The following is a 144,179-nucleotide window of genomic DNA, read 5'->3' as shown; positions in this document are numbered from 1 at the left end:
CCTTTGCTCACCTAAAGACCCAGCCAGAAAGGTCGGGTTTGCTGCTGCTCTGAGAGTGTTCAGCAAATGTGACCACTGACATGTACTTACCCTCCACAGCACATTATATATATTCAGGAAAAAAAAATGTTTTATGCAAAAAGTAAGTCAGACCCAGGATTTAAAGTAGCTGCTTAAAAATGAGTGGGTCAGCCATGCATTTGAACCCACATTAAGGAACTGCATGGACAAATATGAATTTTTACTGACAACTGTCACTGAATTAATTTGAATGGCTATAAACCAGAGGCTGAAAAATGTGTTAAGGAATTTTCTTATAGATTTATATAGGATGGGCTTCCCCTCAAAGCTGACTCCTGGTCACCTTAGAGAGTAAAAGGAATTTGTCTGTGAAAGAGAAGTACCATGTTCTAGTCCTGTGTGTTGAGTAGATACTAATGAATCCTAATTGTGCTATCCCAAGTAGTCCTCTAAGGAATGAGCCCCAAGGTGGGAATGTGTCAATACAGCTGTGCTGTTACATCTGTGGAAAGAAGGACTGGATTTCTGAGTGCCTTGTCAGAAATAGATGTTCAGTGTCAAGGTTTTCTGCCTGGTGGGACAAGTTTTATGTAATCAAGTAAATACATAAAATGGGGCATTTCAGAGGTTGCAGCCTTTCCCCCTTGCTATCCATTCTTCTTCCATAGTAAGAAATAATCCCAGGACTCCATGGTAAAGAAAGCACAGACAACTCTCCCTTCTACATTAGCTGACATTACCTGAAACCTCATGACCTGCCAGTCACCTACCAGCAATAAAGGCATTTTGCAAAGTGAGTTTGAGAATATTATATACTCTGGGCTAAATGTCAGAAGAGTGTTGTGCATCGTGAGAATTACTGTGGCATAGAGGGTGGGGATTTAATTATTCATAAGTAGCTTTTAAAAAGATCTAGCCACTTCTGCCTGCAGTAGATCAGGGAAGAAGTCCACAGCCTCAAGATGAGAAGGCAAGAACTTCCAAAGGAGAGATCCCAGGGCAGCCCTGAGTTTCTATATGTGCTCAAGGAGAAATGTGAAATCCTGTGTGATGCAGATGGAGACTATCCATTTGCCTTGGTGTGTAGGGAGAGATGAGGACTGAGATGAAAAATGTGTGTGATAACAAAACCTCTACTTTCCCCTGACTCACTCCAGCTCCCCATGCTGAGCTTTCCTTGCACAGTTAATGTGTTTTGTTATTGGTTTTCTTCACCCACACTCTCCCTTCTATGTCTCTTTCTCTCTTTCTTCGCCTTTTTTACCAAACAGAGCATTTCCCATTATTTTTCCCTGAGTTCTCACAGAGGTTTTTGTAACCTGTTGCCCTGACTGACCTGAGCTGGAAAGTGAGCTTTGCAATACTTCACAACACTGACAGGGAGAAGTGGGTGAACCCAGCTCACACCAAATTGCACTTTCAACCCAAGAGCAAACTTATCACAGATTAATTTTTTTCTTTCTCCAACCTCTGCCTTTTTATTAACTCTGGTCAAAATCCCATCCATGCACAAGCCAGTCCAACTGCAATGTAACACTGAGGTGCACCTGCTGATATCCAAGACAATGGCAAACTGCAGTTTTGCTGTAAAGGGAACACTCATCTTTTGTGGTTCAAGGCTTTGTTTGACGCCAGTGAAGCCAGCTTCAGAAAAAAAAGTCAGCCTTATGGATCTGAAATTTACCCTTGCACTGCGATAATCATCAGCACTGACAATTTTCTCAATGGTTTGTTGTGGGAATAAATAAATCCAGACATAATAGTACAAGACAGTTATTGGTTAAAGAGCATCTGCTCTAAATACATAACCCTTATTACCTCTAATAGGACATACACATGCACACATGATTATGGGGAGGATACATCATGCCAGGACCAACAGGTTTCATCTGCTGTTGTCAGGGTTGAAGCTTTTCAAATTTAGTTGTAATAGGACAGAGTTCTCCACAGAGAAGAAAGCAGCCCAGCTGTCTGTGTCCCAGCATTTTCTTGTAAGAGGATATGTAACAGGGATTTTTGGGCTGTGCTCAGTGGGATCTGGGATATTTTTTTGGCCAAAAAGATCAATAAATTACATATTATCAGTCATTCTATAAGTGGAGCAAAGAGCAGCTATGCTTATCTTTACAAAAAAAGCATCTGTATCATACAGAGACCTACTCTCCCATGTCTTATCACTACTGTCTTAGGAGAGGAAAAATCCAAGTCTCTTCACACAAAACAGGAAGGAAAGAAATTTCTCATAAGCTAGTCTTTAAGCAACACTATGGCTCCATTCACTACCAGTGGGATTAATGGAAAAAACAAATCCTTAGGTTTCAGGCAGATTAGGATTTGGTGTGTACTAAAGTCACCTAATATGCAAAAGAGAGATTTTTTTACCGTTTTGAGAAATCCACTTTGAAAAGTCTGCCATATTTCAACTTGCTGGGTGTAATTGGCTGCACCTCCAGCCTGAGGTATTTGCTGCCACCTCAGCTCTGCAGAATAGTCACTCACAGCACTTGACAGACATAATGATGGGCATGACAGGTTTCATTTTATAAATATTATATTGAGAAGGAGGAAAATCTCACCTGGATTTTGAAACCCCTTCACTGACAAATGCTTTACAGGCAGAAAAGTTGTGTGTCTTTCCTTGTTGAGGTTCAAAGCTTTCAATTTTTAATTTTTTTTTCCTTTCTGATTTGATCTTTAGGATTTGGGGATTGTTCTAGAAAAAAACCTTTTTTTTTTCTAGAGGAGGATTCTACTGTCACGTTCCAGACAGCAATGAAACACCTTGAGTTGCTTGTGAAAAGGCAAGTTAAATAGTGCTCTGCCTCTGACTACCTCTGCTTTGAAATACTGACCTAAATTGAAGAATGCAAAAAAAGGAGAGAAATAGCCATCGGTGAATATCAGAAACTTGAGCAGTTGTTTGTACCATGATAAAGCTGTCAAAATAATGACTTTGATAATATCTAGCCTTTTATTCTCATATCATACTTTTTCACATTTAGGAGACAGAGAGAGACTGTAATTCTGTGGCTTTACTTACCTAAAGATCTTGAACTTTGTTTTAAGCTGTAGTGAAGGGAAACTAAATTCAGTTAAAAGTCTGCCATCAGAGAATGAGGATTACAGCACATTTAATCAATTCTGATATAACCAGACTAGATTGTAGGCCCCTTTCCTAATCCCACAAGGCTTTAGTTAAAACTTTTTCTGAGTCAGCATAAGGCATTGATGCTTTAACAAACAAGAAATGTTATCTCTTAACCTCCCAATAGCTGCATATGTCTGAAAGACTTTAATGATGGAGCAGCTCTGATGCTGAGTGCCCAAATTTTCTTGGGCAGTTGCCAGCACACTATTGTTTGAGCAAAAGAAAGACAGAGGCAGACAAACACACACAAAACAATGAGTTGGGCTTTTTGCAAACAATGATTTAACTGTGCACAAGTGGAAACATAAATGGTCTGCTAGCATAACAGACAACCTGACAGGTTTATATTGGATAGGAGCTGAGATTAGCTCTGAGGAAATACAGATAGATGCAAACAAATTCCAGCCAACTGTGCACTGCTCTATATTGATACAGACACATTTGCAAATTCATAAGCTTTATGAAGCCAGACACAGAATTATTATTGCTTCCTTGCAACAGAAAATAATAAATGCTAGTACACACAGGTACATAAAGCATAAACAAATGTGCTCTTTGGAGGGTTATATTCTGACTTCCTTATTATAATCCTTCATTTAAACAATAATTAACTGAGGAAAAACCTTTGTGTTGCACCAGTTTCTAGCTGTCTCCAGTTCTTATCCAGGTGAAGTCATCTTGAAAAATTATGAGCATTGTTTGCAACAGCATTAAGAGAGTGACTTCACTGCCACTCTCAGAAGGGGTTTAGCCTCTCAGCCTTAATGGTATTGCAGCTCCCACATAACCTCCAAGCTGCCAGTCCCTCTGAGCTGCATGGGCTCCAGGCTCCCTCTGTGATGCTCCATTCCATCAGCCCAAGCACTGCCTGCCTCTCTCACATGCAGCATTTCAACACCTCAGTAATATTTGCAAGGTCCTTTGAGGACTGACCACGAGTGATTGCCTTGAAAACACAGAAAGCCTTTTTCATTGTTCCAAAAAGAAAGCAGTTTCATAACACCCCTCCACCCAGCTTTCACACTAAAAATCCTGTTTCCAATTTTGTCTTTTTCCCATTGAGAAACTATTTAATAATCCAAATGAGAACGTTTTAATTTATAAGAGACTTCATTCTCTCCCCTAGGATGAAGATTTTCACTTTTAAGTATTTAGCAGATCAAAAGTGTTTCACTTCCACATGTGATGTGCTGTCCCATAAGGAACAATTTCATTTTTAAAATGTGATATAGCCCAGTCCCTGCCATGTTATTTTTCTCCACAGTGTGAAATCTGTGGGGTTTTACTCCCACTGAGGAAAGATTTACCTCTGAACTGGACAAATGGCAGTTCCGGACATACCAGTAACCCTTTCAGATTTAAACAAGCCACACTGACTAGTAAGGTGTTTTTAATGGTTCAGGGATTGGACTCAACCAGCATTTTACACTCATCTGTTCCTTCCAGAGAAGCAGCAAACCTTGATTTCCTCAGATATGCCCAAAATAACTCAATACCAGGCTGTTTTGGAGGTGAAAATAAGTTTCGAGTTCGGGTTCTTTTCGTTGCCTTTTCTCATTGTCCTATAAAAGAAAAGGATTATGTATTTAAACACAACCTTGAATACCTCTCAGAAGTTATTACCCATTTTTACCCTTGATTGCTCCCTAATAATCACAGAATGGTTTGTGTTGATAGGGACCTTAAAGATCACCTAGTATCAGCCCCCCTGGTTTCATTTGCCAGATGGTTTCCTCTTCTGTCTTCATATAGTTACAGGAAGGTGACAAGAACAACCCTTCTTCACCTGTGTGAATGTCTGAAACCATCTCTGGATGTCTACAGGTAATTAAGATTTGAGCTTGCTGCTTATGTAAAAGGCTTTCTCTGTTTTCATTTGTTTTCCCTAAAGAAGTCTTATAGCTTATGGCTGGATATGGAAAAAGACAGAGTATTAAAAAGGTTGAATATATCCAATACAATGAATGTAAGAATAAATGGTTCAATTTATTTTTCACAAATTAGCTTGGCTTCTAACAAATGACAATCAAAGAATTAGAACCAAAAAAAAAAAAAAAAGCCAATATGAGACAGAAACTGAAATAAATCTTTTAAAATCAGTAAAATCATATCGGCTTTTACCTACACAGTGCATTCAGGGGAAAAATGCAGAAAATTATAATATTCTCTCTCTATGTGGGTTTCACAATGCAATGTAAAAAGCCACATAGAATCATAGAATGTTTTGGGTTGAAAGGGACTTTAAAAATCCTCCTGTTCCAACTCCCCTGCCATGGGCAAGGACACCTAGACAGTTTGTTCAAAGGCCCATCCAGCCTAACCTTGAACTTTTCCAGGGTTGGGGCATCCACAGAGTCTCTGAGTAACTTGTGCCAGGGTCTCACCGTCCTCACAATGAAGAATTTCTTCCTGGAATCTAACCTAAACCTACCCTGAATAAATTCATTCCTCTTGTCCTGTCAAAAGTCCCACTCCAGTTGTCTTGTAATTCCTTTTAGGTACTGAAAAGTGCTTTCAGTTCTCTCTGGAGATTTCTCCTCTCCAGGCTCAACAACCCCAACTCTTGCAGCCTCACAGAAGAGGTGCTCCAGCCCTCTGAGCATCTTTATGGCCTCATCTGGACTTTCTCCAACAGGTCCCCATCTTTCATGTGCTGGGGAAACAGAGCTGGGTGCAACAGAAGGCAAAAGACAATGGAGAAGGAAAGGTGAGGATGATTCAGTGGCCCTTTCCAGAGCCTTTCACATAGTGTGGTAAGGATTTCCCCACTCCAATTTATTGTTTCAGTTCCTTGTGCAAAATCCACATTGCTTATGAGAAACCCCTCTGAGCAAAAACTAGAATTTGAGCTTTGACCAGGGAAAGTCTCATCTGCACCACACCACTCCAGACACACCTATTTCCAGAGGAAGAGAATGAGCTCCTTGGGGGTGAGAAGTCCATGATGGATCAAAGTCTCTCAGCCCCCAACAGAGCTCATGCAACAGAGCAGGGCAATGGTAGGGGAGGACATGACCAGGAATCCAGCAAGACACCCAACCCACTCCTGTTATTCAGCTGAGCTGCAATAAATCAGCAGCGACAAAAACTTCCCCAGTCTCTGCTGATCTGTTGGCTGCCTTGCTACACCTGAAGCTTTGTGTTTAATGAGTTTTCAGGTAACACTCTTGGAGAGTGAGCAAAGGCACATGAACTCCTTCAAAGGAGCACGCTAGAGGCAGTCTTTAATTACTACCCTGTTATTGCAGCTCACCCTCCATTTCAGGAATGGTTACTCCAAGCTCTGCTTTTCCCCCTTACACACATCCTAAATTAAAGTAAATCCAGAGAATCCAATCAGGTTAGTGTGTGCAATTTTGAGAAGAGTTCAGTCTGGTTTTATTGCTCTTCTTTTATTTTTTTTCCTTCTTAATTTTTAATTAGAGTGTAAAAAATGAAACCTGTTTTTTATTAAATCCTTATTTATGAAAATTGCTTCAAACTATGCACGGAAAAGCACTGCGTGATTGTTCATTTTACCATGGTTATAAATATTGTATTAAATTATATATGACACAGAGAATAGTCAGTAATTTTAAAAAGTAATTTATAAAAAAGGTAGGGTAGGCAATTGAGATGATAGAGAAGCATATGTATGGATAATGCCTGCATGTGCATACATAAACAAAAAAACCCCTACAAACCCAAGAAGTAGCACAGAAAATAAAAAATGGAACACTTCAAGAATAAAGCCTAAAACTAGATGCTCAGGCTTTCTTTTCCTATAGCATATGTATCATATAACATATCTAAAAAAAATCCACCCTGAAAGCACAACAGAGCCGAAGAATCAATAGATAAAACACATTGCACATATTGCTAATCAGAAATTTGAGAAGTAACATTCTTGTGCAGCTTATCTTTAGGTTCAGAGAGACAGTTACCCATGTGGAAAATGTGACATCCTAAGCACAATAAAGCAGGTGGAGGTGTGTGAATCAATGCAATGGTTGTTGCATGCACAAGGCTGGAAGATATTTAACAATCAGTTGTCTTCCAGGGCTGTCAGATCTTGGAGGATTTTTGCAGTTAGATTTTCATTTATGATTCTCCTAGTGCATAGTTCACCTTGCACTGAAAATTATACAATGATTGGGGGAAGGAGAAAAGCAAACCCCAAGATATATGCATTAAAAAGCAGCCACACCTGTAACACCTCTGTTGGTATCATTTTGATTTTTCCTGATAAATATATATGTAAGAGGCCTCTCTTTATGTTCAGTGCTACTGACCAAAACTGAGAGTCATTCGAGCAACTTGCAGTAATAAATACTTTGTGGGTTGTTTTCTTTGTGACCCATTACATTATAGTAATTTATAATTTTGCTGCCTCACATATCAGAAAAAAATCCTCAAAACTTTCTTTCCAGTATTTAGATGTCAGCTGTATACTGTGCTGTCAAAACTTACTTATCCCAACAGGACAAAAAGTTAAGAAATAAGTGACAAAGGACATAGGAAACCAGAGAATTAAAGTGAATCCCTCCTTTGAAGAAAACTGGAGGATGCTGCTGTTTCTGGATGCCACCTAGAAACACAGTTTCTAGTTGATATTAACCAACATAGCTAAAAAGACAAAGAAAGACAGAAAAATATGTGCAAAGCAGGCATTCAGGCAGCTCGACTTTTTTACCCAGGTTAGTGACAGACTTTATGCACGACCTTAGTAACATGAAAACATCACAAAGAACACATCAGTATTGAGCAGCCTCTCGAGGAAACCTTACCTACCGATTTTCTCTGTTCAGGAAGAGCTGCCTTCCCAAGCTTTCTGACATAAAATTTAGATATATAAGAAAAATCAAAACACCTCAGGTTTGTGGCTGATCACCTGGAGCCCTGGATATTAATGCCAATCATAGCAATCTTCTTTATATTTCTGTTCCCTCTTCTAAAATACAATGAGTGTTTCCTATCTCCCTGAGAGATGGAGATGCCTGTGAGGTGCTTAGGTATTACAGAATGGAGATCATACAAAAATAAAGGGGCTAGATCAGCTCACTTGAACCCTCAGGGCGGCTTTCAGGATCAGCACTTTCCAGTGATTTTCACTCCAAGGGACCTCAAGTCCTTCACAGGTCCCTCATTACACCCCAGTAATGCTGGAAAAGGAATAATTTTTCCCTGGGCATATTTAGAGATGTCAGTACATTTAATCTGTCTTTCCTACATTATCTCTACATCCTAGGCTGTCTCAGCACACAATATAGCTGTACTTGAATGTCTGTAAATCCATAAATCCTAGTAAATTCCTCAATTACAAATCCACATTAAAGCTACTCGCAAATCTCGTACTTGATTCTCCTTTCATTTTGCAGTGGTTTCTCCACCCATTAGACTCATTCCTTCTTCACTACTGTGAGATAAAAGAAGGTTTTCTTTTTCAGATCAGATCCTCTAGATGAAGAAATTTTTTTCTCCCTGAAAATTCATATTACCTGGAGTCATGTCAAGCAGCAGTGAGACACCAGTTCAGCACAAGAGACGAGTTATAGCATTGATGACCAAGGCAATCATTGTGATTTTATTTGCCACAAGGCAACTGAGAAGAGAAAATTCCAGTGTCTTGTTTGTCATGGTGATGGCACTGCTGCACAAACCTCTGCTCATGCCCTGGGTGACTGACACTGTCTTTGTCCCCAGGGCTGCAGTGGCTGCTCCATGAGACCATCCTGAATGAGCTGACTCTGCTCTCCTCAGCATCCTTTCTTGAGAAGGAGAACTAAGAAAAAATCGCCTCTTTGGAGATTGCTGTGCCCTGATCAGGAGGCAAAGTCCCAGAGATGAGCAGAACGTCCTTGGACAGTTCCTGTCTTTTCATGGAGGGTGCTGTTATCTCATGGATTCACTGACAACCAGCCAGGGTGAAATCAGCTCCAGCATGGTGAGCATTAGGTAGAAAGACAGTTTTATCCCCAAATGTCAATCGCTGACGTGCAAGTTTCATAACAAGAGCAATTCCAATAAACTGGGGGGAAAAAGAAAATGTCAATTCTATCCAGATTAGATCTATGCAACTCTAGATGCTTCTTAACTACCTGAAGGTGCACTGATAAAAAGCAGTGTATATGCCACAAAAAACATGAAGCAAGTTGGCCAACTTTAAAATCTCAAGATATTTCACAGCAAGTGAAGCATGAAGTATCTTGTTCACCTGCATATACATACATATATATGAAGCTTGGACAAAATCTGATTTTTTTTCTTTGCAGCTCTTACAAAACATCAGCTATTGCAGAGTGTCACTGGTGAAAATACGAGCATATGTATGAAATTGATTTAATGCCAGCTAAAGGAACATTAATCTAGCTGCAAATTTTCACTGCAGGGACATGGTGCAGTAAATTTCTTCTAGTCTAACACTGGAGTTGATATTTCATGATATATGACACTTTTGTTTGGAAAAGAAAAGAAAACTTTTCTTCAAAACCTTAATTGACTCTCATATATTTCTGACTACAAATTGTACTGGATAATAAAGGCAATAAGTATAGCAAGTAAACCCATATTTTTCAAACAGTCTGAAAGATATACGATTAAGGTACCCAGCTCACTGTATTCTCTTCATTCCCTTTATAATAACTGGGAGTTAACATTCTTAATTCACATTGATTTCCTTCATGGATTTTTTTGGTTACTAAAATGCAAACAGAACAAAAAGAAAAAGCCTGTGCTTCCAAGAAATCCTTCAAAGTGGAGTCAATAATTGGACTGCCTCATGGGATGATCTCATAGTGATTCCAGGTAAGGAAAGTCATGGGACTGCACTATCACTCCCTAGCAAGAGCTCACTCTGGCATGGTTTTATTGCTTTGGGTTTTTTTACTATGTTTTGTACAGTTTACTATAAAATTGTACAGTTAAGGGAGCAACCACAGTGACTTCAGATGCTACAGAGATTATGTAGGGATAAACATTTTATAAAATAGTTTAAAAAAAAGGGCATTGGTTCCATCCCCATTTCACTACATCAAGGTCAGAGCTTTGGGTCAGTGGATGGGGACACAGTGCTGCTCTTTCAGAGTCAGCAATCCACCAGGCAAGCCTCACTGCTGGAAGGTGGCAGCTCATAGTAGAGGTGGCTAAAAACATCTTTGAAACCCTCTGTTAGATCTACTTCACTGCCTGGTATGCAAATGATTTGGCTGCTCACTTGTACAGGGTAAGATATCAAGGCTAAATGCCTTTTTATGCCTGATTCAGACCAAGCATCACTGATCTGAATTTGAACATTATCTTAAGTCATTAGGCAATCTGAATGGCAGCATCTCTCTGTTTCCTTTGGCAGAGTTATTTTTCTTTCTGCAGGAAAGAATTGTTCTCGTTTTCCTTTTCCTTTTCTTTTTCTTTTTTTTTTCCTTTCCTTTTCCTTTTTTTCTCATTTTCCTTTTCAGCAAAGATAGGAAACAAGAAGCACCTGCAGCACCAGCCACTCGTGCTGGAAGTACTTAACATCTTCAGAAACTGTAGTGACCTTTTGGTCTGAGCTTGCTTTAGATTCCAGTGACAGTGCAGCTAACACCCCTCACACACCACCTTCCTGATTTCTACCAGTGTTTCATCTGTTCCAACACGAATTCTCCTTTTGCCTTTCTCTGCAGATGTGTACACAACCCCCCTGCTCCAGATGGCCAAACAAACAGGTGAGCTATGCTTACACACAGCAGGGATTGCAACTGGGCGTGCTTTTCCCTCTGTTTTTTTATCAAGTTCTGGTAGCACATCGCTGTCAGAACTTGACTGGTTATAGTGATGCCTAAAACAGGCAACCTGAAACAGAGGACTAGACAAAATTAGGGGTATAAAAAAGCAGACACATTTATTCAAGGCCTTCAAGGTACATTCAGGCAAGCAAAGTCCCCTCATGGGATTACACCCAAAATGGATGCTGGGTCACAAGCTCTTAATTTTTTATAAATTCTGTCCTGCTAGCATATTGGCCCCTAATTCTGCAATCACACTCTTAGAAGATGATGTTAACCACCCCAGGCCTGCTCCCCGCAACTCACTGCTGTTTACATATTTTCAGGGCCTAGGGCAATTAATGTGTCCCTGGATTTCTATTTAGAAGGAATTGTTTTGGCTAAAGGTGCTGATAACAGAGGATTTTAGCATTTTATAGGAAGCACAGAACTACACCAAGTTGCAGATACATGAAGAGTGAAAAAACTAGAAATTATTAAGGCATCACTAGGGGTGAACACTTGGTCTGACTCGAAAGGTAACTTGAAGATTCCAAAGGCAGGAGACTTTTGGGAGGCATTTCCAGTCCTATGACTGTTTCCCAAGTTGGACATGTCCTCTACAGTCCTGAGATGCTGCTTATCCAACTGCATGTCTTTTTGCCCTGTCTCTCCAGATGGAACAGCTGGTATGGGATTTCAGAGCATTTCCAGTGGCAGCCTTAAAGAGCATCTGATGTCCCTGCACAGGAAGGGGATGTGGCCATGCCAACCATTCCAAAAAGTAGGTGCTGTAGTGCTCTGTAATAGACATTTTATTGCAAACTGTAAAAGTGATCCCATCTGCATCTGTTAATAAAGGCAAACCCATCTGCAGTCTGTGTTCAGCCATTCCAGAGTCACTTGTCCCACGGATTACTGAGGTCCTGCATATGCCACCTCACGAACAAGTGATGGATGTCACAAATAGCTGGACCCTGAGGGTTTTTTAGCACTCTACAGGGAGCAGTCCATTCTGAAATCTAAACTACCCCAATTGCCATGCAGGGATCAGAAGTATATTTCAGCAAGAACTGAAAGGGAAAAGCTCAGAGGCAGCATAAATAGAGTCAGGTTGTCCTTAGCTTAATGGAGGAAGGACAATAAAATGTAAACAGAAAGTTTCCAGCTTCCATCTAAGAGTTATTCCATCAGCCACATATGCAGATTAAATCAAAATGTTTGGATAAGAATAAATGATGGTAGGAGGAAGAGAAGATGGTTAAAAGGGATGCAGGTTTCTTACCTAATATGTATTTTATACAAAAAATAGCTGAACTTGCTTTGAAGGTGACCTTCTGACAGAGGATAAACCTGACAAATTTCACTCTAAGGCTGGAGATTCAGAAGATAACAAATGGTTGCAATCAATAGTGGAACAAAGAGGCAACTTCACCCTTTGGCAATAAGAAAGGCCATGACTTCACTGGGTGAGTGAAGCCTTGCTCTACTTGCTTACAAAGTATGATCCTAAAATTTTTAAGTGCTGCTTGCTCAGAGATTCCTGCAAACCCTCTGTAGTCACATAATGTGACATCAAGAATTTTTTCTTCTACATCTTAGTATATACAGGTTATTTCTGCCGTTATTTATTAGAAGCAGATGGAAGAAATGGAACTGGAGTCTCTCTGAAGACTGAAAAACTGATTTCCAGGTCAGAGTTCATATTTTAAATTAAAAAACAAAACAACCAACAAACAAAAACAAAACCCAAAACAAATTAAAAAAATAAAAAACAAACAACAACTAAACTAAAACAAAAACAACAACAAAAACAACCACAAAAACAACCACAAAAAACCCACCAAAAAAACAACAAAAAAACCCCAACCAACCAAAAAACCTACTCTGATGATTTTGGAAAGGAAAGTTTTCAATTCATTTATTTATTCATCAGCATTTGCTATTTAGAGTCCCCTGAAAATCTCCTATTCTTTCAAAGGAATTAATAACATTTCATTTTTGCTTACACTTGGCAAATTTTTGTTCCCTTTTGTTGTCCACAGAACATTTATTTGTTAATGGTTTCCATGAACTGATCAGCAGCTTTAACCATTAACTCTTTCCAAGCCCTTTTTTTTTTATTTTTTAACTTCATACAAAACCATAAAACACATTGGCAGCCAGAGTTTTTATTAGAGCTCTGGAATAACAATTCCTCATGGTGGACAGAACCACAGGACAATCAAGGTTGGAAATTAACTCTGAAGGCCACCTGGTTCAGTGCCTTTTTTCAAAGAAAAGCCAGATAAAATCAGGTTGCTCAACCCCTCATTCATCTGATTTTTTAACTGACCAAGGTGAGATTTCACAGATTCTCTGGGTATCCTCAGCCTCTGCTCACCAGGCAAGTGCTGCATCCCCATCCATCTCTTGGGGCTTTGCTGATCTCCTGCACTTTGCAAAGCCTTTCTTGCCAAGGGGAGTCCAGTGCTGGACACAGCATGGGAGATGTGGGCTCAGAAGTAAAATCAGCCCTTCTGCAGCCTGATGATTTCCAACTTGCATCTTACACAGCAGCAGGTGAGGTACACAGAGCCTTCCAGGCTCAGCTTTCACCCTGACTGCTCAGGAGCTGTGCCTGCATTTGCTGTGACAAGTGACCCTCAGATTTCTGGCAGCAGCAGTTGTCAGCTTTCCAGTATTGCAGTTTTTTAGGTCTTAGGACTATCAGGCTGTCAATGCCATGGGCTGCTGACCTAACAGGATTGTCAGCAGATGTCCCCACTGAATCCTTCCTCATCCCTGTGACTTTCTAACACATTTTTCTTTGGCTTCAGGATGCTTAACTGAGCTGCAGAAGAGTTCCCCAAATAACAAGGGTAACAATGACAGCAACATTAGCAGCAGAAAGGAAAAAGACTCATGCAATCAGTCAGGAAGGAAATTAGGACACTGAGGTTGGGAACTAGAGGTAGGGGGGAATGCTGCAACTGACAGGAAAGTAGATTGAGTTTGAAAAGATTTTTTAGGTCTGTATACAAGAGGACTCAAGAATATCCCACCTGAGGCTATCTGTGAGCTCACCTTCTGAGATGGCTTCATTGTCAGCTCAAGAGACAATGCTTTTTGAAAACCAAGACAGCACATACACAGGAAATCCATACTTACACAGCCAGGTGGAACTGGGTTTGGAGAAGAAGAAACACATTTCTTAGACTATCCAAAAGAGTAGCTTCAACTTAGATGTAAGCCAGCACAATGTAGGTGTTAAAAAAAATGAGTAAAACTGACCTAGAACTGCACTATACTGATTGGTTAACTATAAACCAAATTTCAGTTTCTCCAGGAGACACATCTGTAATCTCTGTGTGCCACAGGTGGAAGGAGATTTATGAAAATATGATTTGGGGATTATTTTAAGCTTTTTCTTTCCAAGTTGTAGTAGCTTGGGCCCTGCCTGGACAAGGAAAGGAAAATGGTTCTTTAGAGGCTTTTTTTTCACACTGAGATTTGATCTATCTCTAAAAGCATGCTGCTGCATGCTATGGATAAAGTCAGCAAGCAACACGATCATCTGGAAGCAGAAGACCAGAGCTGTTTTTCTTACACTGCTAGTGACTTGGGATTAGACCTTGAATAAATTATTTTATCCCTCTGAGCATGTTTTGCAGAGGGGCTGTGGATTCCCTATCCCTGGAGGTTTCCAAGGCCAGGCTGCCTGGGGCTCTGAACAACCTGCTCGAGTGGAAGGTGTGTCTGCTCATGGCATGGGGTTGGCACTGGGTGATCTGTAAGGTCCTTTCCAACTCCAACCATTCTATGACTCTACAGTTCTGTGGTTCTTTCTTCTCTGGTTTTCTGTTTTGCTGTGCGAGCAACAGAGTTGTGGTAGCTCTGAGGATTTAAAGCAGGTGTGGTATTCATCTGAAATCCAGATTACTAACATAGCTGGGCCAGAGCATCTATGTTTGCTCTAAGCCTCACATCTCCCTGTTCTTATATGCTGCAGTGTTCCTCATGATGGAGGAGTTTCAGACTGTACACAAGCATTGAACTTTTCTGTTTTACCCAATATATTCTCATCTTCTAACAGAGCCTTCTCCTGGGGGTGAAAGTAAAAATTCTCCACTAGCTGAAAATGGTTCCTAGTTTTTCACTGCTGATTTATGCACAAGGTGCCTGGTCAGTGCTCAGTTGGCTTCTTGACATTTTAGTAGATGAAATTAAAATCATCTGCTCCCTGTCTATGCTTTTAATTCCCAATCCATCTCTTTGGTTACATCCTGATTAATGAAACAAATAGGACCAAAACACCACAGAAATGGGGCCCCAGCATTTTTGAAAGATAAACTTCTCTTTCCCTGCATACTCATTTTCACAGAACATGGTCAGGCTGGTCCAGGGAACAGTGTGAACCAAGAAGAAATTTGGATGCAGGTGTGTGTTTTGGAGAAGGGAATTTGGCCACACATACATATTCAGCAGTGTGCAAGCTCTCCCCATGGCCAGTGTGTTAGTAGAGATGTAGCTTTCCTTATTTCACCTGGCTTGAATTTTGAACTACATCTTTAAAGTATTCTAGGAATGCTACTGCTTAATTTTGACAACCATAAAAGATTTCCCATGAAATCTCTCCAAAAATGACCTGCAATTCCTAACAGCACAACAGATGAATGACCAGAGCACTTTCTACAGATGTTTTGCTCTCAGATCCTCTAGGTATGTCTCAAAAAATCCCTTGGTCTTTCTATGAGATCTGTCTGGTCATGAAATGGAGGTTGTCACAGAAAGAATCTTAAAGAGAGCATGATGCAAAAGCAAAATACAATTATTGCTGTACAGCTTTTTGATTTTACTTTAAATTCTTGGGGCTTTTATAAGAAAAGGTGGTGGGAGGCAGGATCAGCACACAGCATAGCACAGAAAACATTTTTTTTACCTCTCCATTAAGTTATGCTGATATACTTATAGAAGCAAGAAAGAAGATTCTGGCCTAGAGAATCAAACATCAACAACAAAACTAGGGAGAAAATTTGCATTTTGTTTTTCACTTTCCCGACTTTTTTCTTAATAAAACTTCAGACTATAAAAGCACAATAAATACAGATAGCACATAAAAATGCTTCTCTGTATCAGGAAATTATGTTCTTAAAACAATTTTGGATTCCCACCTGTCTTTACAATGATGCACTGAGTAGCTTGTTTGTGCTGAATCTATTGTACAAACTATTAAAAAGCCAATAAATCCAAATTACATATTAAAATATGAATTGAGTTTAGGAACTAAGACCAGATTAAGAAGAAAAAAATTCTCTTTTTTGCTGAAACTATCTTAAAGCCTTTACTGACATTTATTTTCTTTTCTCCACTGATTTTATTGACAGCCAATTTTGATAGGTTCTCTTTTTTGCCAGGTTTCAATATTTCATGACAGTTGGCAATCCAGTGTTGATATAGTGATAGGATTTGATATGACCTCCAATACTTAAAAGCCAACTTTATTTTGGAAGCAATAGCTGCCAACACTTTAAATAGACATGAAGCCCTGATATATTACACCTTTCGTGTTTGGGAGCAAAATATGATGTGAGGTGAGCCACCAAAATCTTTGTCTTGTTTTCCCTTGAATAAAAGTCCCTTAGGGTGCAACTTTCTTTTTCTCTCTTTCCTTTGTATTTATTTATGCATTTCCCCAGTGCTACCATAGGAATACAGGCAGCAGATGTTGCAGCACATCTGGAAAGGACATCATTGAGGTCACACAGGACATTTTGGGGTGTTGCAGAGTAGCAGGGGCTCTGGCCAGACAAGGGAGAAGCCATGTGTGAATTGCAGTGTCTTCCAGCTCCTGCTTCTGATGGTCTGCTATCCTCATGGAACACAGAGAAAGTCTGTGACTGAACAGAGAACCAAAAATAAGATCTTCAATCCTTCATGTTCCAAAAGCAAGAGGAAACAGCCTCAAAATGTTTTTATTGGATATTAGGAAATTTTCTTCACTGAAGGGGTTGTCAAGCCTTGGAAGAGGCTGCCTGGGACAGTGGTGGAGTCACCATCCCTGGAGATATCTAAAGATGTATGGATATGTCACTGAGGGACATGGATTAGTGGTGGGCTCAGCAGTGCTGTGCTGATGGTTGGACTCTGTGATCTTAGGGATATCTTCCAACCAAATGTTTCTATGATTTCATGGCATGGCATTGCAAGCACTGACCCAATTCTAAGCCTTCCCCTTTACAGCCTCTCTAGCAGAGAGGAATCCTGTCAGGAAGGGAGACTTCTGAAGAAGTAACAAAGCCATCCCTGAATATCTCTGGACTATGCTATGTCAGAGGAGAGTTCCCCAGGTACTGAAGAAATTTTTTAAGAATGTTCCAGCTACAAAGATCTGCTTTGTCAGCTTCCAGAGTAACTTTGGCTTTGGAAAGACACAAATATGTATATTCCCAGGGACAGAAGTTAGGACCATTTTACAGGGTCTGACTTATACTCTGACACTTCAGTTCTGTACTGTTCATGGCAATGATGTCAGCAGATAAACTACTTCTGTAAATTTGATTTAAAATCTATATATGTAGACCAATGAAAACCAGCATCTTGATATCTAATTGTTCCCTTATGCTCACTTTTGGGACCTACAGACCAAATTCTTCCACTTTCTTCCACTAGCCCAATCAGCACCAGGGTGTCTGTTTAAGAGATGCTAACAAGTAGCTTATGCTACCTTTGCAGAGGCCTTGGCATAGTCCTCTCATATTTTTTAAGGTGCTTTAGCACATCAGCTCAGCCAAAACAAGATTTGCAACTTGGAAAACAAGGATAGTTGGAGAAAACATTTAGGCCCTTTGTCTTCTAAGAAAGTAAAAAGCTCTTTCCAGAAAGTCATTATTTCCTTGTTCCTACTGAGTGCAACATTAGGGAGCTGTCTGAATATTAGTTATAGTTATTCATAATAACTGGATTCCATTTAAGACCCTTACACAGCTGACCTGACAAAAGCAGCTATTACTGCTCATCAGCCTCACCTCTCTGGCAATACCCTCTATTTGGGTGTCAGAGCTTCTCCTCTTGCTTAACACATATTACCTCAGGTCACTTTATGAAGTAGGGAAAGCACAGTTATGCCCATTTTGTGCACAGCAGGTGAGCACAGAAACACTGCAATGACTTACATGTAAAGTCTGTGCCCCAGACGTGAATCACACTCTATAATCTAAATCACAACACTACTGTAATTTCCTTCCCTATTCCATTAAACCAAATTTGTTTAAACTAATGTAGCAGCAGATGCTCTGTGCACAAGAGTAGTGTTGCATCAAAGGTTTCTCCTCTGCTAGCCAAAGACTACAAAAGGGGAAGGAGACACCTGAGCTAACCTGAGTGGTCTGTACTGTAGATGTGTACTATGTCTGATCACTGCAGTGCCATTTGAGATCACCTAGAGTCTCATAATGTGGCTTTTGGCATCTGGTCTTGAAGACTGTCAGTCTGTGAAGTGCTGTCTCTCTTCAGACTTCCTCATGCAGTTGTTCAGACACCTCAAGCCATCTCACGTGGCACTAAAAACCTGTTTGTAGGCAAGCAAATCAAGCTCCAGTTTGGATGCAGCCAGCCCCAGGGCCTTCAGTTGGTGCAGAGTCACCCAAGGAAACAATGCCTCTCTTTCACACCTGGCTAGTCCTGTCCCTTTTAAAGCCATGTTCACTGCCCACTCTTTGCGTGGTCAGCAATTTCCTACTCCAGTAATCTTCTAATGTTCCTCCTTGCATTGCTATAAAGGTAATTCCCAACGAGTTAAAAAACCTCATTTCTGTGATTTTATGAGATGCCATTTGAAGGAGGTCAGGAGAAGGAGTTCTCATGTTTATTAATAGCAACTGGCGATTTAATTTTTCAGCTGCTTTACCTCCTTCAGCATCTCTTGCCTTAAGTTGCTGCTCTGGGAGGTATTCAGCTGTATGAATTATAACCTGACTTTGAGCAGGAGGTTTAAGTACACAAAGTGAGTCACTTGATTGATGGCTCGTTTGATCAGCTGTGCAGTCAAGGTCCTTGCTGTGCTGCAAACCTGACTGCACAGTCAATACTGCAGCATCCCTGGCTGACAGGAGGATTCAGGGTCAGTAGCTGTACTATAATAAAATCTGCATCACTGTAGAGCTGGTCTCTTGTATCTTACCTATCTCTCCCTCTCAGCTGCCTTTCATTATTCATGTAAGAAGTCCAGGTTTGGGGGTTTCCTCCTTGCCCTACATTCTTCTGCTCAGGCCAGTCTGTCCCCTGTCAGCTGCAGGAATTCCTGTGGCCTCTTGTCTCCAGCTGGTTGACCAAGAACAAGGTTTCTGTTGCACTACCCCATTTTCACAGGAGTGAATTTAACCTCAGAGAAAATCCCTGAGTTTGAATATAATGGACAGTGAAAATATCACCAGTGAGAGCTGGCGTACTTCTATTGATTTGTTTGATTTGTTATGAAAGAAAACTGTCTGAAAAAGTTATGTCCTTTCTGTTTTTCAAACAGTTAAACTTACTGTTCAAAAAAAGTGATGCATGAATCACAGGGACAACTCAGCTATCAAGGGAACCATGGTGCTTCAAGGGAAAGGAAACACAGATGAGGACACCAACTGAGGAAGAGTGAAAAGCTCTGGACTGTCTTCCCATGATCCACTACAGCAGCTTAGACACAACTCAAGGTCAAGCCTGAAGGCAGGTTTCAGTGAGGTGGGTGTAGGTCTCTTTTCCCAGATAACAAGTGACAGGATGAGAGGAAATGGCCTCGAGTTTTGCCAGAGAAGATAGAGATTAGATATTAAAACAGGATGTCTTCGTGGAAAGGGTTGTCAAGAATTGGAACATGCTGTCGAGGAAGTGGTGGAGTCACCATCCCTGGGAGTGTTCAAAAAAACATGTGGATTTGGCACTTGAGGACATGGTTCAGTGGTGAATATCATGGTGATGCTGGGTTGATTATTGGACTCGATGGTCTTAGAGGTCTTTTGTAACTTCTATGATTCTGTGATTCTATGAAATATCTCTGAACTGCAGTAACTTGAATGTTTGTTAAAATGAAATATGTGGATCTGAGGCAGATGGACTTGAAATGCAAAGTTCCATTTCTCTTCCACCAAATTCTTTCAAAAGGTCTGCTCTCTGGCCTCCAAGCTCCCTGACCCCACCAGCAGATTTTGAGGGAAGGCAACCTTGACCTCACCAGAAGATGTGGGTAGGAAGCACTTAAACCAACTGAACAGGTTCAAGTCCATGGGATCATGGGATGTACAAATCAGGGTGCTGAGAGGTGACTGATGCCATTGCCAAGATCCTTGTCATTGTTTTTGAAAGGCCCAGGAAAGGGGTGGAATCACTGTAGATGTGGCACCTGGAGACATGGTTTAGTGATGGACTTGGCAGTGCTGGGTCAGTGGTTGGACTCAATGATCTCACATGATTTGGAGAGATTGTGTTTGTCTTCCCAGGTAACTGATATGAGAGATGGAGAGCTGCCTCCCTGGGTATGGCTGAACACTGCCTGAACATGGCAAGTGGTGAAAGAATTCCTTGTTTTGCTTTGCTTCTGTGCACGGCTTTTGCTTTACTTATTAATGTGTCCTTATCTCAACCCACGACTTTTCTCACTTTTACTCTTCTGTTTCTCTTTCCCATCCCACAGGGAGCAGGGGAGGACAGGAGCGAGTGGTTGTGTGCTACCTAGTTGCCTGCTGGGGTTAAACCACCACAGTATTATATAAACCACATATTATTATATTAATATGGTTATTTTTGTACAGCGCACAGTGTACTTGTTATGAATACCTCACATGAATTGTGTTTTATATATGTTACATGAAGTGCATGGCAGTTCATATGCAGACACCACAGCAAAAGCTTTTTATAGATATCTGTGAATGTGTTTATGGAGTTGGCTATTACATAAAACCACCAGCAACAGCTTCTTGAGGAACCTAGTTCTGTCACTGCATGTTAGGGAAGATCTGAAAGCTGCACGGAGCTCCTCAGGAGACATCAGCCTCGTGCTGCCTCCTTCCTGCTCCCTGATTACATTCAGACAAGAGGTAGGGGCTCAGACAGGGCTGTGCTGAGGCTGAGGAAATTTGAAGAGGCAGGAGAGTTCAAATGTCACCAGTCTTGAATGACACCCAAAAACAAGGCAGGGGAATGAGATTTTGGAGCCAGACACCTCAGTCTCACTACCTCCTTGTGCTAGTTGTCTGCATCCATGCCCAGACGAAGACCCCAGGCTGGGAAGATGGCAGATAATTTCATTCCTAAATGTTTCATGTATATCCTGTTCCCAGGACCATGATTTCTTTCCAGGCTGCACTTTTCCAGGCACTCAAATATTACTTTGCAGGCATTTTTTGAGTCAGATCTCAGCAGCTGCTTGTGGAGCTTGGTGATGTCACTGGATAAAGTATCTCTCTCCAGAAATAAAGTACTATTTGTTTGCATCAAATATCTTCGTATTCACTGGAATCTGTCCCACTTGCTAATGCAGAACAGAGAGGTCTGAGTAACAGGAAAATACTCTTAATATCACAGATTATTTCTCCATGGGGCAATTTGTCAGAAACAGTCGTGAAGATTGTGATCCACAATTCACTGCTGCAAGATCACAGCAAGGGAAGGTACAAGAGAGTAATTTCTGGAATGAGGAGCAGGAAAAGGGTGAAAAGAGCAGGATAAGCAATTCTCAGAAGCTCTTTGGAAAAATATAAACAATCTGGTAAGGGGGAGGAGGTGTGGGAGTTGAGCAGAAGAAAATTAAAAGGATAATTAGAAGAGAAAAAAAATGGGTTGCTGAGAACTTTTCAGCTAGTGAAACCAGGGATTTCAGATGAATTCACAGCAGACAGATGGTAAAAAGGGGGAAAAAACCACCAACCAGCAGCACACCCTATAATCAGTTCCTTAGCATGAATATTAGAGGGATTTAGTTAGGGATAGGGAATAAGGAGTTGGCAGCCTTAACACGCAATTATTTTGTTTTGTATCCTTGCAGCAGAGAAAGAGGGATCAGAGCAACTAGAGACAAAAGCCACAGCTCTGGTTTATTGTTGGGTGTGAGCTGGAACAGTCAAATAATCCTCACCATCCGCCCAGACTGATATTTTAGCAGCAGTTTTCACATTTCCGTGTGATTGTGGTTGGGATTCCCTTTTTTATTGGACACAAATATCTCTGGACACTTGGAAGATTAATTGATAAACAAATGGGTTAAATAAAGAAGTCTTTTTGCCATATCAATAATCAGTGTACCCTAAAGAAAAAAAAAAGTGGAATTAAAGAACAAATTGTAACAAACTCAAACACCCCATACCCCCATTCTCTGCTAACATCAAGCAACAGAAAATGTAATAAGCAAAACAGAAAAGAAGGAAAGCATCTCCCCAGTGACTAAGAAAGCACAGATCTTCCCAGTTCAAGAGGGTGAAGGACAGAGATTTGGAAAGCTGTGTTCACTACAGTAGACCCTCATGGTGTGGGGCAGAGGCCAAAGCACCAAAATCCCTCTGGCCAGCACCACAAATGTTGTTGCCTTGCTCTGGACACAAAAATGACACATGCAAAAGGGATGCCCCTTCACAGTAATCTCCAGAGACCTGGACCAATATCAGCCCTTTTGGGGGAAGATGGGGTGACAAAATGACATAATGTTTGGCAGAGATGCTTCACTTTGGGTTGTTTCTCTTTTTTTAGTGGCTAAACCAAGGTGCTTTACACAGTCTCAGGCTTCTCGAGGGATATGCTTACAGGGGGGACTTGTTACTCCTGTTTAGTCTAAAGCTGGGCTCAACCTATACCCAGGATGAAAAGAATCTTCATGCAGTCTTGGAGAGGCCCTACAAATATGAAACATTACATTAGAAAAACCATTTCCCACTGAAATTACTAGCAGAACTCCCATTGATTCAATTAAGGGAAGAATCACAGTGTTTATAGCCCCCAAACCTGCTTGCACATGAGGACATCTGACTCATGAGGATAGTAACCAGAGGCAAGCTGTTCACACACTTTATTTTTCATGGAATCATGACCCTGGACAGCCCAAATGAGACCAAAGTGATTTTAAATAGTGAAGAATTTTTATGTAAAATAAGACCAAAGCTTTCAGATAATTTTGCTGATTTCAATGCTAATTTAAATTTGCATTGCCATGTTAATTTGGGATATTTTTAACAGAGGTATTACTGAAAATGAAAGGAAGTTAAATGGGAATGAAAGAAAAAAAACATAACCTTTGTGATTCCTCTAGTGAAGTCTCTCTCATGAAGATGATTTGATTTTGAAGTGTTGCAATTTGCACATTATCAGTTCTTGCCTGATTGGAAACATGTTGTGTATGGTTTGGTTTGGTTTCTTTTGTTACTGCTGAAAACTGCATAAAAAAAGAAAAAGGCCAGCAGTTCCACTCAAACAATAGGTAGCCTTAAACAGCATCAGCTGTGGGAACCTTCTTGCAGCAGCTCTGACCTTGATCACTTTTCCTCCAAACCTCTTCCTCTCCCAGCTGTTGGATACCCCAAGACCCTTTTTGTGCTGCCTAAAGTGGGGAATAAAATGGCCTGGAGGATCTGAAAAGGAAAGAAATGTCAGAGTATGGTGAGTAATACTGTTTCACTGGAGGTACAAACCTCCTTTCAGAAGAATTTTTAAAGAATAAAAGCTTCCAAAAGATGCTGGCACAAGGCCTGGCTTTGCAACAGCTATTTCCATATTTCAATTGTTTCTTCTCGGAGGCTGTGATTTCTTGATAGGTCAGAACTCTTGCATCACTTCATCTCCCACTTAACTAATTTGATGAGGAAAATGGAACTGCTATGGTGGCAATTTAAGTGTATTAAAGGAAAAAGTTAATCCAAAATTTTGATTCGCGAAATTTAAAGTCCATTTCCATTACATTTAATAACTTCAGCCTCTCTTAGTTCATCTGTACTTATCTTTAAGTCTGCATGGCTGGGTGGCATTAGAAATAAGAAGATTATTCATAGTAGGGTGCTCTGCCTATGAACTTTTTCTTAGCTCTCAGTAGAGATAAAGAATATTTGCTCAACTGTATATCATTTCATAATCACATGAGTGGTTGGCTCTTCTGTTCTTATAAAATCATATCTCACACCATCAGCCACAGACCTTTCAAAAAATACCAAAAAGGGTATAATTAATTCAAACAGAGTAATCATTAAAGTATGAGGATAGTCAGAGACATGCTTTTTCATTTCCCTCCAAGCATACATGAATTATGAGATCCAAGTCACAGCTCTTGTAAGGGACTAATCCATGCATTTGTGGAGGAGAGGGAACTTGCTGCATGAATTCTCACCTTCCCTCTGTAAATCCGTGCACAAAGCATTTGGGTCTGAAGGCCTGAATCGTGATGTGCTTCACCACCCCAGGGAAAAGCAGGCAAGGAAAGGAGCCCAAGGAAAAATCTCTGTAACAACTGACACTGGCATGGCTAGGAGGGAGAAGGATGGAAAACTTCCCCTTGGGGTGGCAGCAAGTGCTGCAGTTCTGGAGGATTTAAGGAGTGATTGGGGAGGGGGGAAAGTGAGAGAAAAGCTTCTATGAGATCCTGCAGCATCTGGTGCTTCCCTGTGTGTGGAGTCAAGGAGAGAGAGGAGCCCTTGGAGCAGCGTGGGAGCAGCTGGGGGAAGGTGCTGCTGGTATTTGCAGCAGACGTTCCTTAGCAACAACCTTGAGCAGATGGAGGGTTGGGTACCACTGAGCAGAGCCTCCTTCAGCAGCCCCTCAGCATCCTCAGCCTCTCCCTGAACAGGGGGAGGTGAGGCAAGGCAGAAAATTCTACCAGAGAGATTTTGTCCAGACAAAATGAAGGGGTAAGGAGATCACTTTGACTCGTGCCAGTTGGAAGCTCAAGGAAATGTGAGCAAATTTCATGAAACAAGTGTGATAAATACCAACAATATTGTCATAATTATATAGTGGTTGCTGCATATACACATACATAAATATACAGACATATATTTTTACTATAACTGACTAACTTGGATGTCTAGGAATGCCAAGAAATCTTGGTAACTTGAACATAAATGTGACTAACAGTATCTTTAGGTTATCATGAGCCACTCTTGATTTAAAAAAAAAAAGAAGAAGGAAGATATCAGGTCTTAATCTGTATCTAAAGTAAAAGGATGATAACAGGTATTTTTCTGTATCTGAAGTAAAATACAAAGTGATTGATAATCCACGGTTAAAAGGGTTATTTGAAAATGGACAGTTCACAGATGCAGGGGATTCCAGAGAAAGTCTGCATTGACAGATGGATGTATCACCAAATTAAAGAAAACAGGAGCCTTCTGTGGGATAACTAATTAATCTTGCACATGGACAAAGTGGAGAATCATCAAAGTTGAACAGCTGAACATAGCTAACAGCAGAGGTTGGGCCTCCTGCAGAGAGTGTCCATAAAACTATAAAAAATACCACCAACTCCTGCAGGCATCCCTTTTTTCTTCAAAATCAAGTGTGCAGAACTGAACACACTGATATCCTCTATTATGATACTGCATATGTAAATATTGTCCTATCATTAAAGGAAAAGAAATTCTGCTGTTTGCATTTGATCTGCCTACATGCCCTTGAGGTTTGCCTGTAATCTGCATGCAAAAGCAAGGGGGAACAGAAGTACAAAGGCCATAAAATTTCATGGTCAATAAAGAGCCATAATTGTCTCTAGGGGGAAGGACAAAAGCTCTTTTCAGAGTTTGTACATAATAAGTAGTAGTGGTATTTCTTGCATCTTCCCAGAGGTAGGATGTTTGAAACACTTCTATGGCCAAAGTAGAATTCTGTCGGTAAGATTTGTGCCTTCAATTCCTCTTTTCTATTAATATCACCATAGACAAAAATCTGATAGATTAATTGATTTATCTTCCTTGATTACCTTGATTAATCAAGACCCAGGTGAACTTTTTAAAGACTTAGGAATAGCTCTGTAGCCAGCAAAAGCAGATAAACACTTGATTGATTATGTATTCTGGTGAGTCAAGCTCACCCATATGGGATTTCATCTCCATTTCCCTTCTGCTAATCTACCTCTTAGCAACATTTTAGTAATTCCTGTGGGTGATACATCAGTGAATAGAAATTGGAAAACCACAGATGAGTCTGAACTTACTTCCATTAAAGCCAATGGATTTATTCCATTAACACCAAGGACACCGGTCTGAGAAATAATGGCAATAATGGTATTTAATATTATTTCTTTGTCAGTGCCTGAGCAAAAGGGGACAAAAGAAGAAGAATTTTTTTTTCTTCTGTAGAAGTATAGACCAAAAAGAATGTAACCAAAGCAAGGCTGACGTTTTGTTTCTTATCAGAATTTAGGAATTATCCAAAATTATGCAATTTTGAGGAGATGGTTAATTTTCCAGGCTTCCCATAGGTACCCCACCATTTTGTCTAATTCCAACCTCTCAGCTCACTTCCTTGTCCACCAGGTTACTGAATTTTCTGATAATTCCCAGATTCTTGACAGCATACCTACCAGACAGGACAAGATCTGAGCACAGAGCTGCATTATGGATCCTCAGGAGCCAAAACTCTCTGTCTGATAGCTACCAGACCACATGCTCTCAGGCTCTCCAGGGCTTCCACAGCTCCAGAGTCAAGCTCAATACCCTGTCACAGATAATTTTCAAGGGTTATTTTTCCCCTGAGAAGCAGTAAAACAAAATTTCAGAATATCAGATCTTAGGTGATGGAATTCCCTACTCAGACTCCTCAGTCCAAAACCTGGGGCAGGGTGAACTTACTTTGGCACAAAGGCAGCATTTTTTTGTGGATGTAGCCAGACAAGAGTCATCTCATGGTCTTACATGTGGTCGTTTCTTAATTTCCAATGACTGCCCTATCAGGTCCATTTCTATACAGTATAAAGTGGGTGGGACCAAACCAGGGCCTGTCTCTGTGTTTGTGTAATTTATTTGTTTGTTTATTCTGCCCTGCAACAGTCACAGAGGTTTCACAGAATGAATTACACATCTCAGGTAAAAGGGCACAACCTGTAGCCAGCAGGCACCACTGAGATTGGAGTCCCTGAGACAGACCTGGCAACACCCAAAACCTCATTGTGCTGAGTCTGTCCAGCTCCCAGTGAGTTCTCTGTGCACTGCAAAACAGCAGCTGTAGCATCTCACCAGACACTATTCCTAGCTGCCTTAATGTGAAATAAGTTTGGTTGAAACTGATTAGGACTGTCCAGATAGGGATTTGCAGTACTTTTGTTATGTTGACTGATATCACTCCTTCACTTAAACAATAACTGCAAGAGGGCAGGTAAGGGTAAGATAAGGTCATTTTAAAAAAGGCAATATTACTACTGTTACTATAATTTTAGCATATTTTTAAGCTGTAATCTTTCTCCAGTCAGTACCATCAATTACAAGATACCACCCTTCAGCAACCTGCTCTAGTGGAAGGTGTCCCTGCCCTGGCGGGGGGGTTGGAATTTGGTGATTTTTAAGGTCCCTTCCAACACAAAACATTCTATGATTCTATGATCTTAGCCATTATAAGGTAATAGTTCTCAAAATGCTTTAGGGGCAGGAACTGAGATTAGTAGGAAATCCCCGACTACATTCTTGCCTCAAAGCTGCTGCCAGCATGTCCATTTACCTTATGTTTAATTAAGTAATTTAAAATAGGTTCTTCCACACCCACAAAGCAAAAGATATTATGAATATTTCCAGTTTTGTATCCTTTATTATTTCATCCTCCATCAGGGTTGATTATTTTAACTTCTAGGAGAGCCAACCTCACATTTCGTGGAATATTCCTTTTTCATGCAAAGCATTAGCAAGAATGACATTTCAGCACTGATCCTGAGAAAAGGACATTGCAAAGTGTCTTCATGGTGAGATAAATCCAGTGTAGCAAGAATAAAAAGATTTCCAGTGCATTTCCATTCTCATTGTGTATCTAGCTGGAAATCTAGCCAGCTTGTTTAAATCATCAGTCTACTGGGTTCAATGCCATGGAAATTGCCAAGAAGTTCTGCTTTGCAGGACTTCCTGTACTGTATCTTGTAGAACAAATTTGAATGTGCCTTGACGAGAGCAGAGAAATTTGATTGTGACACTTTTTTGCATGGATTGTATCACTTTTCATTCTACACTGACTTTTCCAGGCTTCAGTTCAACAGGTTATGTTACTTCACTCCGGAATAATTATTTTGAAATGAATTGGTTTTTTCTTTACTTCTGTTTGGTTTGGGGTTGTTTTGGGTTTCGGTGGGTTTTGGTTTTTTGGGGTTTTTTTTTAAAGGTTCATATGAGCCTTTTTATAAAGGAGCCACTTCTGGTATAATTTACTAGAGTCTTATTGTATTGTAATGTATTATTATTATTATTATTATTATTATTATTATTACTTCTATTTTCCACTCATAAAAGTAATAACATGGAAAACAACTCTTTACTTTGTCTTGTGAAGATTCATTCTTTTATAGTAATTCCATTATCTTAGCTAATCCCTAAAGATAAAGAGGAAATTTCCCTGCCAATGATGCAGGTATTAAATAGCAAGTGATGCATTTCTGGTGCAATCATTGCAATTGTCACCAAGCACACAGATGGTGACCTGGGGGACATGAAAATCTTGATGCAAATTTCTCTAACCAACCCTTTGGCTTACTTTGATTTCAATGTGCTTCACATATTACACAATGAGCCATTCCTTACAGGTTACACAGATACAGTTCTGAGGCTGAAGGGAACAATTGCAGAACAAATTTTATATGTAACTCTGATTTAGAGGGAGGAAAGACTACAGTGTCAAAAATGCTATTTGGAAAAGGCTTTCAAAGACAATGAAACCCAAGATGGAAGAGGTGATTTCTGACATTGCATATTTCATTCCATTTTGGTTTTGACACTGAAAAATACAGTGATATGAAACTCACTGTCTCACATACTCCTAAGGATATTTAAAAATAGCTGTCTTTTTGTATGTCTTCATGGCATTTCTTTCAATATAACTTTTTCCTTATTTTTAATTTTAAAAGTTGTCTACTGTTAAATATTTTAGCTGTTCTGTCTCGTTCTTATTTAAATTCTCCTGGCACTTCTGAAGAACTCCTTCCTGCAGGAGTGAGGCAGCTTTCATGCCAGATTGCCTCACAATTCCCCAGTGACAGCTCCCCCTCTCCTTGTTTACCTTCCTGGAGTTAATGTAATGCCACCTTCATGGCACAGGGGCAGATAGCAGCCATCCCCTAAATTGTTGGGTAACAGCATCATCTCTTGTGCAGGGTAGAGAACAGGACCTTGGTGAAGCCAGCACACAGAGGCTGGGGGATAAATCACCTTCAACTCTCCAGCCAGTTTGTGGTGTACTCTGAAAGAACATTGTACATAAACAAAGGCTTTACTCAGAAATGGTTTGTCTGGGTACCAGCATAGCTGTAGGGCCATTCTCAACCCTGTTCTGGATGATTTACCATGTAAGATGAGTCAACCCCCCATACTCTGCACCCTCACTTTCTTTCCTTAAACAAAACTCCATGCCTTTGGACAAAGCTTCCCAGCATCAAGGACACAGAGCTACATCTTCATGAACATCGCACAGCTATCACTCCTAACCCAATGCTTTCCCCACCTGCACTTGCATCACCAATTTGTGCCTTATCAATGTTAATGACCAAGCAGCTCCTTAGACAGAAGCACTCAGACATCTCTCTGGAGAAACCACCAGGAGCATCTGCCTTGCCCTTTTTGCATTTGTTTGTCAGTGGCACACCCACCATGCTTGATAAACTCTGGAATAAACTATTCCAGACTCCTGAACTGCCTGTCAATCTGTCTCTTCAGTAGTAGTAAGGTCATTCTTAAAAACAAAGCAGTACAAATTCTTCTAAGTAGAAGGAAATGACCTTTATTTGTTGCATGTCTAAGTACGCTGCATTAAAATAAGATGAAGACTGTGACATGAGATAACCAAAGATGGTAAATTTAGGCTGACACTTCGTCCTCAACTTGAACTATTCAACAAGAAAGTACACAGAAAAAGCAAAGATTTGTCCTTAAATCAGATTCTTTTGGGATATGCCATTGTGCTATATGGCTAATTTATTTTCAGGTACTTCTTGAGCTGCCTGCAACAGGAGACAGAATCACTGGGAAAACAGGAGTGCTGCAAGACCATCACTGGGGATCTGAGTCCCTCAGGACCAGATGCTATAAAGTTAAATCAGAGCAAGAGTCCCTGCCCAGACAACTCCAAAGCTAAATGCCAGAAGGGATACAACAGATGAGTCATTCAGGCAGATGAGGGAGGGATGAGAAGAAAAGGCACTGGCTGAATGGATCTGATAACAAAAAGAATGAAGGTCGGCAGAAAAAGGCTTGTGAGTCTTGACAGGGCAGTTTCTCACAAAGGTGGGATTTATGGGAAAGCACCAGTGAGCTTGAGGAAGAGTCCAAGAGGAACATGAATGTGGGGCTTCTTTTATCAGACATCTAGAACAGTCTTTGTGATGAATGTGGGTTTTTATAGTCGATTCATTTTGAAACTAAGTGTTCTGAGATTAAAATCAAACAACAAAATATTTTAAAATATAAAATGCAAAACCATATCAAGTTAGACTTGGGAGAGTTGGGGAAAAAATTCTCACACTGAGAAGTCAGACTGCTTTCCAAGCAGGCAGTCAATGTAGGCTCTACCCCAAAAGTGCTTCCAGTGAAGCTGAAATTGAAGGTCTGGTAAAGTGGGAAAACAAAGAAAACAAAGGCAAAAATTCAGATTGCAGAGGGGAATGGTAAAGTGTTCCATTCTTTATAGGGCTCATGATGAGGATGTACTTTGAGGGTTTTTAAGGAGGATGAGGCCATGAATTTTGCCATTTATTGTGGGAAAAGCACGGCAGTAAGGGAGAGGGCAGGCAGTAGAAGCTGGCAGATCGTGGGTGGAGCAGAGGCAGGAGATGACACTGTGATACTGATTGAAAGAGGCTGGGTAGACAGTTCAGTTCAGTTCATTTGGTTCAGTTCAGGCAAATAGGTGCTTTGTTTTGGTTTTCTTGTAATAAGGAAAGAAAATCCTGAGGGAAGCTCAGAAAGACGTCATGGTGGGATGATATGGTCTCAGCAGCCTGGGAGATCACTCCTGACAGCAGTGACTTACACAGAAACAAGGAAGGTCAGCTTCCACATGCCAGGGTGACAGGGGAGTTTCTTGCTTATGGAAACGAACTGATCAAAACCTGGGCAGGAATGTCAGAATGGCTGCAAAGGCCTTTAATTTGGGAAAGAGAGAGACCTAAATTTGAGCATTGCTAAGGAACTGCAAACCTCAACAGAACAGTGGGATTATCTGCAACAAACCATTTCAGACAATGATATTAAGCAGTGACATTAACAAGAGCAGGAGATGGACAAGGGACAGAAATTGAAGAGGAAAATTGCTTTTTTATCATGTTTGTTTACATTTTATTTTTCTTTTCCTTTTTTTATTTGAAGATATATGAGATGAAGGAGCAGATAGGTCAAGGGGTAAACACTTGCAAGATGGGAGAATCACTGGGGCAAAAAAAGACAGAGTAGGGACATGGAGTAAATTTTTCTACCTCTTAGATTGGTGGAAAGAACCTAAATTTAAATTAGCAAATTTCTTCATGTTGTGTTGAGATACAAAAAGGAAAACCCAAGTTAGTGTCGTCCCCAAGGAATGGTGAGTCTCAATCTCAACTACAATTTAAGCACCAGATAATCCATATGAAAAGGGCATGGTATGGATTCCCCATCCATAGAAACTCACTTAGTGAGAACAATTATGTTGTCATGGGAGCCGGTGGAGGTTTCATTGCCCACAGCACTGCCCACATTTCACTGCCAACAGCAGCACTTACAAAACCAATACTCAATTCCTCAGTTACCTTTTTGTATTGGTGCCTTTCTGATGTATATTTTATTCCTTTTAAGGCAGAAAAGTGAGAAAACTGAAACAAAAAAAACCAAAACCCTGCAGCTGATGTTTTTAGTCACAGTTTTTTGCAAAAGTTGACCAGTAATCATGAATTATTTTGGGGTTTTATTATTCTTCATGACTTCTACACATTGTCAGTGATGTCTAACTAACTTAATTGTGCTTATTTCCTTCTGCAGAATGAGTCCTGACTGAAGAGTCAAATGTTTCTGGTACAAATTCGCAAAACACATCATAATTTCCTCCCAGCATCAATAAGAAAAATAATACTTAATGGTCTTTTAAACTGACTGAGTTCCGTCCCAATCCTATCTTGAACATGGTAGAAATGTTAACATTCTGAGTAGAATTTATTAAAATAATGTTGATACTTAACATTTTGTATTTTGACAGTGTAAAAAGTTACCACTAGTTTAAAATTATAACTTTAAACCACACTGCACTGTAGATAAATTCCATTATGAGAACTAACACATAAAGTCTTATTCAATATCTTATTTTTATTTATTTTTGCATTTTAACAAGAAAGTTTTAACAATGGGGTTTTTTCCCCATCCATTTAGGGCCAGCTCCAACTTCAAGGTAAGATGTTGGGAAATATTGTGCCACTGTGTAAATAAATATCAAAACAAAGTGGTAGCTCAGCATGACAAGACAACTCATCACTGCCCAGCTGGGATGCCAAGAGGAAAATCAAAGCAAGCACTGGTGTTTGTAGGCTCCTGCACAACATGACAAATGTACGTTGTGATCTCAAGAGAAAGGAAGATGAGCTCAGGAAGAGTGTAATGAGCAGAGCTCTGTCTTGGGGAGTCAGCAGCACCACGAGCAACTGCAGTTCCAGTAAAGCTCTGCTACCAAAAACATTTTTATATTGAGCTGTTGCTAATCAATAGCCAGAACTCCTGTTCCTGGTATATTCCACAGGAAAGACACCACGACAGGTTCATGGCTGGCAGGGGCCTTGGAGACCTTCTGAGAGCCAGCAAGGAAGGGCAGGGCTGGGATCCATCGTGCCTCCCCTGCCAAAGGGAAGCTGCACCTTCTGCAGGCTCGTGACAAACAACCCCATGTCCTGAGGAAAACACAAGAGGTATTTGATGGGGGCCTTGTCCCATCCTAGAGTGACTCCTGAGGAGTTGCTGAGGGTCTTGGTGCATGGGTGGGATGTGATTTCAGGTAAAAAGTGAAGGAAGAAGGAGTGAAGAGGAGAGCGGGACAGGGATCGGTCCAGGTTCACATGTGCCCTTCCTCCTGGGCTGTGCTGGTGGTGCTTGTCACATCCTCACAGTGCAAACAAGGGACAGAACTGTCACCTATTCCCCGTGAAAGGTGTGTCTGATACACTCATAGGAGGACATGTACCAAGTTTCTCAGCTGGTCATCAAAAGGGAGGGGTTCCAGTGCTGAGACTGATCCCAGGAGGGGCAGGGGAAGTGGGGAAGGAGGTTGTACCTGGCAGATAGCTGAGTTTTTTATCCCCAGCTGTGCAGCAGGATGACATTAATTCCTGTGATTGAATGGAGGCCTATGCATAGATATCAATAAATAAATCAAAACCCCTTGCACAAACATGAAAGCTGAGAGTGTTTAATTCAGGCTTGACTGTTACTTTCTTCTCTGCACCAGGACTGGACCACTGTGAGATATAAAGAAGCATTGACTCTATTAGGTTTGAGCTATTTACCATATTAATCATAATCCAGCTCACCTTTCAAAAAGTAAATAACATATTTAAGATTATCAGACTCACTTTTGAGCAACATTTTTCTTATTAAACAAGCACACAGGACTGGCAAAAATCAATAGGAGAGTTAGAGTAGCCTCCCTGTAGAGGGTGTTTGTTATCTCCCGTAAGTCACTGTAAAAGATGACAAAGCTGCCACATCATGAGGAAAAGTAATTTTACAGGATTCAGGTGGGTTCAAGTTTCCATCTTCTCATGTAATCCAGTGCATCATGTGTTTCCACCAGCTAAATGAACCTGCAAGCCTGTCAGACACAGGTGGTCACAGAGCTCAGTGCGCTGATTTCCATTTCCTAGGCCATCTTTCCTTACCTTTCCTCTTTAGCAATAAAAAAAGGAAATCTAATTTTTCACAGGCAGTGCAAGTTGGTGTGATTGGGTGGGTGTAACAGCCCCCAGCTGCAGGTGGCTGGCTGACCATATCCATATGGGAAGACGTGGGGATTCTTATTTCAGCTGGCAAGAGGAAACTTGAATGATGTCCAGCACATTCATCATCCAGGTGACACAGTTCATTTCCCTCACTGCCCCTGTCATCTCAAATAACTGCAAATGTCCATGTAAAGTCAGTGAAATTGCTATTGTTTAGATTAAAATTATCATGTATAAAAAAAAATTCTGCGCAGTTTCCTAAGTATGAAACTTTAAAAATTGAGTACTGATGCTAAGACTTTTGGGGAAGGGGTATTTTTGTTATTTATTTATTTATTAGTTGTTTGTTAAGGGAGGGGTTTGGTTTCTACCAAAGTGGAAGTTAATCTTAAATTCTTAATTGGTGTGTAAGAGCTATTATCCATTTGTATTGTCATAAGGCATTAGAGCTTGCAGCTGTAGTGGGAAGATCAGTTGGAACAAGATGAGGTAAGTAGCCATTCCAGATAAATGTTCCTGATGCAAAAGAAAGGTGGTAAAAGCTGAGAAGTATTAATCAAATAGCCTGTGGTTTTAGAGCATCTATATTTGCCCTCCAGTCAGTAAATTGCTTTCAGTGGAAGTTACTGTCCATTGGTGAAAACAAACCTATAAACGTAGAGATGTTAAGGACACTGGGAACAATAAAAATAGCACTACAAAGTAAATATGTGGGTTTGCAGTTGTACCTGTTGCAATACCAATCTCAGACATATAAGATACCACTTTTCCTTCTCCTCCACTCTGCATGAGTAGAATAAAATTGTTCTACCAGTGACTTTCAAACTTTGCAGTTCCCTTCTGTTATCCAGATTAATGGGCTATTATTTTCTGTGTTTGTCTTACTACCTTTGTTAGTTCTGACTTGAAATGTAGCTCCTGATGATCAATAGGGCTTCTAATATGCACATACTCACACTCTTAGCAGTACTAAGTCACACACAGGACTCACAGCTGAGAGTTCACTTTGTTAGCTGTGCTCTCCAGGCAGTTTCATAACCTTTACCTGTCCTCTGCATATATTTTGATAACTAGTATTGAGTGACTCTCTAAAGTGAATACTGTAACCTGTATAATGAAATTAATCAATAATACTTGCTATCCTTGATATTACATTCTGGGGACATTTAATTGTGCATCTCTGGAGCACAGGGTTGCTTTTACGATGTTTTAATATTAATAGCTGCTTGAATCAAAAAATTATTTTTGTTCCATTTTTAATGACTGAAGTACTTCTCCTCATTTGATGTAAAAGAGAACTCCACATTCCATGAAAAGAGAATTATTTGCAGGAACTTTCTAATTTTGACATGAAATTCTAGGTATTGCTGCAAATTTCCTGTCAGGCCACTGAAACTGGGATAGTTTGCAATCAGGTTAAGATCATTCTAAGCCAACACCAGCTTTTGGTGTCAAGGCCACAACATCTGTATGAATGTGTGGTTGATGCACAGCACAGGAAACTTTCACTGCAGGCAATCTCTATTCAGATTGTATGTGGTCACCTAGAAAAGCAATTATGTGGAGCTGTAGCCATGGGAAGGGAGCTGCCTCGAGGTCTTCTGAGAGAAGGAAAGGTCTTGGCATGAAAACATCTGCCATCTGATTAGTCAAAAAATCCTACATGAACTACTTGAATACCACAAAAAATAAATGTAGATCCAGCCATATATGATTTTTTCACAAAGACATAATTCCTGCCTCTTTCTCCTCCACACCTTTTGATTAAGAAAGAGAATAAATTATGGTTGCCTCTTTGTAGCCCACTCTGAATTTTTCTACAACCAGCAGATACAGACAATGACCACTTTTCTGAGGGATCATAAATAAAAGTTTGCATCTTGGGCTAAACTTGTGGCTCTGAGTCTCCCCTGGAGCATCTCTTGGGAGCTCTGCTCTGGGTGGAGGGACAATGTCTAGTTCTTCAGCTCAGTATTCAACCATGATAAGCAAGAAATCCTCCCTTCCATCCCCACATTCTCTTTCTTATCCATCATATAATACCCAATTGCTGCAACAAACCACATGCCTGGGCAGTGGAGCCCTTTCACTGCTCAGTCCTGATTCATCTGTGGAGCAGGTCCAACACACAGATGCAATAGGTGCATGTATTTGTAAATCAATGGCTGGAAGGTAAGAGATACCTATGAACAGCATCCATTCAGTGGTCACAGAAAATGATAGTTCTAGTGATTCCCAAGATATGTGTTACATGTGAAAAAAAACCACAGGTTTTTTTTAAGGTCAGTAATTGTGATTCTTTTTGGGTAAAGATGGAAAGGGAAACTCCAAAGCTACTTTTGGGTTACAATATGGTTAGATAATTATGCTACATGTGTCTGGGATCAGTCTTTGGCACAGGTTTGCCTATATCTGTACTGTTCAACTCTCCCAGATTTGGAAGCAGGATGGGCACATCCAAACTGCTTTCTGGGAATCGTCCCGGGTCTGTGCTGATTCCCCAACTGTGTCAAGGATGCATTTGGGAGAGAGCCAGCTGGATTGGGCCAAAATCATAGCAGGAACCATTTAACAGGACAGTCTATCAAGTTGCCATTGCTGGGAATGTTCCCTGGTGCCATTCAATTAAGCAGGATAGATGTAGTCCAAAAGTCTAAACTAATTACCATGAAAAGAGACAGTAACTCAGTGACAGCGTTCCATGGCCATATGCTGGCATCTTTGGGATCTGGAGAGAAAATGAAAACATCTTAAGGAAAGCTTTGCCAATTGAGAGCTCCAAATGACAATTGCAATCGGGAAAAAATATTAGGCATTGTCAAACTGTGAGCACACTGAAAATCAGCAAGGGAAGAAAAGGTGAGCCCACAGGAATGGATCATGATAAAATTGCCCTTCCCTTGCTTCCAGAGTATTTCAACAGAAAGGGAACATGGTGAAGAACCAAAGAAGCAAAATACTCAATTATTTACAAAGTTGTGATGTTTCATTTTTAAAAAATACTCTTTAAATGCTGTGTTTGCTTTACTGGAGTGCTGAGTTATCCACTGTGTGTTCCACAGGGAGAGCTCAAATCAGCTTTCATTTAAACCTGATTTCAAACTGTAGTATCCTGGACACAGTAATGTGAGGAACATTTACAAGAAGCAGAAATACTTTGTCAAGAAGTCTTATCAGGAAGGGTAAATGTGCCACACATGTGCTGGGGCCTTGTAAAATTCAAACTTTTCCAGTGAAAATGTAATTGTAAATTACAAACCCCTCCTTGGATGGAACTGAAGAGGCTGGAAAAATATGTGTTTTACAATTATCAACTACTCTTCCCCTAGCATGGATTTTAAAATGGGGTACAGGAGATGACATAATCTAGTCATACACGACAGAAGATTTCACTGTGATACTTCATTTCACTACTGACCTTAGAACAGTTTTTGTCAGACCTGCAGGGCTAGCACAAGTCTGGATTATGGGAAGCCACTGCATCAGCAAGAGGATAAACAACTACTGCAAAAGCCATTTCTTGCACTATGGCTCTGCATGGTATCAGCTACTGGATGTACTTTGAATAAAGACTCTGAAGGTGAATTAGGAGGGTAAATTCCCTCCTTGTTTACTGGACCACCAGCTGGGTATGACAAATGTCTCTTCCTACTCTTGTTAAATGGAAAATATTTATCTAGTGGACACCTCCAACACAGCGTGACAATGAAAAGAGGAAGGGAAAATGTACATGTAGGACACAAAGGTAACTTGGTTGCACCTCAAAAAGCTCTCCTTTATCTGGAAGAACAAAAAATTTGCCCGAAACCACTGCATCTCAGAGATGCCTCACTCCCACTTGTATCTTGTTTTAAGAAGTTGTCATAACGTGATGGATTTACCCTGTTAGCTTTTACCAACTTCCGTTCACTAAATTGTGGGAGATGGTAAAGGTCAATTGGTGGCTGAGATAATTGAGTTTAATCATGAGCCACCTAAGTGAGGGAAGCCATTACTACCTGGCATTATATAGTACATTAAACTGACTCTTGTCTGGCCTATAAAGGTCATTGTACGTTGTATGGCAAAGGTTGTGCAGTGAAAATGCTAATTGATTTTTAATACTGGCTGCTGACTTTCCTGTAGAGGGTGTCAAGTGCTTCTTGGGAGTACTTGATGACACTCATTCCCAATTCAATCATTATTGTCACCCCATGCCAGCAAAAACATGGAGTTTTTAGGTCCAGTCCAGCAAAGCTGGGAAAGGACTAAGTGACTCTGTCACGGAATGACCACTAGGCCACCTCTGTCCAACTTGGGTAATGTGTTTGTATCCCTCAGCCTGAAATCAAAATAATCCTGTCCTCTTGCCATGGGACTCAGAGCTGGAAAAGGCAGGTTATGTCCATTCACAGAAAGGGTCTGAGCACTCAGTACCAGGTCCACAGGGGATTAAGTGATTAACTCATATTTCAGCTGACTTAACTGAGAGTTAAACAGATCAATACAACAGTAACAATAATAATAATAATAATAATAATAATAATAATACAAGAAAATACATCAACCATCCAGAACAAGTTCTGTGGAGGACTCTGAGGTGATCAGGGCTGGACTGCCCCAGAGGAGAGGCTGAGGGATGTGCAGTGATAAGCATGGAGGAGATGTAGCCTTGGGGGACCTTAGAGCAGCTTCCATGGAAATGTCATCAGGAAGATGGAGCCAGGCTTTTCCCAGTGCTGTGTGGTGGGAGGATATCAGAGAGTCTCACACTGGATAGAAGGAGGTTTTTTCCCTGTGAGGATTGCTAGGGAGTGGAGCAGATTGCCTGGGTACATTGTGCCTTCTCATCCTTAGAGCTTTTCAAGACCCAAAAAGATCAATCTGAGCAGTGTTATAGGATCCTAATATTGTTTTGAGAAGGAAGTTTCACTAGAGGTCTCCATTTAACCTGAACACTTGTTGACCCCAAAAACAGGCTTATTGGTGCTAGATACTCCATTTGTGTGAGTCTTCTGGAAGAATGGACAGGTGGGAAAATATTATTAATTGAATATTGAATTATATAATCATAATATATTCAATTCATAATATATTTACTATATCCAATATTTAATATATATTGAATATATTCAATATAGCATGAATGTAGCATAATTCTCCACATTTAGCAGACACAGCAAACAGTGTGAGTCAGATGTTGCTTCCAGCACAAAGCTCAAACACCCCTGAGGGGGGTTATTAGATGGTGATACTTTGCCTTCTGAAAATAAGACAGTTGATAATTTTTTCTGGTATTTGTGTACATGTTCAGTACCCTGCTCGTTATCCTCATCTTCAGTGGCAAGAAATGCATTTGAATTATACACAGTTATGAAATGAATGCAAAGTTCAAATCTTCGTGGCACTTGTCAGTCAGATACATTTCTAAGAACTCCTGAAAGAAGGAGAAGTATAAGATTTGGGAAATGTGATTGGGAGGGCTGTGGTGTGACAGATTGCCTGTCTCACAAAGGTGGGCTGCACTGACAAAGGGAATCCCTGGAAAGGCATTGACAAATTTCTGTGTCCTTAATACCCTCATTTCTAAAATGAATTCTGGAAGGTTGATAATCTTTTGGGTTAGATCACTACTATGTAGGAATAGCCACAATCTGTGACAGCAGGGAGACAGAAGTTAATGATGAAAGAACTTTAACAAAAAACCAAAATACAGAAACCAACCAATAAAATCCAACCAACCAAACAACCAGCCCCCCAAAAAGCGCCTCACTACAAAAAGCAAAACTTCCCTACTTCAGACCTGTATATTTCTAGAAAAAAAACACCTCCAGGACCTCTTTAGATGGCACTTTCAATAGTTTAGACATTATCATTTACGTAGAACTTGTCATAGCTTTGCACAAATGATCAAAACTAGAAGGGGGAAAAAAAAAACAAAAACCAAAAACACACAACAAAAAGGAGATGAAAAAGCACTACCAGAGCTTAAATGGAACAGGTGAAAACAAAATTAATTCCCAATGCAATCCAAGCTCCTTTTTGTCAGATCTAAACAATTTCATCCAATTTCCCCATTAATCAGCTGATAAAGCAGACCCACATTCTGACATGAAGCATAAGATAATGTCAACATTATTTGCAAACTGCTACATTATGGTGACAGCCTAATGTTTATTACTGTCAAATTACTGTCATGTTATTAACAGGACCAAAAGCTCTGGCTTTGCTAAGCACAGCTCCCAGTCCCACCAGAGCAGTGGAGCTGCTCCCTCTTTCCCCATGCTGCTCTCTGTGATGGAGCACAGCATTTGCATCTGTCTGCACAGGCAGCTCTGTGAACGTGCTGGATAATGAACAGGGCAGGGAATTTTACATGCCAAGATATCTTTTAATCTGAATATCACCCTTTGGGTTTTGATAGTTTTTGTTTGGGGGGTTTTGACTGGTTTTTTGTTGTTTGGTTTTTTCCCCCTGAAATCTTCCTATGTATTATCCCAACAGTGTATTCTCCTAATAGCTACTCCCTGTGGTGTTTTTGTTGCTGGGGACAGATTCTACTTGCCTTCCTCAAACTTTCTCTGCTGTGTCAGTTCTGGTACTTGTGAAGTGACATGCTATGAAATTTTAGAAAAGATATCACTGTGCCACCTTCTAGACTTGCATCTCCTGGTCAAACAGAATGTAATATTCTCATCACCTATGCTTTTCTAGTGTAAAATAAAAATATTTGGTAGTATGTCTGGGCTAATTCACTCCATAGGATTGCATGCAAATGCGCTAATATTTATTTTGGCATTGTTAACAAGAGCTGGAAGCTGTAGACAACAAAATTCAACCTTAAAATCAGTGATGATTCCCTAGAAATAATCTTGTTAAGAGCTGACACAAGCACAATACTTACACAAAGGCCACAGAAGACATTACCTGCCCTTCCAAACAAGGTTTGAGGTCCTTTTATCCAGCTTTTGAAAGAATTGTTGAATTTGCATTTTTTGAGGGGGAAAGAAAGGACATTTGAGCCTATTCTGCTGAATGAATACAAGCACCAGTAGCAGGACTGGGATTCCTTGTGCTGCACTCAATGCAATCATAACACAGCAATTTAGCTAAGGTTTAATAATTTCTTGCAGTCTGACAATGTTATCAGATTATCACTTCTAATTTCCAGAAGGATTTCATTACATACATAAAATACAAAGAAAAAGGGCATCAGATTTAGGTATTCTGTGCTCCACTTGGTGTGGCCCTTGCTTCCAGTGTTTGCATCTTACAGTTCTTAATGAGCAAAACACAAATATTTTTTATTCAAAAGGGAGTTATAATGACCCTATAAACTTTTGTTACAAAGGAAATAAATGCAGGATATGTCTCTGTGTATATAGGTGAACACACTGCAAAAATACACATTCAAATACAGAAAGACCAATCCTGAGGGTCTGGAAAAGTTAGCATCCTTGAATTTTGCAGGAGCCATTTCTAAGCTTGGCTTGAATAATACTGCAAACCAGAAACAGCTCATGACTAGACTTTTCTCTGTGACAAGAAGCTTGCGCAGCACACGTGGCTCACCTGAATGAACTGCATCAGGGTCACTTCATGGTCCTCAGTCTGTGTTATGTGAAATTAGCAAGGTTTTACATCTTCCTTCTTAGGAAAAAACAGATACTTGGAGTATGGATGTGTTTTGTGGTGGATTTTTGTTTTTAACATCTTATTTGCATAATAGATTGTTTACCTATTATTCAATTAACCGAAACACTTATGTCAGATCTTCTGGTATAAATGGAGGAAGTCAACTGAAAAACCATAGTTAGAATAAACACAAACTCAAATTAAATATAACTCATCCCAAGAACAGGCAGAAGGAGCACATCTGGCAGGATCTTAAGGCTATTTTTTTTTCCAGTTTCAGACACAAATGACCTCTAGTACACTGATGTTTAATTGCAAACATTTAGTCTGATTTAGTAAGCCTGAAAGTCTGTTCCCTCAATAAGAGATCAGTAAAATATTTTTTCTGGGTGGGGGGAGGTGAAAAGAAGTAGACATCTGCAAAGAAGTAATAATTTAAGGATGCATCCCTACCAATATCCAAACAGTGGATCTTAAATCTGCAGATGTCTGAAAAAGATTTTAAAGTCAAATAAGGCAGAAGATTAGGAGCTCTTTACTCCCAGGGAATTTCACATGCTTGAAGAACAGCAATTGCTTTGTCTTGTGCTGAAATGTTGCTCTCTCTGGGGTAAAGAGAAGCAGCTGTGTAATAACACATAGTGATGCCACACAGGAACTTGACAGGAAAGGAAAAATTCCACGTGAAAGCACAGCAGCACCAGGAACTTCACTAGACAAACTGAGCAGTCATTACCCTTTCAGATTATTGGGACAGAGATGGAAATTAGGCTTCCTGTAGCACAGGGCCTTTAAACACTCCTCTGTGGCAAAGCCTGAAGTCTGATATCTTATTTGAAGCCTGGCAACCACCACCTCACAGGGCCCTTTGCTGCGATGCTGCTGCGATGCTGTTCTGGTGTCACAACAGCACATACAAGTTCATTCATGAGCAATCTCTGGTTACAGACAGAGTTTCCTGGTGCAAATAATTTTGGCTGCTTTCAAAAAGCGGGTGGGTAAAAAAAAAAAAAGAAAAAGAAGAAAAAAGAAAAAAAACAGAAAAAAACCCCTGAAAACAGGAAAGGCAGCAATCCAAATATGAATCAAAAGCTGTACCACCTACTGAGTCAATGGGAAACTGAAATGAGATAATAAATACCTGGCTCTGGATGAATATTAGAAGCTCATCAATATGGTTTACTCCCTCCTTAAAGGAGGAAATGCCAAGGGTGAAAATTAACACACTTGCTGGAAATCTAAGAGACAAATAACGAGCTTCACCAGAGGCAGAGGAGGTGGGGATGGATTTGCCCAGAAAGGAATTTTGCCACATTTAATTAAAACATTGGTAAATGTAAAAGGCACCCAAGGAAGGAGCACTGAAGCAGTTGTGGGGCTCACAAATCGCTGCTCTAACCAGGAGAAGAGTTGATTTCACAGTACTTTCCTCAGGTCACCAGAGCTGTCTGTTTTGCGCAAACAGGCTTTGCCTGACCTGCCTGGGTGGCAGCAGTGTGGCACTGTGTCACTAACCTACAGACCTGGTCACGAGAGTGAGGATCATGGCATCATAAAGGTTGGAAAAGACATCAAGTCCAACCCAGCACTGCCAGGTCCAGCACTAGACCATGTCCCTAAGCACCACATCTATACATTTTCTGTACACTTCCAGGGACAGTGACTCCACTGTTTCCCTGGGCAGCCTGTTCCAATATTGACCACCAGTGAAGGAAATTTTCCCAATATGCAGTTAAGTTTTTAGTGAAGAATTTAGACACAACTTAACAGATGCTGCCAAGTCCCACTGGGGGCCTGACCTATGATACCAACAAAACCCCAACCATTTCCAACAATTTGTGAGTCAGATCTGCTTCTCCCTTGAATACAAATTCACTGTTTATGGACACTGTGTCCATCAGCCCTGAGGATCCAAACCACCCCTCTGGAGCTATGTGGGGTAAGCAATGCTTATCTATCTCAACCAACGCTGTGATGGTAATTGCTGAGTGATCTCTCCTTATCCACATCTCCTCCCACAAATGAGCCTCTCATTATATTTCCCCTCCTGCCCAGTTAAGAGGGGGACTGATAGTACAGCTTGGTGGGCACCTGCTGGCCAGCCAAGGCCAACCCACCCCAGTCATCTCCCCATCTTTCACTTGATCCATGAGCTTAAGGGATGCACTTTTTCAAATATATATTAATAACCATAGCAGCCCTGATGCGCAAATATGACCCTTATGACAAAATTTTGAACTCTATTCGCTTAAAGCCCAGCGACTTGTACTTGGGTGAGAGACTGTCTAAATCAAAGCTGTAAATCTTTCAAGGCTTGCTCTATTCTAACCAAATATATTATGGCCAGGGACTGAAAATTCTGATTGCTCTTTTGAAAGACACCGACAGATCATGAGGCATGTCCCAAACTATACTTTTTAAATGTTAGGGTTTTTAAATTTTAATGCCTCTTACATGGAGCTAATAGGAAAAAGACATTCACAGATGCATGGCTTAATGCAGAGTTGTGTTCTGCTCACTAGACCTGAAATACTCAGAAAGTACTGAGAAGAAAATAAATAATAAATTGCACTTTGCTAGGTTTTCTGATGCTTTAATACTGAGAAGCTCCTTGAAAAATAAATGCCTGCATATAATTGAAAATTTTGCCTGTTCTGTGGATGTACCTGTAGTAGAACAAAAGGTCTGCAGGGATAATTAATCAGTAGCACTGTTCCTCAAGCACCACCTGATTAACAGCATTTCCACTTACACAGTCCTTCACTGGAATTAGCAGAACAGGGTTTCAGCAGTGAAGGACAATAACAGGTCTGGTGGTGGAGTAGCAGAAGGAATTAAATCCTATGCTGCTGACATATGCTGATCATTGTGAATTTATTCCTAATCAGCTCACTTACAGTCTGCGTGTGCACAATACAGCAGACAGAGGAAGGAGCACAGAATTCATATTTAGTGTGTTTATTCATTATTAAATTCTACAGTGATTCTATTACTCTATTAACAACTGCAATTATTTCAAAAGGCATTCACATGGGTCAGTAAGGTGTGAGATAACCTGAGACAACCAAAGGAGGTTTCTTGGCTAGGAGCAGAGTGCCTGATGTTTCCCAGGATAACCAAATCACACCTGGCACTCTGCTCTTCCCTCTTTCTTCCCTCTGCCCACCACAGTGGCTATAAAGGAGCTTAGAACAGCTACAGGCCAGGCTTAGGGTCACATTATCTGAGTCCAACACACCTGAAATACATAAACCTCAATAAACACCAGAGCTGTGCAGATGCTTCAAGACTGTTGAACAAAACCTGTAATGGTCTTAAGCCTGCTGGCTGAGAGAGAAATAAAGATATGCAAACATCTTTCTTTTACCATGATGGACTTGAGAGGAGAAAGTAAACAACAAGAAAGCATGCAGGATATTTTTATCCTCCTTCTCATGATTTTTTTTTTTTTTTTTTTTAAAGAAGGGGAAGAAGGAAGGACCTGTATAGGTTTAGGTTCCTCTCAACTATTTTCTTTTGGGTCTTGGGTAAATGCTGACTAGTATATTGTCCTGAAAGAAATTCATCCTTTAAAAATATACATTTTTTATAAAAAGAAATTTTGAAATAACTTATTTTAAAATAAATAGTAACTCTGTTCCCAATACCTGTTTTTCTGCACACCTATGTTCTTCTGGGAAAATTTCAGTTTCCGAAGAATATTTTACCAATGCTAAACTTCAGGCTTGCTTTGGCTCTTTTTCTGTGTGGTGCAAAATTATCCACCTGCATCACCACTCCCTTAACAGAAGAGTGTGAATTCCTTAAATGTTATGAGCCACAGAGGTATAAATTCTTGTATTTTAATTAGCATAAGTGCTGCATATTTTCTGTTTCCTAGTTAAAAGATTTCCTGCACATATTCCAAAAGATAGGATAATGTTATTTAAACAGCTCTGGATAACTGTATAAGTACACTGGAGGTTTTATTTTCGTTCTATGTAACATGTAATGGTTATTAGTGGGGACTGGATGCTAATATTTCAAACACAAGACTGAGAGAGGAAAACTTTTATTTCACATTGTTCTTAGTATTTATGCACAGAAATTCATCTGCTTTTTCCAGTAACTAGGCTTTCCTTCAGAATTTAAAGCTTTCTCTTAAGCAGTAACTAATGTTTATATCATAACCATAAATTCATAGAATCATTGAATATTCAGAGTTGGAAGATACTCACAAGGATCATCAAAGTCCAGCTCCTGTCCCTGCACAGGACAGCCCAGGAATATAGATCCATAGAACATCCTGAATTGGAAGGGAAATTCCCTCTTTTACAAGTCCTCTCAGCCAATATTCTACCAAATCCTGAGCTTTAAGATGCCTACAAACAAAAGCATGTGGATGTGTTTAACTGAAGGCTCTGGGAACAAACACTGAGCATGAAAACCTCCTGATTAATGCATATGCTAAGAAGGCTGTTAGAGAAATATTTGGAGCAGAAGCCATCAAAAAAGTCTGCCCTTCTTTGTTCCTTGCTGCTGTTTTAAAGGCATCAGTAAAGGTGGTTTTGGAACAGAAATATGAGTGCAATTCATCATGCTTTACTTCAGACATCTAAGGTTTGAACATCCAAATAAGTTTAATCACCCACGAGTCAAGGGGGAGCAGCCAGGTGCTTTGCCAGGTGAGTCAGTCCCCTGAGCTCAGTGCATTTCTCTCTCAAAAAGTTGATTTATCCTTTGAGCTTGTTTCTCTCGGATGATGATAAGGGGAGCCTGGGCAAACAGTCAAGAGTTTGTCATCTCAGTTGTACAGACATAAATCAGAACCAAAAAATCCAGCCTATTTCTTTAACAAAATTTAGAGCCTTTTGTTAATTTAAAAAATAGATGGTGTTCTTCAAAAAGCGCAACTTGTGAGGTAACCACAGCAAAACCCAAAATTTCTAGATGCAGCTTGCATGAGGAACAAGAGCTGTGTTGCTATGTCAGCACCAGTAAATACCAACTCATATCCCTTTCAGTTTTTCAGTAAGATGTACAATGCATAAATAAAATAGAAATGGAGAACTCATCCCTGTTATAAAAAGAATTTTGATCATCTTAACTCTCACATATCACTAGTCTGAAAATCAGTTAAAAAAGTAACAGTGAGAATTATTATACAACAATCATTGATCCATGACTTTAAGGCTCAGACAGAGTTATTAGATCATTCAATCTAGCTGCTACACAGGAAAAGCAAGAAAAGCCCATTCTTTTGCATGTAGCTTGCTGCTGTGGTTAATCACTCTCATTTGAGCCTAATTTCTCATTTAAGACTGCAGGGTTTTTACTCAGCATTAGTTCTTACTTTTTTTCACTACTAGATTAGAGTCATTTAGTACTTCTTATTTTCTCCCTGTGTGAGCAATTATAAACCATAATCAAGCTTTTTAAGTCCCTCACAGTAAGATATCATCTTCTGTCCTTTGAATTATTCTTCTGAAGGGCCCTTACCAAAAACGTTAAATTATGTACACATGCATATAAATATTATTCAGTACACAAAGTGACCTTTCAAAGGAATATTGATCGTGGCATTTACGAAAGTTATATGCTTTTTATCTTTGAAGTATTTCACCAAAAATTAGTGCTGCTGTTCCTGCTATGTGAGGAATTCCAATGCCAGACCAGTTACATACAGAGGTAAAAATAAAGTCAGTTATCATAGACCATAAGTGTGACCTATGTTTATCTTGCCCCTCTGGACTAGGATACATCACTTCAACTTTCTTACATTAAATATGCCTAAACTGAGAGTGAACTCCAGGAAAAAACAGCTGGAATAATCTAGACAAAAACCAACCAACCAACCAAACCAGACAATTTAAAGACTATGCAGCTATTGCATGGCTTCCCAAGCTAGCTTAGGGAAGATATGCTCTGGAGCATGGAGCTTTTGTTCTTCTATGCCAGAATTTGAAATCCAAAATGCCTTTCAGTATTTAGTCTGCTTTTTAACAACCACTCTTCCCCACCACTCCTCCAGTTTCCTGTTGTGTAATATGTTTATATTGTTTTTTACATTTTCCTTTCCTCAAGCCTGTAATTAGGGTAATAAAGCAAATGCATTTCATGGTCACTACCATCAAACATACCACAAAACTTTACCACAATCCCTTACACATTCATCCCAAAGCTCTTTCAGGAGAATTGCCTGAGGATCACCTCTGCTTTCTTGACTTATTACTTCCGTCAGTCTTAGAAGGACCCTATTTGTGATGTAAAAAAAATAAATATATATATATATATAGTGTAAGGTGAATAATGAAAAAATCACACACATTTCTCTTATTAGTAAGCTGTATGAGAAAATCATCACTGGAATATTTTAAATATCTAAGGGAATTTTGTATTCAAACGATTTCAAGTTACAGCCTCAAGTGCTATAAAAAGTGAAACTGTGCATGGTATATGCTCTAAGTTTGAATTTTTAAAGCAGGTTTGTGCAGTCTTAGTTGCTTACAACTGAGATGGGCTCAGCTGGTCAGAGCACAGTGTTGATAACACGAAGACTGTGGGTTCAACCTACAATGAAGAGTTGGGCTCGATGATCCTTGTGGGTTCCTTCCAACTCAGAATATCCCGTGAATCTGTAAACTTCTACTAAACAGATTAAAGTAAATTTTCACACGTGGATAATTCTGATAATCAACATTAGTCAGATGATTTCCAATACACATGCAGGCAGAAGTCTATATAGTCTTCACATTTGATTTCAAACTGTAATTAACTATCCTGGAAGGTCTACCCAATTTTCTAAATTGTAAATATTTATATTGTAATATAAACTTTGCAAAATCATTTAGCAAAAGCCCAAAGTCCATGAAGGCATGTTTAGCAGTGTAATCCTGTAGCAGTCTCACTATCTGAAGCAAAAGCACTTCCACTCATGGATTTTTGAACTGGTAATTGCACTATCAGAAAAATTAACGTAAGACAAATTTTCCTTCTTTTTTATAATATACTAATAAGAGTAGTTGTTTCTGAGATGGAGTCTACATATTTTCTTTTAGTAAGAAAGACAACAAATAGCTACCTCCACACTAAGGAATTTTAACTCTTAATAGAAGAATAAAAAAAACAAGGCAAGTATTCAAAGGAATAAAAAGTGTTTCATTCTCCTGAGATGTTTAGGACATCAGGATCTTTCACACCCAGATGTGTTGTAATGTGCTTAACAGATGAACAGCAGGAACACAAGTTACCACTGACTCTTTTGCCACTGAAGACAACAAACGAACTCCTGGGTTCCTGCTTGAGTAAGCATTTGGAACAACTCACTAGGTTTTGTCTAAGGGAGAAAAAAAATCACTCTGTGGAGGTGAGTAAAAAATCCCACTACTTCCCATTACCTTCACAAAGGGGCCAGAATTTCACTTCAGGTGAAAACTTTGTTTTAATTCTAAATTTCAGTAAGAACACAGAGATAAAATCATATAAGCACTTTCATGCCAAATGGTTCTAAGTCTAAAGAATGGGTTTAGTGTTTAGCTTTGCAAAAGCAGAAACTACACTCCAAGGACTGATTTTTGTTTTTTCTCTGGGTAATAAGATAAGAATCTTGTTTAGTGAAGAATTCTGGCTCAGTGGCTTTCTAACCTGAAAGAGCACAAGTTATTTTGATTACTGGATGTATAGATTCCTGAGAAATTCTGCCATAAACTTTTATTAAACATAAATTATTTTAATTTTGTATTTTTGACATCTCTGACCAAAAAGTGAAAGTGTCCATTAAGCCTATTTCCTAATTTGCTATTTTTAGGAGTGTAGACATCTCATACTTTTTTAATACTTTCCCAATGAAGGGGAAAAAAGACCTAAAAAAGAACTATGCAGCAAAGCAGCTTTATTTCAGCCCTTGGCTACAGCTTAAGCATCTCTAAAATCCAAGTTTGCCAGAGATGTTCTCTTGACTGGCAATCATAGGAAGCTGCCTGAAGACAAGGGTCAATGAACAATGAGGTATTTGAGGCTGCACAAACATTTATCTTCACAGAATCTGCTTTAATACTAAATACCTTCAATAATTTCCATTACCAAAGGGGTTTTTCTCCCCATTAAACAAATGCAGCTGTCGGACAAAACTGCTGAGCTTGTGAAAGTAATTCTGAGCCCCTTCATCCAATTAGTCTTTTTCATAAAGTTTAAAAAGTCAAAGATATTTGGATTCTTGGTGTGCGTTTATTTCAGTAAAATAAATGCACACCAGCAGTACTGGTGTTCTTGGACATTGGTAACCTGGAAATTCTACTACAAATTTGGCCTTACAGCACACATTTTTGAACTGACTACAAAAATCCAATTATAATGCTAAAATAGTTTTTAAGATTGCAGAACTCTGATAGGGGAAATGGGAGCAGAACCACTCAAGACCAGATTTGATTCTATTGATCATGCTTCATTATAGATAAATATATATACATATATTTTAACTCTGCATTTTTATTTTTAAATTTTCAGTTCCATCACTCCCAGGATGAAGTTCCAACTTAAAATGTATGTTCTGCAACATCCCTTGGAAAGATGTATGACCTCAAAGTGTGTTCTAATTCAGAGCCATGGAACACCATTTCATACATTTATGATGATGAACCTCAACGTGGGATCATCCCCAAAAGAGCAAAGACACAGCTGGAAAGGCTGTGATGCAGACTGGACAACTCATTTGAATCAGCATGCTGACATCCTTGCTCAAAACCTTTTAGGTAAATTGTTGTCACCAAGAACAGGCACCTGGGAACAGAGCATCAGGACTGTCCCCAGCTAACACCACTGATGCAGCACAGGCATGCATGTGTGCTCTCAAAATTAGTAACAAATGAGACCCAGATTGCACTCAAAACACAATCACTAGAACCTAAATTTTTACCTAGTGATGCTAAAACCCAGCAGAAATGGAGCCACAACAGAATCAGAGAATGGTTTGGGTGGGAAGGGCCTGAAGTCCAGTCAGTCCTTAAACTCTTAGTGAAACAAAAGCAAAGTATTTCTAACACCAACACCTCGATATACAGTCAGCCCACTTTGACTGACCTCAGTGGTTCCTGTTAGGCCACTCAGCAATCAGACAAGAGCCCAGGAAAATCACATTTGCTAGATAGCTTTGATAGTCACAGGTGAAGTCATACTAGCAAAATATTTTAGTATTGCCATTAAGCAGCTCTGTTATTCATGACTCCAGAGTGGAAGGTGATCCTTCACTCCTTGAACAGTTCACAGCACTCCTCAAATGAGCTTGTGTTGGTAATCCTGGTGTCCAAATTACAGAAAGTGAAATTGCATTCTGCTTATCTGAACTCCCCACACAGTATCTATATACAGTTTTCATACTTGGACTGCATTTAAAATGTCAGGTGCTGTTCCACACCAGAGGCTCCTGCCTGTCAGTCTGAAGGAATCATTATTATATATCTCTTCTGCTTATTCAAAGCTGTGGTTTGGTATTTTTTTTGTTTTGTTTTATGTTTTTTTAATTTTGCTTTCACCTATTTAAATAATTACTATTGCTGGCTGTAGAAAACATTTTAGAAATGCACTTTTAGCACAGTGAGAGATGATGGCAGGGAAAAACTTCTCCAGATTGTGAGATTGAATGATAAAATCACTTTAAATATTCAGAGGTTAAAAATAAAGATTTTTTTTATGGTAAGTTTTTTAAATCTACTAAAAATTGTCTTCCTCAAGATAATTTGATCAGCGCCACAATTAACAGGAAATGTTAATTTTAGCCACATCCCCACAATTTCAAAGCCCTTTTTCAGTAGTCAGTATATGGAATTAGAAGTTATGAAAACCTGTTGAAGAGGCAGCATTTTGGTGTGAAACTATCAAATGGTATTGTTTATTTTCAAAACAGCAACAACACAGAACCAAATTACGCTTTTGTAGGGAATATTTTGAGATTCAGTAAAGAAAAATGCTTCATTTTTCTGAATGGAAACTGAATTAGGAACTATAACTGAAAAAGGGACACACATGCTTCACAAGCAGTATTTATGAAAAAGAACTCAAGAAAATAAATTATCAGAACTTTATTTCTGTTACAAATTATCACAATCACAATTAATATAAAACAGAAAGCACTGAGCAAACATGACTGTTGGATACAAGATTTATCAAGGTGTAAAAGCCTCATCCAAGTCTACTACTAGAAAACCTGTGACTGTGTATTAGAGAAAAGGTTTCTATGCATCAAACACCAAGTGAAAGAGAATAAGCAGCATAGTATAATTGACAGGGATTAAACACCTTCATGTTATACAAGTTTTTGAAGGAAATGGAAGTTGGAGCTTATTTCTACCCAAGAGTCTTGTTTTGAGCAGACTTGTTTACAGTTAGCTATTTAGAAAAGCTTCAGCAGAAAACACCAATCTTCATTTTAACTTATCCATGTTGTTCATACATTAGACAAGCTATTTCCAAAAGCACTTAAATTCTAGTCATGAGACTTCACACACTCTCTTACACTTGCTGCGTAAGGCTAAAAAGACTCACTAAATAATGGGAGGTTGCATTATTGCTTTGTAACAGGAAAGACGGAAATTCTTTATTGAGCTCCAAATAAAACATTTTTACATCACTATACAATCAAGAGTTTCAATATAGAATTATTTTAAAAAGTGTCTGCTGTTATACACTTTAAGGCTTTCATACAAAAAATGCTGAGCAGGATTTTCATACTCCGTCTTGTCGGTGTCTGAGCACACGGGTTAAGTACAATGCTCTAAGCAGTCCATAATTAACATGGTAGAAGTTCCTGAAAAAGAGCAAAATACAATTCATTTGTACATATCTTGAGACTAGAGACCACAAATTCTCTGAAGACTGTCAGACTGCAAGGCAATCAGACAACTATGCATACAATAAATATATGTAGATCTAATCAATATATGTGTATCTAGGCAACCATTGCAGAAATTGCTATAATTGAAATTCACCTCAAATGTTATAAAAAGATTAAATGAAGGTAAATTATTGATATGGTTAATTATGACCATTACTTGTTTGACCAGTAACATACAGTAACAGACCAATATCAGAGAACAAAACTCTACTGGAATGAAAACACACTTTTGTTTGTCACAAGAGTAAAAAGGTTGCCTTTCTACATTTTTTTTTAAATTTAGAGGCCTTTTTAGATTATTTTTCCCTCCGATCAAAATCGAATGGATTTAAGAGATTACTCCACAGAAAAAAAATACCCACATAAGAAATACAATAGCAGAATAATACTAGTGCATGTTATTTTAGAAAAAGTCAAGAGAACTTTTGCACTGCAAAAATATAGTTTTGAAGAATATCCAGTATCAGTTGTTTGAACTGGCGTAGTTTATTGTGCACACATAGGACATGAGAATTCACACAACAGTTTAAGAGGAATGAAAACATATTTTCATAGAGAAATAAGACTTAGAGCATTGGATGAAGGAACACTTAATTCATATGGTATTCAATGGTGCACTTCAAGAGCCTCTACTATCAGGGAGACACATTTTTCCCTCAAAGGGAACCTAATACAATTTCGGGTTCTCTAGGACTTCAGGGCAGAGCAGCAGAGAAGTTGCTCAAGTCACACATGCTGATCACACATTCATCCTCCACACTGGAGGCACTAAGAAAATATGGCATTAAATAAAAGAGAGTTGGATAAACATAACAGAACAGTGAACCCACTTCGGATTCACTTACCTACTAGCCACCCTTGCTACTAGATATTTTAGTTTCAACCCTTCAAGTTTCATTCTGCCTATTTAATAGAATACATGGTATTTGCAGATGAACACTTCCTAGGTAATTCATCATATTATGTGATTTAAGATGTGAACAGGAGAGATTTGGCCAACTGTTAAAAATATTTTTAAAATATATTTATATATTCAGTTTTGTCATAGCAATTCTAGCAGCTGGTATTAAATCTTTGCCCTTTGAGGCCCAAAGGGAAGAAATCTTCTCCAAGCTCTCCTACTTTTAAAGAGCCCTTTGATTTAAGCCCTTAAAACACTCAAAATTGTTCTAAAGCCATTCTGTATGTACAAAAGGCTCCTTTAGCCCGTGACAGCAGCCTCTTAAATTTACTGCAGTACACAGAGGCAGTGCAACTTATGCAATATTTCACAGTATAGAGCTCTATTTATCTGAGCCTTGTCAACTAAAGGCACTGAGATCATGAGGTTAGCAGGAAGAATTACCATTCCAAGTAGAAAAAAAAAATCTGTTTTATTTAAAGTATACACCATCTGAGCATAAATACAGTTAAATTATTTCTTACTTTATATATTGAATTGACCAGAAACAGTAGAGCCAGTTATTCTTCAGCTAATGTTTAATGCATTTGTTCTCCCTCTATTTGTGCCAGAAATCACCCTGCTACTTGTGCAGAACTGCTTGACTTTGAAAATCAGCCTACAAAATGCATTTTTAAAATTTTAGATGTGTTTGTTGACCAGATTAGAGTTTTACATTCCCATTTGAAAACCACTAGCATTAAATTACATTTAGTTTCTTCAGCTTCCTCTGTCCAATCAAATACCTAATGGGTTGAGATGCTGTCAAAGCTATGAACACCTTTCAATAAATTGCCATAGTGTTCACACACTGTGACAGCTTAATGACCTGATTAATGTTAGTTTAAAGGTATTAATTTTATTGAACATAGGCAGCAATACCTCAAAGCTTTGTGCAGAATTAAGAACCTGATCAAAAGTTCCATTATTTATCTAATAATTTCACATATGACAAAAGATACCTACCAAAGCATCAGAAGATTAGGGTTTTTGTTCTCATGGCTGTCCAAGGAGGTGAGTTTCCTGACAAGAGAGAAAAAAATTTACTAAGTTTCAAAGAATTTCAAATAAAAACTAAAGAAAACAACATAAAATCAAACTATAATTAATAGAAACAATGCTTAAAAAAGCTTTAGATAACATCTGAAATGTTTAAGTTACTTGAATTTATGGAAAAATAATATATTACAAACTATTGGTTATGAGGTTTTACAGTTGTTTAATAGGGAATAGTTTGTCCAAATTTAACTAGCTAAGCTAAGGCTTTTTAGATGACTATGACAAATTAAACGTTTTAAAGTGAGAATTTAGGTGTCCTCACAAGTCTTTCCTACATTCTAAAATGACACTTTCTAAGTTGTAGCCTCCCTGTTTTTATTGGTTATATTAAGATAACTTAAGTGAGATTAAAATCTTATTTGATTTATTTACCTTTGCAAATGAAGACCGTTTTAAGGGTTACACATCCTCTGCCTCTGACGAAAGCGACCTCAATTAGTCAAGTCAGAAAGTCTTTAAAAGCTTTGTGTTTATTGCTTCCAGCACGGAGCGAGGTGGTCATTAACGTACCAAAATTCTCATAAAAATTCCAAAGTTGCACTAGTGAAAAAATGCTCAACAAGGTGAAAACTAGTCACATCTTTTTCCAGAAAATTCATTAGCTATTTTAAACCATTTTTTTAACAAAAGTAATTTGATTTAAAGTGGCACTCAAGCAGATCCATACCATTTGGATATTTTAAACAGCATTTATATCTACTGTGAGTATATAGAGAGATACATTTAGGTTTAAACCATTTTTTTAAAGAAGTTGCACAATGTTTAATATGAGCCTTTTATGCTGATCACTGTTAAACATTTCTCCCTGTTTACTACTATTTATGAAGTTTTATTATAAGATAAAGCATAAAATTAATCTCACACACACTGATTTTCTTTCAAAAGTTTATTTAGTATCAAGCAAGGGTAAAACTTTGCTTAACACTACAGAACATTTCAAGACTTGAGTTACAAAATACCACATTATTCGCATTTGTAGTTTGCTTCCCTTTTTACGCATGTTTGCAAAGAGAAAATCTAGCAAATGGCTGAAAATAAAAGCTAAAAACTAAATTGTTGAAAACCTTTAAAATAAAAGGTTACGCTTATGTTAAAAAGAATGGACTAACGTATTTAGTAAACCTATTTTTGTTTAACACTAGTTAATCAAAGGTTATTTTTTTGATCACCTATTTTTTCAAACACAGTTTGGAAATAACAAAGTTCCTTGTTTTACATATCTTTCTGTCCAGGTTGCTCTTTCAACAAAATGTTTTAAGTTCAGTCCATCCATTCAGATTTTTTATGCACTTTGAGTTAATAAAAAGGGATTGTTCATAGAAAAAATTACTTTGAACAGTATACAGGACTGGTGGAGATTGGATATTTCACAACATCAGACAGTACAATCAGTATCTGGCATATGGCTGGTCTCTGTAGACTCCTTTTGTTGTTCTTGCAGAAGGTGTCTTGTGTCGTGAGTTGGTCCATTCTTCTTGCCCTACAAGAAAAGAAAATATGGTCAGAGCCCTTCCAACATTTTCACATGCTGTACTTATTTCTTCTTATCTGTGAATCAAACAGCCACATTCTGTTTACAGAAAACAAGTGAAGTCTAACACTTGAAACAAGAAATCTGGGTACAACACATCTCTCTGAGCAATCCCACAATGACTTCTCAGCACATAAGAGCAGGGAGTGTGACAGGCTAATGGCAAAATTATTTAGTGCTCTGGAAATTCAGCCTGACCTGCTTGTTGCAAATGCACAGAAATGTCAGCTGCAGTAGCAACACACCAATAATTGCAAGGGGATGAAATGAATGGAGGGTATGAATTATGTATAAGGAAAAAAGCTGCCCTCAGAAATAAGTTTCTCTGCATCAGTACCAATTTAGGCCTAATTCAAACACACAGACCAAGCTTCAAGTATCACTACAAACACCTGTGGCTTTGAACATCCTTGGACAAATTTCCCATAACTCTGGAGGTAAACATACCTCTAAAATGCAAGAATTAGAAGGGCAGATTATTAAAACAAATTAAAAGGACCAGGGAAAATGGTTGTTTGAATTTTGGCTATGACGTAAGTTTCTAAATAAGCTTGTGCTATTTGATGATTCATAATCCTACCACCTTTTAATGGTAATAAATATTTTAATGAAGTAGCAAAATCTATTATCTTAAATGAGAGTCAGATTTGCTATGCCAGGCAGTTGCAAAAGGGAAAACACAGGATTAAACACAGAGCATAATGAAACAATGAAACAGTACTTAGGTACACTTTAATGATGTAAACGAGTAACAGTACTATGCGACATCTATAGAGCAAAAGCAAAAAAAAAGAAAAAGAAAAAGAAAAAAAAAATCCCCAAAAAAACCAAAAAGCAAAATTAAAAGTGTATATGTTTCCACACCTATTTTTGCAGTTCCATACCCTGCCCTAAACAGACAGGTGCCCCAAGTGACCCCAATGCAATCCAGAAACTAAGGGTGGAATCCAAATACATGGCAGACTAAAATGCAGGCATCACTTTGTCTTTCTACTCCATTAAAAAAAAAAATAAGCTCAAGGAACCCCTTCACTTTGAATGCTGAGGCAACTGGCTCATACATGAGATATCTGAAATTAGATGACAAAAATCCGACATTTCAAGGGTTCAGTTTCACAATCCCTTCGCAGAAGCCTTTTCCTAACTGCTTTTTAATAATGTAGGCGGTAGGTGGCTGCCTGCAGAGCCCAGGTTATAAATCATACCCAGGTGGTCAGGACATTTGCCAGGAGGTAAAAGGAACAAGTTCAAATTCGGTGTAAGGCTGAAAGAATTAAACTTGCACCTCAGGCAAGTATCTGGTAACAACCTCTTGGGCTTCTTCATCACTCAGAAAGCAAGGCTTACATTAAAGAAGAAAAACACCCCGAGCCTAACAGCAAGGGCAGCTGATGGAGGGGTAGGAATTAAAAATATCCAATCTCTTAAACACTGCTGCAAGAATTGTTTAAATGAAAAGAGCAACCTTGGTTACAGTTTAAGGGGAATATTTGCTCTTTTTCAAGCAGTTGATAAAATGAGTAAAGAGTTACCTTACTGTTTATTAGTTTTCATTTTGGTGCTGTTCAGGGCTCCAAATCCTGAAAACACTGATACTCTTCCTACATCCTCTGGATTGTCAAAGTCCAGATACCTCCTGGGAATCTGAATTTCCTCCTGTCCAGCAGTGCACAACCACCTGCTCACCAGGCAGTCTTAGTCTGAGGCACCTAATGTTCTTTAATATATTGAAGATGGTTCTTAATCTCTAACTCTGCTTTTAATGGATATACTTAAAAAATGAAGTGTATAACTATTTATATGTGCAAAAAAATCAGTGTCTGCAACCCATAATCATTCTTCAAGGTATTTATAGCCTCTCTCTCAACTTGAGTAAATACATCACTTAATATTCTGAGTGGCTGTGCTTTGATAAACAGAAAACCAATTTTAAATGCAAAAGCAATGAAAAATCCATATTTTCAACCTTAAATACTGCAATCAATACCTCTCCCTATCAGTCTATCCACAGTAAGCATTTTCATACGTTTTTCCCCCATCAATTCTGCATTAATGAAATAGTCTTAGAAATACCAGGCTTATAATGGGAAACAGTTTATTTTAATACTGAAATAAAGATTTAAGCTATATATCCATCAACACCACCTGAAAGTGCTAGGGGACACAGGAATTTCAAATGACCTCTTCTTTTGATGAACTCACTTTCCCCTTATATAATTATGTTCCCCTTAAAATAATTAGTTTAAGCAGATATGTTGGGCAAACTACTACATTAGGTGCCTCAGCAGGAAGTACTTCCAAATGGAGTTAAAGAAACAGACCTTGAAAAATTTTTAGAGCTCTAAAACCATTGAAGCATTCATTACTCAGAATCTCAACTTTTACACAGGTTACTAACAACCCTCAGTGTTTGAGATTTGAGAGACCTAGATTGCATTTCTCTGATCTCTAGCCAGAGACTTAACATTTATCCCTTAAGCAAAGGTGCCTGTTAATATGCTTTATGCTTCTAACCCGTAACAGATTTCTTTAATTAAACCAGTCACCACCACACTTCTATATTTAAAAAAAAAAAGTGATCTTTACCACTGGCATATGTTTTTTTTTTTTGCTTCATTACGCATTGTTTTATCCCTGTACAGAGTAACCCACTGCCCTCATGTCTATTAGCTACCTAAAGTACTTCCCTAACCTTTACACAATGACTCCCTGCTTGATTTCCCAAGACTGATGCATGAAAATGAATTAATACAAAAAGACCATACAAGGCTAAAACACACTCAATTAGGCCCTAATTCAGCTGGGAGCTTCAGCACATTCTTACCTTGTACCAAGCCTCAAAGCAAACTGGGCCACACCAGAAGCATTTGCTTTTGGCAGCCAAAAGTTCCTGGAAAAGGGTCCTACACCCCCGTCTTTTCCCTTAAATGTCATTGAATGTGACATGAAAAGGCTGCGTGCATCATGATTTAAGTTTTAGTTTCTCTCCTCCTTTGGTTTTAGTTTCCCATGACTGAGTTAGCTAACAGACCACAGAGGGCATTTTTCTCAATAAGCACATGAGGAGCTCTGTGACAGCTCAGGAATCCCTGAACAGCCATTCCCCCTGCAGGGCTGAGCCTTGCTTCACAGAAATTATTCTTTCATTAGTTTTTGTTTTGGTTTGGCTTTTTTTTCCAAGAGTCTGTTGCTGCAGCCATTGAGTTTGTAAAGCCACTCACCGTAGGAGTCGTAGGTGTCTTCACTCAGTCCGTGGCCATAGTCGTAGTAATCTGCTCCACTGCAGGGCAGAGAACAAGAAAGAAACTGTTATGAGAAATCTTTGTTACTCATTCTACTGTTTAAAAGAAAGCTTGAAGGATATAGGACATGCCCCAAGAATGGTAAGTATCCATGTGCCAGTGACAACTGAGGTCCTGCTTGTTTATTAATTAGAAACTGTATTTAATTTCATTTAGGATTTTTTTTTCCATCACTTGGTACTCATCCATGTTGTAAATGTAGACGTGGGAATTTTTCATTTAAAATTATAGTTGGGAAGGTTTAAGATCTTACAAGTGTTAATGAAAAAACCAGAGATATAGGTACTGAACCAATTAATTTGTCTTATAAACTCCTTTTCATTACCCACTGCTGACTAGTTCTTTGCCTTTTTATGTTCAAATTCACTGATAAGAATACAATAAAGGGCAAACAATTTGCTGACTGGAGAGTTATACAGCTGCTGTGTACAAGTTCCAGTGTCTTCAAGACAGAAGAAAGCAAATATAAATGCTATCACTTAACAGGCAGATAAGAAATTACAAAAGGAACTATGTTAAAAGCTGAAATCTGTAATTGTTAGGATTCAGAAGTGTGTTATGAGTACCATAACCATGATCTAAACAAGTCTTTCATTTCATATTGGTATTTGTATTAAGATCCCAAAAGGAAACTGAAGAATAATCCATATTACACACTATTCCATTATGCTTTCAAATTTCATGTAAGTCTAGCTATATGTAGTCTTTTAAAGAGTTTGTAGGACATCAAAGCAAATGCCTAAGTAGTTTTTTTCCTTTTTTTTTTAACCACTGCCAGCATCAGGGCTGACAATATTTGAAAATACTCTACAAACTGATGCTACCAAGTCATTACCATCTGAGTGAGAAGGAAATCACTAATATATGATCACTAGCAAGTAATTACTGATATTGACAAAATGTTCCTAACATTAGATTGATTGCTAACAAAATAAACACCAGAGAGAAAATAAACAATTAATAGCCTTAACAAGAATTAGCAGGTAAAGCATTTATATAAAACAAACAACACATCACAATTACTTCCGAACTGACAAAATAATTTGTTGTGCTTGGGTTCTTCGTGTTTTAGTTTGGGTTTCTTTCCTTTTTTTAATTTTTCTAAACTAAAAAATTTTAAATTCTGAAAAATAACCAGGCCAGAAAAAAATACAGTTTTGATGTGTGCAAATGCATATCTAAAAAGTCTGGATAAGTATTTTTAATCGGTGGCATAATGCTTCCTAAACAAAAACTTAACCGGAATACACTATGAAGAGCCACAAAAAAGTACCTCTACGAAAACTGTTCTCTATGGTTTCTCATGTGATGAGGACTCTGAAATAAGAGTAAAGTTTGAATAAGAAGTATTTTTCCCTGCAGCAGCCAGTAATAAAAGCCTTTATTCTGACAATGAACTGAAAACTGACATTCACTACCCTTCCACACAGCACTTATCTGTTTTAAGGCTGTCATCGAGTTTAGAAGCCTAAAGCAGCTGAGCCCCATCCCTGTATCTGTCAATCCTGTCAGACTTTGCAGGGTCTGATTTCATAGATCTAATATATCTATTAAACAAAAAAATTACTCCTTTTACAGCACATAAACTGCAAAACAAGTAAACATCAGAACAGAAGAAACCTTTTACTTATACAGTAAGTATATCACAACTCATCTTTATTAACATACAAACCCTTCAAATTAATAATCTGTCTGAAAAGTACAAGGTATAATAGGAAGTAAATTTGCCCAGTGCAATTCACTACTCCCTGCTCTACTTCATTCATGTTCTATGAACAATATAAACATTCTCTTTTCACTTCTGTCTTAAACAAACCCAAAGCTTCCATTGAGAAAACTTAAAGACCCAAGACCTAAAGAAAAAGGTATATACAGATGGTTGTAAGGAGCTCTGGGTGAAAAAAAAGATTTTTCATTTAATTTGTTACAGAATCTGAATATTCCATGATGTTCACAACCAAGATCAACGGTAAAGTTTTTTTTTTAATTTTTTTTAGAATTACAGAAAAATCTAGTACTGTATATGAACTTACAGCTTATAGAATTGTATTTTGTTTCAAAGCAATTGCCTGCAAAAAAGAAACCTAGTCAAAGCAGCCTGCAATACCAAACTTCTAAATTGTAAGTTTTAACTCGTTATCTGAGACAGTTGAGGTCAATTCTGCTGTGAGGACTTAAGTAGCTATATTAAATAATTATTCCTCTGGACAGTAGATATGATTTACATTTTTGATTTAAATACATCCTTTACACTTCGACCCTTCTTACATATATTTTCTGACACCTTAGCATTCTGACTGAACACTATTAAGCTTTTTATTTCCCTTGATGGATTTATGCTGCAAGGAAAGGCATTTTCATAGATTCACAGAAAGGCTTGGATTGGAAGAGACCTTAAACATCACCCAATTCCATGGGCTGGGACAACTTCCACCACCTCAGGTTGCTCCTCTTCTTTGCATTTGGTCTCATAGAAAGGAAAACAAATCCAAAAGCCCAGTTCATTTTCTTTTCTACCTCATGTGACTCCCTCCTTTCACAAAAAAAGGAGATAACATAAGGATCCTTTCCTTTTTAACCCAGCAACACTAAAACAGGGACTCTGCTTGGAGTTCTTTTGTTTTCAGATATGCATTGTCTTCACGAGACCACTTCCTTTATTTTTCATTTCCCATGCATCTTCTTTTTCAGATCAATAATTGGATTACACGCTATAGCCAGCTGAGTTTTCAAGCATCTTCCTAATCATCAAGTAAATGATACAAGTGCAATTAACACTGGAGTATCAGCTGTGATGCAGATCTTTTGTACACACAGACCTTTTGCTTATCCCCCTCTATTTAACTTCTTTTGTATTCCCATTCCAGCATAATGGCTTTGGGCTGACAAGAGAGAAGACAGAGATGGCAAAGAAGAAAATGCTTTGATTTTCCATGTTAGCATAAATATTTGGAACCACTTAATGCTATGGAAGGATTAGAAAACTACAATAAACTTAAGCATGTTGTTTCTAATTGCTGAGGGCTGGGCAGTAATCCCACAACGTTCAGAGGAAGTGTGAAGTGAGACTTAAATAGTTTAAATAAGGCTAGGAGAAGTGTCTATTTTCTGTGTTAGGAGAAAAAGCTTCAGATAGAAAGGAGCAAGCTCAGATTTTAGCACAGCATCACTGATGAAGTAGAAATGCTTTTCTAAGGCTTTATTTAGTAAACTAGAGGACTGGGAAGCTTCCTGCCATTTCTCTAGAATTACTATGAGAAGTATCTTAAAATACTTTAATTTAGAGTTATTCAACATAAGCCTTCAAAGGCCCTATGATAAATGACCTCAATTTCTCAGGCTTTTCTACTAAGCTGATTTGTTTCTGAAAATATCTTGATGAACCATGATAGAACAAATGTTTATTTAAAAAAAAAAAAAAAAAAACAAGTAGGAGTTAACTGCTCTTGACATGTTGGTTAAGTCTTAAGACTTAACTATGAGCTTTTTCTGCCTAGAGATACTAGAATATTCTCTCGGGACAAGTATCAACGGAATGGCAGTTTAAACTCAACTCTCATGGGTCCCTCAGTACAAGACAGACTGGAGAGCATCCAGAGAAGGACAACAGAGCTGGGAAAGGTCTGGAGAGTCAGTCCTGTGAGGAGCAGCTGAGGGAGCTGGGGGTGTTTACCTGTAATTCTGGAGAAAAGGAGGCTCAGGGGAGACCTTATGGCTCCCTACAGCTCCCTGAAAGGAGGTTGTTTCCTTGGGTGGGTTTGGTCTCTTCTCCCAGGCAATTAGAGACCGGATGAGAAGAAATGGCCTCAGTGTACCAGGGGAGATGCAGGTTGGACATCTGGAAGAATTCCTTCACTGAATGGGTGGTCAGACACTGGAAAAAACTCAGGAAGGAGGTGGTGGAGCTGCCATCCCTGGAAGTGTTCAAGAAATGCCTACATGTGGCACTAAGTGCTGTGGTTTAGTTGACATGTTTGGTCAAAGGTTGGATTCATCTGGGAGGTCTTTTCCAACCTTAATGATTCTGTGATTCCACATCACAGAATAGCAATATTCCATAGGCTATTTTTGGGACAATCCTAAAACAGGCAGATCAACCACACAGTCCAACTGTACTTCCAAAAATGTACAAAGGTAGTAAAAATATATAGTAATAATTAATAAGATTGCCACAGCTCTTTATGTCATTATGACATTTCTGTGTTTGAAACAGAAGCAGTGTGGCAGGAAGCCTGGTTGCTAAGAGGAGATTAAAAGGTCTCTGACTAAAAGCTTGTAGTTTACTGGAAAATCCCAGACTTAAGCACTGACAAGCCTGGTATAAGCACTGAGTGATCTGAAACTTTCTTTGGCCTCAGTGATGAAAGACAGAAACAGCCTTTGCAAACAGCTCAGCTTCCAGTAATGCTTATTAGGGAAAAACTGATCAAAATTTCTGTTTATTCTTTCTCATGTGAGCATCACAAGTAATTTTGATCCCTTTAGACAGAAACCAGGGCAGTTTCAGTGACAATAAAACCCTTACAAACACCAAGGTTTCCTTTTGTGCCAAGAGAAGCTCCACAACAGCACTTCTGTGCTTCTACAGAGAAGCACAGAACAGCAAAGAGAATAAAACCAAATAAGGATCTCTCTAGCAAGAGTTCTTATATGATAGACCCTGACTGATATGATCACATCTGAAGGGAACTCTTCCATAAGGATAAGCCTCTTCCCATCACTCCTGTCAGATCTTCAAGCTCAGCTACTTCTGATAACAAAAAGCATCTGTCAACAGGAAGAGTGTCCAAGACAATAATCACTGCAGTAAAGCTTCTCATAACTCCATAATTGTCTTGAACATTGAGTATCTGTTCTCAATGCTTCTGTGGATCACTAGAACAACATATTCTGGAAACCAGCTTACAGCACAACAGCAGAAATCCAGGATATCATGAGATTCATATCTTTTCTTGTATCTTGTAGATCAATTTTTAGTTAATGCCCAGTTCTGTGCTATTTAGTAGAGATTTCTTTGGTATGTATTTTTATCCCTGAACCTCAGTTTATGTCTGTAAAACAGATAATGATCTCAGAAAACTACTAAGACCTCTATGTGAAAGCTTTATAAAATACAGAAAAATGATGCAATCTTGCTTGAATTATAGCCTGTTCTACTCTCAAATGGATGACACAAACAGCAGAACTGTTACCTGTAATCCTGAAAGGTGACCAGGCTGCCCTCTCAAGGATTCTCTTAGCTATCACTATTTAGGAATTTCTTTTTGTGGCAGAAATTGTAAGAAATTTCACTTCTGAACAGTGAAATGTCCTCAGAGGTGTCTGCATTCTGGTGCTATGCACCAGGCATAGAACAATGTAGGTATTTCTAGAAGAATTCTACACAGCTGCCTAAAGCAGTTTTACATTCTGAAATGTCCAGTTATTGTATCAACTCAATTAGTCTTTCCTCCCATGCCCACTATATTCTCATGTCCCACCTCTCAAAAGAGGAAAGGCAAATAGCAAATAGAAGAGGTGAATGAAGCATGTGGTACAAACAAGGTTTCTCAGGACCAGCAGCAGCAGCAGGAGCTACAGCTTTACCTTGAAACTGTGAATAGAATACAGCAACAAAACATCCCTGAACATGAGAAATGCTAACCATATTAACATCAAAAATTCACTGCATCAAAGAAAGCACCAGCAAAAACACTAAAAACTCAGGTTGCATAAATTCAGCATTTTGGTTTGGCTGGTGAATTACAACCAAGGCACAGCCACCCCACCCCATGTCTGTCTGGTTTGCAAAGCAGGCTGTGAACTGCTACCAGAGGAAGCTAAACTGTACATCTTTAACTATCCAGGTGTGCACCAATCATATTCCAGCTAAATGGAGAAAAAAGGCATGAAACAGCATTAATATCAGAAAAAGGTGTATTTTCTTCCCTCTCTCTCCAAACAGACAAGATTGCTCTGGGCAGTGGAAGCAGCAGAAAACAGCAAAGATCTGAGAGATATCAATTAAAGAATCTTTAGACTACTCATTGCAATACTGGAAAGAGCTGAGGGTATTATTCCAGCTAATTCTAGGTTATTCTTCAAGTCCTGCATATGATGCTGTTTGAGATCCAAGATAATGTTAATCATCACAGACTGGAGTACAAGGCAACACTGCCTCTAACACACTGTCCTCAAAAACTGCACAGGTGGTTTGTCACCATTCTATCATCAAATATACTGCTCCAGAAGATAAACACCTTAACTTGTAATTTTTTTTTTTTATTTACTTAAGGAACAGTACAACTTTCAAAAGTCAAAACTGAAGAACATTTGAGAGACAAGGTATCACTCCATCCTGGTTTTACATTATTTAAAAATAATGGAAGTGCCATCAAGGAGTACATTTGGTAAAAGAAAGATTAGGTTTAATTGTTTAAATGTTGGGCTGCATAATCATAAGCTTTACCATGTCCAAGATCATTCCAGTACTTCCCTAACATCCTTTGCACCAGCAGGGTCCAAACATTGCCTCTCCAGGTACAGTAAGGCAGGACTCTTCCACTTAAGGACAATTCAACCCATTTAAGTGCAAAGAATCACTTCCTGGCCTCATGGAAGGAGCTCCACTACTTCTATCTATATGTATTTTTCAGGTGCTTTATGTCCAGCTCTCATGATACAACTACAACAACATCAATGTGGTTATAATGGTTAGTAACACACTATTTTTCACCATCTATACCCGACCTATATCAAAATCATGCTTAAAAGCACAGTTTACAGCTCTCAAGATTTCCACTGAAATAAAATACAAGGACAAACAATTAGGAACCTTATAAAGTTTTCCTGCCACCATCTCCCATTTTTAAGTTGCCCAATTAAATAGGTATTTCCTTACCAACAGTAAGAGGCAAGATTTTTCTTCCCTTGAAAGCAAACTCAGTACAACAGGGTAGTCAGAGAGAAAACTGTAACTTCCAATTACTGCTAGTAAGCCGACAAAGTGTGTTGACTATCAACCAGCAAAACAGTGTCAAATCTTCATCTACAAAAACATATTCTGTGACAAAAAGATGTTCTGAGCTGATGCAGACTGATTTCTCATTCAACTAACAGGCATTGGCTTCCTAGTGTGAGTTTCCAGTGAAGTTCCTTCTCAACCCCACAGCAGGGAAAAATAGTCTTCCCTATATCTGTCTGTCATTCTCTGTCTACTGCAAATATAAATTTAAGATGTCCTTTCTCTAGTCTGGAGAGACTATGTAGTCTCTCTTCCTTATCTCTGTATCTGTTAATCAAACTGCTGGAAAGTTTAATTATAATGAGAGACATTTGAGAAGTCCTTTCTAAATGAATAACTTAATTTGTAAGATTGATTTTCCATGTTCTGTCTCCAAAGCCCATATATCCAGCACCATTTCTAAAGCATCTTGCCTGCCTGGTAACTGGATACTCTCCCTTCCTTTTTGTTACTTCCATCCTCCAAGCTTAAAGAACCTTATTTTTAAAACAAACTGATTAATTTAAAGCCTTCATATAATTAAGATTTTTTAAACTATGACTAATTCCACAAGTTACACTAATAGATACAATATAGCACTTAATGTTTAGAAAGTGTTCCTTGTTAATGTTTTTTTTTTTTTTTTCCCCATTTTGGACTTCAACCTTCCTTTTTCTCATGTTTTCACATGTGCAATCAGTCAAGGCAAAAAACTGAAAATCCTACCTAACACTAATCCTCTTTAATTGTGTTGTTGAATTCAAACATCCAGTTTAAGATGCTGTAAAATCACCTAAGTAAAATTAGGCCAATCATGCAAAATTAATATAATTTCATGAAATAATTACTTTTTTATTCCTCAATACTTATAATTTGATGTTACTACTTTTTGTACTACTATAACACCTTCATATTAGCTTTCTAAATTTATTTTCGCTTGTTTCCTAAATCTGAAGGCACAGCCACAGTTAAATTTAATAGCAAAATCGTGAAGAGAACCAAATGAATTTTATTGAGTATAATTAGTACATGATGAAGTATAATCCTAGCACTTATTAAACAGTGAAGCCATCTACCAATACCAATTTAAGGATTCTAAAAACCTTTACCAGTTTTATGAAAGCACCATGAGATATGCTTGTGTTAAGGTTTTTCCATCACTACAGTTGAATCTTAGTCTTTTTTCTTTTTACTGACATTTCAGATTTCTGTAAATCAATTAAAAATTAAAATACACTAGACTCACAAGTGAAACTACCTCTGCTACTGAGGCACTTCTGAATAGTTTACCTTGCCACATCTAAACACATAAAAAAATGAAAGCATATATCTTAACCTGAAAAATTAGATCTGAAAAACTGCAGTAAATAATATTTTCCAATACATGTGCAAAAATTAAGCAGGAAACCACATGGCAGGATTTTCAGTTTAAAGCTACATTAGCTTATTTATGCTAATGCTTTAAGACTTTATTTTGCAGAATTATAACCTCCAGTAGACTCTGGTACATACTAGGTTTTCAAAAGCAACAGCAACAAAATGCCAATCCTTTGCACAATCCCCAGAAATCAAACTCCTGCAGATTTATTTGATTTATAAGTCAAAGCATGAAATACAAACAGCTACAAGCATTAAAATGGAGAGAATTACAGCTTGGAAAACTACAGTAGCAGACACTTGTTTGCATATAATGCATATTTATACATCCTGGAAATGCATGATTGCTGACAAACTCAACAATGTAAATTTAAAACACTGAGCATCACAAACAAACTGTTAGCAATTAACTTTCAAATACCAATAGCAACATCTCCATAAGCCAATTTCAAATCCATATGCTCAGCTCTTCATGAAAATCCTCCTTATTAAACAGGAATGTCATCATCTTTTCTGTTACCACTAAGCATAGTTTCAAAAAACACCTGAAAATTTGAGCTCCTAGTGGAAAATGAGGAGGGTTATTTCCAAGAGCTACATACTAGGAATGAGCTTCTCTTGTAGCTAAAGTGCCTCTGGAATAGCATGAAATGCAGTATTCAGAGACTTGAAGGATTTTAGCAAACCAATTTAGTTGTATTCTTCAGGCATCAGTTTAACAACGGCCACTGCCAGATTTCAGTGTGTTTTTATACATCCTTTTCAACCCAACATCCAGTTACTCTGTTCTTAGGTAACTACCACAAGCAACCAAACACAAAATTCCTCAAACCTTTCACACCACAGGCTCTTCATGCACAGCCTTCCCTATGATGAAGAAATTTTCAGTCTTGGACCAGTCACTTCTACATAAATTGTAAAGAAGGTGATGGATGATAAAGGAAGCTCAGGGGAGACATTATCACTCCCTACAGCCACCTGAAAGAAGGTTGTGGAAAGGTCTTCTCCCATGTGAGAAATACTGGATATTGGGAAAAATTTCTTCACTGAAAGGGTGGTCAGGCACTGGAATAAGCTACCCAAGAAACACAATCCAGAAAGTCTTAAAGTGTGGATGTGGCAGGAGGGGACATGGTGTGGCGGTGAACATGGTGTGCTGGGTTAACAACTGGATTTGATCTTGGAGGTCTTTTCCAACCTTAACAATTCAATGATTCCTAACACCATGTTCTTAACATGCCTAGGACTTATCACAGGGGCAGTTATGTTTCTGTGCATTTAAGTAAATAGTCTAACAAAGTTGCAGCATGTACTTCTTACTTCCCAACATAACAGCAATAACCTCAGAATGATTTACTGGCTCTGAATAAACTTAGGTGTACTAAAGAGAAATTGCCAATTTCCTCAGCTCACATTAGGTTAACTGGGTGGCTCCAAGGCTCACGAGCAACCTGCAGGGATTTGAATTTATCACATTTTTATATGATTTGAAGTGATAGTAATTATTGTTAGATATGCACAAAGAGCAATTGAGAAACACTATTTAAGCCAATGGCAAAATGGTTGTTGCCAAGAGAAATCTATAGCACTATTAGGTAAATGTGGAAACCAGGAAACAATGAAGAAAACTGTAAACAAGGCCAGCAATTCCTCCAGGTCCTAATTTTTCAACTTTTATGTCTGTGTTTAGATGAAATTCTGCAACAGAGTGAAGGTGAGATCACCTGAACTGATGATCTAAAATACTTTTAAAACTATGAATTATAGTTAAACACAGCTAGCAGACAAGCCTAAAGAAGTTCTTTGAAACTTCTGAGTGCCTGAAACAGACAGATGGGATTTCTCCACTTTTTTTTTTTTTTTTTGCACTACAGTAACTGTGTTAGCCATTCTCTCTCAACAGTAAACTTAAAAGCACACAGTAAACCACCCTCTAATGCTACTGGATAGGTAACAAACCCAGCCCCCTTTCTCAGCAACCTTGCCACATAATCTGAATTTCAGCACCAAACCTCGTTCCCTGGCATGTTAACTCTCTGCAGCATCTGTCACTGCTATGAATGGTTGATCATAAGTACCTCTGTAGTCATCTCAATGCCATTAAGCAGATGGCAGCGCTAAATCCGAATGATGTAGTACATCTCCCTGGTGGACTTTGTTTCCATACACCACCATTACTCTACAATTCCTCAGTGATAAATCTTATGTTTTCTAGAGAACATTAAACAGTGAGCTGACAGTGACGATTGATTTATTAGCATCCATTTCCCTTTGCCACATTACTGTCCTCGCAAACACTTGTGCAGATCATGTAGGGAGTCACTAAGGGACCAAAAGCACTTTGGCTCAATTTGAAACCTATTGCAGAGATTTAGAATAACTAGATTTTTTTCATACTGAAAATGTTTAAGCTACAGCTTTAAATGAAGACCCAACTAGATGCTCACGGTTCCTCCACAATACAATCAGGTGAATTTTCATAATAACATTGGTCTAGCATTAACACCAGGCTATTAAAATACCTGCTACTTTCTGCAATAGATCCAAGTAAATAATTACATGTCTAGACAAGCTTGGGAAGTCTTTTAAGAGCGAGCTAAGTTGTTTAAGTGCTGGTGCCAAGTCTATATGTGTCTAACACAGGCGAATATCAGCACCAGGAGTCACAAGTTTGGCTTTCAAACTGCAATTCACATTTACCATAAGATCCTGAAAAGGTTTTTGGAACACAACTGCACATATCTAATTAATACATGTGTATATAGGAGAAATTTTATGAAGGAATTCCTGACTGCATAACATGCCCTTGACTACATATCATATAACCCAAAAACCTGATTGCATAGTGGGGGCATGTAGTGATAGGAAAAAAGGGTATGACCTTAAAAAAAGGAGATTAGAAAGAAATTCTTTCCTGTGAGGGTGGTGAGGTACTGGCACAGGTTTCCCAAAGCGGCTGTGAATGCCCCATCCCTGGAAGTGTTCAAGGTCAGGTTGGACAGAGCTTGGAGCATCCTGGTCTAGTGGAAGTTGTCCCTGCCCATGGCAGGGGGGTTGGAACAGAATGATCTTTAAGGTCCTTTCCAATCCAAACCATTCTACGATTCTATGAAGTGTTTGCTAATCTTTGATTTTCAAAAATTGCAAAATATTTTGTTAATTTTAGATTGTTTTGGTTTTTTTAATAAGACTAAGCAGCCCAGTTGATTAACCATCCTGTTTTATACTGATAAAAATATCATCTAACAATCCCTCTGCAAAGAAACTATACATATAATTTAATCTTCTAAAAATCAATTAAGTATCTAGTAAAGCGCAGTACAGCTTCAAGGGATATTTTAATTCTTTTTGACCATAAAAAATAATTCTGTTAAAGGACATCCTGAAGCACTATTTGGGGCTTTGTTGCATGAACGAACAACAGTGGATAATAAAATGTTCTAAAGGAAAACAACATTTTTTATAGGATTACAGGGCATTAAGATAGATGAGAACACAGGAAATCCTCATCTTTCTCTCTCTGTTAGTGCTGTGGAAGGTTTTAACTCAAACTTCAGATTGCCAGGCACAAGGAAGGATACAGTCTCACAAAATGTCAAATAAAATGCCATTAAACTTCTAACCACTCACAATCTGGTATCAGCAAGGAGTTAGTACATAGAAGGAAATAATTTATTTGCAGAGCAGACAAACTCTCAACTACCTTAATGCACTTAGAAATACACAGTATTCTGTTCTTCAGATCTAAACATGTCACCCATCCTAATCCATCTCATATTTGGCCATTTCTGGGAAACACAATTGAAACATCCAGATTAAAAGCAATTAGGGAGAGTCACTGAAAGGTCAAATTTGGAGAATGCACTCCTGTGCACCTATAGCGAAAGATCTGCTGTAGTGCAACATCTTAGAGAGCTCCAAAATGCCTAAAGATATTTAAAATTCTGTTGAAAGTTTCCATCTTTAACAAAGGAGTCACTAAATAAGCAAAATGTTTGAAACAAAAATGAGCATTTTAACTGTTTCCACCATATCCCACATTGTACACTAGTGAGCACTAAGCCCTGGTCCTGCAGTCAAAGTTGGTTATATACCAAAAACTGCTGCAAGTAATTTAATGAGCCAACTCATTTTCAGTTTACTAGCTATTTCTCAGATTTCCTCTTTAATATGCGGTGTCATTAATATTACAATATTTTTAGAGAAATCATTATCTGAAGACATAACAGAAATACTGTGACTTCAAGATTACAATTTTCAACTTGGAAAAGAAAAGGGTAAGTTATTTCCACCTGCTGGTCACTAAATGATGCATTTTAAACACATGACTACGCTCCATGTGCAAATGCAGTTTCTTTCCATCTTTTATGAGGGCAAAATACCACAAATGAAATAAAGCTGAACTATGAAAACAATGCACTTTTCCCTAATTTCTTCTTACTAAGGGCATTGTAATGTACCTAAATATGATAAGTATCTCATAGTGGTTACACAACAATATTTTACAATATGAGCTACTACTTGATATTCAGATTAAAGACAGGAATGCTGGTCTAGGTAGCTCAGATGGCTGTTTATAGTTATTACTTTTTCCTGCCAATACTATCCTAAAAATCTTTTTGCCAAGCCATAAAATATGCCTGAAAACGAGTGTTGATATCCTGTGAGAAATATGCAAGTGAATTTCTTGTTTTCTTTTACCACAGAGCACTTAATAAAATTAGGGGAAAAAAGTCAAGTAACTATTAAGAAGATAACAAATTCATTAAAATCTAACAATATAGGTATTGTGAAACTACAGGTAAAATACAAAGTAGAGCAATCATTTTAAGAAGTATCTCCTAGACAGCTAAGCATGTGCACACATATCTAAGAATATTATACATATTCTTATGTATTAATCCTTTACAAGAGCGATTTCATTGCTTGGGGGATTTGCTTTTTTCCTAATTTTAGTTCAAAGGAAGAAAATCTCAGTGAAAACCTTCTTAAGGTGGAAAAAAATTCAAGTCCAAGTAATGTTTAATTTTGGCTCAGGCAAATGACTTTGTAATGAAGTCCAAATGTTTGCATGCAATAAACCCACTTACCAACACTACAAGCAGGAAGAGAGAACAATTACCAACATAAAAGCAGAGGACTACTTTGGCAATTGTCTTTTGGGAAAAAAAAAATCCATTACCAGCAACTGCTTTCAAAATGTAACACTCTACAGAGTGTCATATTTTGAAGGTCCTACATTGCTGATTCCTTAAATCATATTTTTATCAATTTTTGGTAGCTTAGACTCTGTAGGAGCCAAGTATCAGACACAAAGGTAACTTCATTATTTTATTTCTCAACAAAAATGGCACTTGAACAGTGTGCTCTGGTTTTTCAGATTGGCTAAGTTATTGAGCACAGAAAAATACTCATTTACACAACAAAAGTTGGGTGTGAATGTTAGAGTAGAGCAGATGCCAAGTGTAAACAGCTTTGTTCTCAGCTTTGCTGTGAACAGTTCTGTACTATTTCAGATAAAGCTGCATTGTAAACCTTACATATTTAGCAGAAAGTAGAACAGGCTAAGAAGGTTTTATTTATCAACACCTCAATACCCACCAGTCGCTTCCTCTCCTACTGCCACCTTCTTGCCAGAGGGCAAAATTTGAAGTTCCAATCAGCCAAAATACCCAAAGGAGTAATGCAGATTTATGGTATTTTATTTAATAAATTTCTGAACATTTTCAACCATTTTAAGGCTTTTTGCCTGCAGAAGCCTGGGCAGTAAGGAGTTAATGCATTGCTACACTTCAAACACCGATGGCCATTGAAAAGGGAAGTTACACCAGGATGTTCTGGAATCAGGGGCTGTACAAAGGCAGAGCAGCATCTCCCTGCAGCCAATTTTACTGTTGAGGTCCATGGTGAGCACACAACAGAGAGCCCAAGCACAGAAATGGGGTCAGAGAACAGGCAGGAGCAATGGAGGGGATTGAGATCACCAAGGACCCCAATGCAGCCCCCAACTCTTCTCTCCATCTGAAAGCTGCAGATGCCTCAGTGTCACATCAGTAATGTGATCTGTCCCTCCCTGGGGAGAGATCTGGGCATTCCAGTGCTAATTTAAATATCTATAACCCAGTAAACCTTTTGTTTCGTGGGCTCCCATCCTCAACAGATCAAGACTACAACCATCACTCTGATCACAGACACCAAAACTACAATTCAGTCTCATCACTGGATCCATGGGTGATGATATTCTTCCTCTCCACAATCTACTCTTACCCTTTTTCCTTCTCTTTCTTTTCCTTATATATTTTTCTCATTAGACTTGTATAGAAAAGAACCAAAATGGCTGCATGATTTGGCTGCAATTACATTATTTTAAAATAAATCTAACTCACATACACTATTCAGTTTAATTTACCCCAAGGGATTTATTAACAGGAACCTCAGTAACCCTCCCTTAGAGGCAGGTTTTAACTTTGCCATGAAAGTTTCAAGACATTGTCAAAGACATTGTAACATCTACTATTGAGCATGTTATGAATGCTTAGTCCAAGAGAAAAAGAGTGAAAATAAATTATAACTCAGTAAAAGGTGTGCAGAAATTCCCTTTCCAGAAAGGCACATTGGAGACACCCAGAACTGGAGATTATCAGCCAAGCAGCTAAGTTTGCCATTATGTTCCAACTACCACAAAAAGGAAGGAGTTTTGTACTTCACAGCACTTTTCCCTTCGTTGGATCACAACATTATTCATGGACTTGCCAGATAGAGACTCCTTTGATGAAAGCAAAATTGAAAAAAATAAATCCTAACTGCTTAAAAATACTGCTAGAAATGAAGTGGGAGAAGGAAGACAAGTGGCAAGAGATTCAAATATGTCACAAGGAATTCCACAGAGGAGTAAAACAAACTGAAGAGTGTACTTTTCTAACAAAGATAAATATAACCTTGTTAAAGCAGTAAGAAAACACAATCAGCTGTGTTTCACATGATGCAATAGCTTTTATAAAGTTGTCTTTTTTCTCCCCTCCTTGCCCACTCCTCCCTCCCACAATGACTCTGAATTAAATTTTCCTGAATTTCCTGAACTTTTGAAGACATTGATTTAGGATTTGGCCTCACTAAAACTGTTACAAGTTCTCAGTTGTGTTTTGTTTCACCCACTCAGAAATTTAACTTTTATACTTAAGTGATAGTAAAGACAAGTAAAGTGGTGGTTATTTCTAAAAAAGCCTCTCATGAAATTTTTGCTGTTTAAGATGAAATTGAAAAACTTTAAGTAAAACTAACTAGCCAACCACAGAATGTTTGAAATGTAGTTACAGCTGATTTGGAGGCTCACCTTTGTGCTTGAGTGCTATAGCTGTTATCATAGGAATCATAGCTTTGCTCATCATAAGCAGCTCCATAGCCATCATCATACTCCTGAAATGATATAAAAAATGAAATATTAACATCAAGCACACTCCAGAAACAAAGCAGTAACCTAGTTCTATGTGTGAAAGGCCACACTCTCCTGAAATGTATATACAACATATGTACACCACGAAGAGGCAAGATCTTAATATTGAGACTACTTCTATCTACAAATCTTAGACCATAATTTCTTTAAAGATATTTTGAGCTGTTGGCGATGTGCTTCAAAAAGATTTTTTTTCATTAATGCTGGCTTATGCAGAGACAGAACAAACATTTCATGTCTCCATGTTCTTGAGTTTGAGTGAGCTACTGATGTTCAAGAAAGCTTTTGGAAGCATCTCAGGAATCAAAACATCTCAATAAATATTGTGCAATACACACAGATCCCTATCTGACTTGTTTTTGGACAATAAATTCGATATTCTATGTAGACCTTGGATAGGAAAGAACTTCCCTAGAGATAAGGCTAGTTAGAATGATAGTTTTATTATTTTGAATGCTTTGTGTATACTCTTCAACTTGTGGGAGATTAGCACGGGTAAAGAAACTGGAAGAATTTCTTACTTCTCTCCATATTATGCACACTATTTAATATGCACTGTAACACTATTCCCAAAACTGTATTTGAACACCAATTTGAACAAACCACTAACCCCAGACATACAGAAATTTAGGATAAGAACAAGTGAAAATGATATTGTGTTTTCACAGAGAAGGATAAACTACAGAAATCAAAAGAACTGTCATCAAATTACTGTTTTGCCCGATAATACCGAGCTAAATACAGGAAGTGTAGAAATGGCCCCTCCACTGTATTGATTGCTAGGACATTCTAATATCTAAATCCAGTCTAAATATGCCAAAGACCTCAATGGACATTTAGGGGTATCCTGTCCTGTTTTGCCAGGTGAGATTGACCTAATGAGAAAACACTTTTAAAACTGGGAGATTATTTTACATACACATATGTGTATGTATGTGTATATATGTATATTTGTGTTTTCTACATAAGTGTGCATCAAATCCTGGCAATTAAATGATAAAGCCTCATGAAAGAACCAACATTTTGACAAAAAGGAATGTTTAAGAATTTTTCAGCAATGACAGAAGACAAAACCAACAAGCAGTGTCAATTAGAAAGGGATGACAAATGATGGATTGTCCAACTCCAGCAGAGAACATCTCCAATGATGGGAAACTGACAGCTTTCTATAGCAAAAGCCAGTGACATCCTCAAAGAACTGATAGGAAATCCAATTTCCTATGAGTTTCTAGCAAGTTTTCCAGTCATTTGAAATTGCTTCTGTGGAAAACAGGCAACCTGCCTGTCACTGCAGCTTCACCCCTGCTAGATCAGTGCACAGGGTTGCTCCCCAGCAGTCATTAGGAGAAGAGTGTCTCTGCATATTTGCCAGCACAGCTGAGTGAGTTTATTCACTGCTTTGGAAGAAGAAACCAGGATTTCTTCAACTGTCGGTTGCATAGAGATCCATGGATAAGCAGTCACTCTTAAAAGGAAATGCATTTTCTTTTTCAGTAATTCACTGCCCTGAAACTAGAAATTAAACAGACTCTTATGCTCTTGCCCATCAGATATGGATTTTCCTCGATAAGCCACAGACTAACCCCCAACCCCACAGCCTCCTGGCACTTATTCCAAACAGGCATTTTATTTCCTATTGATGCAATACACAGACATCTGTTAACAATATGGACCCTGACTAACAGCAGAAGCTGCCTGAGCCAATTTATTTGCTCTGTTCCAGAACATTTACATGACATTTGGTCTCCTCTCATAGACTCTCCCAACTGTGAACTAGCCATCCCCTAAGAGGGGCTTCCAAACTTCAAATCATCCAGCAATGGCAACAAATAAAAGCAGAGGCCTGAAATTAAACTTTTAATATAGTAGGAAAGCTTTGCCACTAAGGAATCATTAGAGACCTCTTGAGTAATCAGCCCTCTCATTCAAATTTATGTTAACTATTCTACTGAAAAAATGAAACATGAAGAAAAGGTGGTAAGAGATTACTTTGAAGTTATGGAGTATCTATGAGTTCTTGAAAGCAAAGGAACAAAACTAATTTGAAATTAGAAGATCCTTCATAAGATGTTCAGCAGAACAAAAGGAAGATTTGGGGGAAGTCTGTTCTGTATCAGACTGAACGTTTTCTAGTATTAGCACTTGTCTTCTAGATAATTTTTGTCCAGGATTAATTACTGTTCACCCTTTTGTGTGTTAGTAAGTTGACAACTGCTGAAATTAAGCCTTGCATTATAATATTTTTGGAGGTGGCTCTTAAAAGCCTCGTATGGAAAGATACCTGATTGGTGGTTTCTGCGTGAGACACCTGTCACTTAGAATTAAAATCATCAACCTGTGCTTTTGAAATTACTATAATCTGCTTAAATAGATCAATTATCTTTTATTGATGTATTTCATAGAATCCCAGAATGGTTTGAGTTGGAAGGGACCTTAATGATCATCTTGTTCCACCCCCTGCCATGGACAGGGACACCTTCCATGTGTCCAGACCAGACCAGGCTGCTCAGAGCCCCATCCAACCTGGCCTTGAACACTTCCAGGGATGAGGGAGCCACAGCTTCTCTGGGCAATCTGTGCCAGTACATCACCACTCTCTCAGTAAAGAATTTTTCCCTAATATTTACAGTTATAAACCTCAAAGTTTACACTAGAAGCAAGATAAACATGTGCAACATGCTCCAAAAATAGAATGGGTTTGCTCTCAATAGCTTGTTCTGTTAAGAAATAAGAGATTCAAATTCCAAAATATGGGTTTACTGTACACGATTCCTTTGAAGTAGCAATTAGGCAGGAGCAGCTGAAGTATGTCTCAGAGCTTTCCCTGAACTAGGTCTGACAGTATTTGCTCTTAGTCATGGAGTATTTGAAAACTTACTCTTTCAGGAGGTCACAAATAAGGTCAACCAAGACAGAATTTTTTACACTTTAAATTAAATCCACACTTCTTGAGTATTTTCTTTCTGAATCAGATCTCTAATGGGTTCAGTGAATGTTTTCTTTAAGTTTATTTAGTATTTAGGTGAAATATCCTTGGCCATCTGGCATGTTTCAGTACTACAAAATACCATGCTAACTTAAATGAAAGTAACTATCATTTTTACACATATATAATGAAAATGGACAGGACTGAACTTACATGCACAGAAATCCTGTACTAAAGTACACCTTTGTACTAAGTACATTCTACTTATCCCAAGCACTGCTATACAGATTTCTTTCTATATAATAACAAAAGAATTACACCTTCATAAGAATCTTCTCATTACACTTTTCCTGCTGATTTTTGGGCATCTTTCAGGTACTTATAAAAGCATGCACTATTATATTTAAACCATTATTCTTCTTCACATGGATGACAGTGTCTGTATTCCTTCTGCCTACTAAATGTAATACAATGGAGTTCCCTCTCTATTCATACTACACATGTCTATAAATAGCTCTTCCTAAATGTACTTAGATATCAGAAAGTTTACTGGTGAGCCCATAGTTCATCTCCCACTTCAAAACCCAAAAGCCCACACTAGATCATTTCTTGATTCCATGAACAGAAGCCTTTTCTTTGTTATTCATTATTCTACTTTTCAGAATAACCTAGAAAACGTAACTCTTATCAGATTTAGTCTGATCAAAAGGCAGCAAGTGTGCTGTCTGTGCTTACAACAAAAATACAGGGAAAAGAAGAGCTGAAACTGCTAAAGTCCTCTTAAACTACAGGTATTTATCACCCAATATTTGAAATATCCACCAGGAAGGGATCAAGACCAACTGTCTTGACTTCAGGCTTAAGAATCTTCCCTCAAAGTAACTGAACAACTGGAATTACAATACAGATCATCCAAAATTAATATGAAATTACTCTGTAAAATCAAAGTTTATTACTAAGTCCTTTATTAAGCCAACCTATAAGCATTTCTACTTAAAGAGAGTTTCTGTCTGCAGTGGTCTCAATGATAGTGCCCACAGGAGATATAAATCCAAAGAGCAGCACTGGTAGCTGTAATTGCTCCATGTAAAGTACAGATATTTTTCATTAATAGAATCTAAGGCAATGTGTAAATATGCACCTTCAAATATATTAAGTTACTATCATGGGTCAAAAAATGAGAAAAACAATCTTTGCCAAAACCTCTGCACTCCCCAAAACATTATAAATCATGCTAAGCCTTGCTCATCAGTGCTTTTTAATTACCACAGCACTCTAAACATACCCTTGCTAGTGGAGAATAGGAAATGGTGGTTTTAAATTGTAATCTGCTGGCAGTGACAATGACAGACTACTGTTTGGACCCTGTTTAAGGAAAATGAACAATGTTTCAGAGAACAAGACAGAGAAACAGGAAGAAAGAAGAGAGTAGAAGTGGCCTTGAACAAAAAGGCCATTTGCAGTGCTGGGGGAAAAAATAATGAAATCAATAAGAAATCAATTTTCCAGCTGTTCCCATCTAAGGAAATTCATCCAAGGGAAAAAAATAAGGCTGTTTCTAGTACAGCTAAAAGACTGTGAGTTCTTATCCTCAATGTTCTCTGAAATTAATACTTATACCACTACTTTATCCCAAAATACTGGAGGAACATATTCCTTTTATATAAAAACCATCAAATTAAAAAAACTTTGTGCAGAGATTAACTTGAAGGCAAAAACACAAAACAACATCAGTGCAGTGCAATGAACTTTTCTTGGCAAATTAGAACTCTAAAGGGAAGGAACAGCCATTTTGTTACATGGAAATAACATCCCCCCTCATTTAATCAACAGGGAATATGGGGCAATCAAAACAAATATGGGTAGCTACAACCATCTAAAGTCTAAGTGCCAACATCAAGGATGTTAGCAGCAAACATGCACAGACTGTAAGCTCTTATTTTGGAGATTTTCATCTGTTTCCATCCAGAAGGAGCCTAATGCATATCCAACCAGAACAAATAAGGTATTCCTGGAATGAGAGATGCAGGAGTGGATTGTTTTTCATGCACCTCAAAAAAAGCCGGAGTTACTAATGAATATAGACAGCAACATTTAAACCAAATTACTACCAGACCAAAACAAGTCTGGTTTTCTATACACAACAGCAGGGAGCAATGTTGGAGCCAGAAGGACTCATGCTCATTCAATAACACCAAGTTTTAGATAAGCAGCTTAAACTAAAATATTTCACAAAGAATTTTATAGGAACTTTATTGGTCAACTTTGAGATAGACAAGGTGAAAAGCTTTTCAGCCTTCTCTACAAAACATTCTACTGTTTTCACAGCCAGTGTCTCCTTAGTACTTGGGAAAATGGAAACATTTTGCATCCATCTCATCCTGAAAACCCCAGAGAAGCTAAAAGATTCAAAATTAGGAAAAATGGTTAATTGATGGACTTAAAATCTGAAACTTTTACTTTACATTTGTCTCTTCTTGCTTGTCCTATTTTCTATGAAAAAAAACCCCACTGGATTTGGAATAAAAAGCCAGGAAATGTTTTCATATTATAAACTTGCTTTCCAAAATGTTACTTGAATTCACTCTGAGTTTAACAATTTTCTTAGCACTTCTGAAAAGCTAGAACTCAGTAAACACACTGCTTTAAAAATGGCATAATACCTAAATGGAAACCACAACATTATCCATGGAGGGGAACAGGACAGCATGGACAAAAGATAATTTCTCTAATTCTCAGAGACTGAAGCTGATTCAAGCTCTTTTCCAGGAACCCAAAAAGCTTCACATTAAAAAGAACGAAGCAAATAAAACCAGTGATTTAAAATGCTGCATGTCATTAGGAAGCTATCAACCTTCACAAGGCCAAGGTAGATTAAAACATGGTGTAAATCTTGCAAAGTGACACTGAAATTATACTGGAACTCCATTCAAGAATTTAAATTCTTTTCAAAGTCATATGACATTTGGACTAGCCCTTAATTTCACTAATATTTTGCCACCTCAACTTCAAGAAGCCTTCTTCTGTAAATTAAAAAAATGAGGTTTTTTATGTGGTATACAGAGTCTTCTTTTTTTTTTTTCCTACAGATCTTACCTTCTTCAACCCCAAACAGCAAGTGAATATTAATGAGAAAACTACTTTAAAAACTGTTCACCACACAAAATCAGTAGTGTATTAATAGCTCCAAGAAATTGCTTCCACATTAATCCTAATTTTCAGTTTTTCAAAATCTAAATTAATTATGATCTCAATAAGGAAACAGGGAATTCGAGCTCAAGGCCAGAGATTAAACTAAAATTTGCACTGGCTTTCTAACAAAGTGAACTAAATAACAGGCTATAGGTTTTTCAACTGAACAGGCTCTCCCCTGTAAATAGTACAGCTTTGCAATCATTCTTTTCATTAATGGATACCTACATTTATACTTTGCCATAATCACTGGATCATGAAATGAATTACTAAGGCATCCAGCCAAATATTATTTGTGAACGAACTTCCCCTAAGTCCTACCACAAATCTGTAGGATTTCTTGCAAAACCAAAAGGACAGAAACCACCATGTTTGCTGGGAGAGCATCCTGGATGTCAGCACATCATCTCCAGAGAAAACAAGGGGACATCAATATCTGAAACAGGAATTTGAACCACAGACCTTCTACTACCAGAAAGATAGTGAGATTGCAACTACAAAGAGAGACAGAGCAACACATCATCTGCTCATTATTTGGGGTGAGATCTTGTTAGACAGCGGGTCATGGTGATGTCTTTTTGGGTATTCCCCATTTCTCATGGGAACTAGAACAAGCATAGTCTCCTTCTATGGTAATATCTATAATATATGTGTACTTCACCGTACACATATAGTGTTAATTATAGTCTCATAAGATAGTAATTATCACACTAAGTCAGTATTAAGTCTGAAGTCTGCTTTGTTCATGAGTTAAAGCAATGTATATCCAAAAATGAATGCTTCAGGAACTATAAAACTTAAATACATCCCTAACCTTTATGATTTTGTATTAACCAGAAATAACTAAATGTAGATTTTGAGGAGGAGATTTTGAAGTTCAGTATCAGTAACGTTTTTGCATCCAACTGTTTGTACATCCTTCTGAGTAGCCTGTATCTGTATCTAAGTTAAAATAATCTTGACTTCTAATTGGAAGTAATTCACAATGCTCTTTTTCAAGTTACAACTTACTTAACATTAGAAAGGCTCCCTTGGTCTCATATTGGCAGACATTCCATCTTAGTTCCATTTCTTAATACACAAAGTCAAAAATGTCATTGAAGCATTCACTGTTAATAATTATACATGTGACCAGTGGATTAGAAAAATCTGCCACTGAGTTAACCCTTGTCTGAACACAAGAAAAGATCAATAAAATAGCCCCAAACAGAAATAAAGCTCTGCCACAAATTTTCCCTGAACTTGGAGAAATATTTATATCTGACTTCCTTCCAAAGAAGTGTTGAAGCAAGCCTTGGCCATAACATGCTAGTCTGATGAGTTATTTTTTTCAGTGTAGACATTCTACACTGCCAGAGCAACAGGTTTTAAATCCATGTTTAAAGTTCTTAATGCCTAAAAATCTGATTATGAACTCAGATAAAATTCACTTTGCATTTAACACACTTAAGCAGCCAAAACAGGACTTTGACATGGCATCATCACAAATATATTCATGTGAAGTACAGGAATAAAAGACTGGCAGAATATTTCTAAAATATTTGCCTTTGTATAGTGAAAACAGCATCAAATAAAAATCTACTCTGATAAAGCTTCACTGCTGTGTTGCTAATTTGGAGAAAAGCCTCAGAGATTGGAAGCTGCTAAGAAGACGACAGCAGGATGAGGCCAAGAGCAGCAAATGGTATGAGACAGTAACTGGTACTGAGCAGTTCTGTTCTAACCTATGTTTGACTGAACATTCACCAAGGAATTGACCTTATTAAAAAGCAGTGAATTGCTAGCACACTGTTACTAATTTCCTGCTTATTGGAAAATTATGGAAAAGCTTAAAATTTTCAGCTAGTGGTTAAATAGAGTTTCTATTTCTTATCTTACTGCAATAAGTTGTCAGCTTAAAAGTACATAAAAATATTTTAATCTATTACACAGCATGGTTCAATGAGTAGAGAAAAATTTACATTTAATTAAGAAAAAAATGTTCCTGAAACCATCTGTAAGTGCTTCAATAAATGTAGCATCCATCTAGTATGGTTTCCCTTAGCCAAGTATTACAAAAATAATCCTGGCCATGTGTCACACATCACAATAGGTTTTCTCCTGACCTGAGAAGTTGAGGAAATAAAAATGAGAGTACTGTTAGTCTTGAGAGAAAGTTTATCACAGCAGCCAGAGCAGTGAGGTCAGATCAGTGATTATAAAGCTGGCTGGGTGTAGAGGCCAGAGTTTTTCCTATCTAAGCTGATGCTACAGCTATTAAAGAGTCAGTCTTTAGAGAAAATGATAAGGAACTGTCACTTAGTGGCTTCAAAAGCTTCATCATGGTACTAATAGTGTGGTGGGGTCGCAGGAGGAATGAGTCCTGGGGCTCAGACACAGACAAAAGTGAGATTAGCAACACTGGAGTGAGAAAACTACTTGCATTGAACTGGGAAAATATTGCTGCTAGCCCAGTATGTTGTGTGACTTCTGCAGAGAGAGCCAAAGCATTCAAAGGCCACCAATGCAAAAACCCCAGAAAGCTGCCAGAAGACAGAGGCAGCTCACACTGAATAGAGCTTTCTGTAATGGGCAAGGTTCTGGAACACTTCCCTGTGGGCTGCAAACAGCACAGCAATGTTCACCCGGTTTTCTTGATCTTGAGCACACATTAAAATGCATCTCAAATTACTGACTTTTTGCCTGTGACATTTTTCCCATATGAAATACTGCCTCCAGAAGTAACCCTTCCAATTTTTCAGAATGAAATAGGTATTCCCCTTCCTGTTTTGATGATAACTTTTAAAAAAACAGCTACTTAATCAAGAAGAGTAAGGAGAGATATCAGGATAAGCAGGAGGCAGAACTGAATTACTCATAGATGTTAAAAATTAATTTGTTTCAAGGACTACACAGAGTTAGCAAATGGAGTGAAGGAAAAGGGAAGCTGTTTGTAATTCATTGTCTGTAACAAGGTATATTTAATAGCATTCAGCAGAGGAAATGGGCAAGGACTTCACACACTAAAAGCCCTAAATCACCATCGAGATACTCACAGAGTTACAGGAGTGAGAGGTTCAAAGCTTCCATCCGCACACAGATTGCTTCCTCCTGAACTTGCACCGTTTCACATTATTTTAATGAGTACAAAACAAAGGCTTGTAAGCCTAAGGGAATTAAAAGCTTCATGAATTGTTAGGACTTTCTAATCCTCAGTGGAAAGCCTTGTGGTGGGTTGACCCTGACTGGACACCAGGTGCCCAAAGCCACTGTGTCACTCCCATCCTTAGGTGGACAGAAGAGAAATCATAACCAAAGTCTCAAGGTTCAGGATAGAAGGAGAAAAAGATCACTCACCAGTTACTGTCACAGGCAAAACAGATCCAGCTGGGGAAATTAGCTTATTACCAATGAAATCAGAGTAAAAAATCAGAGAACTAAAAACTAAATTTTGCAACCTTCCCCCACACTCTTCCCCCTTCTTTGCCAGTCCCAACTTCACTCCCAAGTTTCTTACTTCCTCCCTCACAGCAATTCAGGAAAAGGGGAATGGAGGCTGTGGTGAGTTTACCATTGTCTCTGCTACTTCTTCCTCCTCAGGGACAGGAAACTCATATTCTTCACCTGCTCCAGAATCAGTTCCCTCCCATGGGGACAATCCAACACAAACTTCTCCAACCTGAGCCCTTCCCCTGGGCTGCAGCTCATGAACTGCTCCAGCATGGGTCCCTTCCAGGGGGTGAAGCCCTTTAGGAACAGACTGCTCCAGACTGGGTTTTTTTCCTCTCTTAAATACATTATTTCAGAGGCAGTACCACCACTACTGATAGCTTTGCCTTAGCCAGCAGCATGTCCACCTTGGAGCTAGCTGACATTGGCTCTGCTAGACCTGGGGGAGCTTCCAGAAGCTCCTCCCAGGAGCCACCCCTGCACCCTTCTGCTACCAAAACCTGGCCACACAAACACAGTACACTTCTAAAGGCTGCTCTATAACCTCTCTGGATATCCCAGTCTCTGGATATCCCAGTCTCCACAGCTTCTATGGTGCTTAAAATAACTTATGGTACCCCCAAGTCTTTCTGATGTTCTCATTCTACAGACACTTCTCAATCAACCAGACCTTATTCTGCTCAGGCTGACCAACTAATGCTTTAATATTAGATGTAACTAAACAGGAATTAGTAAAGAAGGGGCAGAAATACTACTAATGACTCCTACCATGCTCCCTTAAACTGTAAAAGATACAGTCAAGGCATTTTGATAATGTAATGCAAATGGACAGGTAAAAAACCCCACAAGCATCCAATTTAACACTGAACATGAAATACACCAATGGCTCATGCCCCTGCTAAATGTCCTTCTAAAGAAAAAATGCACCATCTAGCACTGCTTTATCAACTATGGCTTTAAGTATCCCAGCTAAGCTATCTTGTTTGGAAGATAAGTGAACCAGTTCTAAAGAACATTCTTTTCAGAAGTTATTTAGCACAGCGCTATTTTTCTGTACCATGCTATTTTCTAATTATTCTCTCAGAAGTGAAGCATACATCAGGATACTGAGTCAAACAGCTCTTACTTCCATCCCACTTCTATAGACACTTGCTATAAATAGCAGATTATATATAAATATGAAGTTGCTCAAAGAGGTTTATATTCTACCATCTCTCTATGTGTTCTGGAATGTATGTCCTGGAAACAGGCTGTTCAATGACTTCTGATTCCTTTGAAAGCATTGTGACAGAACCACTTAAAGTGCCCATTTTCACTAGCCAAGCATAGCCAGGGGAAATTTAGACATGTTGTTTAAGTATTTGTCCTCAAAATTCATAAATGACATTAAACTTCTTCTGAATGGTTCAGTTATATGCATAAAGGTTTACATTAACAACATTAAATTTCTTTTGAATAAAGCTGTGTTACACAGAAAACTGCGTTTCTGCCAAAAGGACAAAAGTTTCAGAGGGCTTTGGTGGGTAGCTTTGGAAGAAGAAAGGAGAAGGTAGGTGAAAGAAAGGTCTAGAGAAAAGCAAAAAAATGTCTAAATAGCAAAACCATTTTCAGGAATGCATGATCTCTTTTTCTGCTAGTCTGAAAAAAAGAGAGACAAAGTACAGACTTGGCTGTAAAGAGGACACACTAAAAGCTTTAGTACATATAAAACATTAAAAGCATTGTCCTTGAAGGTATTATTTTTCTGAAAGATTAAATTCATTTTTATCACTACAGTTTTGATTTAATGATCTTTTTTCTCTCTATCTTAGTGCTCTGTAAGTTCAATTTAAGTTTTCCCTAACAATTCATAACTGCGTAATTTTGTCATATACAATATAAAAAGTATTTTGATATGATTCTAATATTTAATACAATAAAATCAAGATGAATATGTATGGCTTATTGAGATACACTGCACACTGTTAAAATTTTAGGATTAGTTCTGAAGCTTTCATAAAAATATTTTACTCATCTAATCACTAAACAGCTGCATGACCACAAAGATAGGTTTAGGAAGGAAGATTAGATTATTCTGTTTTAGTTGAGAATTAAAAGTCTACAACATCGTGATTTTTCAATTTTTTTGGAAAGCAGAAACCCAATATAAAACATTTAAGAGGTACATAACTATTTTGCCAAATGCACGGTAAATGTCTTTATGGTGGTGTATACGTATAACCTGATTTTTTTTTTTAAATTAACCAGTTCAAGTGTGAAAGGGTAGAGAGATTTGTCATAGATGCTGGGTGCAGGACTTCATTAGGTGTTTATCACATATTATACAGTGTTCTGAAGGGATCTGATCTCTGCAGAACCACACACTCCACACACAGCACATCCACTTACGTATTCTCCGTAGGTCTCCTGTGCCGGGGGCGGCGGCAGGGGTCTGTACCCTGCAGGGGGAGGAACTCCTCGTGCTCTGGGTGCCAGAAGTCCCCTGCTCCGACTCACTGGTCCTCTGCTGGGAGGGACTCCCCTGGGAGCTGGAGCTCCTCTGGGCACTCCTGCTGGTGGTGGAGGCACTCCCCCACGGCCCCTGGAAACACAGCATCACTCACCATTAAACACCATACCCAGGGCCTCCCTCCAACCCCTCCCTCCCCACATCGTGACAGTTTTGCTTTGCTAAAGCCAGAAAAAGTCTAAAGGAGATTTGGAGTTTGTCGTTTCTCTGCAGGCTTAAATCCGATGACGTGCATTATGCAAAAAAAAGCTGGAAGATACAAACTCGACATGGGATTCAGAGATGAACCTTGCACTGACTTGAGTCATTCTCACACACACAGACACACCCAAAACAATCTGCTGGAATCAGTCAACTTCACAAGAATTTGACTTCTAGGACTTGAAATCACAACCACAGAGTAGCAGCTTCATTTGGAGGTGTCAGGCTATATTATACTCAAACCCTGCACAGAGGAATCACCTGCCACTCCCTTCTGATCCTGTGAAAGCTTCTGAACACAGCCCAAAAACCACACTGTGTGTGAGATACTGAGTGGGTCACAAAATATACATTTTCTTCTGCTTCTGAGTAGATTTCAAGCTGCTTCAGGAAACAAACATTTAATAAAACATGCAGGGTGATTATAGGATATAACTTGATGTTCCACATGAATTTGAGAACAAAGTAACAGGATATCTGGTCTAAAAATTCTGAAAGTGTGATAAGCATTAACTTGCATTCCATTACTTTGGACACTTAAAATAGGGATGAAAAATATGAGACTTCAGTTGAACCAGTTTTCAAAAAACATTTGATTAATTTAGAGGTGGCTTTTCCTCCTGCCTCCCCCCTGTACTAAAGGCAGAGACTTAGAGGTACAGTTTGTGAGAAATTTGCACCATTTATTCTCTGTTAAAACACTGCTAATATGCATCTCCTTTTTAAAGAAGATCATTTCACCCCATGGACTATAATTGATTCTGAATGCTTTGGGCAAATAGAATTGTTCCAAAGAATAACAGATACATAGAAGGAAACAAGGCACAAGCTCTACATTATCTTTCTACCTATAAAGTCATTACCTAATTTATCTCAAGAGTAGTAATTGAGTAAAAATACTCTGTCCTGATTTCAGTAGAAATTTCCAACTTGAACAGTATTATAAAGATCCAGATTTGGCCTTAAGATTTCCTATCCCATTTCATACAAGTCATACAATTTCACATGAATAAACTAATCAGAAAACAAGGCAATTATTTTACCACAAATAAGTAGTATTTCAAAAACTGCATCCCTGAATGACAAATGCAAAGAATGTAAGGATACACTCAGAATAGATTTTATTCATTTTAATCACCAATCAAAACACAGTCACAAAGTTTTTTTTAAACAAACCTAGAGAATAAGTGATTTAAAACTGTGCTTATTACTTGGTTTTGGCTAATCTGTAGAATGCCTCCTCAGGACAAGGTACCAGCTGCTTATCTGACTTCATTGTACTGGGGGTAAGGGTGAGCAGTGAAGTTCCCAGACACAGCCTGCTGAAGTAATATAAAGAGATAGGAAATGTGATCCTTTCCAAGAGAAGCCAAAGAAAGGGAAATAAACCTAGTGGCATAGACGAGAGTCAATACCAAGTTTAAAAAAAAAAAAAAAAAAAGAAAAGAAAAAGGTCAGTAAAAACATTCAAGAATCACTAGGCATAATCATGACAGCATCCTTCAGGGAGGGTGCAAGTGAAAGCAGGAAATGTGAAATGCTGAAAAACATGGAAAAACATCTGAGGGAGGAAAAAAAGTACAGTTTTTCAAGATAGCATAGATGTATTCTTGAGAGGTAATTAGAACACCAGATCCATGTGATGAGGGCTTTTCGGTATTTCAAAAAAACCAGTTAATAGGATTGAAATGGTGAGGGGCAGGAAATAATATTTCTCTTGTATTATGAGATAATTTCTGATTTTAACTTTTCATAACTTTGTTCGTTCCTCCTCCAGGAACTCTTAATCTCATATGTATGGTTCTCATGGTTACTGGACCAGGCTGGAGGAGACTGGAAAGGAACCAAGATACAAAATCCAGTGACAGAAGAGTTCAATCACCACCACACAGATTGGAGCTGTATCAGGGTATGATGCTAAGAGGAAATTTTTATAAATTGTAAACTGTTATTTCTTTAGGAATTTATTGGGGAAGTAAAGAAGCTTGATGGACATTTACAATGAACAGACTCAAAATACTGAGGAACCACTTGAACAGGAACCTCTGCACACCTTTGCAAAAACAACAGATCTATTCAGGTACTGCTTAATTTGAAAAGGGCAGCTACACAAATTATGTTTAAAAATGCTTAAAATAGTAAAATGTATAGATACACATGATATACGAAAGCAGAAATTCTACAGGAAGTCAGAGCAAATACACAACAATCATCAAAAAAGGAAAAGCTTGAGAAAGGGCAATGTGAACTCAGTAAGGCTAGGACAGGTTTAAAAAGAGGTATCACTTGAAAGGCTGAACCCAACTCTAACCTCAAAGGAAAAATGCTAATAAAATGAAATACAAAGAAAAGCAGGTCAGAAATAACTGAAGTTCTCCATTCCTCCCAGAATCAGGAAACCTCCCAGAGTCACCCTCAGACCAATTTGTTTATATGAACGGATATATGTACATGCACATTAGGTTTTTGCTACACAATCAAGAAAGACTGGACAAGGTTCTCATGGTAGAGCTGTCCTTACAGTAATCCCATAGATTGTGCTGCCAATGCTTTAGAATTACAGAACAAAAAGAACAAATAAAAGTAAATGCATTGTTGTTCTATACACTGCAATGGGTTCAGATAATCTTTAATCTGTAGCTGAATCCCAATCTGAATGTTTTAAAAAGGAAAATTGCTAAAATAAATCCAATTTACAGGAGGGGACACTTGGAGTTAATACATTTACATGTATAAATTTATTTATCCTACCATTACACAAAGTAACAGGGTCTGCATTATGACTGCCTATAGAACAACTAGAATTAGGATTGGCCTAGACATCAGGACACTAAGAAACACAATTTTAGAAAATACAAGAGTGCACACAAAGTCAGTACTGCACTGTGTGTATTCACAGACTTGTTTCTTAATTAACATTTTCCTAATTCAACTTCTTTCCTAATTAAAAAAAAAAGTCAAACAAAATAACTGGAAGTGCATCAGAAACTATGTCAAAGATGACAAGCAATCTAGAACAGTTCACACACCAGGAACAATTAAGTAGATTAAGGCACTTCACAGTACAAATGACAACTGAGGCTCATCTGCTGGATCCAACAGAAACATCAAAGGAATGTGGAAGGCTGAGGGATGCTCTCAGCACAGTCTACACCTTCCTCAAGGGCAGCAGAACAGGAGGTGTTGGGCTCCTCTCTGGTGATCAGCAACAGAACAAACTGAATGAAGCTGATTTTGAAATTTTGTTGTTTCACTTTCTTGGACTTTGCATCTCCTAATCACCTACATTTAAGGAGAATCCATCTGCTTCCAAAGCCTGTGAAGAAACTGCACAGAGGATCTGTTCTCTACCCTTTTTCTTCTACAAGTGTCTCACCTATAATTTAAAAAACCTTTGTGCAACTGCTAATAATTAGAATAACAAGTTCAATGCTATCAAAACACATTTGTCAGCCCATGTAAGCCTTGATTACTAGCTCATATTCTGAAATACAAGAAAGGTATTTTTGCCTTATTTTCCCCTCCTCTTTTGAATGTCCTGTATAACCCAATACCTCCAAGAACCTTTTACAGACTGCCAATATATGTAGGCTAACAGTGTGCACAAACAAGCACTGAACCTCTCACATATCTGTTTCTAAACTTTTTGAGGACTTAGATTGGGCAAATACCTTGAAATAGAATTCCAGTCTCTTATTTTCAGGACAAGTGAAATAAAGAGGTTCTTCCTTGCCAGTAACACCTCAGAGTATGAAACTGCAGTACACAAGTACTGGAGCATCACAAGGGATACTAGTGTGTGGTTTTCTTTTTTGCTACATTTTTAAGGAAGACTCTAAGTACCAATTAACAGTAATTTCTATCTAACACAAACTAGTAGTTAATTATTGGCAGTAAACACACTCAGCAAATCCTACCTCCTAGCCAGGTGCTCTTATTGTCACTTCCAGACAGGCTTTAGCAACAAAATTATCATCTGTGCACTTGAGACCATTGTGCCCTGCTCTCAAACATTTTATTGCCAGATTATTATCACTTCAAGAATATTTGAAATATTTGTTTAATCTTTATAATTACTTTGGCTTTGATCTCCCTGAATTTATTAATCTGGCAGTGGTGAATCCAGTGAAAGAAGTTAATGCTTCCCCATTAAACACACAAGTAATTTAGATTGTTAAATTCTGAATAATTTTACTCTCAAAGTTGGGGAATTAACTTGTAGGCTCTGCATTAAAAAGGCATTTAAATCTGAGTACCATGGACTAGACTAAGTAAAGAAAGTCCCAGTAACTCATTTAGTATCTTTTGTTTCACTACAAAATGGGAAGATTTATCTCACATACCACATCATCTCTTGAAGATACTGTCATGAAAGCTGTGTTTGCTGCAATCTAACTCTCCTCCCATTACATTATTTCATTTCTTATACTTGCAATTCAGTATGTAAGGAAAAAGAAAATACTAAGTAAAGCACAATTTCTATAAAACTACAAACACACTAGAGAAGGGGAGAAAACACCTCAAACTAAAGAGTCAGAAGGTGCTAAGGTGATTTGCAAAAACTCTGGAGTAATGATAGAAGATGGTTAATGTCTAAAAACATGCAAAGTTTACCTTACTCTGTCCAGTAACAGTATTACTGAAGTATTGAATGTTGTGATTAACATCGTATTGTTTCAATCAGGAGTTTAATTGGTGTAAGAACATTCCAAGAAAATCTAATACCACTTAGAACTATGCTACACAATGTTAGACTCAAAACAGTTGTGAATGTTCAGAAGGCATTCACAAGTCCTAATCTAATCACTAATTCCCACTAAAATAGTATTTTGCCAACTCATACAATTGAAATACTTCCTCTTAGGCCTTTATTAGTAATAATATTTGACATTTCTACTTTGCAGTCCCACAGTGTTTATAGGATTTATTTCCAGCAAACTAAGTTACTGCCCTTGACCACAGTAGCAGGCACAGCATCTACTTACACTCATCTCCAACTGCCCTCAGCAATAGCCACTTTCATTTCACGTAGAACTTCCTCTGCTCCAGAATCACACTGATTTTGATTTCAAGCTTCACCTAGCACTGGATGGCTGAGTTAGTAAAATTATTCTGATCATAGAATCACAACTAGAGCCAATTCACAGCTTTCCTTCACTTTTAGTGAAACAAAAATTACAAGAGTTTATGATATGATATCTCCCCCCAGAAACATTAAATGGAAGAATAGCTTTAAAATAAAAATACTTGTGAAATTTAAGACCAGTTCTCAAACACTATATTATTCAATGAGGAAACACTTGGGATTCTATAATTTTAGCATTCACACTTCTGTATATCTGCAGGGATTTACACTGTTTAATAAACAGATCTAACAAATTCAGTTACCAGATGTTGATTTATTTTTCTCATCTGAGCAGAGCCAGCTACATTCAATGTTCCTCAAACAGTAAATATTTTTGTTTTACATTAGACATCTGAAAAATAACATACCTGTTATTTCAGTGCTGGCATTTAAAAATACTAAAACACTGATATCCAGGTACAACTCAGAACTCAGATTCCTGCCTTTTCACCCTTTTTGAAAAAAAAAATTAGTCACCATTGAGTTACCACTCGTATACAAGTTTCATTCCATATTTCTGTTTGAAAACAGTAATATATGTGTTCACTTCTAACTTGTGTGACAAATGGGAGATCACAAAACTAAAACAAAACACAGTGACCATTAATACCTGCTACTTTTGTGCTACAGAATCTTTTGCACTCCACTACCTATATATTCTCAACAGAAAGTTACTCTTTAAAAAACAAAACCTGTAGATTCCAGACATACAGCAGGAAAACAGCTGAAAGTTGTGAACACACGGCAGCAGTGATCCACATCAGCTCATCTTACTTCTAAAATATAAGACAGCAAGCTCTAACTTAAAACTTCAGCAGCAGTTTTATTTTTCCCCAGACCGAGTGACAGTCATTCAACCATTAGGATCCCAGCCATGCAGACACAAATATGAGTAATAAATGAAAAAAGTTAAAAAAACCAAAAAACCCAAATAAAAAACCCCCAAAAACCAAACAAACAAAAACACAAAAAAAAAAAACAAACATACAAACTCCACACTCTCTTGAAAGAGTAAACCAGAAATCTGCCATTTCTTTAATGGGACTGTTGATAGATACTGGCTTTACGACAAATTACTTTTCCCCTCAGCTTAGTGAAACCAAAATACCCATTTTCAAATGCAACCTCTCTAAATCTGGGGAGTGAACTCAGCCAGCTCTCCCTTATTGTGGCCTTTTTTCAATGCCTAAGTGGAGCTGCTTATAAAATAAAGTCATTTTATCAGGATCTGTAGTGATGGGACAAGGGACAACAGCTTTCAGCTGAAGAGGGTGGGTTGAGATTGGACATAAGGAAGAAATTTACAATGAGAGTGATGAGACAACACTGGAACAGGTTGCCCAGAGAGGCTGCAGATGCTCCATCCCTGGCACTGTTCAAGGCCAGGCCGGAAGGGACTTTGGGCAACCTGGTCTAGTGGAAGGTGTCCTGCCCATGGCAGGGGGTGAAATGAAATGGTCTTTAAGAGTTCCCTCCAAGCCAAACTACTCTGTAACTCTAGCACTTCTAGCTATAAGTGACATGAAGTGGTTCCCCCTATGCCACTCCAAGGCATCAAGGAACTTTTACCCATATTCTTAGACTTACTGTTATTCTCCAGAACTTCACTTTTCTAAAACATCTGAGTTGGAGTCACAATGCAGTGATCCTTGAATTTTTATTCATAAAAAAGTGTGAAGTTTTAGAGAGGAAATGCTGCTTTAGCTGCAAAACCTCCTTAGTGGTGTACATTAACATAAATAGAGTCATAGAAGGGTTTGGGTTGGAAGGGACCTCTAAAGATCATCTAATTTCAACCCAGCTGCCATGGACAGGGACACCTTCCACTACAAAGTTAACATATGTATATTTTAAGTCTTTAGTTAATCAGAAGCCAAAACTCACATTTTGTTTTGTTGCTATCATTTCTAATGCACTGATTCAGGATGGGAATACAAATGCACTAAAGAAACACTGATTTCTAAAGAGTTACTTTTTCTAGTTTCTCACCATAACAGCATCACATTAAACACCATGGATCCTCTAAGCCTACTAGGACAATTAAAATGCAACTGGTAAGACTTTACATAGCTGCCTCCAAAAAAAGAATTTAAGAACATCACACTAAAAATAAAGGACTGAAAGCCAGACTTTCACCATTTTCCCTTCTTGTTATACAGAAGAGAGATTATGCCAAAATAGTTTAAGTGCTCAGCATGACCACTACAGGAAATAGAAGTGCCATGATTACATCTGAAGGTCATTTTTAACAGTATTAGGGATTAAAACTGGGAGCAAGGTGGGGGAGAATGAAGCAGCTATAGGAAGCAGCTAAATCCTCCAATATTAATGACGAGAAAAGAACATTCCTGAAGGTAAAGCTCACAACACACACAACTCTTCTAGAACAAATTCCATCCAATCACCCACAAAACCTTACTTAATTCTACAGTAAAAAAAATTTAGTCAAGAAAATCTGTAATAAGCCAGAGAAAGAATAAAAAGTTATCCAACCACAACCATTAGGAAATTACTTACCACATACAGGAACACCTGTATATAAGCTAGAATTTTTGTATGCAAACACAAATGTACTGTTTTCTACAAAATAAGATTTTGTTATGGACCTAAAAATAGGTTTGATAATATGTATTATATCCAGATCCCACATGTCTGATAAGGAGCAAGAAAGGCATAAATTAGTACTTTTTTTTAACTGAAACTATTCAGGAGTAATAAAGGTTTCAAAAGTGGAAACTTAAACACTCAACAGGATGTTCCATGTATCAAGGTTGGTATCTTAAAATCGTTCTGTAGATTACAAAGAAAGGTTAGGATCAAGGTTTTAGACTTCACTTAACATATTTTCTGAGGCTTTGCTTCAACTTCTGGATATCTCAGGGATGCTGGCTATTGAAACTGTTTTATCCAACACTGAGACAAAGCCTTTAAAGCTTTGCTTCAATGGAAGTGTTATTCATTGAAATCCATTTCTGCTAAAAAAGAATCAGAGCACTATAACTGAGTTGGAGATCTTCAGCTCAATGGCTGTAGAATCTCAGTAACAATAGAATCGAATTTCTCTTAAGGAATATGCTAACAGAGCACTTCAATTTGAGAGGAGAGTCTAGGAGTTTAAGACAAGCCTTGAAGTAAGGACAAGTCAAACACACAACCATTCACTTTTCTTTAGAAAATACTTGAAAAATGGCAATGACAAAACCACAAGCTTTTACTGTTATCTCCAAACCAAACACTGCTAACATTTAAATTTACCCTGAAGAAACTTCAATAGTTGTAGGCCAACTAGGAGGGATTCTGTGATCTGTGGAAGTGTCTGTCTTGCATAAAATGCAGATGTGAAAAAATAAGTTACCAAAATTCAGGACAGAACTAGTGATAGAAATGCAGTACTATAAAAAACTATTTACATATGCACATCCTACATACGACATACAGTGTAAATTAGTTATCAAGCTTTGGAGATAAGATCCAACCAAACAATAGCTTCTGTATCACAGAAACATTAGCTGAAGGACATGGAAAATGAAATAAACTTGAAAGAGTACTACAAATATATCTGCACTGAGCATCTGTAGCAGAGTCATTACAGGCATTTGTGGCAAAGTTACAAACAGCTACTTAAAAACCAAAATAAAATTTACAAGAAAAAATAATCTCCAAAATCAAATGAGGTCTCCAATTTGAAAGAACTCTTGTATGGCTGATTACAGTGCCAAGAGGTGAACCTTGGTATATAATTAGTTAGAACATTAGTAGGAAAAAAACCCAGAATATATATTTTACACAGTATCACAAAATACAAGAACAAAAATTTGATGACAGAAATTTTTTTTCTCATAGGACACAATCCACAGTAAGTGTAATTTAAGATTCACTCTTCATTGCAATCATTATCAGGATACATAAAACTAAGCAAATCTATATAAATTTTTCCTTACTGCTGCTTCTTCTATCATGCTTTATCATCTGAGGTAAAATGATTCAGAGCATTATTCTGCAATTATTTTACAAGTTGAAATGCAAGTTTCAAGTTGCATTAACAAGAACTGTACACACAACAGAAGAAAATAGTTCACCATAGTAAACAGTCACACTTAGGTGCTGCAGCCACAATCTCTGTACTCTGTAATATAAACAGTTATGAACTTTATTTAGTTTTTGTTTTCACACTTCAGAGCTTGAAGGAGCTGAAACTGTCATCTCAGTACTGCAAGGAAGACAGGGGATGCTAGAGCAAAAATAAACATCTCCTGTGACAAAGAAAAGAAAAGCAAAGCAAAAGCAGTAGACTTTGCCTACTCCTCAATCAAACAAAAGCCACTTTTCACAAAGTAAGTGCCACTCAGGGAAGAAAATACAAATTCTACCTCCAGAGCACTTCTATATCATTTCACCATGACTATGAAATTGGTAATATCATAAAAAGAAAACCATATTGAGTAAGTTGGAGACATTGCATGAAGTTCATGTCAGTCAAAGTGAGACAGATTTATCAGTTTTGCAAAGCTGTGAACTCCATAGAGCCCAAACACAGAGTGCACCTAGGGAGCAACTCCAGGCTAGAAACCAAGTTGCTCACAGTGAGACTGAACATCTCCTATGCTGCACATTGCTTCTTTACAAAGGCAGCATTCAAGTTTACCAAGACCAAATTCAGCACCGTTGTTAATTCAGTCCTAATGAACTAAACTTTCATCAATAAACGAAGGTTGTTTCCTCGATCTTTCCCTCTTCTTTTGGGAGTCTTTCATGTATTTTACTGTTGTACTCTGTGAGGAAATTGGGCTTGAAGGGAGGAGTCTAAAATATGTACATTCAAATGAAATTCCATTTACCTGGACAAAGCAGGAACAGGTACTCCTCTTGCTCGAATAGATGCTTTTCCACGGACAACTGGAACTTCTGCAGTTTCTGAGCCACCATTTAAATATGTTAATTCTTGGAGCTGTGCCTGTCTGATTTCATCATTGTAGTCCTAAAACAGGGGGAATGGATAGAGTGAGGAAAAGAGAAAAAAAAAAAAAAAAAAAAAAATCAAACTGTTCACCCACCATTCTCAGCAAACACTGCTCCTGAAAGTTTCCTCTTAAAAAGTTAAACATTCCACTGAAAAGGTTTAATATGCATAATTACATAGGAATAGTATTCAGTAAAAAAATTATTTAAAAATGCTACAAAACTGCCAGTTTTTCTAAAGCATGTTTTTCTTACCTTTGCATGCTTTATAGTATGCATACCTTATACTACCCTTTTACTAGGTAGCTTTACAAATTAAAATGCCAATGTTAAAATGCTGCAGAGATAGGAGGAAACAAAACAAAAAAACCAAAATCAAGGTCTCATATTCTGAACTGAAATCCAGTAGTTACAGCTGTAGAAGGATTGTGTGTTAAAAGCAAGAAAGAGAGGAGAGACAGAGTTGTAAAAAAGTAGAGAAAAAATACACTGTTGAGAGCAGCCCATGAAAATGCAGGAATAGATTAGGTATCCACATTTTTAAAATCAGGAGTTAAAGAATAAACACAGGAACTCATTAATACACACATGCACTGTTATCTAATAAGAGGAGCTCAAAAAATTAAATTCTGTAATATGCAGCAGTAAAAAAGCCAAGGGCATATGGCTTGTTTCTGTCTGCACAAATGCTCTACTCTCAAGGTCTAGCAAAAAGAAAGCTCAGGTTTTTATACATGGAATTACTATGGTACTTCACAAGCACAGTTTTCAGGGACCTTGAGTCAACCTCTGAAACAAGCAGAGCACACAGGAATAAAATAGACCCAGCACTGAACTCTTGAGGTATAAACATTTTTCTAACTTCTCTTGTACTTAAAGTGAGCCAAACTCACTGAGTAAAGTGAGAATGCAGCCATAAAGCTGAATTAAAGATAACTATTTTACCCAACATGCATACATAGAAACTGAGTATCAAAATATTAAAGAGGTGCTCCCATAGAAACAAAGGGATACTCCTGATACAACAGCTCTTCTGCCAATCCTCCCATTTCAAGGAAAGTTTGCTCTAATACCACCCATTTTACAATTCAATGACAAAACAAAGAATCTGCAAATCTGAGTTTATTGCATTTATTCACTAGATAGGGACCAAAAGATTGTCAGGCAGTCTTACAGACTTTGAAACATAACCCTGCATTGAAAACAGATTAAAACTTCCATGAATTCAAATATCTCAATTATCCTTGAAACATTCTGCTTCTTCTAGACTTCTACAAAGGGAAATAATAAAGTTTTCCTTTACATGCCATTGCTGAAGAAAGTTACTGGTGGTAAAAGAAGCAGCACCATAACAGCACTTTGTCCAAACTGCCTTGAACAGGTTCTGAAATTTAACTCCCAGCTGCCCACCTGAGATCATCCTCTACTTAGCAGCAGAAAGCAAACAGCAAACTTGAGAAAGGTCCAGAAGAGTGAAATCACTGTTTGAAATGACATAATTGAAGCTTTTGAGAAATTGATTCCATTATTAAATGGCCAGGACCCCAAACCTAACCAATCCATCACAGGGAGTAGACTTTAACAGGAAACTGAACATTACTCTGGCCAGCTACTATACAGAAACCCACATTATATGTTTTATTGGTTTCTGGATCAGAACTGGCTACAAATGCAAAATTCTATGTACTGTATAGAACAAAATTTCAATCTTGACACAAAATGCCAAGAAACTGTACCACCAACATAAAATATCAAAGTACACAGCCTGTATCAGATGCCTTTTATAATTCCTCCACAAAACGTCTTTTTCAGAACTGTGCCCCTGGAAAAATACCTTTGATCACTTTATATTCAATTCATTTAATTCCTTAGCAAAGATGTGCTCAGGTTGCCCATGTGTGTGTTGGGTCCTTTTTCCTTTCTCCCTGGTGCTTTCTCATTTTCCTGCAGCACATTACCAGACACAGCAGCAGCCTCAGGTCACAGACAAGGGCTCACTGCACAGCACAGAACAGAAAACATGGTCCTTATCACAGAAGCCGGAGGCAGCAGGAGGATAGAGTGAAGGGGCAGTACAAGGCAGCCACGATAAGCTGCAGTGTTAATCCATTAGACTCTGAAATGGATTCCTCAATTAAAAGTAGCAGATGGTCAATTTATGAATACTCACTGCTGGAAACAGCACACTTCAAGTCAAATTAAGGAGACAATCTCTTCCTCACCTAGAAGATGGACATGGAAACCCTTTAGACTGCATCCCTCCTCTGAGCAGCTTAGGCACTGGTAGCACTTGAATTTCAGTCAAATGCTGCTGCTGAATTTCAACTGAACAGATGTATTCTCGTTTTATGAATAAATTGCCTACCCTGACTAACCACAGACTTATCCAGATATAGAGGATGAATTTACTTCAAGATATGTGCAAGAGATTTTCATCCTACAGGTCCCCATACCTGCTTCATCTAACTAAACATTCTTTTAAATTTTATCCATGATTTTCACCCAGTCAGATCAACACACAGCTCTTCTTGGGATCACTCTAACTTCAGACCTTGTTGCAGTTTATCACTCTGAAATATTTAAACTATGAACAAAGCTATTTATTTGTATCATGGTAGGACAGATCCCTACAAAACCCTTTGTAGCTTTGCAAAGCATTCAAAGTAGATCTTTATCCTGGCAGTGAGCAGTCAATAGTTATCAAGTTTCCAGCTTTTTACACCTTACAGCTATTTGCCAGCTTACTTAAGGAACAGTCTGAGTTTCCAAAGGCCACCAAACCCTTCCAAATGCCATTAAATTCTATTTCATCCCATCTTACAAACCAAATACGCAGAAGGTAAACAGACTATAGGACAAGCATGTGAATTCTGCTCACATTATCATCAAATTGCTATAGATTGTTCTCTTAAAGACATTTCTCCACTTTGCTTTAAAGACAAGGAAAATAAGAAACTCTGGTAACCAATGGCAGGAGATAATTAGTGCTGTATCTGTCAGAAGACAAAAGACTGCCAGCGCTCAAAAATTAAGCAAAGTAGACTAAGTTCTAATGGCCAAAACTGCCATAACCATAGAATCACAGAATGGTTTGGTATGGAAAGGACCTCAAAGATCATCTCATTCAAACTCTCCAGCTACAGACAGGGATAACTTCCACTAGATCAGGTTGGGCTCAGAGCCATCCAGCCTGGCCTTGAAATCATGGTATAATATACAGCAACCAGCGGCAGGTGAGGCTGAAAGTACTTGGCTTTATGACTTGACAGAAGTAATTCTGAGATAATTGATATCAAGCACAACACTCACCAATCTAATACCCAAACAGAGTTGTGACCAGAGAACCTGGCTAGAATAAATGCATTGGCTAATTTAAAGGAACATAAAAGAATATAATTGAAGTCAGAAGCCACAATTGTAACTGCAGAAGAGAGGTAAGGGAGTCAAGAGTCAAGGCCACATAAGCATAGCCAAAAATTCCCTCAAGACCAGTTTTTATGTTTTGGTTTGAGCTGTGCCAATAGTTTAAATGAAATTACACCATTGCAGCTGATCGAGTTTAAATTTCAATGAAAGGATCTGAAGATCCAATAGGAGAGGCTGAGGCATTTTTGCTAGAGTCAGCTACCACAAAGATATTTTCTATTCAGCATTCTAGCACCAAATGTGATGTTATGTTCTGCACTGATATTTAAAATTAACAATAACCATATTCATAAATCTGCAGCATCTAAAAGTGTAGGGAAGCATAGTTATCTTACACTGTAAGGAGAATGCAAATTATGATCATAATCATATATACTCATAGCAGGACATCTTTTCTAAAATAAAAAAAGGTAATTTCTTAAGAAGCCACAACAGGCCTTAGAGAAAATAAAAATCAAGTTGCATTTGGCAGCAGTGAACCAAACTATAGTTCTAGAGAAGAAAAAGCTGCTCCTTATTCCTTCAGTGGTTGCTGCAAGGAGGGGCAGGCAAAAGAGATTAAGGAATTTAGAGTAATTCTGATAAGATTACATTTGAAAAGCCAAAGGGAAATTAAGACAGTGTTGGCTTGATCCCATAGTTCAGAAAAGATTATGTAGCATCAGTTCAGCTCAGAGTGATAAAGATGCAATGATCAAAAATCAAGATGGAAAAGTGTATAACCACCAGTCAATGGAATTGCTCATTATCAGTCTGTAATTCTACTGGTTTAACACACTAATGACCAGGTTTTGATAAGTTTACTTCATTTATGGCAACAGTAGGGAAATCAAGTTCAATGAAGAGAAATAAGACCTTTGATGGAGGGGGCTGCTCAGGGATCAGACATATCCTTCCGCCCAGCACGTGCAAGAAGCATTTATCTAATTGAACATATTTCCATCTAAAAAAAGGCAGCTGTTTGCTCTCTAGAATAACCAAGGACTTAATTCTCCCTTATGTCTTCACACTATGAAATCGTGAATCATGTAAATACAATAACCTTTGACATTATGACAGCCCAGCACTCCTATAAATACCCTGTTGAGTATCCCCTGTCTGATTAGTTAGGATGCCTGAACAATAGTATGCTTGTTCACCTCTTTTCATATACATCAAGAAAAAGCCATCTGGAACCTGCAGACAAAGTTATAATGTGGTGCTTGATTCTTTATAACATGAGAACACAATGCCCAGAATATCTTTGTTTTTTAACTGTCTTAAAGTGCATCTACATTGGTGTTATTTTCACACGAGGACATATTCCTGATGAACCTCCTGATGATTATCATTTATCATGCTTTGGTTCATGCCATGGTGTTGTACTGGGGCACATGAACTCACTTTCATTCAGACAAAAATAGGCCAGAAGAAACCCTCAAGGAGCACACAGCTCCAGTCACCCAGGGACTTGGTTTAATATCCTGAGTTCAAAGGGACCACAAGGATCACCCAAGTCAAATTCCCAGCCGTGCACAGGACACCCCAAGAATCCCACCATGTGCCTGACAATATTCTATGTTGTCCACTTGAACTCTGTCAGGCTTGGTGCCATGACCACTTCCCTGGGGAGCCTGTTCTGGTGCCCAACCATTCTCTGAGTGCTTTCATGGACCTAGACTAGGTTTGGTACAAACTATAATCCCCAAAATATATACAGGAGAACTGCTAGGTCATCAGCACCAACTGCTGTACAAAGACATCCCCAACTGGTCCCCAACACAGCCATGCTGTCTCCACTCAAACATTTACAAGCTGCTGTCCTTCAGATAAATGCCTGAGGAAAGTTTCCCTAGCACTTCCAACATCTGATGTGAATCAAGACTAACCCCTGCATAATGCTTTCAGCAGTAAAAATAAACAAAGTCAATGCACCTTGAGAATGCTTTGCTTTCTATACTCATTTGTTTGATCACTGATAAAGATTGAAGAATATTTACTCAAGAGCTAAAACAGTTGGGAACTTCACACACAGAAACATCCCCTCAAGTGGCTCTGCTTCCTAAGAGAGGTTGGGTTGTTCCAAGCAGTTTAATACTGCAAAGCAGTAAGGTTGGTTCTTATATAAGAAGCAAATAAAGCTGTCTTTCTCTGGAAGACACTAGAAACCTATTGCTTAGATATATCCCAAACCTGGAGTGCAATCTTGTACTGGAAACCAGATCTCTTTTTATCCATCCCTACAATGCAAGCTGAAGTAAACACCAGAAGACAAGCACCGGTCACATATCACTAGCATTGTGATGAAAATAAATATACAAGATAAACCTGTATTGATTCTCAGTACTGAACACAAAAGCAGGATTACAGGTTAGAGAAAACACTACAACTTTAAATTTATTTATTCTTAAACAAAGCCCTGTGCTGATGCTTCACATGTACCAAGAACACAGAAAAGCCACACATTTTACAGATTTTTACAGTTTTTTATAGTCTGAGATAATTTGCACATGACTAGTTAAGCTAGAATAAATTTCTTTTTTACTTTAGGTCAAATCATGAGATTTGTGTGGACCGTTACAGATTCACTCAGTAACTGCTTATATCAAAATGCAAAGTATTTGACAACATTGTCATTTCTTTCACAAACGAAGGAAATTAAGCAACATGAACTGACCAATACTGTGCACTGCTCAGAATCACAGAACAGTTTGGGCTGGAAAGGACCTTAAACCTCATCTACTTCCAACCCCCTTGCCATGGGCAGGGACATCTAGACCAGCTTACTCAGTTTAAGAGATAACATTTCTCACTCAAGACTACCAGAATTCTCATTAAAAAAAAAAAAATACTAACAGGGATGAGGAACTTCTTGATTTCTTCCAACGCATGTCCCATTCTGGCATATGCTTCTGCAGGTGGAGCAAATACTTCAATTAAAACATGCAGGTCATCATTTAGGTGGAAATACTTTGCTTCTCCACTTTTTCTCAACTCTTCCTCCTAGGAGGCAAGAAAAAGATTAGTTTTACACATTCTTGTTTTAAACATTGTAATCAAGTGGTAAAGTTGCTCCAGAGGAAATGGCAGGCAGTGTTTACTCATGTTCAGATGTCTGCAACTAAAAAAGTAATGAGAAATAAGAGCCAACAGCTTCTGCTCACATACAGAAACTGCAGCACAAGAGGGAATGCTTCCAAGAGTTTTCCCAGGTGCACCAGTTTCATGAAGAAGACACTCTTATCTTATAAGTAAAGTCTACAGAAACAGGTTTGATCTAATATTCCACAAGAGCAGATTCTTTTACCAATATTATTTCAATCTTGGTATTACTGTACTGCTTTGATACTTATTTTCTGTTCTCACTGAAGTTTATATCCATTGAGTGCATCCTTCACAGAACTGTGCTATTTGGACATAAAGCTAACAGCATATGAGATGAGGGAGGAGAACATTAGCAAAAAGAGTTCACTAGCTATTTCAGAAGCAAGCTTATTTCTTTCATCCTCCTTCACCCAACCCACTTCAATGACTGCAAAGCTGGGTTCAACATAGTGAAGCAGAGCTCAGTTCTCAAATACTGACATTCACATGCAAAATATTCACAGACCTAAAGGGCAGCACTTGCTTTTCTAAGGCTGCCCCCACCCGTGTGTGTCTGCCAGGTCCAAGGGATGAAACCAGCATTAGAAATAATTTCATTGCTTTACCAGATAACATTATGGCAAATACTTAGCAGTTCTGCTGTCTAAAAAAGGAAATCTCCCCTGCAGCTTCCTGTATTTAGCAAGCGCCAGGTAAGCACTTCACCCTTCAGATTACTGAAATTGTAAGTTGCAATGATAGCTGAAATCTCCTCCTCTGCACACCCCTTAATTATGGGTTGAGATTTGTTTGTGACAATCCATTCCTGCTTCTCATGAATAACATTCTTATCAACATGATCTGTGTTGAACTATGAGTACATAAAAAAAAAAAAAGAAAATCAGTCTAGATTGGTGTTAGAGCACCCACAGCAAGAAAATCAAGGTCACTCAGCAGGATTGGACTTTGTCAGCAATATTATTTTGTCAATACTAATAGGAAATCTTAAAAATAGAAAGTAACCTAATATAAACATCACAGTCCAAATATTTAGTTTTAATAGGAACTGCTCCTCAGTTAAATACTTTAAGCACAGTTATTCAAAATGCTGTCACTAGCACTGGAAGCTACTTGAGCTCCCCATATACTGGCTTTTAGCATATACCTGCCCCATGTACTCACTGCCCCTTTTCCCTAAAGGGGGAAAAAATAACTGTGCTGTTAGTTTGTGCAGAAAAAGTGCTAAGAAACTTCCTTTCTGTGTTTATCAATGAAGTTGGCTGGTAACAGCAATCAGCAATAGAAAAGTCACAATTTTCTGTGTAGTACCTGGTAAAAAAGCACTTTAATCAGCACCTTTAACAAAACATACAGAAAAACCTGTGTTTAAATTCTAAGATCATTCCCATAAGCAAGCTCTTGAAGTCACTCTCTGCTTTCTTTTTTTTTTGCCAAGTTCACTTTTATTAATGTATTTTACTTTAGTTCTTTAACATGACTTGGCAATGAGTCCATTACTTTCTCCATTACTTGCAAGGCCAGGAGTTGGACTGTGATCCATGTGGGTACCTTGTAACCTGGGATATTCTGTGATTCTATGGAAACACTACATATTAAAATTCTTATAACACCACAGAAATGAAAACAAGCTCACTCACTGGCTACATCTCACAACCTTGGGCACACATTAAGCATTTCAGTTGTTTTTTTTCCTTCATTTCCCATAAAGACCAACACAAAAGCCTCAACTCGTTCCCATTCCTTTATCCCTCTTTGACAGCAATTTAGCTCCCATGAAATCCTCTGTCTTCCATTACTTGACACTACATCCATTGTCTTGGTTTGCCCACTGCATGTGGATGCCTGGCTTGGCTAGCCAAAGAGAGACGTTAACCACTAATCAATATTTGGATTTCCTATACATTTTATTTGTTTCAATTTTTGTTAAAGGGTTTGTTCTTCTCCTCAAAAATTAAAAGTTACAAAATTCCAGACATACTCAGGCCTTACCTTTGTCTTGTCCCTCATAGAACCTTTTCCCAAAATAGACATTTTTGTCAGTGTTTCCTCCTGTAAACGCTTTAGAGAATTACCACGTGGACCCAAAAGTTTTCCCACGAAGTTGAACTGTAAGAAAACAACAAAAAAACATTAACCACCTTGGATTTTAAATCATAAATGAATGAGCACAATGGGTTATTTTGCTGAAACAACTTTTGGTCCTAGGTGCAAACAATTAGATCATAAATTAAAAAACATTAAGTATAGCAGTCTATATAGTACAATTGATAGAATGTCAGTGGCTCCAGCAACACAGAAGTATCAGAACTCCAGGATGACCTGGTGTCCACTACAGACTGCCAGATCAAGGGGAGCATGTTGACAAAACCTTTTGCTCCAGCTACAGGAGACATCATGCCCAAGGCTTTGTCCTGCTGAGGGATCCCAACCACCCCAACATCTGCTGGAAAACTGGCACGGTGAGCTGCAGGCAACCTTGGGGACTCCTGGAATGCATGTAGGATAACTTCCTGACCAGGTAATGGACAGAGCTACCAGAGGGGAGGCGTTACTGGATCTGTTGGTCACCAACCAAAATGAGCTCACTGCAGACACCACAATTGGAGGCAGCGACCATGGGTTGGATGTGGATCAGGTAAGGAGTAAAGTTGGGCTGCTGAACTTTAGGAAAGCAGACTACCAGCTCTTTGGGGAGCTGGTCAGTGGGATCCCCTGAGAGACTGTCCTCAGGGACAAAGGAACAGAACAGAGCTGGCAGGTCTTTAAGGAAATCTTCCATTGAACACAAGAGCAAGCCACTCCCCAAGGGCAAGAAATCAGGCAAGGAAGGCAAGAGACAAGCATGGCTGAGTAGGGACAGGCTGGTCAAACTGAAGAGCAAGAAGCAAATGTACAGACAGTGGAAGTTAGGACAGGTAACCTGGGAAGAGTACAGAGATGAAGTCTGGCTCTGTAGAGCTGGGGTGAGGAAGACCCAAGTGAAGCTGAAACTGAATCTGGCAAAGGACAAAGAAAGGACTTCTCCAGGTATCCCAACCAGAAAAGGAAGGTTCAAGAAGGTACTGTTGCCCTTTTCCCCCAGTAAACAATGCTGGAAAACTGGTAACAAGAGATGGGGAGAAGGTTAAGGTACTCAAAAACTGAAGTGACACAAACATGTCAAAAAGATAATTTTAGGTACAAGTAAAATATAGTGATGCTGAAGAGCAAACATGCTTAAGCTTTGTGGCCTCAAATTTATGAAACTTTCTAAGTTCTTTGCTTGTCCCTCTACTACTGTGTCACTGAAGAGCCAGGATGGGCTGCACTGATTTCCCTGCTCACCCGGAGTAATTTGAAAAGACTTGAAAATGGGGCAGTGAGTGGCAGCCCCAAATCTTTTGTTGCTACAGTGGAAGTGATGATTGAACAAAGGCCCAGCTGCACTCGCCCTGCAATGCAGAAAGTGTTCATTTCTTTCAGCTTTAGCCAAAAAGGAAAGCAAGCATTAAAAGTCAACTAAACATGAAAATATAAGTTTATTCCCCTTAGTAGTTGCAAGTTCAGTTCCCAGTGTAGACCTGGCATAATACTATCGACAAAATGGCTTATGGATGACTAGCATGCACAGAACTCAATAAATTTAACACCTTGCATGAACCAGTCTTATCTGGAATTATCAGGTCACATCAAGAAATTCTAAAGGAATTTCTTTAGGTGCTTTTTTTTTTTCCTCATATATGTCCTAAGATACAGTCAAGGGAAATATTAATCAGAATGATTGAACAGATAAAGGTAGAATTCTCCCTTGATGAGAATATTCAGAACTCAGGGCTACTGATGAGGTCCTGTGCAATCTAATTTACAATCACTTCAACAGAAGGTTGAGCACCTGAAGGCTCAGATGTTCTCTAGAGATTCCTTTGAAAAAAATCAGAAGTCCAAGTTATTTCTGATTGTATAACTAAAGAAAGCAAACTAATTGAAACAATAACAAATCTGAACTTCAAGAAGTCACTAACTCCTTGTCAAGAGTTTTCTTAAAGGAAGCTCATGGTTAAGATCAAATAAAAGCTTTTATGCTGTGGAACACCACCTCAGTTCTTCAAGCATTACTGAAGATTACTTATGTTTAACTCAAATAGCCTTTTAAGCTACTAGGAACAAAAATAAACACTCTTTACTGCAGCTGTATTCTTCTAGTTAAAACCAAATAGTCTAATGTTGTGTAAATCTAAAACCTGACTTACCAAACTTCAATACCTCCAAAAGTTGTCTTCTTTTCAAAACCATGAAATCTCTAGTGCCAAAGCCAGACATTACAGCAGCTATACAAGGACTGCACAGATGACATGGTCTAGACACATTTAATGAACATGAAAATGCATTGTCTCTATCCTGAGATCCACTGAACTATTCTTTTCTGTGCACTGAGGCTCCAAATATCTGATTTGACAAGTCTGAAGCATAAGAAATTTGTGTTGCAATTATGAAATTCTGCTGATTTGAAAGCGTAGTACCTCTAGGTATAGCTTAAAAGCACAAAGAAAGGTTAGTAAAAAATGGCTTACATTGCAGTCACAAACCATTTTTGCTCCCACATAACAAAGCTAAAAGGCTTTGGAACATTTCAGCTGATTATTCCATAAATAAAACCCATTTATGATATTGAAGGAATCCTTTCAGTAGAAAACAGATTATTTACTTTGAATAGGTACTGCATTTTGTTCAAGCTATTGGTTTATCTCCCTTTTACATCAAATTGGAAATATTTGATCAAAGGTTTATTTTGAAATACATCATGGCTATAGAAACACACAAAGTATCAGGCACTGAGTTACTATCATTACTTATATACTGCTTTCAATCAAATAGAAGGACTCAAACCTAAAGGTACAAAACCAGCACACAGTAAAATAAATTTTACTTACAAAATTGGCAAATCCTGTGTGTCTGCTGGTGAAACAGAAGTAAGCCTGGCAGATCCAGGTTAGCTCTTACACAAGATTGCTCACATACAAGTTTCATGGGAGTTTCCCATGCTCCACATGCAGGGTTTATTTGCCCCAAGAGCACAAGAACAAAGAACAAAATCTGGTCTATTATTGAACTCAAGCTTATAAACTGTCTCTGAATCAGACAGACTGGATAGTAATAAACATCTGAGCAGCTCTGCCCAAGTCAGACCAGTCACATTCACTAGTTCTGGCTCAGAATCAGACATGCCAGACTCCCTTCTTCACTTGCCCCTCTCAAGTACAGCACAATCACCTCCAAACTGCTGTAAAGACCCCAAACTGTCCTCACCTTCACCAGCTTCAGCTTAACATTGTATTAAAAGCAATCACACTGCCTTCCAGTGTAAACTGGTGACATTTTCAGTTCTACAGGACAGAAGAACTCTTTAGAGTCAATCATAAATATATTTTTCAAATCAAGAACTGTCTCTGCATTAGGACAGCTTCTAAAGTATTAGGTAAGTATCAGAATATAATGGACACTGGCATCATATAAAAGAGGAGATAAAGTCCCCAACTCAAATTTGCTTCTAGACCAGCTCTGAAGACTATGCAAATAAGATATCTCAAGCAAAATTACAGCAAAACTTCAAGCATCTTTGCAAAAACATCATCAAGATTCAGATTAACCAACCTGGGAGAAAACAATTACATAAAATGGGAAAAAAAAGCACCTCAGCTACATTTCTAACCAAATAATACTCTGCTATTGATAAATGGTATCCTCTGTACCATTAGATCATTATAAAATATCACTAGATAATACAATGGTTTCAGCAAAAGGATGCAAGGACTAAGGGGTGTTCTTTATTCCTAAAATCTGTGATCACTGAAAGCACATCCTTCTGTATCTACATCTCTGGTTTACTTTGTGGGTAAAGATACACCATGCAGTGCAACAGCCCTTCCTCAAGTTCCTTGGATTTGGGGTTTTCTCCTGACCATGGTGTCCATTAGATGACAAATGCTGGTTAACCGTACTGAGTGTATCTGTTTCTTCTTTACAGATTATCCTGAAGTGTGTAAGAAAAACCTCCAATTTAAAATACATCTTAAATAGAAAACATCTTTCACAACCAAAACAAACAAAAAAGGATTGATTGTAAGGTTTTTCCTTGAAAATTGTTTCTTTTCTTAGATGTTCATAAATTCTCATTTTAGGAAGCATTTTTTCAATTATCATACAATGAAGATCACTGCACAGCACCCATTTCTTCAGAAACACCAAATCACAATATGTCTTGAACAGTTATCTAGAGATTTGTCTCCTTACCACATCAGTGCTTGAAACTATTTCCTGAAAACATTTCTGGAGAAACACAGTTACAAAGAACATTCAAGTGAGATATTCATATTTGATCTACTATATGAATTATAGCAAAAAAAAATAATGCCAGTGCTACAGCATTTTAAAATGTATATATTACAGAAAAGGGGATATAACAGAAAAAGTAATCCTTGTTTATCCCCAACCATGGCAAGTCTGCTAAGAATGGCTCATCCAGCTTAAAATACTTAGTGAAAGTATAAATGCTTGACCAAATGCTTTCCTGTAAAGCTTTAAGCGCTCCATTGTTATTGAAGCCATAGAAAGCTTTCTTGACATATTAGTTTTCTGCAATGGTTCCTCTGTGACAGGGTCACTAGGAAAAAAATAACAAGTTAATTTAAGATTCAGAGCACTTTTCCTTAGAATGACCTGAAACAAGGAAAACTTCAAGGTTTTTCCTATTCATCTCAGAAGGATAAAGTTTCTATAGAAAGGTTAAGTGCTCCAAGCATCTACATTACACCACAAACTACTCTCCTCCATGGAACATTCAAATAGGTCTTTAAACATTTATTCACATCAGAAAACTTAGTCAATTTTACTATAAAGTTGTTCAAAAGTTTTCTCTTGTATTACAACTGATGCTTGCTCCTCCTCATTACTTCTGGTTACACAACCACATTTTCTCATTTCTACTCTAAGAAATCCTTAGAGCTAAACTATTATGAAAAACTGCTTTCTAACTAGTCATGTGATTAAAATATTAATCTCCCCATGACTTTACATAACAACTGCAGATATATTGCATATGACAATGACATTTTAAAACAGATATTTTCACTTTAAAAGTTGAGCTAAAAGGCTTAAATTGATACCAGTTCCACAAGTCAGTAACTTTTGAGAAAATATATTTAAAGTATCACTTCAGGGAACAACAGACCATTTCTTCCTGACTTCTGAGATTTACCCAGTATTTAAGTGTAGATCTATGAACAATTTTTAAAATGGTAATGTGTCAAAATGGAAATAAACGTTCCCCACAGTTTTGACCCCTCTCATAGAAACCATCATGGTTCCATTTGCCATCCATGGAAGCTATTTTTTTCACCTAATTCAGAACATCCAAGTTCAGCAAACTGTCAAAGCAAAATCAGATTTCTGAGAGTAAACTGCTTCATAATGCACATTGATTAAATGCATGGGAGGGGGATAATAACACCCTTCTGCCTCACAAGTACACAGCAAAGCTCTGAACACCTTTCACACTTGATGGCTCTTCACAGCAGAGTTAGCACAGATCCACAGAGTCCCTTCACCAACATAACCACAGCACAACCTCCCTTCAGTGGCCAGCTCACCTTTTCTGCCTTTAAGTCTGTGCAAGTTTGAAGATTATTTTCAAGCATTAAGCACGACAGAAATACAGGTTTAATGGTCACATTTTCACACACATCCCAGAGCCAGATGAGGTATGCAGCTCAAACAGGAAGTTACCCTAACCTCAATGACCTAAACTCAGAAGATCTCATTCCACTACCTGCTGTTTTGGACATCCAGCATCCATAAAGGTAACTTGATTTAGAACTGAATTCCACCTCAAAAGTTGGCCCTTTTCCTATAAGGTTGCATAAAAGCCTAACCTCTCTAATCCTTACTTGTAGTAGATGTCCCAGTTACAACAGGATTGCAGACTGCATTACCAAAGCTTATTCAAGCTTCACCTAAATACCTCAGATTAATTTCTCTATCACAGCAATTCAGACCTCTTGGATGAATCTGCAGAGCTGGACCAAACCAAAAAACTGTTAAGACTCTGTACAATCATGTTTTGAAAAGATGTGGCTGGGCCTGAAATCTATAGAGGAGTTTCCACATGGTTTTTATCTTACCAAATGAGACTATCTGTCACCTTATCAAGACATATTAATTCAGGGGCTCTTTTTACAGGAGTCTGTAAGTAACACAAAGAAATTTATTCTAATGCACAACCAGCCTTAAGGAGAAACTGGACATAACTCCTGGGACAAACTACTTTGAATTATTTCACAGCACATTCAAAATTCAGGTTATCTTAGTTATTTATTCTATCACCTATCAAGGTCCAGATATGGAAAAAAACCCAAAAAACATTTAAACCAACTATCTATAACACAAGATTGTCTGTCTACTAACACTGCCAAGGGTTGAGCAAGACTAAAGTTCCCAGTGAAAGGATATAATTACAGAATGTCACAGAAGGAACCAAGAGCTCTTAGGTAGGAAGCCAGTTAAGGACATCACCACGAACACTCAACTATTTGTGCACTAAGCAAAAGACCAGAAACTCACAAGGTTTTCCAGGGTGAGCAAAGATGCCCAAAAAAGTGCAATACATATTTTTGAACGTGAGATCTACCAGATTCTTTTCCAACAGAAAGCCAGCTGCTCTGCACTTTAGCTGAAGAGCTTCTGCTGCACTTAACCTGCCACCTTCCAGGGCTGTCAGAGGTAATTGCACAGGACCCAGCTTTGGGCCCATGAGAATGTATCTGACAGGACAGGAAATGTGAGCAAGCATTAGCATGCCAGGCTGATCTGATCAGAGCCTGGACTGCCTGACCTGTGTTGAGGCTATTATGATTTATTCAAGGAGTCAGACTTAGAAAAATTTCAAAGAAGGAAAAGGCAATGTAATGCACATTTCAGGTCTAGCAAGCTGTCTGAATAGAGGTAGGGCACTGATGAGCTGTTTTGGTTCACAGACCTCTTTGATAACAAAAAATTAAGATAGGATTAATGAAATACCAAACAGCAGAGGCATCCTTCTTTCCCAGAGTCATACAAATATATTTGGCAAATACAAACAAAGGAATACTTTCTGCTGGTAAAATCACTTATATTTGTGGTTAGTTTAATTTTCATCTATTTAACCCTGTTAAGGATTTAACCATTTTAGTAACTTCACGGTTTTTTGATCCAGTTTAAAAACAGGATCGTTTACTTAGGGGACTATTCTGTTAATGAAGTTGAAGCAAACTTAGTTTTTCCTCACTACTTCCTGGTTACCAAGGTTAGGTAGATTAAACCCAAACTGGTAACCCAATGCTTGTTTGAGAGATTTATCAATTATTATAATGATTTTGTCAGCTTCAAACAGCAGATTCTCAGGTCACTAACCCCATAAAGACTACATCCCCTGAAAAAAATGGAGGTGTCTTTCTCTAGGATCTTAAACAACAGGTAATAACATCAGTGTGGACTGCAGGCAAACATGTCAGCTTGATAGTAGAACTCTGAATTCAATGTTGACATGCAGATCTTTTCATGTAGATTTCATCCATATTTAAGTCTTAGATTTGATTCTTCTGAAGCATTTGTCACCAGCACTGATTAGTAAGAAAGAAAACTCAAAAATGAGAAACAAGTCTTTTAACCCTTTTTCTGAGGAACTACCCCTTGGTATTTTCCAGCAACAGCACATTTGCAGCAATACCAAAACCTACCACATGTAAAATGGTCTAGGAAACTGCTCACATACACAGAGAACAGCATCACAGAGCCACAAATCATTTATGTGAAACACCTGTTCAGGTTTTTTTGAGCACAATGTATTTTGGTAATTTCTGCAGAAGAGAATCCCAGAAAGTTATAGGATGGAAAGAACCTTAAAGATCATTCAGTTCCAACCTCCCTGCCATGGGCAGGGACACCTTCCACTAGATCAGGCTGCTTAAAGCCCGGTCCAACCTGGTCCTGAACACTTCCAGAGATGGAGCATCCACAACTTCTCTGGGCAATCTGTGCCAGATGCCTCACTGTTCTTATAGTAAAGAATTTCCTCCTACTATCAAATCTAAATCTCTCCTCTTTCAATTAATAGCTATCCCCACTTGTCCAATCACTCCATGACCTTGTGCCAAGTCTCTTTCCATCTCTCTTGTAAGTCCTTTTAGGTACTGGAAGGTGCTGTAAGGTCTCCCTGGGGCCTTCTCTTCTCCAGCTCTCTCATCCCATCTTACTAGCAGAGGTGCTCCAACCCCCAGTCATCTTCATGGCCCCCAGTAGACTAATTTCAACAGGTCCATACCCCCATGTTGGAGACCCCAGAGCTGATGCAGCCCTGAAGGTTGGGTCTCACCAGAGCAGAGCAGAAGGGCAGAATCCCCTCCCTCACCTGCTGCCCACAGGGCTGTGGATGCAGCCCAGGACAGTTTGGTTTCTGGGCTGCCGGAGCACATGGCTGGGTTATGTTGAGCTTTTTGCCAACCAACACCCCAAGCTGTCCTCCTCAGGGTTGTTCTTGATCCATTCTCTGCCCAGCCTGGGTTTGTGCTTAGGATTGCCCTGATCCACAGGGATCACCTTGCACTTGGTTCTGTTGAACTCCATGAGGTTCACACAGCACCACCTCTCCAACATCTCAAGGTCTCTCTGCATGCCACCCCTTCCCTCCAGCACATGGCAGCTGCACCACACAGCTAGGTGTCAGTGAACCCTTGCTGAGGGTGCCCTCGATGTCACTGTCCGTGTCACCAAAGATGTCAAACAGTGCTGGCCCCAGGACCAGACCCCAAGGAACAGCACTTGTCACTGGTCACCACTTGGACACTGAACTGTTGACCACAACTCTGATGCCATCCAGCCAACTCCTTATCCACCAAGAGGTTCATCATCCAGTCCATGTCTCTCCAGTTCAGAGACAAGAGTGACACATGGGACAGTGTCAAATGCTTTGCACAAGCCCAGGTAGATGATGTCAGCTGCTCTTCCCTTATCCACCAACACTGCAACCCTGTCACAGGAGTCCACCAGCTCTGTCAGGCACAGCTTGCCCTTAGTGAAGCCATCTCGGCTGTCATAAGTCAGACACAGACAAATATCCAACACATGCACTCTACATATAGCTCAGGGGAACCAAGATAACTGCAACAACCCCACATCTACCCCACAAATCCCGATGAAGCATCCCTAACTTCTGAGCCCTCCCCAAACACATGAAACAGAAATAGGATTAGCACTTAAGAGAAAAAAATTAGGATGCAAAAAGACTTTGTTCCCCTGTGTATAGGCACTTAGAACTCATGTCATTTATGGCAGACTACAGTATGCCAGGATAAGGTTCTTTGCCGTGTTGAAGCTATGTCACTTCATACAATGTGTCATAATTTATTAGATCTCAAAAATAAAACCACAAGCCTGGTTCTAATACCAAGTGATAACAAACTGCAGTGACTGCTTGTGGTTTAGGGCAGGTGCTTTCCAGAGAATATCAAGAGTACTATCACAATTCTGAATTGATACCTCCCAGACTACTCCAATACTGTGAGAAAGGCAAGCTCATTTTGACTCTACAGAATCAATAATGAGCAACCTTCACCAAATATCCATCTGTATGTAATAAAATGGAAATTTTTAAGAGAAGTTGAGTCCCCAGATATTGGAGTAAAGATAGCCTTAAATATTAAGTATCTAAGATTTTATTCACTCTGGCAGGAGAGGGATTTAAGTGAATGGAGATATCAGCATTTTGCTTTCTGTGGAGCAGTCCTAGTGGAGATGCAGGAATCCCATGACATGTCTGTTCTGCACAGCAGGTTCATTTTGCACCCCTGGATCTGCCTGGACATAAGTTCAGGCTTCTTTCCATAGCACACACCAGGCTTTACTCCAGTTCAGTGTCTCTACAGGCCAGAAGTACTGATCAAACAGCAGAGCATCTCTAGCCATTCAAAATAGGGCAAGGGCTTTCCTGCTAGCTCTCCTAATTTCAGTGTTTAGTCCTATAAAGCAAGTTGACACTAGAAAAAGCAGAAGTATCTTCCAGAAGGCAGTGTTTCCCTTTTTAATAGCCATTTTGCCTTTCTTGCTCTGGAGCTCAAGTATCTACATCTCAACATTTAGAAGAAAAACATCCTTTTCACAAACACTGACCATGGTGTAAACTGTCCCTATATTTTACCTTCCAATCTTTATGTTTCTGTAGGCTTTTATATAGCTCTGCTTAGTCATAAAGATGACTTAAGTCACAGGTCCAAAGAGGTGCCTGCATGATGTGCAGCCTTGCACTCACTCAAGAAGTATTTCATGAAACTTTGAACAGCAGCAAAGAAATCCCTGCAAGTTACCCAGCAAAACCCTGTGAGAAAAACACTGATACTGTGCAGAAAAAAAAAACAATTACAAAAGATTTTTTCTAAACAGAAGGAGCAAGGAATGGTGATTTTTTTCCCCTCCATGAATAGAAAGTCTTCACATTTCTAATAGGAAGAAAAAGTCATTTCAAACAAATTAAAAAATGCTAATCTCATTGTCATAACATTAACCTTAAAATTTTAAGCAGCACAAAAATAATAAAGTTCCACAGCCTGCTGAATGTTGTATAAATGCTTCCAGGCAGCAATACTTTAGTGCAGGATAATACTTGGCAGCAAAGCAGTGTTAAGAATTCATGGTGGGCAAAGATATTAATGAAACAGTCTCTACCCCTGCAGAACAGACTGCATAATTTAGCAGTCAAGCTATAACTCATTCAAGACTAACAATGGCTGAAACTCAAGAGGAAGAGAAGAAAATTTACAGAATTAGTTCCTTAATGGTGCATTTTAAGTTGCACTTCCAGCTACAAAAAGAAAGTTTCAAAGCCTGGCATCAGATTGAACTTCAACATTTGTTTTTCCTTTTGATATTCTGAAGAGGAGGATCCTGCTATCCCAAAAATATGACTCAATTATTTGCTCTCAACATACTATTTTGTGTGACCAGCACCCCTTTCCTGCATATTTTTTCGAAAAAGAATTATTCTGCCTTAGAGCTCCTACAGAACAGATTGCAGAACAGCAAGAGTAGTGACTGGTAACAGTGCTAAATGTAACATTAAAAATAGTTAACATAATAGTGAAATATATCTTTTATGAGAACTTAAATTTATCAAATATGGAAATTTGGCTTACCTTAGGGAATTGTTTTACTGGAATCAGAACTTTTTGTCCCAACTTCATGTTCTTATTGATGACTACATCAATATACTTTTCTTCTTCCTTTCCTTCCCCTTTTTGGAATTTTTCAATTTCTGTTAAAGAAAAAAGTTATTTTATCAGTTCAATACAACAATATAAGCTGAGAATCTTCAAAGCCAGTATATATAAATTTCAAAGCTAATACTGTATGGCATACATTTGATATATTGTGCAATTAATACATACAATTGGTTATACAATAGAGTAAAGCATATTTCACTTTTTTCAATATTCATGTTTGTATCAGGACCTCGAATTAGCGTTGCAAACATTGCACTCAATTAACACTTAGGACAGATTTTTTATATGGTTCAAATATTGAAAACTATTCCTAGATACCTTTGAGCATGTTTAAATGAAAAACCACACACATAATTTAATACTCTACAATTTTATTCCTCTTCTATAAATGAAGTATGCAGTTCTAATGGTGGCTTTCTACATAGGAGCAAATGTCAAGTTAATCTTTCAGAATTTCAGGAACATAATTGAGGCACACAGATCATACCCAAAAATCTGAGATTAGTGTTATACCAACAATGACATTACTAGGAATGGGATTTACAAGTTCAGACCCTAGCTTGCATGTCTCTGCCCATTCCAGAGATACAAACAACCTGACTCTTGATTACAATTTTCTTCAAATATCGACTCTCCAGTGTGCTAATGAAAAATTGCAGATTTCATTGCATTGAAGATGATTCATGAGGAGGATAGAGGGAGATAAAGTGAAACACTGCCTGAGTTATTTGCTGGATTGGGTCCATCATGCTGGGGGTTACACTGTTAAACATGTTAGCACACACACCAAAATCCACTTCAGAAGTGTCACAGAAGTTCTACTATGGGAATCTAGCATTTGTCCTCCACAGCATCTCCATGTATCTTGTCAATTTTTCACAACAAGGAAGACTCTTCTACTCTACCTGACAAGTTGAAGATAAGGACATTTATCAAGACCTTGCAGTTTCTTTAATGGGAATGTGATCTTATACCAAAAAGAGACAGTAATAAAAATCTGAATGCAAAGAAACCAATCAAAAATGCAGGAGAAACCATCCTTAAGCACCCTTTCAAAGACAATTTGATTTGAAATTCTGAAAAACAGAGTAAGCCAACACATTTCTTTCTACGGAAAAAAATCCATGCATTATTAGCAGATTTCTGTAATGAATACCAACCAGTCCATTTCCATTTACCACTACAAAAATCAAAATACCAACATCTTTTTCAATAACTGAAACTCCAGCCTTCCACACAAGTTTTCACTGCACTAGCAGAGAACAGGAAATAAACACAATTTATCCAAGTTACTGCTCAGTGCCTGAAAACTAAAAGTCTGAGGCTGGTTTGACTATCTGAAGGCTTTTTGAAGGAAAAGCCATCCCAAGCTATACTTTGGAAACTTCTTAAGTTCCTAAGAAGTGTTTGATTCCTATAGACTGTTGCAATGTAAACATTCTGGAGGAACCCTACCAAAGCAATCTCACTCCAGAATGCCCTTTGATTCAGCTTGCTCAGTAAAAAAAGCCTCCAGCATCATTGTCCCACCAGCTAACAACAACTAAAGAACATTTTAATAGTCAAAATCCAGGTAAAAAGGGAAATATGGAAATGTCACATTTTAGACTAGGGAATTATGGGCAATTAAACAGATGTAAAGTTACACCAGTTTAATTTGGAACTCATTTCCAGGTGAAATTAAGACTAAAATTTTATAGGGTGTGATGGTCCCACTCAAAAATCAGGTGACTGGTATCTTTTAGAAGTCAGAGTTTCCAAGAATCACATTCAGATGTAAAAGCATGACACTATCATAGCATTCAAACACAAATGTACATGTAACATCCCTCTTTCCTCACATAACAAGGGCACTAGTGACAAAGCTCTTTGATTTCTCTTGAGAAACAAGATTAGATACTTAGAGGTTTTTATGTTTTAAAGGTAAAACACAACACTAATTTTTAAGGCTGCTGTTGGTATTACACTATTAGTATAAACACTCAAAGCTTAAAACTGACCACAAATATGCTGTTCTTTAGAAGTATTCTGCACCCAGAAATGTCAAATATTACAATTGTAATAAAAATACATTGATTTATTAATACTGAAGCAAATGAGGTTGCAACAAAATTTGATATGACTTGATTTAGTATTGAATTTAAATGTTAGGACTAAAATTCATTCAAAGTCAGAAAAGCACAGTTAAACTCCATTCAATATTAAAATTCAATTTATGCACTGTGCTATATTTTTTGTGACAGAGCAGCACCAATACCCCCAGGTAGTTCAATTAATACCAGCCTGATACAAGACCTTTGAGTGTTCAGTCATTATAATTACTGTTACAGTGAAGCACTTTTTCCTGAAGAATCTAAACTTACAAAGTAAAAGTACCTTCAACATCAAAGCCCACCAAGTTTTATGAACTGGTAAAGCATAAAATTTGTTTTCCCTTGTTGCGTCATATGCTGTTATCCCCAAATGCAGAGTAAGGCATACACTGCAATGCCCCGGCCCACCTGAAAACGAGAACCACAAGCTTATGAATCAACAGTGGTTTAAGGACCTTCTTAGAAATTCCCAAGAAATATTACACCTAAAAATGAGGTGTTTCAGGAACATCCAGACAACTCAGAGGCATTTAAAATGTATTTGAGGAGTTCTACCGCAGTAACATTCTTCAGCTGAGCCAGCTGCATAAATTCCTTAGGAGATCAATACACTGCTAATTGCATTTCCTAAATACTTTAGCTTACAAAAGTTATTTGAATTTGGTATTTGAAGGACTTGATTGCAACAATGTGATTAATGCTAAATGCGCTAATAATTTGGGAGTGCTTTGATTCAGCTAATAAAAAAATTAAAAGGACCATTCTCTTCTTGCTCTAGTAAATACTGAACTTCAAGTTGCTAAAGTAATTATTAAACTAAATACATTAATTACTCTTAAAATCAGTTTTCCTACCCCAAATATCTACACACTTTATTGACCATTTTAAGAAAAAACACTTTATTCTCTTACTTACACTGTTAAAACAACTTTCTTTTTGCTTGAAGAAGCTACTGAAACCCATTAAGAGGCTGTAAATCAGCTCTCAGCAAAATGGATCACAATTTTCCCCATTTGTTTTAAAGACAAATGACTCGACTAACAGACACAGCCCATTGCCAAACAGTACAAAGTAAAATTACATAATTTTTTTGCTGTTATGGTTTAAAGTTAAATCAAACTGATTTAAGACTTTCTGCCCATCCACTGCTCCTGTAAGACTTTAGTTTTGAACAAAGTCCAGTCCTCTGATCACATTTTATCTCACATTTTGCTTTTTTTATTTCTTTGCACTTGAAATTGAAGATTAATGGGAAATACAGCTAAGCATTAGAATCTTATCCATATCTGCACAGCTCTTGCAATATCATTCACATACATCAAGGTTTAGATAATTAGGGAAAAATCATGCCAGATCACACAGGAAATCCAATAAGATTTTCAAGGTCAAATGGATAGGAAGATTTGCCTTTTCTTAATCCTTAGATTACATTCCACACTGCTTAGCTATATGAAGCAATGCCATTTCCTAGATCACAAACAGTAAATAAACATGTGATTAAAGCTTCCCATAATGCCAGAGATTAAAATCTCATATTTTCAGACCAAGGATGCAGCTAATGCAATAGGAATTTAACAGCACGCAGTACTAACTGCATGGATTTTTTCTTTACATTTAATCACAGCAGAGACCTAAGTAATGATTAGTCCTCAGTTAATTCACCAAACAACATTGGTAGATATATCAGATAACCAAGAAGTAGAATTGTTTCATGCTATTCTTCAGTTGGAATTAATCTTCCTGGGGCAGAACTACAATCCAGGATTCCAGCTTTCCCTACTAAGCCAATATAAACACTTGTGCTTAACACTGAGCAATGTGATGCCCTATTTGTCCACAGTAAATCAATATAATAAATGTAAGATCAAATGTCAAACTCAAAGTAAACAGAAATGTTCACTGCATTTGTCCTTAAGGCAGTATTTCCTTAACACAGGAGAAACAAAAATCAGGTCAATTTGCCATCAACTCAAACTTCCTGCTGTATTTCCTTAGATTCAGAAGTCTTACCAAACAGCCCATTATATCCAAATAATTTCCTATTAATTTTTTCCTACTTCAGGTGGAAGGGCAAGTAAAAAATGCAAGGCAATCCAGGATATTCAAAGGATCATAGTTTCAGAGAACAGGGCAATGATGGAACTGCACTGCAGCTGCTCTAGAAGTAGTTTCCATGTTCATGTTGAAAGTGAAAATATTCTAAGAATTACATTATCCTTTAAAAATACTCCTAAATCAAGTGGTTTTGAAAATTACTAACATTATACAATAGAAGCAATATATTTTGCTTTATTTGGGCAATTTTATTGCCTTGTATCTAAGAAAAGGAAACATCAAAATTTAGACTGACTCAATCAAGCACGTTATACCACTACTGAAGAATAGCCCAATAGCAATAGTATTTCTCAGTGAATTCTCAATACTTCACAGTTGACTTAGAAAAATCACACCATCCTCAATTCAGAAAGCTCTTAAGTCAAACTGAAGGTTCAGTATCTCTACACTCTTCCCCTGTTCTTTTAGTTCTTGTAAAATCACTGCTTTTGACCATTGCTGGAGACAGACTGCTGAGCTGGATGGCCATCTCCTCTGGCAGCATGACTCCTTTTGGTTTCACAGCAGAAAAAAAAACCACAATGGTACTACAAAAACCAGACTTTGACTTTTAAGCTCAAATTTTATGAAGACCTCCTTTAAGGAACACATTCAAACTCTGGTAAGAGACAAACTCACAGAGAAAAAGGGGGACTCCAAGTCAGTTGTAACAGAATTTCAGGAAAAAAAAGGTTTTCCTAAATGGAAAAAAATATCAGCATATGAAAATATCAGCATTCCATACTGTTTATTTGAAAATTTTTACTGTGTTACAGCTAATAATTTATCTCAGAAGACACATTTTTAAAATACTTATTCTTAAAAAAAATTTACAATTACAACTTTCCCAATGAAGCCAAGTCATAGGAAGTCTGCTGTGCCAGATGCTGACAATGCTCACAGTCCTTCCATGAGTTCTGTACATCCAAAGTGCAGTAACACATGATGGTGAAGCCATTTATAGTTTTATCTTTTATTAAATTGATAAGAGCTTAATCACATTATTGTTGTAGGAAAATGGTCTTGATTATGCTTCAGATTATACATTTTACCCTGAACTCCTTTATTCCCTGTCCCACTAGATGATTAAAAGTTCTTTGAATCAGTGCTTTCCAACAAATATTTCTCACTTTTGAGCTGAAAACAGTACTGCACAGCATGAACTTGAACTAGAATCACCACACTAAGGCTTTAATATATTTGAAAAGGCTTGCTGAAATAAACCCCACAGATTTCCTTACAACAGCCTCTAAGAGACCTACTACTCACTCCCTGTCCTCTTGATCAGCATGAAGCTGCAAAACCCTCCCAATTTTTGCACTAAACAGAAGAGGCAACCTTAGCCTCCTACTTTTGAGCATCTTAAAATATGTCTAGCAGAGTCTAGTTTGCTTCAAAGCAGTTTCTCTGTGCAGACATTCACAAAAAAATGCAGAATTCGCCAATTTCAACTGCATGTAGCATCCCAATCCCCCACAAAAACACACAATCAAGTGAGGCAATGAAACATTTTCTGCTATGAGTAAATGCTTAGACAAATATCCTTTTTCCACCCCCAAGATATTTCCAAAGTAAATACTAATTAGCGGATCTTCATAAAAAAAAAAGAAAAAAGGCATATTAGAGAACTGAAGTAATCAAGCAAACAAAAATAGCCTCAAAAAATTTAAAATGGGGAAACTAAATATATGTGGAATGGCAACATTTAGACTCATCCTGAAAGGGTCTAAACACAAATAAAAAATGCAACAGAATTTTCAATTTTTAATGCTGCTGCTCTATTACTGCACCCACCCCCATTCCTTTAAGAACTCAGAAAACTTCACCTACCCTCCTCAGCCAACATTTTAATCCATTAAAAAGTCCTTTTAAAAATAACAAGTTTTGCATCCATAATAGGTCCTAATTCTGAACTGGCATAGAAAGTAATGAAAGTAATGCATTAGGAGTGTGAATTGTGCATAAAAAAGCACAGTAATTTGTTTCAACTAATGTGCATTATTACAATAGTTGATTTCAGAATAACTGTCTTTCACATGCCACCTTAATTTTGTAAAAGCAACTGACAATGAATCTAATTTCAACTTACAATAAAATAAGCAGTTCATGCTAGAATGATGTCTACAGCATTCCGAATCCTCAAATTAATAATAATATCCCTGTTGAAGGACTCAAACCAATCTTTATTTAAATTGCATTCACAGGCATTGTAAGGTCTATTTTACAGTCTAAGTACTACTGTCTGCACTGATCTGAAAATACATTTCAGTCACCAATATGACAAATATTTTGAATGGGCTTTTTTATTTAAGCAATTCAAAACTAATTGAACACCTATTACCTTCACATCAAAAATGACTCCACTAAAATCTGTTTAGACTGATTAATATTAGCAGTAAGGTAGGAAGTACCACAGTCGGAACTGTCAAAATTACATATAAGGTATTAATAGATGTTTAATCAGTCTTGCTCACGAAGAAATCAAGATGTAGACATAGACTTCAGTCCCATATACTTAACCTACTCCACTGAAAATTATTTATCTCATTCTGAAGGTAACTTACAACTAAATGCTAAAATCAGCTGTATGGTTCACCTATTGCTTACAGCTATCTTTAAGAATGAATATTTTTAAATTAGCAAGGTCAGGCATCCACTAACTACAAAAAGTCAACTCATTTGTTCTATAACTTAGAAATAAAATCCAACATATAGATCATCTTACACTAGTTGGTGCATAGGACTCAGGCAAAAAGAAGTTAATATTCTGTATCAAGAGTCCTTACAAGCAGCTGCTGCAACCTTCTAAATTTATGAACACAGCCAGGTAGTCCTTACACAAGATTTCACTTGTCATTTGTTTGAGTTATCAAGAAGGGTCTATAATCATTCCTCTTTATCATGTACATAGCACTGCACAGTACTAAAAATTTCCGTGCCTCCTTTGACAACTTTCACACATCTTAACTGAAAAATGGATACAACCTGCAGCTCTTAATATGCAAATACTGAATTCAAACTATTGCCAAGGTGAAGCAGTAACCATAGTACATCCAGTTGTTGACCCTTCTAACAGACAGACTTAAGCACTATTAAAGACTCCACTTTAAGGCACTGGCAAAGACTGCAGTCTAACACTTTGCCAGCAGATTTAAACAAATCATGTTTAATACCATAAGAGAGCTATGCTACCAAAACACATCCTGGTGTTTTGTATAATTGATAGCTACACAAATAAGTGTACAGCTGTTTACTTAGCATTTTACAAGATTTATGTAGCCATCAGCAAGACAAAGTAGTGTTATCTTCTACTTCTCTAAAAATAATTTTTAGGCATCTAGAGCTTTGCCAGCATCCTCCATCCCAATGACAGAAGGCCAGGGTACAGCCTCACACTCTGGCCATCCTTAATTCAGGAATGTGTCATATTCTACTGATAAATACCAATAAAACACAACTCACACCTTCTGTAAGTCACAGTTTACTTGAAATCATCACTAAGGCAGAAGTTTCAGGAAACATCCATAAATACTGAGGAAGCTGGCTGATGTCATCGACAGGCCACTATTTTTGTAATGGAACATCACTGATGACTGAGCCAAAGCAAATATCAATCCTATTTTCAATAGCAGGAGGAGGATCTGGAGCACAGTAGGATGGTAAAACTCTTCTTGATCTCTTGGTAACAAACAGCTCTTGAAAACCATTTCCAAGCATAGAAGGACAAGACGAGAGAAGTTTGCACAAATTTATAACAGGGAAGTCACACCATACTAAACAGAGCCATCACCAATATGAGACAAGAGCTGATGTTACACCCCATCTGTAATGGGGCTTTCACTAAGCCTCCCACACCATCCTCATGGACCTCATGATGAGGCACAGGATAGAGATAACCATGAGGAGGACTGAAAACTGACCTGGTCTGGACCAAAGGGTTCTGTCCGTGGCATCACAGCCAGGCCAGCCAGGGGCCACCATCAGTGGTGTGCTCTGAGGGTCAGTGATGTTTAACACCTTCATCAATGGCCTGGCTGAGGGCACAGAGTGCAGCTTCAGCAGGTTTACACATAACAGAACACTGGGAGCAATTTGAACCCCACAGAGTTGTGATGACACTCAGAAGTACCTCAGAGAGATGGAGGTGGAAGCTGACAGCAATCCCATGAAGGTCGATGGGAAGTGCAAAGTCCTGTGGCTGTGAAGAAACAACCCCATGCAAGAGAACAGCCTGGAAGCCAAACAGCCAGAAAGCAGCTTTGCAGAAGAGGACCTGAAGCTCAAACAAGCCAGGAAGGTGGCCAGGAAAGTCACTTGAAAAGGCCACCAGCACCTGGGCTGCACCAGAACAGCACTGCCAGCACTTTGGAAGGGGTGATCCTTCCTCTCAGCACTCAGGCAAGTTTTAGCAAGCTGCTTGATTTCTGCTGTTTTGCTGAAGAGTTTTCAAATTATTTTTTGAACTAAAAATTTGTTCCACCTTCGGTACTTTTAAAAAATACTAGTTCTATTAAATTCTTCCCCCAGCCCAAGATATCTCATTAAATACTGGAGCACAGAAAGCCATTATTTGCTGCCTGAAAGGATGCTAGAAGTTAATGTTATTCATTCATCCTAGGAGTGCTCAAACAGTGCAGAGAAACAGATACGGACAGACCCAGGGCACAGAAGTCCACTGTTTTTCCTCTCCATAGTCCCACCATTACCCTCCTCCTGGCTGAAAATGCACTCAGCATTCAGCTTTTGCCACTGCTTCCCACAACTCCAAGTTGTCTAAAATGCATTTTCTGTCCAATAAAAACTTGTTGCTCATATTTCACACAGAGTTAGGGAAAGGAACAGAAATTAAGCTATTGCAAGTTATCTATTTCTAAATTCTTAAACTCGATTCAGTGAAATTCAGAGTTAGCCTCAGACACTGCTATGACTTAAACTCACACCCACTGATCCAACATAACCTCTACCTTACAAGTACAAGTAAGTACAACCTCTTGTAAACAAGTACAGCCTCTATCTTACTAAAGAATTGATGGAAACATATAGATGTTTTGTGGCATTGCACTGATCAAGTGAACTAGACAAGTGAATGCAATCACTGCTTAGAGCCTCTAAAAGATTAATCACTGCAAACAATACACACTGCAGAAACGTTCACTCATAATCTCATTTCAACCTACTCCTCTTTTCTCATGATTTGCTCATCTTGTTGATTTTAACACAAATTTCCTGGTCCTTTGATGTAAATGTTTCAGAATACCGAGACTTCCATATCTGCAACTTTGCTTCCTAAACACAAACTGCTGATGTGCAAGTAAGCCGTGAAAAGGTACTCTTGTATAGAAAGAACACAAAACCACAGGAGGATGTCATGGGACACAACACAGGTTCTACATTAATCTGAAAATGGAAAAAAAAACCCAACAAAAAAAATCATGAATTTGAAAAATGCTTTCAGAATACTTATGAGAAAAGCAACAACCCAAATACCCTAAAGCATTTGGGCATTCTGATCCACAGCTGTAGGAAACAAACCTATGGATATCAGTTGGCATATGTAAAAGAAAGAGGACTAATTCCAACACACCAGCCTGGATTAGGTTAACACAACCCTAATCCTCTAATCTCAAAGCCAGGTTGGATGGGCTTTGAGCTACACGGTCGTGTGGAAGGTGTCAGGCAAAGAGGGGTTTGGCACTAGATGACCTTTAAGATCCCTTCCAACCCAAACCATTTTATGATTCCTTCAGAAGGCCATCACTCCCACTGCCAGCAGATAAAGGAGACAAAGCACCACTTTTGTTGAAAATTACTGTAGGCGGTACTTTTATTATTTGTCACCCATTACAGTCCTTGGCTGCAGTAAAGCATCTTGGCAGGAAAAACATACAAAGGCAGCTTGAACAGCTACTGTCCTGTGGGAAAGTGCAGCTTAAAGAAATTTGTGTGGTAATTTTACGTATGAGCTTCAACATAATTTGGATGTTAAAAACTTCCAGCATCCAAGTTGAAAATTAACTAGAAGAGGGATAACATTCATTACAATCCCTTCCACATACTCAACAGCAGGTAAATCCAAATTATTTTCTGTGCATGAAGACATATTATCCAGAATTAACACATACAGCATTAATTATTTTTGAAGGAAAAATTATTAAAACATTCTTTTTTTCCCCCAAATATTATGCTATTGAACTTATTCCCATGAAATTATTTGAATCACTTCACAGAAGTGTAGAACACTCCCCTACAAGTGTTACAAAACTTGAAAGTCCAGCTAATGGAGTCATTCCAGCTGCAACTCCTAAGGAAAGGATCAAACATCTTTCAACAGACCAGTTTCTGCACGAAAGCAGCCACATCCACAGCTGCAACAAACCTCTGCTCTGTGGGACCATGGCTCTGTCCATGTAGCACCTTCTCTGATGAAGGTAATCTTCCAACTTTAATGGAATCTCTCAAAGAAATGTTTTTTTCCTTAAACTAGTATTTCTAGCATTCACTTAATACATTACTCATCTTTCCAAATCTAAGAAAAAATGAAACAGACCATGTTTTATTCCTGCATAAACATCTGAAGTAACTACCAACTTATGCCAGTAAGCTTTTGCTGAAACACACCTTACAAAGCTAAAATACGATACAGTTTTAATAGCATTTATGGTATGGTTTTAACTTGCCACAGGAAACAGATCTGACTCAAAATCTTTCTCTAAAGAATCTTCATGTTCACCTCAAACAGAACAAAGCAGTTTCTTCTGAGTAAGTTATTTTTCAGGTTAGTAAATTTGTTTACAAAAAGCATCTTTCCACAGTAAAAAGTATTTTTAAACATCCAAGGTCAAGTTTCTTTCCAAAAGACATGGTTATGGTGTAGCAGTAAGAAGCAGGATAACTGCATGTTCTGTGCAACTACTCAGCAGCCAAGATATTGTAAATTCGTTTGTCTTACTAATTTGTTTTGAAGACAGTTTAAAATCAAATGCTTATATAGGGCCAGAAAATGTGATGCCTGAGTTTTACTGCAGCCACATTATGTCACAGAGTTATGTGATTAATTAACTTCAGACATACTAGTGAGTTTTAGTTTTAATCCAGGTAATTTCAAAATACCAACTTTCACCAAACACAACTTTTTCCCAGTGATGAGAGAGTGTGTGTGTTATGCACTTTCTAAGGGGAGTAACTCCTATATTCACTAGTTTAAACAGCATATTTCAGTACATTTCTATAGGTTATACACAGAAAATCAACTACTGCAAAGTGTCACAGGCACAAGGCAGCTGACACCTTCAAGTGCAGTGGAACAATTCACAGACAGGGAAGTTCACCTACATTCAAGGTGAGACAGCAAAAACAAATCTGGTCATATTTATAACAGCAATGCTGGGAAGCTGCAGAAGCTGCCTCTAATCAGACACCTGCCCTGCCTGTCCCCCACCTGCATTCACAGCCCCATATTTTCAAGTTTCTGCTCCTTCATCACTTCTGTCTGCCAAGAAACAATAAGAAAAGTGCCAACGCAAACTACCTGAGGTGCCATTACTTCTTGATTCAGTGATGCTTAAATTGCTTTTATATGGGAAAGAAAATGTTGATGCTCCATTTTCCAAAAGTACAGAATGAAGTTACCTTCTAGATGTGGCAGAGGACAAAGGGAATGCATTTTAAAAAACACAACAGCTTCAGAAATTTAGAGTCTTTGTACCTAAAGAATGAGAGACAGCTGAGACAGCAATAACCAATTAACATGGTAGATTTTTCTACTGCTCCTTGCTACTAGAGAGAAACAAAAAAAGTGCATTTGGGAAGAATGAGAAACCCACAATGTATTTGTCACAGTGGATATTTGTGGACCTATGAAGAAGTTTTACTGTAGAATGGCTCATGTGTTAACTAAGTTTCAGATCTCACTTCCTCTTCTCAATTCATTGATCTTAGAGCAAGCACAGGAATGGCATGTCCAGTCACACACAGAAGAACCACCGAAAAGGCTGGAATGTGTTATTTTGCATACACCCAAGAAATAAAAGTGCTTCACTGGACTGAAAAATCTGACTGTCCACTAATAAATCATAAAAGAACATTTAACCACAGGGAAGGTAAGCTCTTCCTCATGCCAACACGAGAAACACACTTACAAATCCCTCTACCAAACCTGACATGTGGGTTTAAAGTCTCAATCATCAGTGTGTCACAGAGCCAGAAAATACTAGAAAAGCTACAAGAATCTTTGTTGACCATAAATGGAACTACATTCCCAGAACTGCTCTTTTTGCAGTATCCCTTTATAAAGCCAGATATGACTGATTTAGTAAGTTACTATTCCTATTTGCTAGAATTGTAACTCAAAAAATATGAACATAACACTGTATTCTCAGAAGGAGCTGGGAGCGAAGAAAAGCTTTTTTCACTAAATTCACACAGCTTTTACTTTGCCCTTGCATAATAACTATCTATTGGCAGTACCCCTTGACAAGAAGCATGAGATTAACTACTCAGCTGGCCAGGAGCATCTATTCTCTTTAATCTATTTTTCTGAAGGGACCATCTGCTCTTATTTCTACATTTTGTGGCTTAGCTTGAAATTGCATTCACTATTCTGTTAGGATTTCAATTTAGGTACATGTAAAAATTTCTCCCATGTCAGGATAGCTGTCTTGAGGATGAAATACTGTAAGGGGAAAAGGAGTTATTACCAAAAGCTGATTGACTGTAATTGATACAGCTCAAACAGCTAATAAGTCATCAATAAAATGAAAGAAGAATAATGCTAGCATTTGTTTTATTACAGCACAACTTGACATCCGTTACTAATAGTATGCACAGCCATGTTTAAGGTACCAAACCTGAATAAAGGAACTGTGTTTGCATTCTGCATTCCCTGCACTCAGCTCTTTTCAGATGACTCTGCAGAAAAGCTTCAAATCTCAGCTTTGATAACAGCAATGAAACTTTGCAAATGAGGAGCCAAAAAGTACCTCATACAAATGCTGACAAGACATACCTACATGATTAGCATCATTTGCACAGGCTTAGAAATAATGAACAGTTACTGCTGAAAATAATTACTGAAATAAAAGCTACAGGCTTGAGCTCTAGCCAGTTACTACTCCAGTGCAATAGTATAATATATTCTGAAAGACTATAGAATTAAGCCTACAGTTTTACCTTACACTTTATCCAAGTGGGAAAGAACTTTTGATTCAATAATTTCCTACCTATTTCACTGCTTTTCACAGAAAAAAGACCAAGTGGGAGGTTATCTAGCAAGCTGAGTACTTTAGCTATTGCCTACAGTAACTAAATAAATACTCAGCATCAACCTCATGCAAGGCATCATAGCAGGCAGCCTTCTAGCCCAGGCAACCACTCACTGGAAGCTTTGGTCATTGCTTTGAACACATGAACAAGAATAAAGGATTGGTGCCTTCAGGACCTACAACCTACTCAGAGGCAGAAAATACATTATGCTAGCACATTGCTCAGCATACCGCTGAAGTCTAGTGAAGTGAAGTCTAGTGAAGAAACTATGATCTACTAGTTAAGAAAGCAAACCACATCCATTTTCCACTGTCAGAGCATTAATCTAAAGGATAATTTGCCTAGAGTTCTTTATAGAACTGATCCCACAGCCAGCTACTTGCCACTTATGTGGTAATGAAACACACATCACCATTTTTAATTAACCTTATATTGAACTACATGAACTATTAGTTAGGGTTCCAAACGAGGCCTATTACCTCAGATCTGCAAACTATAGAAGTGCATCTATAAACAAATCATTTAAAAATAACATTGTGGTAACTTCCCTGTACTCTCCATTTAATCAGCTGATAATAATGGAATATTCTAAGAGCTTGACGTTTAGAAGTCTAGGAAAGTTTCTTTTAAAATTTCATTCAACACTTATCAGACTGGACTGGCAGCAGTCTTACTAGTTCAAGCATACACGAAGAAAACAACACATGCCTAAGCTACTTCAGGTCATGGAAGAGTTTGGGGTGGAAGTGACCTTAAAGATCATCCAGTTCCACCCCCCCCGACATGAGAAGGGACACCTTCCCCCAGACCAGGTTGCTCCAAGCCCCATCCAACCTGACCTTGAACACTCCAGGGGATGAGGCTTCCACAGCTGCTCTGGGCAACCTGTGCCAGTGCCTCAGCACCTTCACAGGGAAGAATTTCTTCTTAATATCTAATCTAAGTATCTCCTCCTATAATTAAAAACCAGCCCCGCATAAGATAAGGTGTCATACTCATAGATAAAGTGAAAGGTAGAGGTAAGAAGTGGACATTGGGAGTGGGGGAGAAGAAGCAAGGAGGAGGATGTTGGAAGTGGAGGCGTTTGTCTCCCTGAGCCACAGTCAGGCGTGATGGAATCCTGCCTGCCTGGAGATGGCTGAACAGCTGCCTGCTCACGGGGAGTGGTGAACAGATTCCTTGCTTTCCTTCGCTTGTGCGTGCAGCTTTTATCTTGCTTATCAAAGCGCCCTATCTTAACCCAACGTTTTGTAGTTTTTACCCTTCCGATTCCCTGCGGGGGCTGAGCTGGGGTTACAGCAGGACAGGGACACACCTGCGCCGTGAGAGGCACAGCAGACAGAACACATCTGGCTGCGAGAGCTGTTGTGACAGGCGAACACCGATGGCACCCAGCATCCGCTCTCCCCAGGGGCTGACACCCGATCCCGATTTTCCAGGGATGACACCTGCTTCCCCTGCCACCAGCCCGATGGGCTCACAGCCGATCCCGGGAGCCCCGATCCCGGCTCTCCGGGGGGGCTCACAACCAACCCGATCCCGACTCTCCGAGGGGACCGACACCTGCTCCTACAGCCCCGATCCCGGCTCGCTCCGGGCGCTTACACCCATCCCATCCCGCCTCTCCCGAAGCTCACACCCATCCCCTCCCGGCTCTCCCGGGTCTCACACCCATCCCATCCCGGCTCTCCCGGGGGGCTCATCCCCCTCCCCTCCCATCCCGGCTCTCCCGGGGCTCACACCCATCCCCATCCCATCCCGGCTCTCCCGAGGCTCACACCCATCCCATCCCATCCCATGCCGGCTCTCCCGGGGCTCACACCCATCCCATCCCATCCCGGCTCTCCCGGGGCTCACACCCATCCCCATCCCATCCCATCCCAGGGGAATCACCCGCGCTGCCCGGAGCCCCGCAGGGCCGGGCCGCTGTCGCCCCCTCCTGGCACCGCACGGAGCTGCGCAGGCGGCACCGCTCCCGAAATAATTCCCGAAACATCTACCCCCAAAATGAAACACGCATGATGCCTTCTCTAATAACTAGTGCCCTACCGCTGATAGAGTTGTCTGACACAGATGTATTAAAAAACCTTCCTGCATAAGCTGACTCGTGAGGATTTCTGCATCACTACATGTAAGATGCTCTACCAGTATATTGTAGGAAAACCCACTGTGGAAGGAAGGCTTCTGCTCTTTCCAAAGTGTGCCCCATGTTAATTGTTCGTAATTGCCTGAGAATCCCAAAATCACATAAGAAATAAGGCTGGGAAAAGTCTTCAGAGGTCATTAATTCTCTGCCCTGGTTTAACCCCAGCTGGCAGCTGATCTACATAGGTGCTCCCTTCCTCCCAGGAGGATGGGGGAGAGAATATCAAGGGTAAAATTAAGGAACTGCGTGGGTTGAGATAAAGTTTAATAGTAGGTGAAGCAAAATACATGCACATAAGCAAAGCAAAACAAGGAATTCAGCCACCAGTTCCCACGGCCAGGCAGGTGCTCAGCCATTCCCAGGAAAGCAAGGCTCCATCACACAACTGTGACTTGGGAAGACAAACACCATGGCTCCAAACTTCCTCTCTTCCTTCTTCTCCCCAGCTTTACATGCTGGGAATGATACCATATGGTCTGGAACATCTCTTGCGTCAGTTGCAATCAGCTGTCCCAGCTGTGTCCCCTCCCAACTCCTTGTTCCTCCCCACAGCCTCCTCACTGGTGGAGTGAGGAACAGAAAAAGCCTTGGAGGAGCAGGAAAGGCCTCTGTGTAAGCTCTGCTCAGCAGTAATGAAAACATCCCTGTGTTATCATCACTTGTTTTCATCACAAATCCAAAACACAGCCCCACACCAGCTACTAGGAACAAAAAATTAACTATACCCCAGCCAAAAACACCACGTCCCCCTCAAGAGCTTTGTGACTACACTTCCATCATTCCCAACATCTGTTTCACACAGTATTAACAGGCTTCTGTGAAGACTCAGGCACCTGCAGAAGCAAAACAGTCTATAGAACAGATACAGTAAGCCTTAAAAACATGATAAATCTTTTGTTGTATGCTTTTATACAGTGGGCCAATAAAAACCTAATCATTTTTCCTGACCATGGATGCAGCGTGTAATAAAAAGGTCAAGGGTATGTAAGTGAAAAGAATCTTTAAGACCAATCTGTGTAACACAAGACAAATTGGAGCACAATAGTCCTTTCTAGTCTTTGAGATCTAGCACTGAGGTGCTGCATTTCACCTTGTAGACTATCCAGCCTAGGATATTATTAGGATAACTCTAGATAGGGAGCAAGAGTTAACTAGGGCTAAAGGTATCACTTCAGCCTCTCTGCTGTGAAGCAGCTTAGCTCCTCCAGACACTTTAAATGGAGAAACTGAATCAATCATTAAAAACAAACTCTTTTGCTTTGAGAAACTCCTCCAACTACCACAAAGACTTAGGGGAACCCCTTCAAGGAAGGGAGAAAACTGATCTGTGAGCAAATTTCCTCAAAATTAGGATTTATTGATACTACAAAAGTAGGCTGGAAGTGGTTGTGAAGCAGTTGGACACTTAGTAAAGTGTAAAAATGGGTTTTGAACTTCCATGACTCTACAAATGGATCAAGAGCATCACACCCAAAGTGTGTGAAGACAAGTCTAGCTGAGAAAAATCTGATTTCCTTCAAACTCAGGAAGGGAGATTGGGTACAGTTAAGCACAACAAAAAGTCAAACAACCAAACAGACATGATGGACATAGTGCCTTTCACAGAAGTGAAATTTATCATTCAGCATTAGTCTGGAGGTGGGTAGAGAAGGGTGATTTTTTTACTTCACTGCTTTACCCCACGGAGCTGTATCACTGAAATACGGATACAGGCCAGCACAGCATTTCTGCTTGGTAGCAGAAGAAAAGCAACAAAAACCTCCTTAACCCTCAGATAACTGCAGGGGACAGAAACTGGGCTGCTGACCAGGGACACATCAGGATTGATATTTGACCAACTCTAGTTAATTAGAACATGGATCAAAATGAACCAGTAACAAAACCTTCGTCAACTACCACCAACCAGAAAAGTACACATGAAACAAAGAATGACCACCTTAAAAGCAGTCCTTCCATTTCTACATATGAAAATCATTTTTATCCCAAAGCAGTAGGAAAAACTGGCTGAAAATATCTAAAACCTTTTGCTTTCAAACACATCTGCTTCCCAAAGTATTGTTACTGAATGATCTGAGGCTGTAAAAGGCTACAGACACATTTACTCTCCAAGCATTCAACAAATGCAGTAGCAGTGAGCGGAGAAGCAATTTCAATTTATAGAATCATAGAGTATCCTGAGCTCGTAGAGTATCCTGGGAAGGGACCCACAAGGACTGAAGTCCAGCTCCTGGCCCTGCACAAGACCAGCTCCAGAATCCCACCACATGGCTGAAGGCATTGTCCAAATGCTTCTTGAACTGGGTCAGGCTTGGTGCTGTGGCCACTTCCCCAAGGAGCTGTTCCAGTGCCAAACACCCTCTGGGGGAAGAGCCTTTTCCTAACAGCCAACCTAAACTTCCCCTGACAGAGCTTCAGGCCATTTCCTCAGGTCCTGTCACTGTCACCAGAAAGAAGAGACCAATGCCTGCCCCTCCTCTTCCCCTCATGAGGATGCTGCAGACTACAATGACCTCTCCCCTCAGTTTCCTCCTCCAGGCTGAGCAGACCTGGAGGAGGAAACATCAGCCACATCTCCTATGGCTTCTCCTCCAGACCCTTCATCTCCACAGCCCTCCTTTGGACACCCTTTAACAGTTGTATATCTTTCTTATATTGTCGTGTCTGAAACTGTATACACTACTCAACACATTTTTCTCTATTCTTTGTCTTGTCCACATAAAGGCATCTTCCTCAGACTATTCCATTTGAACAATCCTGATGGATTATTAAAGTCAAAGAAAATCGGTAAATCCTCAAAGGATTTGCAACTTCAGGATTTCACTGCCACTATATTATACCAAGATCAGCACAGCAGCAGTTGTTATAACAAATTTTCTGTTGGATCAAGTACAATGGGTTTACTGAAATGATTTCTAATCTTTTAGGTTTCCAATTACTTTGTCAACAAATTCTTCCTAGAAAATAAAGATCTGTAAAAGAACACCTATACAAGCCAAAAAAGTGAAAGATTTACCATCTACAAGAATTAAACTGACATTTTTTTGCTGCCTTGCAACTTCATTGAAGTTGAGCTGCTACCTGAAGCCAAAAGTCTGATAAACACATCAAAATAAGAAATTAAAGGCATCCAGCAAATAGCAACTGGAGATGGATAAGAGAAGGGAAGGAAATCCATTTAACTTCCTAGTTTCTTAATAAGTTTACCTTGACAATAAGGTAAAATGCTGAAAAGCAACACAACATAAAAGAACAGTAAGTGATAAACATGACAAAGGTGAGTTCAAGCAAAGAAAATTTTAAGATAGGATAAACACACAAGGAATAAAACATGCACTGCTTGGCTCTTGAGGTACAAAAATACATCAGTCAGCCTAACAATGCTTCTTCGTGTCACCTCTCCAGTTACTGTTCCTTAATTTGCTCCTTGTCATAAACAGCCAACCTACAGCTACTGTACAGCCCAAGTCACTGACAGTCCAAAGAGCTTAACAATTTAGCATGGATCAAATGTCCACAAATGCACCTCATTTCGAATCAAAGATGTCATGACATGCAAAATCTACTAGTCTTTATATTTGGTTTAAGAGTTAATCATCCATTGCTAAAGTATTTTTTCATCTGTACTTCTTGGCCACACATTTCACCATCAGTTTAAAGAGCCTCTTAGCACCTTTATTCACCCCTGAAGACAGTCAGACACTCAAACCACAAGTTGAAGATCCCTTTCACACACTAATCAGACCAGCAAGAGGCCTACAAACCTTCTCAAGCTTGCAAAGCATATTTTTTCCATGATTTCCTCAAAGATTAAGACATACGGACTTCAGTATCTAGAATGTCACAAGAAAATTAAATTCCTGAGTCCATATGCCCTTATGACCTTAGCTTACGGCCATAAAGATATTCATTTTCTAGCTAGTGTTATACTTGGGGAAAAAAAAAAAAAGTCACACTCAGCTAGAAATATGTGGCTCTAAAGTAATTCCCAGAACTACCATCACTGCTACCAAACAGGTCTCATGGCATGGGTGAGACGTGCCTTCCCAAGATTCAGGGGTAGACAACCTCACTTCAAGATATTCCACATGCCCAGTATAAAAGCCCTGTCCATCATTTATTTGAAAAACAGTATTAATAATGTAAACATTAAGCTTGCAAGATTCTTGCAGAGCTCAGCTAAGAACAGTCAATTCACCATAAAATATTAGGTGTGTCAGTTACCAGTTAATCTATTTAAACATGCTTTTTACTGAACTCTGCTAAATACTAATTAAAAAGTCATGCAGTACCACACTGCATACTTTACAGAGGCTTCTCAACTCTGAACTTTGACACCTGATTCTTCCACACAAAAGCACATCCTAAATTCTTTTGTTTCTTAATTATACTTGAAGTCAGAGAGGGGAATAAAGTCAGAGGGCAGAAAGGTCACATACATATTTTTTAAGTACATGCAAGAAATGTCAAACAAGCCACAGGCCAGAGGAACAGTGCTGTGACCTTCTTTCTGATTCCTTCAGTAAATAAGTACTCAGAAGGTTACAGTTTTAATTTGCATGGCTGGTGTCAAAAAGGATTGAAAGTGACAAACCATGTCAGCCTGCATTTGAAACCTTTAAATTCGATCTCTCTCATTGACTGCCAAAGTGAGTGTGCAAGTGAATTAGGAGTCAGCTTTAGACTAACTGATCATGCTGAGTGGCTCTAGGCTCAGTCAGGCTTCAGAGCAGACAAGCCCAGGGCTGAAGAAAGTATGATTATCTTCAGCTGCATTTCACAGAAGCCCTGTTAACATGACTGGAATATCTGATAAATCACTTCCCCAGCCTTTTAAGAAAGCAAGATTGAAATCTAATTTTCAGTAAGCCCTATGACTGTCCCAGTGCAGTTTCACTGCAGTAAAACCAAAGAGCAGCCATGACAAAAATGTGAACTTCTGAAGTTTTAGCAAATACAGATAGCTGAGTTAAGGGACAGACTGAAATACCCCTTCTCCCCTCCAAGACTTACTACTTTTCATACTGCTTTAATAAAACAGAGATAGAATCCAAGTCAGCCTTCCCTGGTTTGATGGTGCAACCACTACCACTACATCATATCCATTCCCATTACTGTCACTTAAATTTCTCATCACATTTGGCCTGGAAAATATCCAATTCCACCAACACATTTTTCTTGGACTGCTATCTTCTAGTAATCAGACTAAAACCAGAAAAGTTTATTTCCAGTTAACCTCTAAGAAAGGCAAGCAGAAGTGACCTGCTGTCTGAAAAAAAAAAAAATCTGAGGAGCACAAAATTTACTATATTTAATTTAATACAATGCTCTGAATAATTTTAAATCCCATCAGTTTTTCAGCTATATCTCATTTTCAAAACACCTATGACCTTCATGAAGTGCTTTGAAATCCTCAAAGAGTAGGACACTTGAAACAAGTATTGTTCCTGTGATTGATACTACAATGAGGAAAAGGACAGTTTGAGGTTACACCAATGGAGTACATTTAACACCATTAGGGACAGGGAACGAGCAGCACCATGTGTCTGTGCCATGCCATGAAACACATTGTCCACACAGGAGAGTGGATGCTTCAGTGGCAAAATGATTACTTACGTTACAACATACGTATGCCCCAACACAATCAACTCTATTTTTGATAAATAAAACTAAAACCCCTTGCATACCTAGACAGATTTATTGAAAGTTGTCCTGGTTTTTGCTGGGATAGAGTTAATTTTCTTCCTAGTGCCTGTACAGTGCTGTGCTTCAGATTCACTGAGAGTTGACAACACACTGATGTTTTTGTTGTGGCCAATTCGTGCTTACTCTAAATCCAGGATTTTGCAGTGTCTCAGGCTCTGCTGGGGAGCAGGTGCACAAGAAGCCCAAAGGGAGCACAGCCAGGAGAGGTGACCTGAACTGGACAAAGGAATACTCCACACCACAGGATGCATGCCCAGCATATCAGCTGGGGGGAATTGACTCAGAGCCACTGATTGCTGCTCAGGGACAGCACAGGCATCAGTCAGCAGATGAGGAACAACCAGATTATGCATCACTTGTTTCTCTTGGGTTTTATTCCTCTTTTCCCTTTTCAGTACAATTATTATAGCTTACTTTATTTCAATCATTAAACCTACAAGTTTTAACTTTGTTTCAATTCTCCCCACATTCTACTAGGGGAAAGGGAGCAAGTGGCTGCATAGTACCTACCAAGCGAGCTGAGCTTAAACCACAACAAAAACCAGTAATATATATGAAACCTTAATTTATTACTAAGCTCCTACTGTAACCATTTTTATAAAGCCATCCCTTACCTGCTGAAAAGAAAGAAAATAGACCACTAATATCCTCCACAAAGCAGAAAGTGAGTACACTTCCTCACACTCCATTCTCCCTGGTATTTATGGAGGTACTGCTCTGGTTATTGAGTTCCCAATCAAAATTTGATACCAGAAGCAGAAAGCCCCTGCAGATCACTACCAGACACGTGGCTCAGGGAAGCCGTTCAACACACAGTTAGCACATACAGCCATCTACTGATAGGAAGGCTTGGTATTCCTGTACATCATCTCATTGACGTTTTAAAGGAAGCCTTGCCAACTTCAGACATTACCTCAAATCTCAAAGCAGCTCAAATGAGCCTGTAAGGAAGAATTCCAGAGGCCCAGTCTGCACAAGAGAGTTGTCTTTCAGCAATGGCATCAGGACTCATTACCTTCTGACATAAGGATTTCAGCAGCCTGAACTTTCATTATCTACACATTTAATTTTACACAAACCAAACAACTGCCAAGCACCCATTTTCATGTCTCCCCTGCTATGAAATGTGTCTGATAACATTTTATTTACAGTTAACTTCTTCCATCTGCAGTTTCACATACTTCATTCAACATTCACAAACTACTCGTCTTGTATCACTACTATAAATACATGTGAAAGAAGGTAGAGTAACTTCTCTCACAGATCTTTCAGTATTTTTAGAGCATCACTCACAAACCAAGTTATGACAATCAACACTACACTTGCACATTTACCAACATTTACACACAACCACAACTGCGCAGTCAGCCTTCGAAATAAGGCTTGATTACAGAACTAGAATCACTTCCAGAGACAGAAATATTTTTCAGATTTTGTATAAATATGAGCATCTAAGAGTTACAAATAGAAAAATATAAATACAAATGTACTAAGCTCTTGTTTCTTCACAGAACCTCATCTTGCCTACAGTTCTTCATTTACAGAACTTACTATAAGCTAGTAATTGGACAAAATGTTTCAGTTCCCACTGTCTGGTACCAGCTACAAATTCATCCTATTAGCATGGTCATCTTACTACACATGCAAATAAGTCTACTTCCAATCTATAATATGTTTAATGGTTTACAGGCAAAAAAATCCCCTTTTTAGGATGACTTAATGTTCAAGTATACAAATTAATCTCCTTAATTAGAGCAAAGGATGAAGTCTAGTCACCTGGAAAAGCCTCCCGCTGTTCTAAAATTTAAGCAGCAGCTGAATGTTTCAGTGACTGTTTAAAGCAAAATTTAAGCAATAGGTATTGCATTTGTGTCCTAAGGAGACAAGGCATCAAATCCTTGAGCAGAGTTCTCAACAAGAAAAATCAGCACCTACATGTACTATGCAGCAACACTGAAAGATACTGATATTTGATTTTAGTGCTTTCAACACAAGGTTTCAAGGCAGAGAAATTTCTGTCATATCTTAATTCAGAAAGACAGATTAATACTGCCCACGAAAGTATTTTTACAGCATCTCAGTTATTTCCACATTGTTAATTTTTAACTGAAATGTTACCTGGGAACTTGAAGCAAGTCAAGCCCCTCCTTTTTAATTTAAAATTATGTAATTTGTGTGTACACAAATTATAATGTATAATTAGAAGTATAATATGCAAATTTGTCCACTTCCACTTGAAAACTATAATTACCAGATTTCAGAAGTCTAGACCCAGGATTTTCCCTGGAAACCAAATTTCAACATGACTGGAAATTTGTTAAGCAATTGGGCTCTTCTGTCTCTGCAGCAAACACATCTGAATTGCTTCAGCATCTAAGAAGGATTCTACTTCATCCCTACATTTCTTACAAATCACTCTTGAGTTTCTGAAGAAAGCTGGCTGATGTACAGTATTTCAGTTTAAGTAAATACAGATAGCAAATTTAATACTACTAAGACACCAAAATGCTATTACATAATTAAGCTGGTTATTTAAAGCACTTAAAACCTTTGCTAAGACATTCTCACAGATACCCAAAAGAAGCCAAACTTTGAAACCTGTTTGGTTCTAAACTTAAAAGCTAAACAAACCCAGTTTAAAAAATTAGACAAGCCATTTCATTTGCCTGCACATGATCTAACAGAAAATACTCATTGGACCTGGCACACAAAATCAAAGCCAGAACCATCACATATACATTTCCACTAATGTCATTCATTTAAGTGCACAGAATTATTACCCTTGAGGGAAAAAAAAAAACAAAAAACAGTCCCTGATAAAGTTAGTGCCATGGCAGGATGGGTTCGTAAAACCTCCCCTCCTGAATTTCCCACCTGTATTATACAGTCACTTTATTTGGCTCTTTGGTGGTTGTACAACTGAAGTATCTATTTTACATAGATACTATACAAATTTCCATTTTAAACTACAGTTAACCACTTGATAGTCACCCTCAATCTTTCTTTTCCCCATCTCTAACATGTGAAACACTTTAGATATAATCCAAGACTTCACTTTCAAAGTAGACAAAAAAATCAAGAGACCTACTAGATTATAGAGGTTGGATTCATAAACATCTACACTTTTTCCACTGACAATATAATTTTTTCTGGAGCTGAATACATTCATGTAGATACCATGATGAAAGGCAAAAGTTTCAGTCCTCTAATTTCTCATTTCAATGAGAACATCAAAAAGTATCGTAAACTCCAAAAGTCACTATTTTGATAAAAGTCAAAAAGATACTTCCTCTAACACTGTTTTCAAAATAGTAAATCACACACTTCTGTAACTCCCTGGAATAATTTACACATGCAAAAAAGACCCTTCACTACCTAGAAAGGAACGGCAATAATTCACAGCTATTAAGTTTTACCAAGATTTTTTTATTTACAGCAGACACAACAAATAACTGTTTATTAACATAGTTCTCCTTTTCTTCCTATCAACAGTGGCATTTTTATGGCTTCACAGTTAGGAAAAATGTGCAAAATACCAACGCACCCATGGACATGCAGCTACAACTCACTTGGCACATGCATTCCACAGCTGAAACTGGGACAGCTACCCCTAACTCCAGAGTATTTTAGACAATAGTAATTCTCCTTCTGATTCAAGACAGGCGTTTGCATCTATTACACACCAAAACCAACAACGCACTGGAAGAACCCACATCAATTTAAACCTGTTTCTGTAATAGGATGTAAAGTACACCAAGCACAGCTTCGTAATCACTGCAAATGAAGCCAAAATCATTCTGGCTGTCACTATATTAGAGAATCAGTTCATAACTTATTTCACTTGAGCATGCCAAGCACTGGATCAAGCATTTGTCTCTCGAGAGCTGTACTTGACAGTCACCTGCCAATAATACAATACAGTATCGCCAAATGCACAATAAATCATATTGTAATTCACACAGAATGACTCCTAGTCAGCACTGCATCACTGAAACAAAAAGCTAGCACTTTAGAGCACAACTGACACGACAGATGCAGAAGGGGTGGGAGCAACTTATTATCTGGAGTTATATAATTGCAAAACAAAATATGCTTCGTGTTTTCTTAAAGGTTTACTAAAATGTATTGTTGCTTCCGTACTACTTTAGCGGCAGAGCCCGAAGTTCCTAGGAAAGGACATCACTAGCAGGCTGGTTCTCCAGAAGGCTCACAAGCATGTAAACAATCAGCTGCTCATTGTCCAGAAATCGGGTGAAACAGGAAAACCTTTTGGGGTTTTAATCGACACGCTGCCCGAGCAGAGCCCAGCAGACCCAGCCGTCCTACGCAGCCATTCAACTCGTAATAATCTGTAACTCGAGCAGTGAGCGATGGCAGAGAAAACACCGACGGGAGAGGAGAATGCGGGAAGACATCCAGCGTGCGCGGAGCCCGGGGCGATGCGAGCCCGGGGCGATGCTGCCCGGCACGGCGAGGCGCCGGGAGCCGGAAAACACCGACAGCCTGAACACAAAAACCCCCCCAAGCGGTGCGAGGGGAGGCTGAACCCCTCACCGAGAGCCTCACCAGGAGCCTGAGCACAACAAACCCCTCCAAGCGGTGCCAAGGGAACCTCCAGCTGAGCACCCTGGGCGGCCGCCGCTCGCTCCGGCCCGTCCCCACCGCGGGACAAGGCGACCCCGCTCCGCCCCGCCGTGCCCCGCCGCCCCTCACCTTGGTTGACCAGCCGCAAGGCGTGGGTGAAGGACGGGTCCAGCGAGTCCTTCTCCGCCATCAGCTCGGGCAGGTACTTCTCGTCCATGGCAGCGGCGGCGGCCGCCCGGAGCGGCAGCGGAGCCGGGGCGCCGGGTGCGCCCGCGGGGAGGGAGCGGGTCCGAGTCCCAGGCGGCGGTAAATCCTCGGAGGCAGCGCTTCCCCCTGGCCGCCTCCCGCCCGGGGCTGCGGGAACGCATCCAGAAGGAAGCGCCGCGAGCCCCCGGCCAGCAGCGGGGAGAAAGGGGGCGCGGGCCGGGGGGACACCCCCGCTCAGCGGGCGAGGGGCGCGGAGAAATCACTCTGCGGAGGCGCACGAGGCCGGAAAAGAGGGGAGAGACGCGCCCCGGGAGCCGCTGACCCAGGCAGGACGAGGGGGCTCGTACACAATAAAGCAGAGCTCGAGAGACGGCTGGCGCGCCGCACACAGCCCCACCACCGACAGCACCCGCGGCGGCGCTGCGCCGACTGAGGAGGAGGGATGCGCCGCGCCACATTTATATACCGCGCCTAGGCCACGCCCCCGCCGTCCGCAAGCCCCGCCTACAGACTGTGCCCCGCCCCCGGTCCGTCCAATAGGCGGGGATAGCAGAGCCCCCCCCAAGTGTCGCCCCCCCCGGTCAAATGAAGGCTTCTATTGGTTGGCCTGGCCTGTCAGTCACAGGCGGCTGCAGCGTTTCATTGGTGGCTGCTGCTGGCCCCGCCTCCCCGCCGTCTGTGAGGGGCTGGCGCTGAGGGACCGCTGTCAGAGCGGCTCCGCGCCGGGAGCTGAGCGGGAGCTAAGCGGGAGCTGAGAGAGTGCTGAGCCCGAGCGGGGGTCGAGCAGGGGTGCGCCTGAGCCTGCGAGCATCGTGGAGCCCCTCAGACCCCGCAGCGACCCCTCCGACACACGAGCCCCCCTCGGGGCCGCTTC

General features: G+C 38.8%; 1 protein-coding gene across 3 annotated transcripts; it reads right to left on the bottom strand.

Annotated features, from left to right (window-relative positions):
- Positions 1 to 51,612: 51,612 nt before the first annotated feature.
- On the bottom strand, positions 51,613 to 143,744 carry KHDRBS3 (KH RNA binding domain containing, signal transduction associated 3). 3 transcript variants are annotated; one of them, XM_085053634.1, is made up of 12 exons: positions 143,228 to 143,744; positions 117,131 to 117,249; positions 105,924 to 106,040; positions 103,686 to 103,832; positions 97,304 to 97,443; positions 88,552 to 88,662; positions 87,019 to 87,211; positions 74,964 to 75,046; positions 59,191 to 59,249; positions 54,811 to 55,918; positions 54,346 to 54,402; positions 51,613 to 52,352 (listed from the first exon to the last, which is right to left on the bottom strand). In XM_085053634.1, exons 1-10 carry the CDS (start codon positions 143,313 to 143,315, stop codon positions 55,827 to 55,829), a joined length of 1,149 nt encoding a protein of 382 aa, XP_084909760.1. In that variant the 5' UTR covers positions 143,316 to 143,744; the 3' UTR covers positions 51,613 to 52,352; positions 54,346 to 54,402; positions 54,811 to 55,826. The 3 variants fall into 3 exon arrangements, with proteins under 3 accessions (XP_084909760.1, XP_084909758.1, XP_084909759.1); XM_085053632.1 differs by lacking the exon at positions 88,552 to 88,662 and having other exon boundaries at positions 143,228 to 143,743; XM_085053633.1 differs by lacking the exon at positions 88,552 to 88,662 and having other exon boundaries at positions 55,769 to 55,918; positions 143,228 to 143,743.
- Between the last annotated feature and the right edge of the window lie 435 nt (positions 143,745 to 144,179).

Source organism: Lichenostomus cassidix, chromosome 2 (genome assembly GCF_008360975.1).
Source record: "Lichenostomus cassidix isolate B80296 chromosome 2, HeHo_3.0, whole genome shotgun sequence".
Taxonomy (NCBI): Eukaryota; Metazoa; Chordata; class Aves; order Passeriformes; family Meliphagidae; genus Lichenostomus; species Lichenostomus cassidix.
The sequence above is the reverse complement of the archived record's forward strand: the minus strand, read 5'-3'. Positions and strand labels throughout refer to the sequence as shown.

Excerpts from the sequence above, each read along its gene's own strand:
- KHDRBS3 (XM_085053634.1), bottom strand. The coding sequence starts at position 143,315 with ATGGACGAGAAGTACCTGCCCGAGCTGATGGCGGAGAAGGACTCGCTG. Across the intron at positions 59,250-74,963 it reads TATAGCACTCAAGCACAAAG|TGGAGCAGATTACTACGACT; the intron begins GTGAGCCTCCAA and ends TCTGCCCTGCAG. Across the intron at positions 55,919-59,190 it reads AGACACCTACGACTCCTACG|GGCAAGAAGAATGGACCAAC; the intron begins GTGAGTGGCTTT and ends CTTTTCTTGTAG.